This window comes from Symphalangus syndactylus, chromosome 20 (genome assembly GCF_028878055.3).
Source record: "Symphalangus syndactylus isolate Jambi chromosome 20, NHGRI_mSymSyn1-v2.1_pri, whole genome shotgun sequence".
Lineage (NCBI taxonomy): Eukaryota > Metazoa > Chordata > Mammalia > Primates > Hylobatidae > Symphalangus > Symphalangus syndactylus.
In genome coordinates this window covers 37,330,029-37,467,055 of record NC_072442.2, presented here as the reverse complement: position 1 = coordinate 37,467,055, position 137,027 = coordinate 37,330,029, and the positions used below count along the sequence as shown (strand labels likewise).

General features: G+C 51.0%; 9 protein-coding genes and 2 long non-coding RNA genes across 13 annotated transcripts; 2 read left to right on the top strand and 9 right to left on the bottom strand.

Annotated features, from left to right (window-relative positions):
- Positions 1–27,643: 27,643 nt before the first annotated feature.
- Positions 27,644–30,138, bottom strand: HOXB1 (homeobox B1). The gene is made up of 2 exons (XM_055257563.2): positions 29,446–30,138; positions 27,644–28,993 (listed from the first exon to the last, which is right to left on the bottom strand). The coding sequence occupies exons 1-2, from the start codon at positions 30,029–30,031 to the stop codon at positions 28,665–28,667; spliced, it is 915 nt and encodes a 304-aa protein (XP_055113538.2). The 5' UTR covers positions 30,032–30,138; the 3' UTR covers positions 27,644–28,664.
- Positions 30,139–41,745: 11,607 nt separating this feature from the next.
- HOXB2 (homeobox B2) lies at positions 41,746–44,005 on the bottom strand. The gene is made up of 2 exons (XM_055258469.2): positions 43,615–44,005; positions 41,746–42,837 (listed from the first exon to the last, which is right to left on the bottom strand). Exons 1-2 carry the CDS (start codon positions 44,003–44,005, stop codon positions 42,158–42,160), a joined length of 1,071 nt encoding a protein of 356 aa, XP_055114444.1. The 3' UTR covers positions 41,746–42,157.
- Positions 42,598–50,354, top strand: LOC129470575 (uncharacterized). Its single transcript, XR_008653252.2, has 7 exons — positions 42,598–42,727; positions 43,240–43,317; positions 43,580–45,041; positions 45,759–45,850; positions 47,480–47,551; positions 49,001–49,055; positions 49,447–50,354. It is a non-coding gene; the product is annotated as an uncharacterized lncRNA (long non-coding RNA).
- On the bottom strand, positions 47,969–77,696 carry HOXB3 (homeobox B3). 2 transcript variants are annotated; one of them, XM_063628797.1, is made up of 5 exons: positions 77,572–77,696; positions 73,553–73,730; positions 54,628–54,715; positions 51,133–51,196; positions 47,969–50,288 (listed from the first exon to the last, which is right to left on the bottom strand). In XM_063628797.1, the coding sequence occupies exons 4-5, from the start codon at positions 51,182–51,184 to the stop codon at positions 49,441–49,443; spliced, it is 900 nt and encodes a 299-aa protein (XP_063484867.1). In that variant the 5' UTR covers positions 51,185–51,196; positions 54,628–54,715; positions 73,553–73,730; positions 77,572–77,696; the 3' UTR covers positions 47,969–49,440. The 2 variants fall into 2 exon arrangements, with proteins under 2 accessions (XP_063484867.1, XP_055114443.1); XM_055258468.2 differs by lacking the exons at positions 54,628–54,715; positions 73,553–73,730; positions 77,572–77,696 and having other exon boundaries at positions 51,133–51,659.
- Positions 75,235–78,193, bottom strand: HOXB4 (homeobox B4). The gene is made up of 2 exons (XM_055258478.2): positions 77,572–78,193; positions 75,235–76,740 (listed from the first exon to the last, which is right to left on the bottom strand). Exons 1-2 carry the CDS (start codon positions 78,026–78,028, stop codon positions 76,442–76,444), a joined length of 756 nt encoding a protein of 251 aa, XP_055114453.1. The 5' UTR covers positions 78,029–78,193; the 3' UTR covers positions 75,235–76,441.
- Positions 78,194–90,926: 12,733 nt separating this feature from the next.
- Positions 90,927–93,469, bottom strand: HOXB5 (homeobox B5). Its single transcript, XM_055258473.2, has 2 exons — positions 92,811–93,469; positions 90,927–92,134 (listed from the first exon to the last, which is right to left on the bottom strand). The coding sequence occupies exons 1-2, from the start codon at positions 93,370–93,372 to the stop codon at positions 91,887–91,889; spliced, it is 810 nt and encodes a 269-aa protein (XP_055114448.2). The 5' UTR covers positions 93,373–93,469; the 3' UTR covers positions 90,927–91,886.
- A 1,956-nt stretch (positions 93,470–95,425) lies between these two features.
- HOXB6 (homeobox B6) lies at positions 95,426–104,940 on the bottom strand. 2 transcript variants are annotated; one of them, XM_055258481.2, is made up of 4 exons: positions 104,816–104,940; positions 104,431–104,567; positions 97,381–97,873; positions 95,426–96,321 (listed from the first exon to the last, which is right to left on the bottom strand). In XM_055258481.2, the coding sequence occupies exons 3-4, from the start codon at positions 97,793–97,795 to the stop codon at positions 96,062–96,064; spliced, it is 675 nt and encodes a 224-aa protein (XP_055114456.1). In that variant the 5' UTR covers positions 97,796–97,873; positions 104,431–104,567; positions 104,816–104,940; the 3' UTR covers positions 95,426–96,061. The 2 variants fall into 2 exon arrangements, with proteins under 2 accessions (XP_055114456.1, XP_055114457.1); XM_055258482.2 differs by lacking the exon at positions 104,816–104,940 and having other exon boundaries at positions 97,381–97,905; positions 104,431–104,792.
- LOC129470576 (uncharacterized) lies at positions 98,517–102,298 on the top strand. The gene is made up of 3 exons (XR_008653253.2): positions 98,517–98,691; positions 100,396–100,495; positions 102,032–102,298. It is a non-coding gene; the product is annotated as an uncharacterized lncRNA (long non-coding RNA).
- Positions 104,941–107,172: 2,232 nt separating the features above from the next.
- On the bottom strand, positions 107,173–110,679 carry HOXB7 (homeobox B7). Its single transcript, XM_055258483.2, has 2 exons — positions 110,143–110,679; positions 107,173–108,042 (listed from the first exon to the last, which is right to left on the bottom strand). The coding sequence occupies exons 1-2, from the start codon at positions 110,540–110,542 to the stop codon at positions 107,789–107,791; spliced, it is 654 nt and encodes a 217-aa protein (XP_055114458.1). The 5' UTR covers positions 110,543–110,679; the 3' UTR covers positions 107,173–107,788.
- A 1,286-nt stretch (positions 110,680–111,965) lies between these two features.
- On the bottom strand, positions 111,966–114,890 carry HOXB8 (homeobox B8). The gene is made up of 2 exons (XM_055258480.2): positions 113,878–114,890; positions 111,966–113,099 (listed from the first exon to the last, which is right to left on the bottom strand). The coding sequence occupies exons 1-2, from the start codon at positions 114,299–114,301 to the stop codon at positions 112,792–112,794; spliced, it is 732 nt and encodes a 243-aa protein (XP_055114455.1). The 5' UTR covers positions 114,302–114,890; the 3' UTR covers positions 111,966–112,791.
- A 5,829-nt stretch (positions 114,891–120,719) lies between these two features.
- On the bottom strand, positions 120,720–125,924 carry HOXB9 (homeobox B9). Its single transcript, XM_055258479.2, has 2 exons — positions 125,319–125,924; positions 120,720–122,699 (listed from the first exon to the last, which is right to left on the bottom strand). The coding sequence occupies exons 1-2, from the start codon at positions 125,833–125,835 to the stop codon at positions 122,464–122,466; spliced, it is 753 nt and encodes a 250-aa protein (XP_055114454.1). The 5' UTR covers positions 125,836–125,924; the 3' UTR covers positions 120,720–122,463.
- Positions 125,925–137,027: the final 11,103 nt, after the last annotated feature.

Sequence of the window (137,027 nt, the reverse complement as noted above, 5' to 3'; positions counted from 1 at the left end):
GCAGCCAGCACTGGGATCTCAGCTTCTGCTCCAAGCCCATGGCTGATGCAAAGCGGAGTCTTTCCTGAAGGAGGGTGGGGAGGAGTAAGTGGCGACAGTTTATCTGAAGCTGGCGCTGGGTTCATTAAGAGACCTGGTGCAGTTTATCTGCTTCTTGTCCACGGAGTCAGCTGCTCTGAACGCTGAGTCCAGGGCCTGTCACCATCCCAGCCCTGGCGGCGTCAGGTTGGAAGGGTGTAAAACAGAGCATCCTCTCTCTCCCCCCACCTCAATCTCCCCTTGTCTCCAACTATCTGTCCTCAAGGGGTCAGATAGGAGCTGCAATTGTAGGAAAGAAGCTAGAAGCCCTCCTGTCAATGCTTTCTGCCCTGCAGACAGTGAGGTCCTCTGAACTGATTTGACTGCTCCCAGAAAGAAGCAGCCTAGAGCTCAGTAGAGGAGGTGGAGAGAAGAGACATGGACTTACCTTTACCAAAGCCGCCTTGCCTTGAATGTAGGTGACATGTATTTTAAGTGATGACATTTGTCCTTGTCTGTGTCACATTCTCACGATAGGGAATGGGATGAACTTCCGTATTCCAGAAGGGGAGGCCCAGGGATGGTAAGACTTTCTTAATATCCCACAGCAACTCAGTGAAAGCATCAAGAATACAACACACACCTCCTGAGTCCTGGACCAGTCCTTCTTGGGCCCTGAAGTGAGGTCTTCAGCCCTTCTTCACGCCATTCTCATTATCACAATCAGCTTTAAAAATGAAGATGTTCCAGACCCCTCCGCAGGATAGTCAGATGGTCAGGATGTATCACACTGCGCCATCCGTGCTCTCTTGCCTGGTTCTCCAGGATTATCAGCACAACAGGTGTGTCTGCCTGGGCTTAAAGGCCCAGCCTGTGAACAGGGGAAAGATCCATTCTCTGGCCAGGCTCAGTATTCCTTCAGTTCAGGACAGGTCAGTGACTTATCCAAACAACTTAAGACACCTATCTCAGGAGGGAGGTGGCACCTTCCTAGAGCATCAGTGCATTATTCAACTATTAGGAGTAGACTCCAAAAACTGAGAGGATCAACTTCCTACTCTATTGGAAGTGTATCACCACCATATCTACTATTGGAATTCCTTTCCAAAGGGTTATTGACTTTTCCCAGGAAGGTGGGAGACAGCAAGTGGATTTATCCAAGTAAAGGAGAAATGATTGTTTAATGGAAATCTGCCTCTTCAAAACTCCAAAAGCTGTCAGCCCCAAACCCTCAAAGCCCTTCTCCAAATTCAGCTTCTCTGAGGGTCCAGTTCACACTTACCCTTTGCTATCTGCTTGATCCATGACCCCCTAGAGTTGCTGCCTCACTCCAGGTTCAAGCACCCAGGATGCCACCAAGCAAAAGCAGGCAGAGATCTCACACTGGTCTGTAAGCCCCCACAGCCCTCTTTTACCCCAGGAGAGAAACCCAGCCACAGTGCATGCCTACATTGGAGGGTAGAGTTGTGGCTGAGGGAGAGTGAACCGTTTGGCCAGAAGGTGGCTGGGCTCAGAGCCTGCACTGGCAAAGACCTAGGAAGAGTAAGGCTGCGAAGGGGGTCGCTGTGCCACTTTTTGAGTTTCTTGGCTGGAAATGTTTGAGTTTTATTTGTCTGTTTTGTAGAAACAAGGTCTCACTATGTTGCCCAGGCTAGTCTAGAACTCCTGGGCTCAAGCAACCCTCCCACCTTGGCCTCCCAAAGTGCTGGGATTACAGGCATGAGCCACCATGCCCAGTGTGGCTGGACATGTGGAAAACATTTATTGTTGCTAACCCAACAAGGAAATTTTAGAAGAAACTGAAGAAGCCTCCCTCAGAGGGCAATGGTTCCTTGCCTCAGGTTCATAATTGCTTGCCTCTCAAAGGGTAGAAAGAGGAGGAGTGGATGTGTCAGGATCCTGGATCTCTGCAAGTAGCAGGATTTGATGTTGTGAGACTGCATGAGGAAAGGGCTAGGGACAGTTTGACACTCGGTCCACTGAGCAACTTTAAACTCAAACCAGAGTCCACAGAACTCTGTACCCTCAGACTCAGCTGCCCATGATATGTCTCTCTACTAGAGCACAGTTGTTAAGGGTTTGGGGCCCTGGAGCCAGGCTCTTCCACATTTACATTTCAGCTTGTCATCTTACAAGCTGTATACTTAATCCCGCTAAGCCTCTATTGCCTCATCTGTTAAATGGATATAATAAGAGTATTTATTTCTTGGGATTAAATGAGATCAAGTTCTTAGCACAGGGCTCGGGTGCATGGTAAGCACCCCATAAATGTTGTTATCATTAACTTTATCTTTAGAGGCTTTTAGGGAGGGGGCTTCCTCACTCTCCACTTCCAAGTGCATCCTTCTAGAATGCTATGTCTGTCCCAGTGGGCCTTTCTCTTCGTCTATCCGTCCCCCTCCATCATAAAACAAGGTTTGTCTCTGATGCCCTCTGCCCAGCAGATACCCCTTCTCTCTTACTTCTCCAAAGGCAAGAAGGACAGATGGATTATTTGACTACCTGTTTCCAAAATCTGTAAATAGAGAAAGAGCAAAACACCCCGCACACCAGATAGCTGGAAAGCAAGTCTCACTTGACCCCTTGATATAAAACTTCAGCAGCCCTCACCCCATCCAGCCCTGCTGCCCCTGGTAACTGGGATGGGGGCTCAAGAGAGGTATGTAAAGCCCGTAAGTGGCTCTCCCCGGCTCTTTAGAAAGCTGCTTATCAGGGAATGAAACACTGGCCCAAGCTTGCCATGACAGCAGGAGCTGCCTGAGAAGAGAGGCTGAGATAAATGAAGTATCCTTCATCCCCATCAGCGTGGGCCAGACAGAAACCAGGTGCGAGGCAGTGAGCCTTCATCTTCTGTAAACAATCTTCCATTGCCCACTGCAGCAGCTTGAGCCTGAGATGAGGATTAGAAGAACAGCTTCTGCAGGCCTGGGGCCTCTCAGCTGGACAGAGAGTTAAAGGGCGCACAAGATAGCTCACTGCTGGGAAGGTTGCTTGAGGAAACACAGCCATTCGTCACCAGGGGGTTTGCCTGACCTGGCAGGAGAGAATCTGATATCTAAACAGTTCCCTGCGTCCCTGAAGCGCTCTGAAAGTTCTCCAGCTAAATATTTGATACTGCATCAGATAACAGCCCAAAGCTCTTCCCACTAGTTTGAGAAGGCTGCTGCTACAGAAAGGAGAGACCTAGCCAGTGCTGGGCTTGGCTGCAATCATGCAGGACTTAAGGTGGGGGCATCCTAGCTCCTACCTCAAATTTTTGGTGTCCTTTAACCTTGGCCAAGTTAGGGCCAAGTGAGGGCAAAGAGGTTGCCCACCAAAAGTTAGTGCTCTATAAATCCATGAAGAGAAATGGAACCTAAATCCCTTTCAAAGGCAGTTCTCTTCTCCCCACCCCATTCCACCTGCCTCCCCCACTCCTTTGATAGAGGTTTCGCTTGCAGGAACTGAAAAAATTACCATGACCCCTGTGCTCAGATGGTAGATGGATGCCAGGTTCCTCAACCTGAGATTACAAAACAAAGTTAAGTGCTTGAATCCCCTCAGGGAGCTGGGGACAGACAAGCCTGGCTGAATGAAAGAGCTATTCTGTTTACAATTCCTATTTTTCCAGCAGGGGGGATGAAAATGTCTCCAATTCTGTGTTTCAAGTTTCTTGTAAGATAGGCAAATGAAAGCACATTTCAAACAGTATTGCCTCCAAGAGAAAGATGTTCCCCTCTGGTTGTAAGGAAGTGAAGCAGTGGACATAGTTAAAGATGAGACTTTGGGTTGGGCACGGTGGCTCACACCTGTAATCCCAGCACTTTGGGAGGCCGGAGGGGAGGGGGTGTGGGGTGGATAACTTGAGGTCAACAGTTCCAGACCAACCTGGCCAACATGGCAAAACCCCATCTCTTTCCCAAAATACAAAAATTATCCAGGCATGGTGACACACGCCTATAATCCCAGCTACTTGGGAGGCTGAGACATGAGAATCACGTGAACCCAGGAGGCAGCGGTTTCAGTGAGCCAAGATCACACCACTGCACTCCAGTCTGGGTGATAGAGCAAGACTCTGTCTCAAAAAAAAGGGGGCAGGGGATACTTTGGGACTGGACACACCTGAGTTCAAGTCTCAGCTCTGATATTTACTAAGGGTGTGTTCTTGGGCATGTTATGTGACCCCTCTGAGCTTCAGTTTCCTTATCTGTAGAACAAGGATACTAGTACCTAAGTCATAGGGTGGTTGTGAGGGTTAAACACTAAGACATGTAAAGAAAGCACTTTTCAGAGCACCTGATACACTAAACTCTCAGTAAATGGCCATCATTGTCAGTAATGAGATCTCAACCCTTAAAATCAAACTTGGAGACAGGATTTATGGAAGAAAGTTTCAAAGGGGCAGATTTCAGCATAGAAAACAGATTTATTCTTTTTTAAAAAAAAGTTTATTGCAGAAAAATTCAAACATATACGCAAAGAATATAATGAACTTCCATATACCCAACAACACCCAGCTTCAACAATTATCAATCAAGGCCACTTTTATATCACGCAAACTGCCCTAGATGGATCTAGTCCATTTTAATCTAGTTATTTTGGTCACAAGGGTAGGTATTTTCTTATAGGAGAGGGAATTCAGGATTTAGAGTCTGAAAATGTGTTTCACCTTTGATTAAATGTATGACCTTGGGCCGGTCACTTAATTCTTTTGATCCTCAGTAAAATGAAGATCTTTCATCTGTAAAATAAAACCGATAACACTGGCTACACATATAAAAAGTGTACAGGCAGTGAGAGGCTCAAAAAGGAAGCGCTGTGTAAACACCTGCCACTGTGTACAGCACCAGGTGTGTACTCAACAAACATTTATTGAGGTTATTGTTAAGTATTAGGTCATGCCAAAAAAAAAAAAACCCAACTCTTCAATTTTAGGTTGCACCATTGAGCTTCTCTTGTCACATTGCAAATGTGGTCACTAAGGCAACTGGGCCAGACAGAATGGATGACTCATCCTGCTCCAACCTAGTGTGCACATCCTGTTGGACCAGGAGAGTCACTTCTTATACCGCATGTCCCTTGTTCAATGTCAAGGCCTGGAAAATGTCAAATCATGTCAAAAGTCTCCAGTCCTATATTTCTGTGAAGGTTCAGAGTGAGAACTGCAGAGCCAGTGGGCAAGACCTGAAAATTATATTTTGGAAAAGCAGCTGTTGTGAACACAAGCCAAATCACCCTTTCAAAAAGAATTTGGAGATAAGTCTCAGATACAGAATTTAAAGCTGCAAGAGGAGACCATAGGGGAATGCCTGACCCAAAGATTGGTCCGAAAACTACTTTGACTACAGCCAGAGAGATGCTATTTCTTCCTTATTTTTCTTCCCTTATAGAGAAGAGAATTTTAGAATTTCATCTTTGCCCTAACCTCTGCCTCCTGGTGGCCCATGAAAACAATATTGTCCTGCTCAGCAGGGCAAAGCCTCCTATTTCCAGCTCTCCTTTACCCATCCCATAGCTCCACACTGAGGTCCCCACTGTAGACGGATTTCTCAGCCAGTGATTTTCTCACTACTGAGCCCCAGCTGTTTTGCATCCGTGGAGCACGTCAGGGCGAGAGCAGAAATGAAAAGACCAAGGCAGTGTCAGTGCACTAGGGTCCAGGTCACTGGTAATCCCAGTTTTTAATGAACATGGAGTCCAGGGACCTGAAAGGAAGGTCAGAATTCACAGAGGAGCAAGCACAATATGCGTCTGGATTATTAAATCCTCACTGTGCAGACATCACTGTTCCTCAATACCCATTCCTCTCAGGGGCTCAGTGTTGCCCTGAGCAGTCAGGGCTCCTGATCTCCTGGAAGCCTTTGACTTTATGCTGTCAGAGGAGTATGAAGGACATTTGACAACTGGGTTATGTCCTAAGAATTTGATTCCCACTCTGACTCTCCAGGTTTCTGATTTCTCCTTTTCCCCAGAAAGAATCCACAGCCAAGTTTCCAAAGTGGCTCCAGGAGAAAGATGTGGCCTGCAGAAGGGAAGTCTTGCTCAGAGGTCTATTCTGGCCTCTCCTTAATTCAGCTGTTCCCCATATTTTCATTTGGTCACGCCTTTGAATTTCAGAGGTCTTGACTTCCTGGTTCCATCACTGGAAAGAATATGTTTGCTGGTGGGAAGCAGTCTTTATTTCTTCCACTTCAGAGTTGTTTTCTTTATCGGCTTCTAGGAGAAGATACTATCCACTTCTCTCCCTCTTTTTTTTTTTTTTTTTTGAAACAGGGTCTCACTCTGTCACCCAGGCTCGAGTGCAATGGCATGATTTGGCTCATTGCAAACTCAACCTCCTGGGCTCAAGTGATCCTCCCACCTCAGCCTCTTGAGTAGCTGGGACTATAGTTGCACACCACCACATCCAGCTAATTTTTGTAATTTTTTTAGAGACGAGGTCTTGCCACATTGCCCAGGCTGGTCTCGAACTCCTGGACTCAAGCAACCCACCTGCCTCAGCCTCCCAAAAAGCTGTGACTATAGGCATGAGCCACCACGCCTGGCACTATCCACTTCTCTGCAAAAAGCTGATGCCCATTTTTGGTGGTAGTTGTGGTTAAGCCAGGCATGTAGATGTTCACATGACAAGGTATAGGGAAAACTCAAAAGGAATCCTAGAGTCACTTAGAGATCTCAGGGCATCTGGTCCAAGCTTCCACCCAAGACTCTCCTCTACTATATCACTGATGGATGGTCATACACTGATGCTTTAACAGCTCAGGTGGTAGGGACCTCATTTGGAAGCCCAGCTCAATTTTGGACCGTTTTTATTTAAGAAAACAAAACAAAACAAAAACAAACTAAACAAATTTTTTCTATTCATTTTCTAATTTCACTCAAAGAAGCAAAATGGGATGAATGGAAGCCCTCTCAAGAACCTCATGTGACATCCCCTCAAATCTATGAAAATATTTATAATGTCTGCACTGAGTCTTTTCTCCTCTAAAGTAAGCATTTCAGGTTACTTCAACAACACCTTATGCAGGGAAATAACAATTAACTGAGAGTGAAAAGACCTGGATTCAGGTTCTTTTTTTTTTTTCTGAGATGGTGTTTTGCTGTTGTTGCCCAGGCTGGAGTGCAATGGCACGATCTTGGCTCACCACAACCTCCGCCTCCCGGGTTCAAGCAGTTCTCCTGCCTCAGCCTTCCAAGTAGCTGGGATTACAGGCGTGCGCCACTACGTCCTGCTAATTTTGTATTTTTAGTAGAGACGGGGTTTCTCCATGTTGGTCAGGCTGGTCTCAAACTCCCGACCTCTGGTGATCGGCTTGCTTTGGCCTCCCAAAGTGCTGGGATTACAGGTGTAAGCCACTGCGCCCGGCCTTGGATTCAAGTTCTAATTCCATCAGTTTTCAGCTGGGTGACCTTGTCACCCAGTCTTTTAACTTCCCTGAGGCTTACTTTCTTTCTCCATAATGTGGAGACTACATGTATATAACTTACCTATGGTTGAAAGGATTAAATGAGATGATATATGCCTACATTGTTTGATTATTATAAAACATTATACATATGCTTTGTAATCACCATCATTACTCTCCTTTGTTCTGGCTGACCTCCTCTGGATCTCTCTAGTTCATAGTGTTCAGCTAAAAATAGCAGTTGTTAGTTCAATAGGCATCTATGAGCCAAACACTGTACTAGGCACTGGGGAAAACAAGGACTAACAAGATGATCTCTGTCTTCAAGGTAATCAGGGGATTATAAATGCACTGGTATAAAAGCCATGGTACAGGTGTGCATATAGAGTACTATTAGAATATGGGGGAAGGGCTCCTAACTCAGGGTGGAAGGAAGCAACACCTGGAATAGGTCTTAGAGAATGCATAGAAGTTATCTAAATCAGAGGAAGGTAAGAGGGCATTGTAGGCAGGGATGAAAACATGCAAAGCCATGAAGTTTAGTTGGGATAAAGATAAGCTATTTTGAGTTTAAAAAGTCATTGTTGGCCGGGCGCAGTGTAATGCCTATAATCCCAGCACTTTGAGAGGCCAAAGCGGGCAGATCACGAGGTCAAGAGATCAAGACCATCCTGGCCAACATGGTGAAACCCCATATCTACTAAAAATACAAAAATTAGCTGGGCATGGTGGTGGGCACCTGTAGTCCCAGCTACTCGAGAGGCTGAGGCAGGAGAATCGCTTAAACCCACGAGGCAGAGGTTGCAGTGAACTGAGATCACCCCACTGCACTCCAGCCTGACAACAGAGTGAGACTCCATCTCAAAAAAAAGTCATTGCTCCATCAAAGGACACAATCAACAGAGTAAAAAGGCAATCCGCAGAATGGAAGAAAATATTTGCAAATTACGTATCTGAAAAGGGGTTAATGTCCAGAATACATAAAGAAGTCCTACAATTCAACAACAACAAAAGCCCCAAACAATTCAATTAAAAATCAGTAAAGGACTTGAATAGACATTTCTCCAAAGAAGATATACAAATGACCAATAAGCACATGAAAATATGGTCAACATCACTAATCATTAGGGAGATCCAAATCAAAACCACAATATCACCTCACACCAATTAGGGTGGCTACCATCAAAAAAAAAAAAAAAAAAAAAAGGCCAGGCATGGTGGCTCAGGCGTGTAATCCCAGCACTTTGGGAGGCCAAGGCGGGTGGATTGCCTGAGTTCAGGAGTTCGAGACCAGCCTGGCCAACATGGTGAAACCCTATCTCTACTAAAAATACAAAAAATTGGCTGTGCGTGGTGGCAGGCGCCTGCAGTCCCAGCTACATGGGAGGCTGAGGTAGGAGAATTGCTTGAACCTGGGAGGCAGAGGTTGCAGTGAGCTGAGATTGCGCCATTGCACTCCAGCCTGAGCAACAAGAGCAAAACTCTGTATCAAAAAAAAAACAAAAACAAAAAACTACAACAACAAAAAAACAAGGTGAGGTGCTGTGGCTCATGCCTGTAATTCCAGCACTTTGGGAGGCCAAGGTGGGTAGATCACCTGAGTCAGGAGTTTGAGACCAGCCTGACCAATATGGTGAAACTCTGTCTCTACTAAAAATACAAAAATTAGCTGGGCATGGTGGCATGTGCCTGTAGTCCCAGCTACTCGGGAGGCTGAGACAGGAGAATTGCTTGAACCCGGGAAGCCGAGGTTGCAGTGAGCCGAGATCATGCCACTGCACACCAGCCTGGGCAACAAGAGTGAGACTCCATCTCAAAAAAACAATAAATAAATAATGATACTAATAATTAGTAGATGGCATAGATGTGGAGAAAGTGGAATCCTTGTGAAGTCTTAGTGAGAATGTAAGATGGTATAGCCATTATGGAAAACACTATGACAGTTCCTCAAAAAATTAAAAATAGCATTTCTATATAATCTAGAAATTCCACTTCTGTGTATATACCCAAAATAACTGAAAGCTGAGTCTCATGTTCATAGTAACAGTATTCACAATACCAAAAGATGGAAGCAATCCAAGTGTCCATCAGTGGATAAATGGAAAAACAAAATGTGGTATAGCCATACAATGGAATACTATTCAGCCTTAAAATGGAAGGAAATTCTGACACATACTACAGTATGGATGAATCTGGACATTATGCTAAGTAAAATAAGCCAGGCACAAAAGACAAAAACTGTATGATTCCACTTATATAAGGCACCTGGAATAATCAAATTCGCAGAGACAGAAAGTAGCATGGTGGTTTACAGGGACCAGGGGGACTGGTGAATGGGCAGTTGTTGTGTAATGGGTATAGAGCTCCAGTTTTTCAGGATGAGAAGAACTCTGGAGATTGATTGCACAATAATGTCAATATACTTGACACCACTGAACTGTACATTAAAAATGATTAAGATGGTAAATTTTATGTTTTGTGTATTTAATCACAATTTTAAAAAACATTCGGAGAACATTGGAGAAATTTGATATGGACTGGGTTTTATTGCTAATTTTTTAGGTATGACAATGGCACTTTGGTTATATTGAGCAATACCCTTATTCTTAGGAGATGTGTGCTGAAACTCAAGGTTGAAGTACAACTTATTTTGAAATGCTTGGATGGAAGAATGAGTGCTTGCATAATAACATAAAGCCAAACTGGCAAAATGGCAAAAATGGATTTCAGGCAGTGGATGTATAGTGTTCATTGTACTATTCTTTCAATATTGAGAAAATAAAACCAAGCCACCATTTGTGCCAAAAAAAAAAAAAAAAGAAAGAAAGACGTTTCAATATGAGTCAACTCTGGGTGTCTGCCCCCCCCCAAAAAAAAGTCAGCAAAACAAAACATGAAAGTAACCATGAGGTGTATTACTAGAAATATATTTTATTTTTTATTTAAAAAAAATTTTTTGAGACAGAGTCTCACTCTGTTGCCTCGGCTGGAGTGTAGTGGTGCAATCTTGGCTCACTGTAACCTGTGCCTCCTAGGTTCAAATGATTCTCATGCCTCAGCTTCCTGAGTAGCTGGGATTACAGGTGGGTGCCACAGCACCGAGCTAATTTTTGTATTTTTAGTAGAGATGGGGTTTCATCATGTTGGCCAGGCTGGTCTTGAACTCCTGCCCTCAAGTGATCCACCCGCCTCGGCCTCCCAAAGTGCTGGAATTACAGGCGTGAGCCACTGCGCCTGACTGCTAGAGATATAATATTTTTAGTATGAGCATGGACAAGTTACTTATCCTCTGTAAGTGTCAATTCTATTGGATGTAAATGGGAATTATAATAATACTTTGCTTCTTGGAGTTATGGCAAAAAGTAAATATGGTTAGCCTTGTCATTTAAATCTTGAAGATCTTTACTTTATCTGAAGAGAGAAAACCAAAAAAGTGAATAGATTTGCTGTATCCGTCAGCTATAATATTATACCATCTATGCGAAGTGTTGGATCTGTCTCATCTTTACCGTCGTATTCATTCATTTATCTTTTCAACAGTTCATATATACTTACAAGATACATATTTTCCTAGATACTAAGGATACAAAAATGAAATAGACGTATTAACAGGTGAAAACAGCTATGTTTTCATGTGCTACATGCCCAGTGGGCTGGGCATGTGCCCAGAGTGGGCTATGTTCCCAGCAGTGGGCTGTGCCCAGAAGTGTGCTATGTGCCCAGCAGTGGGCTGACCATGGCACAGAGAGAGCAAACAAGGAGAGAGTTTCGCACTGTCTAGTAATGGCAGGGAAGGCTTCTGCAAGAAAGTGACATTTGAACAGCATCTGGGATGATAAAAATTTTCTAGACAGAGAATGAGTAGATCATTCAGACAAATGAAAGGACTTATTGGGCTGGGAGCGGTGGCTCACGCCTGTAATCCCAGCACTTTGGGAGGCTGAGTCGGACCGATCAGGAGGTCAGGAGATCGAGACCATCCTGGCTAACACGGTGAAACCCCGTCTCTACTAAAAATACAAAAAATGAGCCAGGCGTGGTGATGGGCGCCTGTAGTCCCAGCTACTTGGGAGGCTGAGGCAGGAGAATGGCATGAACCCGGGAGGCGGAGCTTGCAGTGAGCGGAGATCGCGCCACTGCACTCCAGCCTGGGCGACAGAGTGAGACTCCGTCTCAAAAAAAAAAAAAAACTTATTAAAAACCAAGACAGAAAGAATGCCACTTTTGTTGTTGTTGTTTTGTTTTGTTTTTGTTTTGAGACAGAATCTCTCTCTGTCGCCCAGGCTAGAGTACAGTGGCGCAATCTCGGCTCACTGCAACTTCTGCCTCCCAGGTTCAAGTGATTCTTCTGCCTTAGCCTCCCAAGTAGCTGGGATTACAGGCGCATGCCACCACACCGGGCTAATTTTTGTATTTTTAGTTGAGACAGGGTTTCACCATGTTGACCAGGCTGGTCTTGAATTCCTGACCTCAGGGGATCCGCCTGCCTCAGCCTCCCAAAGATTACAGGTGTGAGCCACCATGCCTGGCCAAGAGTGCCATGTTTTAGATGGACATGGCTTAGGTAAGACTGAATCTCAAGGAAGTATGAAAAGCCAGAAACATTAGAAACATGTGTCACAGTTCTTAAAGGAGAGAGTTACTTAAGCACCAACCTTCTGTTTATCTTCTTCCCATTTTCAGAGCCTGTCTCCTAAAACCCAATATCTTTTCATTCTTAGAATTTTCTCTCCTCCCAGGTATCCTTGCATTTTAAGAAGATTTGCAGATACAACCTGGAATTGGTCTCTTCCTCATTGTAGATTTCAGATTTTTTGACCCCACATAGTACGTCCTACCTGTCCACTCTGCCCTTTAATGGGCTTATCTTGACTCTCTTGCCATGACACTCCCTGAAACCTTGTCATGTGTGGAGAGCTCTCGGTTTCCTCTGATATCGCCTCCAGCTAATTGAAATTCCATGGGCCTCCATTTCTGTAGCTACCAATCAGGGCTGATGATGGGAGAGGTGAAAGTGAAAGTGCAGGAGACTCATGAGGCTTTAACTTGGTCTTATAAAAAGAAACTGTAAATCCCACCCCACCCCCTTATACTCTCACTGTCGTTTAATGATTTTTACTGATTCTCGGCAAAAATTGATATTCCCCTTGGTCAGGGGGCTGAGTGACTATCTGCAAAGTAAGTGAAATATTGCAGATTTGGAGTCCCTTAGCTTGTGAAAATTACCAAGACCTATTATTTCAGCCTGGTTGTCTCCAGGCCGGCTCCAACATATGAAAAAAGAACTTGTAAGGTGCCTGGATCCTGCCTTCCCATAAACTATTTAATCTGTTTGACACCTCTGGCTGGTAAAAGCTCAGGTAAAGACATACTGAAGCTGGACGAGAGCTAGGATCTCTAAATATGTTGAAAATGTTATCTGTTCTTTCTCAAATATGTCTCTCCTATTCAGGTATTTGCTCTGTGATAGCCTTTTACCCTGGCAGCCACTGAGGCTCTGTGCCTTGTATTTCAAAACTGATAAGGAAAGGCAAGATCCTCCCACATTGTTCCCTCAGAGCACTTGGTGAGGATGGGCCATATGCGATGTGGACCGCGTGGCCTCACTACCAGTGGCTCACCCACCTCCCCCTTCTTGTGCATGCCTTCCTCATCTAGAGAGCAGAAGGTAATGGGAAGGAGGAAATAAATGGGCTTTCTCTGAGGGTCTCACATAGGCACTTCAGTGATCTCCTTATCTGCAGACTTGGCAGATTCTTTACAACATCTGATCAAGGAAGGGCTTTTTTGATGTTTCTGCATGTTCTCGATTTACTGCCTTGCTGCTGGGATATGACGAGATGCCCATATCAGGGGCCCCTCAGAGCTTTCCAGATGGGCTGCAAAGTCTGCATATTTTTAAATAAACAACAAGCTAGTCTCAGAATGTGGCTTCTTTGGTGTTAAAGCAACATTTGCATAAAGCAGAAGAGCAGATGCCAGACCCAAGTGATCTACTGCCCCTAATCTGGCTCTGTGTCCCTTTCCTCTCCTCTGCCTGCCTCTCCCCATCATGTTAATTCTGCTGTCAGGACCCTCTACAGGTTCCCCAGGACCTGGGCTGAGTTACAGGATGGGAAGCTGCTTGTGGCCTCCAGGTTTCTGCCTTCCATCTGCCTTGCAGCTGGCTCTGCAGTCCAATGGTGGGAGACTCACAGGTGAAAGGAGTTGGACATTTGGACTTTTGATCTGCTTATTGCCCAAAGTCTTCAAAGCTCTGACCCATATATCTACCATGGTGGGGTTTTTAACAAGGTGGGGGAGGAAGCGATGTGCAGGGAGGCTGATTCATGTGAGGGCAAGAAACTGCTGTAGTCTCTAACTCTGGGACTGAAAGCCCCCACTTCTTACTCCTCCCTGTATCATGACTCCCACTATCTGGATAGTCATAGCATTCCATGCCCATTGGAAGGATTTAGAAAGAGATGTCCTCAAAGAAAACACTTCTCAAATTCATTTTAATACCCCCTTCTCATTTTCCCAGGCTTGCTGTAGTATACAAACTGTAACCCTTCAACTGCAAGATCAGTCACATTCAAACAATATCTTTCCAAACATGGAGAAGACCGCCCCAAGCGGAAGATCCCTAAAGCAAAACTACCCATCACAGCCAAGCCATGGACCATTAGAGGTTTTCGCAAAATCTGAGTCAGTGTCTGACTTGGACTCTATTTGCAGTGATTCTCATTCTTAAAGGGTTACACAAAGAGGGGTATTCTCTTGCTGAACCTGATGATCTTGGCTATTTGGGGAGTCTGCTTGATTTTTCTTTTCCAAAAGGAAAAAGAGGAGGGAGTGACCTAAGACCCTAAATAACGCTTGATGATCTGATACCTAGGGGTAGTGTTGAGGAGTAGGGAGAAAGAGAGGCCATCATCCTAAATGTACTGCATATTCAACATATGTAAATTTATATAAATTCTTGAGGACCAGAGGCAGAAAAAGAAAATTATATGTTGCTTTTCAGATATATGATCTGGAATACATTACTTATTTCCTCCAAGCCTTGGGCTTTTCATATGTAAAGTGAGAATAATGATCATACTAACCTCCCAGAGATGTAGTGAGAAATAAGGGCTAATAGCAAAGTGCTAGATAAATGTCAATAACAATAACGACAACAAAGCTAATAACAGCTGCCACCAAGGAGGAAGGTGGGGATACAGTATCATGAAAGAAATAGATAGTCAGGCATCGTAGCTCATGTCTGTAATCCCAGTGACTCAGGAGGCTGTGGCTGGAGGATCGCTTGAGCTGAGGAGTTCCAGACCAGCCTGGGCAACTTAGTGAGGCTCTGTCTCTAAAAAAAAAAAATGAAATAAATTCGTCAAGCATGGTGACGCACACCTGTAGTCCCAGCTACTTGGGAGGCTGACTTGTGAGGACCTCTTGAGATCTCTTGAGCCCAGGAGTTTGAGGCTGCAGTGAGCTATGATGGCATCACTATACCCCAGCATGGGCAACAGAGCTAGACCCTGTTTCTAAAAAAGAAGAGAAAAGAGAGAGAGAGGAAAGAAAGAGAGGAAGAAGGAAGGAAAAAGGAAGGAAGGAAGGAAGGAAGGAAGGAAGGAAGGAAGGAAGGAAGGAAGGAAAAGGGAGGGAGGAAGGAAGGAAGGAAAAGGGAAGGAGGAAGGAAGAAAGGAAGGAAGGAAAAGGGAGGGAGGAAGGAAGAAAGGAAGGAAGGAAAAGGGAGGGAGGAAGGAAGAAAGGAAGGAAGGAAGGGAGGGAGGGAGGGAGGGAGGAAGAGAGAGAGGGAGGGAGGTAGGGAGGGAGGAATGAAGGAATTATCTGAACAGCAATGGAAAAGAGGAATGGAAATGGTTAGCTTCCCTAGCCTAGGTCATCTGCACTTCCTTCCCTTGAGATAACAGGGCCTCTCTTTCTCACCTGTCCACATTGTTTCTCTGCACTAACGCTCCTTTCCCTTCTCATAAATTACAGATTCTACCCAGCAAATGTTTGCTCCTCACAAATGGCTGCTGATGTGGCAGCTCCCTTCCTGAGCTTGGAGATTTGTATGGATTAAGGTATCAGTGACTGATGCAGCCCCAGAGGTCAAGTAGATGGACACAATTTGCAAGAGAAAGAGAATTCCTCTCATTTCTCACTCCCAGCCTGCCCCATAGTCCTTCCCTGCCCCGGCTATCTTGCTTATGTCAATAGAAACACAGTGCTAGCTCAAGGGATATAGTATTCCCACTGTATTAGAATTTATCTGATTATACAATATTTTCTATTCAGTTCTGGATACCTCATTTTATAGAATATATTAACTAAGGAAGGAAGAACAGAGTGAGGAAAGATCTGGAAATCAGGTCTCAGGAGGAACAAATGAAGAAATCGAGAATATATATTGCTCAAGAGAGGGAAAGACCTATGGGCACACATGACAGCTGTCTTCAAATATTTGGAGAGGTAGCATATGGAAAAGGATTTAAGAGTTATTGTGTTGGCTCCACAGGGCAACAAAGAAGTAGAATCAATGGGTGTAAGTGCCAAGAAGGCAAACTCCCATTCCATATAAAGGACCATTCTATCATTTACAGCAGCCTAACATTATGGGAGTCTTCCTTATAAATAGTGATCTCTGCCAGGCACAGTGGCTCACGCTTGTAATCCCCAGCACTTTGGGAGGCTGAGGAAGGCAGATCACTTGAGGTCAGGAGTTCAAGACCAGCCTGGCCAACATGATGAAACCCTGTCTCTACTAAGAAATACAAAAATTAGCCAGGCATGGTGGCGGGTGCCTGTAATCTCAGCTACTTGGGAGGCTGAGGCAGGGAGAATTGCTTGAACCCAGGAGGCGGAGGTTGCAGTGAGCTGAGATTGCACCACTGCACTCCAGCCTGAGTGACAGAGCGAGACTCTGTCTCAAAAAACAAACAAACAAACAAAAAACCAAAAACCCACCATCTCAGTCTTTTTGTTTTTTGATACAGGGTCTCACTCTGTTGCCCAGGCTGGAGTGCAGTGGCGCTATCTTGGCTCACTGCAGACTGCCTCCTGGGCTCAAATGATCTTCCACATCAGCCTCCTGAGTAGCTACAGGTGTGCACTACCACGCGTGGCTAATTTTGTTCATTTTTTTATAGAGACAGTCTCCCTATGTTGCTCAGGCTGGTCTTGAGCTCCTGGGTTCAAGGGGTCCTCCCACCTCGGCTTCCAAAAGTGTTGGGTTTACAGGTGTGAGCCACTGCAACCAGTCTCCATCTGAGTTGTAAAGTCTGCCTCAATTGAAAGGAGAGGATGAAAGAAGGATCCTCTAGGGTTCCACATGACCCAAGAGAAGAATCTGGGTTATTTCTCAGGGACTGGGCAAACATTTACACTCGTCACCAAAAGCAAAACTGAGAATTAAACTTAAAGGTTCTGGGAAGGATAAAAAGAGGGAACTGGGTATTTTCTTGTTTACTAAGGGAGGCATCTGACTTTGAGAGGAACTCAGCACCTGCCCAATGCAGAGGATACACTGAACAAGAGGTTTATGGTATCTATTAAATTAAATGGAAACCTAGGGCACTGTTTTTTTCTGGAGATTTGTGTACAAGAGGACTAGAGGAAGAAAAAGAATACAGCAAAATCTGCATTGAATTTTTTTCCAGTCTCCCATATTCCTTTGATTTTGAAAAAAATAAAGAGGTCAGATGTGGCTCATGCCTGTAATCCCAATGCTTTGGGAGGCCAAGGCGGGAGGATCACTTGAGCCCAGGAGTTCAAGACCAGCCTAAGCAACATAGTGAGAGCCCATATCCACAAAAAGTAGAAAAAAATTAGTAGGGTGTGGTGGTGCATGCCTGTAGTCCCAGCAACTTGGGAGGCTGAGGTAGGAGGATTAGCTTGAGCCCAGGAGGTCGAGGTTGAGGTTGAGGCTCAAATAGAAACTCCAGAGAGTAGAAGAGAAAGAGACTGTTTTCTCATAATTAACAATACTTGTCTCCCTCGCCAGCTTTCTCTGGCTATGCAGAAACCAGGTCTGCAAAACTGTGTACAAGGTCAGTTTGTTTTCTGACTGAGAACACAAGGACCAATGCTTGTGTTTTCATTTGTTTGTTTGTTTGTTTGTTTTTGAGATGGAGTCTTGCTCTGTTGCCCAGGCTGGGGTGCAGTGGTGTGATCTCGGCTCATGGCAACCTCCGCCTCCCAGGTTCAAGCAATTCTCCCTGCCTCAGCCTCCCAAGTAGCTGGGATTACAGGTGTGCACCACCACACCCAGCTAATTTTTGTATTTTTAGTAGAGACAGGGTTTCGCCATGTTGGCCAGGCTGGTCTCGAACTCCTGACCTCAGGTGATCCACCCACCTCGGCCTCCCAAAGTGCTGGGATTACAAGCATGAACCACTGTGCCTGGCAATGATGCTTGCTTACAAATAGGTCTGCAAATGTGTAAGGGAGGCCAGCAAGTCTGCAGCAATGTGACCAGGTGTGGATTTCAATGGGTTTTCAATGGGTTTAAAATGTTCGAACTGTAGGTGGGAACCTGCAAGCACTCAGAGTCTTTCAAAGTCATTTTTTGTAATTCTCATTTCCAACATCCAGATTACTGGATTTGAGTGTTCTGAATGGAGACCCCATGCTGGATTCAGGCCTTGCCCCATCCCAGCCCACCCATCCTCGAAGGAGACCTTCCGGCTTTGCCCAGACTCTTTCTAGTCCAGAGTCTCTCCTGCCCTACTCAAGTATGGGGATTGAAAATTGAGTTTTGGGGCTGGGCACAGTGGCTCATGCCTATAATTCCAGCACTTTGGGAAGCTGAAGCAAGTGGATCACTTGAGGCCAGGAGCTCGAGACTAGCCTGGACATCATGGTGAAATCCTGTCTCTACTAAAAAATTACAAAAATTTGCCAGGCATGATGGCTCATACCTGTGATCCCAGCTACTCAGGAGGCTGAGGCACAAGAATCACTTGAACCCAGGAGCTGGAGGTTGCGGTGAGCTGAGATGGCACCACTGCACTCCAGCCTGGGAAACAGAGCAAAACTCTGTCTCAAAAAAAAAAAAAAAGCCAGGTGCGGTGGCTCACACCTGTAATACCAGCATGTTGGAAGGCCAAGGCAGGTGGATCACAAGGCCAGGAGTTCAAGACCAGCCTGGCCAAGATGGCGAAACCCCATCTCTATTAAAAATACAAAAATTAGTTGGCCGTGGCGGCAGGTGCCTGTAATCCCAGCTACTCAGGAGGCTGAGGCAGAGAATCACTTGAACCCAGGAGGTGGAGGTTGCACTGAGCTGATATCGCACCACTGCACTCCAGCCTAGGTGACAGAGCGGGGCTCCGTCTCAAAAAAAAAAATGAGTTTTGGAAGAAGACTGAGTGTGAATAGGAGAGATAGTGGAGTAACTGGAGGTGATGGAAGAGAGGAAGTTCTGGGCCTTAGAAAAACATGAGGTAGCTCTTCCTGCCATCTATCTGTCTACTGTACTTTCAGGAAGATACACCTCAAAGGCGTCCCCCTGCACAGCTTGTTGTACATATTTTGCCTCTTCAGACTTTCTGGCTTGAAAAGCGACAGCTCCTGGCAGAAGTTTTGAGCTGGTCTGAAATGAGGAATCAGAGAACTCCGGCCAAAATTGTTAGATCCATGACCTGGACTCTTGAACCGTCATTTTCCTTCAAGTGAAGAATTCTCTCTCCTAGCTTTGTTCTCCCTAGTGGGGGTCCTAATGTAAAAATCTAACCCCAGGGTGGAACAAGCGGGCGATCTTCTTCTTTTTTTTTTTGAAATGGAGTTTTGCTCTTGTTGCCCAGGCTGGAGTACAATGGCATGATCTTGGCTCACCACAACCTCCGCCTCCCGGGTTCAAGCGATTCTCCTGCCTCAGCCTCCCGAGTAGCTGGGATTACAGGCATGCGCCACCACGTCTGGCTGATTTTATATTTTTATTAGAGGCGGGGTTTCTCCATGTTGGTCAGGCTGGTCTTGAACTCCTGACCTCAAGTGGTCCACATGCATCGGCCTCCCAAAGTGTCGGGATTACAGGCGTGAGCCACCATGCCCTGGCAGGTGACCTTCTTTTTTCTCCTTTTCCTTTTCCTTGCCAGTTTTCTCCTTCCCTCTGCCTGACTCAAGTCAGGTTCCGGGTCCTGTTTCTGTGGCATCAGGATGCATGCGTGTAGATCCATGTGTGGAAGAAAGAAGCAAGAAGATGTCATCAATTCCCAACAAGTTCCACTGATGGTAACCGACCATGCCAGACTGATCTTCCCAAGGGCTCTGTGAAGCTTCCAACAGGTGGCCATCCTTGCCCTTGAGTTCCAGTAATGTTGTCCCCTTTCTGATCCCAAAAAACCTGAACCCACAGCCCTGTGTGAATTCACCTTACTTGCCCTAGAAGGGGGAAGATAACCCAGACGTTTTTGGAAAAGATGAAACCAAACCTTGGTACAGTGGTGCAGAAGGGAATCTGACACTAGCTTCTGTGGGAAATTGGAAGATGGAAAGGAAGGTTTGAGACAGGCTCACTTCTCTTGGGTGTCCCTGCAGGAGGTCTTCTCTGTCCATTTTCTACCAATAAAAACATCCAGCTGGTCCTTCAAATCCTTTACATTTCCAAAGTTGAGCCTTTTCTTGGGTTTACCCTTGCTAAAGTAAAGGAAGCCCAAACAAAACAAAAGAACAAACAAAAACTCTGTGGGAGAACCCTTAGATCAGACTCGCCCTAAAGCTATCCAGTGAATGCTTTGTCATTTGCCTGAGATAAATACCTCTAACAGAAGGGAGGGAGAAAGAAAATGCCTCCCAAGTCCTCATCCATCTCTAACCCTGTCTGAAATACCTTCATATTAACATATTCATTATGATAGCACTATTAGACTAATCAAACATCTAAAGCTAACATCATTTCTTTATTTCTTCCCTTTTTTTGAGACAGAGTCTCACTCTGTCGCCCAGGCTGGAGTGCAATGGCGTGATCTCGGCTCACTGCAACCTCCACCTTGCTGGTTCAAACAACTCCTCTGCCTCAGCCTCTCTTGAGTAGCTGGGATTACAGGCGCATGCCACCAAGCCCGGCTAATTCTTTTTTTTTTTTTTGTATTTTTAGTAGAGACTGGGTTTTACCATGTTGGCTAGACTGGTCTCGAACTCCTGACCTCAGGCAATTTGCCCGCCTTGGCCTTCCAAAGTGCTGGGATTACAGGCATGAGCCACTGTGCCCAGCCTAACATCATTTCAGAACACCATTTTTGGGGTGTTTGTCTTCTAGGCAGAAGAATTTTGCTTCAATATTCGTTTATTTAACAGATATTTACTGAGATCTACTATGTTCCCGGTATTGTTATAGGCACTAGAAATGGAACAAGGAATAAAACAGACAAAAATCCCTGCTTAGCCGGGTGCGGTACGCACACACCTGTACAGTCCCAGCTACTCAGCAGGCTGAGGCCAGAGGGTGGTTTGAGCCCAGGAGTTCAAGTTCAGCCTGGACAACATAGCGAGACTTTGTCTCTAAGGGAAAAAAAAAAAAAAAAAGCCCTGTCTTCATGGATCTTACATTCTAGAATGTTAGGAGATAAGAGATCAGTTTTCATATGTGTTGCTGAGAACACAAGTGTCACTTATTTATTGTATTAGCTCTTTTAGTGTCTTTAGAAAGAGTTCAGACTGTTACAAATTTACCAAGTTTCTCTACCATAAACCATGGTTTATAATATTGCACTAATAACACACAGCTATGTGAAGATTTTGCAGTCCTGGATCATGTCCCCAACCTGACAGTTCCATTTTAGCCAATCTCCATGCACTCTTCCCCCAAAAGACAATCATTTGCTGAGTCTTCTCTTCTTCTAGAGGCCCAGGCTGCTGGTCCAGTAAGGGTGGAGACACCAGGGCATGACCCTACGACTGACTGGTGCCCTTCCCCCGCGCTTCTGGCCTCAGCAGTCCCCCGGACAGGCGGCTCTGTCAGGGCTGGGGAGTGGGGGGGCTGTAAGCCATTGCAGGGCTGAACTCTCCATGAACCGGGAAGGAAGGGGGTGGGGGCAAAAGAGCAGAGCCAACAGGAGGAGGCTGGGGAGGCAGGCTTCTGGACAAACCTCTCTGGCTGAGTAAATATTGAGCTGCCTCATCTCCAAGGTGGGGGTTGAAATGGAGCTGTCAGGCCAGAGTAAACTGAAGGGAGCGTCAGGCCTCTAAGGAGCAGAGGGTGCATGTTTGGTGCAGCTTCCTCCCTGCTCGGTTCCCCTCCAGGCAGAAAGGGTTGCAGGGCTCAGAATTGTCTGGACTCAGGCCAGTGATCTGGAGAGGATGAAGGAAAGGGGTGATTTTAATTAGCTCTACCTAGGCCAGTAAAATACATCCAACAGGATGCTTCTCCACCCAACCCTCCCATTCCCATCTCCCACCAAGTTTACACTGTTTCTTACCTAAGTCTTCATCTACCCTCAAAGGAAAGAATGAGTCCAGCTGCAGTGGGATAATTTAATTTATATTAAAGACTGGGAAAATAGGCCCAGAGAGGTTAAGTGACTTACCCAAGGACACAAGGAAGGGTCTTAGTAGACTAAACTTAGGTCTCCTGACTTCCTACAAAATTATTTCTTCTCTGAAGCATCTGATCCATTTCTTTTCTGATGAAGAGAATAATAGTGGATGAGGGCCAGGAGGTCAGCCTTGGCGCTGAATCCTGCAGCTACTTGAGCCTCCATGTTCTCCCAGGAATGGACATTAAGTATTTTACATCTCCAACTTTTGTCCCACCCAGGATACACTCTGATTATAGGAAGCATTTTGAGAGCCACAGAAATAGCAAAAGCTGAAGCCTCTGGAATACTCTGCTTGAGTCATGCAAGGAAGTCAGAGCCAGGACTGAGTCACAGGGGAAAAAGTCTGGTACAACTGCAGGGGGCGCCAATCTCACGGACTACAATGAGAATATCCTCCCGAGTTATGCAATGAGGCTGTCTTGTCAAGGACATCCCTCGTTATAATACTGTACTTAACTGTAAGCCTGTAAAGCCTGTATTCTGTGGACTCCTCTGAACCCTTTCATTCATAATTATTTTACTGTCTAGCAGCAAGTCCCATGCTTATGGTGCTGGCTGGGTCTGCTGGTACAGTGCAGGGGGGCCAAGGCTGGACAACATCTGCTTTCATCATGCCAAGACCAAGAATAACTCAATGTAAGAAAGTAATAGGAAAATGTCCTATGTAACTATGTAAAATAGGAAGCCTCTGCTGAACACTCACCATACACCAGGCGGTGTTCTAAGCATCTCTCATATATATCTTTTATTATTCAATATCCTTCATTGTGTATCTGAAGCAACTGAAGCACAGGGAAACTGAATAACTCACATGAGCTCATCCAGCTAATAAAAGGGGACCATTTTGAACACTAAGTTATACTCCAGAACCCTTGCTCTCCACCACTCTAAGTCAGGGAATTGAAGTTTCTGCCTTCCAGACTTCTTATCCATCTTCTACAATGGAGAAGAGAGGGAATGAGTGTGAGAGGCCAGGGTAACTTTCCTCTTCTACAGGTGGGTAGGCTGAGAACAGAGCAAAAAGGTGTCTCAGCCAAATGCACCTTCAGTGTTCTCAGCTGCTAAGAAGGTAATCCCTTCCATTTGTCTCTAGCTCCATACACCTATCAGGGATCAAATAAGCTATGAGTGTGAGAAGTGGGCATAGTCAAGAAACTCCCTGGAAGAGATTGGGGACTATAGAAGGGAAGATCACAGTCCCTTTTAATAATGATAATAATTTGTTATTGCTCACATTTGTTTATGTGGGACCATTCCAAGCATTTTACACATATTAACTCATTTAATCCCAATATCAACCCCATGAAATAGGTACTGTCATTATCCCTATTTTGTAGATAATGAAACTGGGCACAGGGAATTAGGCAACTTGCCCAAGGCCACAGGGCTAGTGAGAGGCAGGGCTTGGATTTGAACCCAGATATCCTAGACATTTCCCCCAACTCCTTGGTGCTGCTCTCTGGCTCATTTTGATCTCCCTTGTCTGTCATCTGGAGAGATTCCTCCAAGCCTCCCATCCACACTCTCTTCTAAACACCATCCCACCACCTCCTTCCCAGCAGCCCGGTGCTATCTGCACAAGGAATGCTCACAACAAAGAAACCTGCATTGGCCGGGCGGGCATGTTGGCTCACGCCTGTAATCCCAGCACTTTGGGAGGCTGAGGCGGGCACATCACCTGAGGTCAGGAGTTCGAGACCAGCCTGACCAACATGGAGAAACCCCATCTCTACTAAAAATACAAAATTAGCCGGACGGGGTGGCCCATGCCTGTAATCCCAGCTACTCCTACTTGGGAGGCTGAAGCAGGAGAATCACTTGAACCTGGGAGGCGGAGGTTGCAGTGAGCCGAGGTCACACAGCCTGGGCCATAAGAGGCAAACTCCGTCTCTTATGGCCGGAGAAAGAAAAAGAAAAAGAAAAAAAGAAACTTGCATTAACAATTAGAAGAGTTTCAGGGCTGGCCAGGCGCAGTGGCTCATGCCTATAATCCCAGCACTTTGGGAGGCTGAGGGGGGTGGATCACCTGAGGTCGGGAGTTCAAGACCAGCCTGACCAACATGGAGAAACCCCGTTTCTACTAAAAATACAAAAATTAGCCAGGCATGATGGCGCATTCCTGTAATCCCAGCTACTCAGGAAGGCTGAGGCAGGAGAATTGCTTGAACCTGGGAGGCGGAGGTTGCGGTGAGCCGAGATCGCGCCATTATACTCCATCCTGGGCAACAAGAGCGAAACTCCGTAAAAAAAAGAAGAAGAAGAGCTTCAGGGTTTTCAAAATCTTTTTCTTTCTCTCTTGTTCAGGAGATCAAAGGGCCTCACATTGGGAGAACAAACGCTGAGGGAAAAGGCAAAGGAAAGACGAAAAGTTCACACTTGGGCTGAGAAACAGATGGTGCAGAGGGTTGGGTGGAGTGAAGACTTGACTGGCCCCCTACCTGATGCCCGGGTTTGTGGGGAGTGGGGGGCTCCTCAGAAATCTTGACAAACTTTCAACCAGCCTAGAGAATTCTCCCCACTGTGAAGAATGAAGACTAGGCAGGCATGGTGGCTCATGTCTGTAATTCCAGTATTAATACTCTGGAAGGCCAAGGTGGGAAGATCCCTTAAACCCAGGAGTTCAAGAGCAGCCTGAACAACACAGTGAGACCCCATCTCTTAAATTAAATTTTTAAAAAAGACAGTCAAGCTCAAAAAACTAAAGCTTTTTATTTTCAAACTGGAGATATTTTTTGACATTTGGAAAGTGGAGGTGTGGGTGGACAGCTTTCAAATTTTGCAAAAAAAAAAAAAAAAAAAACATTACTTTCAGACCTCCTAGTAAATATAACACCCTCCTTCCCAGTGCTATGAAAAAAACAGCAATCTGAAAGGCATGAAGAAGTCTATGAGTGAAGCAATTTGGCATCTATTCTGGAAAGTTTAACAATGAACGGCTGGGCACGGAGGCTCCCAGCACTTTAGGAGGCCAAGGCGGGCAGATTGCTTGACCTCAGGAGTTCAAGACCAGCCTAGGCAACATGGCGAAACCCCATCTCTACAACAAAAAGATACAAAAATTAGCCAGGCATGGTGGCATGCGCCTGTAGTCCCAGCTACTTGGGAGGCTGAGGTGGGAGGATCACTTGAGCCCAAGAGGTCAAAGGTGCAGCAAGCTGAGATCAGGCCACTGCACTCCAGCCTAGGCAACAGAGGGAGACCCTGTCTCAAAAAAACAAAACAAAACAAAACAAAAAACAATGAAGACTATCAATTTATCTCAATGGGAGCAAAATGTTTTTGTTAGTTTACCATTCTCTCTTTTGTCCTAATGTCTCCCACGTAGGCCTGTCTAGGGACTCAGATTGGAAGTGGAATTCAAGTAGGAGAGTGCAAGTAGGAGAGAGGAAGGGGTCAGGATCTCTGCATCTAAGGAGATGGAAGGCTTACATTCACTGGATATTATTTTGAGCCTGCCCCTGTGTGAACAGAGAATTGATTTGTCCCTCACCCTTCCCTGGGGGAATCTGGTGGCTCCCTCTGCTATGACCAAAAATCAAATGGGCCAGCAGCCTTCTTCTTTCCTTCTGGCCCCTTCGTCAATCTTCCCCAAGGACCTGTCGGCCCATCTGAGGCCCTGCTCCACCATACTCATGGTTCTGCTTTGCTCTCGCCACCGCACCTTCCTCCTCCTCCCAGCTTTCTTGCCCACTTGTCCAAAGTTTGGAGGATCCACAAATACCCCAACCCAGAAGGCTCCACTGGCTCACACTGAATGTCTCCAAGCAAGGACAGTTTTGTTTCCACCGACACTCACTCTCTCCCCTCTGTCAAGGCGACCTCTTTGGGGAAGCCAAGCTTGGTGGCAATTTCAATTAAATGCAGAAAAGCAGTTAATAGAATTTTTTCTTTTTCTTTTTCTTTTCTTTCTTTTTTTTTTTTTTTTTTTTTTTTTGACAAAAGGCAAGACATCAGCCTCTGGGAAAGCTAGGCTTCCTCTTGCAACACACTTCCTCTCCAGCTGGTCTGTACAATTATTGATAACGTTGCCTCTCATATAATGGCACCAATTTCATTAGGAATCAAATGCTCAGGGTTTCTCACGTACGCTTCTTGTCCCTTTGGCTTCCTCTTTTCCCTCGAAAGACCAAGAATTAAATAGATCAGAGCGTGTGGAGAAGACACCCCGCCTTGGTCTGGCCCGCCTCCATCCTGGCCCCGGGGCATCTGGGCTCCCGGGGTAACCGGAATCAATAAACCAGGGCCCGATCCCCGAGGCCCGCGGCATCTCGACGGCTCGGCGGGGCGAGTGAGCGATCGAGGTTTGTTGCCCGCCGCGGAGCTTCCTGAGCCCCGGCCCCCCGCCTCCGCCGACCAAAGCATTGCCAGTGGGACCGGCCCGGAGACAATAGCTGCCCCCGCGGGCGCGCGGTCGGCTTGTTTGGAAAGCCCAGAGGCGCTTCGAGGTAAAAAGGTCAGCCCGGGATCCCAGGTTACCTCGGCCTCCTCCGCCTGCCGTCAGGCCCCCGACCATCCGCGGACTCCCCTCACCCCACGACGTCTTCCTCCCTCTCCCGACCTCGGGCTCCCCTCCCACGCCCAGCACACTGCCCCCCACTAGGCCCCTTGGCGGCCACCTCCTTCCTGCCGTCCAGCGCCCGGAGACCCAGGGCTTTCACCTTGAGCCCAGGCGGAAAGGCCTTGCGGAGGCTGGCTGGCTGCGGCCGGACTCAGGCAGCCACTCCTGACGTGCCCGAGGAGTGGCTGGGTAGAGGGGCGCTGGGCTGGGGTGGGAGTGGGGGTGTTAAGCTGTGTGCCAATTTGGAGTTTGTCAGCGACCCCTCTGGGGTCTAAGCCAGGCCTGGCTCTGGGCGGGGGGGAGGCAGTTGAGGGAGAAGGGAAAGGGTAGAGTTCGCGTCGCTTTCCCCCACACTTCCTCCTCTTTTTACACCCTCTTTTTGTCCTCTCCAAACAGATGTTTCTCTTCTTTCCCGTCTTCCTCTCAAGACCCTCTGGGCTGGCCCTGCGCGGGGGCTCACGCCTGTAATCCCAGCACTTTGGAAAGCGGAGGCAGGAGGATCACTTGAGCCCCGGAGTTGGAGACCATCCTGGGCGAAGTGGCAAAACCCTGTCTCTACAAAAATACAAAAATCAGCCGGGAGTGGTGGTGTGCGCCTGTGGTCCCAGCTACTCTGGAGACTGAGGTAGAGAATCGCTTGAACCTGAGAGGCAGAGGTTGCAGTGAACGGAGATTATGCCACTGTACTCCAGCCTGAGCAACAGAGCGAGACCCTGTCTCAAAACAAACAAACAAACAAACAAAAACCAAAACACAAAACCAAAAAACAAAACACAAACAAAAAAACTGCACTCCAGCCTGAGCGACAGAGCCAGACCCTGTCTCAAAAAAAAAAAAAAAAAAGAAAAAGAAAAAAGAGAAAGAAAAGAAAAGAAAAAGAAAAATCTCTGGGAATTGCATTCATTCCACAGACTTCTTCCATGCTTTTCTGGATTCTCCCAATAACCAAGGGACTGACAACTGTCAAGCTTGAATGCCTGGGACCCAATCCTGCTTAGGCCACACCCAGTAAGTCCTTCTCTTTATCCAGCTGAGATCTTAAAGCTCAGTTCATTCCAGCCCAACCAGCCAATGGCCACTCTTTCTTCACCTCTTCTCCACGGTGCATGGAGTATGAGGCCTCCTCTACCCCTCAATGGAGAAACAGAAGCAGGCAGGAAGAAGGGAAAACACAGACTTTATTGAAATGAGGTAGTTGCAGGTACAAAGAGAACCCGGGCTCACTTGGGGCTCAGGTTTCCAGAAACTTAGATGGCTCCTCCTCTTTCTCAAAGGTTCAGATAAATCCTTGCAGCTGTTGGGAGCCCTCACTGTGCCTGGCTCTCCCTGGGCTGCCCCCAGGGGTAGGGGTGGAGATAGGGAAGAAGGTCCTGGGTTTTCCAGGAGGCAATAAATAGGGGAGGAGCTATTGGGGGCGTGCCTGCACCTTCCTGGTTGTGGCTTGCTGCGGGCAGGCCTTGCACAGTGTTCCAGAAGTCTCTGGAATACCAAGTTCCAAAACACTTTGGTGACATACTGATGGGGTCGCTGGTGTGAGGAGGCAGGTCTCAGAAAACAACCTCTGGAGGCTGCATTAGTGCAATATAAATGTGCCAGGAGAGGGCTAATGGAGTTAGATGGGGGCGAGGGGCTTTTTGGTCTGTCATAAGGCAGCTGGTGCTATTGTAAGGTCTGTGGTGACTGGATTAAGCATTGATAATAATATGGCTGCACCCAAATACCTCCCACACAAGAAAATTTAAGGTTCTGTCCCAGGCCTAGAAGGGGGAGTTAGGATAAGAGTGCGTGAGGAGACTCCTCAAAGCTCGAAGGCACTGAACTGAATAAACCCAAGTTGGAAGGGAAAGGAGGATGAATCCAGGAGGATGAGGCTGGGCCCCACCCCCACCACATGTTGACACTGAGTTGATCCCCAAATCAAAGGCAGAAGCCCTTCCCTCTACATTTGACAGGTTCTGTGCCTCCCAAGCCTCTGGTCCTGTAGGGCCCCCAGCCACCCAGGTCTGAGAAAAATGTTTCCCCATCCCCCCTCCCACCCCCAGGCAGCTCTAAACTGGCATTTCAGCCCTAGAGAGGATCCCCAGGCCAGTGAAGCCCAGGCCTGGGGTTGGGGAGAGCCTGGGATAGGGCTGGACTGGGGTGCTCCAGTGCCTGGAAGCCCCATTGGTGGCTAGGTTCAGTTCAGGAGGTGACAGAGCTGGGTGAGGCTTCCGGGGAGGTGCATGTCGACTGGTCTGAGGCATCTCCAGCCGCCTCCTTGGGGCAGCCTGGTGGGGCTGGGGGGACCCGACCTCCCTCTCGCTCGCGCTTCTTCTGCTTCATTCGTCGGTTCTGGAACCAAATCTTGACCTGCGTTTCATTGAGCTCCAGGGTGGCAGCGATCTCCACCCTCCGGGCCCGGCTCAGGTACTTGTTGAAATGGAACTCCTTTTCCAGTTCCGTCAGCTGCCTTGTGGTGAAGTTGGTGCGGAGGCCACTGGGCGAGCCCAGGCCCGGCTCTGACACCTTGGCTAGGGGCGGGGCAGGGAGAAAGGCCAGGTCAATTCTCTCACCTCTTTCTCCTTCCCCTTCCCTCCTCCCGGGGCTGGCTCTGGGCCTCCATTCTCCATTCTGCTCAAGTACAGTTGTCAAAGTTCCCAGGGATCACTAGGTACCCCCATGGTGACCACCAAGTCCGGAGCAGCCTTCCCCATACTTCCATCCCCCATGCACACCAGGTCCTGGGTCTGTGCTGGGTGCACAGATCAGGAAGTGGAATGTGTATGGAAACTTACTCCTGGGGTGACCGGTTACATACTGGGTGGGGAGACCTCACCTGACCTGAGACGTAGGCTGTGCTCTTACCTGTGTCTACCAGAGCCGCTGAAAGAGAAGAACCCAGCCCAGACCCAGGACGTGTCACTGCAGGTGAAGCAGAGATGCTTTGGGCCCCAGAGATGGGGTGGCCACATCTGAGCCCTACCTGTCTTGGGTGGGTTTCTCTTAACCTTCATCCAGTCGAAGGTCCGGGCCGTGGGGGTGTTAGGTTCTGAAGGGCAGGGTGCTTCCTTGTCCTCCGAGAGGAGATCAGCATAGGCCGGTGCAAAGCTCGCAGTCTGCTCGTTCCCATAAGAGGGATGCTGCGGAGGATATGGCCCCGGACTGGCTCCACCTGCTCCGTAGCCATCGGACAAGCCCCCTAGCTGGGCCCCGTAGCTCGAGGGATGAAAATAGCCTCCGTCTCCTTCTGATTGACCCAGAGGGTAGTACTGAGAAGGCCCATAGCTGGGGCTGCAGGCGGCTGGGGCATACCCCGAGGGCGCGGAGCTGGAGAAGGGCACCCCCAGGGCCGAAGGCGGCTGCTGGGCAGGATAGCCGGAGTTCTGCTGAAACGCAGGGCTGGACAGCCCCCCACCGTAGCGGCCCTCACTTGCATAGCTGTCAATTGTCTGAGCCGAGCTTGGGGGAAAGGAGGTTGGGGGGCTGTGGGCGCTCTGGGCGCTGTAGGCGCTGGGTCCCCGGTTACAGAGTGGGTACTCTAAGAAGGAGTTCATCCTATTATAGTCCATGCGTCAAGGCCGCAGGAGGGTCGGCCCGTTTTGGGGAGACACCCTCTTGCCCTACAACCTTTCGGCAGTATGTCACAGCGCTGGGGCTCGAATCCATGGCCTGGCCCGCTCGCCTGGGCCAGCGCTTCCCTAGGAAGGAGGTAGGGAGTGGGGGTGAGGGGGCACATGTGATCTCTCCCAGGCCAATGGGCTAAGCGGGCCAGAGTTTGGCAGCCCCAGCGCCCATCCATCACCCCCCAAGCATTAGCATGACAAAGACACTTCAATCACCCGCAGCCCATCCATCTGAGAGCGACATGGAAGCGTCAAAAACATCTTTCTTCAAAGACTTTTGGAAAGAAGGGACCAGAGGGAGAGGGGGAAAAAGTTAGGAGAATATTCAAGACTTTCCTTCCCTCCCAACCCCCAAGGCCTTCAATAGGCTCCTGGGTTATTAGATTTGGACAAATTCAAGCCAGCTGCCCCTCACTCTTCCCACCCCTCAAAGAAACCTTCCCCGCAAGTCTGTGGACCTGGAGGTGGGGAATCCAGCTTCCTTACTTTGCCCAGAACTCCCAAACCATGTTCCTTTCTTCCAATTTGTCTTAGGGTGATGGGCTAGGACAGCCGGGTGAGGTATGTTATCTTGGGCCAAATGGATGACTGTGTGGTGGGGAGGTGGGGGAAGGTGGTGCAAAAACACCTAAGGGTGTGGGGCAGGATCTAGAATCTAGAGGAAGAATTCATGAAGCCAGGGGTGGGAAAATGGCATCTCAGGGAGCAAGGCAGGACTACAGAAATGTGGAGAAAAGGATGAGAAATGCCCCATCTTCCCTCTCTCTCTCTTTGCATAAATGTTCTCTCCTCATTCACACATCCATTTCTCTCCCTCAGCCTCTCTTTATATTCTCTCTGTCTCAATCCATCTCTCTGTTCGTCCATCTTTCTCCATATTTATATTCGTTCCCTACCTATCCATCAACTCATCTCTCTAGATGTATTTATCCTCTCTCTAGCCATCCATAGCTGTGGCTGGCTCACTCACTCAGACTTAAATTACTCACTGTATCTCTCTAGAGAGCCACAATGAGCACAGCCAGGTGATGTTTACAGGGGGGTGAAGAGGAGGGGAATTTTTTATTCTCTTCTTGAAGTGTTTAAAACTAGTGAAGACCTGCATTCTCCTGGTTCCCTCCTACCTGTATCTCCTTCACCACCCTCCATCTCCTTCCAAAAAAAAAAATTCCAAACCTCAAATGCATAAATTTAATACTAGTTAAATCTTAAAGATTACTCCAGATTTCAGTAATTTGTCTAGGATTGATAAAGGGAGTTTGGTCAGAGAGTGGGAGAATCAGGGTGGAGGCCCTGAGGCTCTGAATTCTAAGACTCCAAAGTGAGGAGTGGAATCTCGCCCCTTTTTGTTCTGTGTGGCTGTTGCGGAAGGACACAGGATGTGTCTTCCTTACTCTCTCAGACTCCAAACCCAGATGGGACTAGAAGAGAAGCCCTTAGGTAGAGCCCATTGATCCTTCTCCTCCTCTGGACAACTCGAGGGCAAGAGCTTGGCGCAATCCAACACCCACGCTCATTTGTAACCTGTCAGGGTGTCTGCCTGGCCGGAGGCCTGGGGCCGAAGCTAGGGCAAGTCCAGGAGGGCAAGAGTTCAGGGAGTGATCTCTGTAAACAGTGGAGCTCAGGAGAGGGAAGGGAAGCAGGTGGGACAGGTTTATGGAGGACCCTCAAAACTTCTGAGGTTTCCACACCCCAAAAAGGGCAGGGCGAATACTCCTTCCTCTGCAAGGGACCCCAAAGTTGTCCCCATCAGTCTGTGTCTTGCCCCTCCATCTTTGTCTCCCATTCCCTCTTGTTTTGCTTGGCCTTACCGTAGCCGCCTCTCCTGCTTTCTGCTCTATACCACCAGCATCACACTGCCTTTCTCTTCTCTAGTAATTGTGGGCCTAGCCCAACTCTGTTTTTTTCGGGGGGAGGATTTTGTTTTGTTTTTGCTTTTTGAGATAGGGTCTTACTCTGTCATCCAGATTGGAGTGCAGTGGCATAATCTCAGCTCACTGCAACCTCTGCCTCCCAAGTTCAAGCAATCCTCTCACCTCAGCCTCCTGAGTAGCTGGGACCACAGTCATGCACCATTGGGCCTGGCTAATTTTTTTGTATTTTTAGTAGACACAGGGTTTCACCATGTTGGCCAGGCTGGTCTCAAATCCCTGGCCTCAATGATCTGCCTGCTTCAGCCTCCCAAAGTGCTAGGATTGCAGGCCTGAGCTGCCGTGCCTGGCCATCACCCCCAACTCTGAAAGAGCTCAAAGCATTTCACAGAACCCCTGCCTCCTCTTCCTGATCATGTGTACTCTGCTTCAGATCCTGCTTCAAGCTGAGGGGGAGGGGGACCAGCTGGTAACTTCTTTAAGAGATGCAATGGGGGAGAGAGAGAATGTTCACTTGCCAAGGGAATGAGGGCAGACAAGAGAAAGGAAAATTGAGATGGGAGGAGGTGACCTGCAGAAGAATTGAAGGGAAAGAAATTATTGAGGTAAGAGCAAGCTTATTTCTTTCTATTTTACTTTTTCGGGGAGAAGATTTGCAGATGCTTCATCCTTTCATTTTAAGATGTCTTCCACAGACGCTAAGAATAACTTGTCTGGAGGAAACTAGGGCTTGTATTCTAACCCCAAATTTGAACTAGGCCTATATCTGATCTAGCAGCCCTGCTTCTGAGAGACTTGAGACTTGTTCACCTTCCACCTTTTCCTCATCCCAGGGAGAACCTTCTCACCCCATCCTTTGCCTTCATAATTAAGGGAACAATTTGAGGTCTAAAGGAAGAAGTGAATTTCAAATCAGTTTAATAAAACAGCACAAATCTGTCTGGGAATTGAGGAATGCATTCCCTTTATAACAGCTGAAGTCACCAACAATCTATTATTCATGACAGCAAGCAAAGACTGAGGCAAAAGTGCCCTAAGTTGGCTGGGTGCAGTCCCAGCACTTTGGAAGGCCAAGGCGAGAGGATCACTTGAGCCCAGGACTTCGAGACCAGCCTGGGCAAGATGGTGAGACCACATCTCTATAAAAATAAAGAAATTTAAAAATTAGCTGGGTGTGGTGGTGCCTCCCTCAAGTCCCAGCTGCTCAGAAGGGAGGATTGCTTGAACCCAGGAGTTCAAGGCTGCAATAAGCTATGACCACACCACTGCACTCTAGCCTGGGTGACAGAGGCCCTGTCTCTATTTAAAAAAAAAAAAAAAAAAGTGCCTCAAGTTACACTGTCAGTTGCAGTGATCGCCTCAGTTTTCCAAATTCACTATGCTCCGCAATTCATCCCTGAGTCATGCCACCTTCTCTCGTGTTAGCAGGGACATTAAAACTTCCCCAAATTCCTGCTGGCTCTCCCAGCCCCAGCAGAAAGGACTGGGAGAACCAAGCAACTTTGCTCCCTAAGTTCCCAATCTCCTCCTCCTCCTTAAAAGAAGCTTCGCTGACTGGAATAACCTATGGCCCACAGGATTTTTGGTGGACCAAATTAAACTCACCAGAGAGGGTCTGGGTGGACCCAACACCAAAATGAAATAAAGTTGATGTCCTAGTTTGTATGATCTGCTTGTACATAAAAGAGAGCAAGGAGAACATAGACATGTTTGGAACTGAAGTTATCTTTGACAGTTTTCACTCCTTATCACACTGAGAATGCAGACAAGGAAACCATCTAACCAGAATGGGGATATGTTAGAAGTTTAACCTCAGATTCTGGTCCTTTCTGTGGAGGAAGCTGCTTCAGCTGGGGGCTTGGCAGGAGCAATCTAAATTCTTTCATTAGACCTTAAATGTCTCTATCTGCTCTCCCCAGCCCAAATCTTGGGAGGCCAAACCCAAGATCAAAGGTTGGGGCTAGGCCAGTGAGGTGGCTCATGCCTGTAATCTCAGCACCTTGGGAGGCCAAGGCGGGCAGATCACCTGAGGTCGGGAGTTCGAGATCAGCCTGACCAACATGGTGAAACCCCATCTCTACTAAAAAATACAAAAATTAGCCGGGCGTGGTGGCAGGCACCTGTAATCCCAGCTACGCAAGAGGCTGAGGCAGGAGAATCGCTTGAACCTGGGAGGCGGAGGTTGCAGTGAGCCGAGATCGCACCATTGCACTCCAGCCTGGGCGACAGAGTGAGACTCCGTCTCAAATTTAAAAAAAAAAAAAAATTGGGGCTTAGGAAGTAAAAGAATATTCATAATTTTTTCCTTCTTTCTTTCTTTTCTTTTTTTTTTCAGGCAGGGTTTCGCTCTGTTGCCCCAGGCTAGAGTGCAATGGTGTAATCACGGCTCCCTACACCTTTGACCTCCTGGGCTCAAGCGATCCTCCCACCTCAGCCTCCTGAGTAGGTAGGACTACAAGCATGCACCACCACAAGTTTTTCACTATGAGATGAATTGTTTTTGTTGCTGTTGGAGAAAGGATGTTTCTTTTAATGGAAGCTAATTAAACTGTCATAAATCTGGTTGAGAACCTTAGACTGTATGTAGTACATATTGTAATGGGATTACTGCTAGCTGTGGGGCCAGAATAGTTGGGTTCAAGCCCTTACTTGGTCATCTTTTTTTTTTTTTTTTATACAGGGTCTCACTTTGTCACCCAGGCTGGAGTGCAGTGGCGCAATCTCGGCCCACTGTAACCTCTGCCTCCCAGGTCCAAGCAATCCTCCCACCTCAACCACCCAAGTAGCTGGGATCACAGGTGTGTGCCAACATACCCAGCTAATTTTTTGTATTTTTGGTAGAGATGGGGTTTTACCATGTGGCACAGGCTGGTCTCAAACTCCCAAGCTTGGGCAATTCACCCGCCTCAGCCTCCCAAAGTGTGGGATTACAGGCGTGAGTTACTGTGCCTGGCCTTTGCTTGGCCACTTCTTAGCATTGTGGCCCTGGACAAGTTTCTTGATTTCTATGAGTCTCAGCCTCGGAGAAAAAGAATGGGTTTAATACTACTTATCTTGCTGCCTTGTTAGTAGGATTAAAGCAAGCAAGAAAATACAAACCACAGGGAACTCTCTAAATGTATGATATTAACTTTAAATCACATTCTGAAATGGTATGAGTCAGTCTTCTGCTTTTTAATATAACTAGCATATTAAAATATGGAAATATGTAGGGTGGGTGTGGTGACTCATGCCTGTAATTCCAGCACTATGGGAGGCTGAGGCAGGCAAATCACCAGAGGTCAGGGATTCGAAACCAGCCTGGCCAACATGGTGAAACCCTGTCTCTATTAAAAATACAAAAATTAGCCGGGCGTGGTGGCTCACACCTGTGGTCTCAGTTACTCAGGAGGCTGAGGCAGGAGAATTGCTTGAACCTGGGAGGTGGAGGCTGCAGTGAGCCGAGATCATGCCATTGAACTCCAGCCTGGGTAACAGAGTGAGACTCTCTCAAAAAAAATATATATATATTTGTGTGTGTGTGTGTGTGTGTGTGATAGGAGGAGAATAGAATTTAGGATATATTTTCATGTAACATAGCAACATATATTATACAATATAATATGTACTTTATCATATGCAAATTTCATTGAGATTGAGAAGATTGGCTCTGTTTACGCAAAGGATTTTCTTCTAACCTGAAGGGTTTCTTGAAAACCAAAGCCTAATATTTTATACTTATAAAGAATCCAAACTATTAAAATTGCAACAGAAAGGTTTGTGGTTGGATATTAGAAAGAACTTCTTGATTTTCCAATTATTGGGGAAAAGTTTTCTAGGGAGGATATTGTCTCTTCTTCCTTAAGGAATTTCGCTTGGAAACTGTCCATCCTAGAGGTGCCCTGACTTCTGAATCTAGACAGATCAGCAAGATGTAAACTTCCATCTGGAGCCAATAATTGGGGGCATGATTAAATAATGATTGAGATCTTTCTAAAAGGAAAGGTTAGTGTGACATGAAGAATTAAAATAATTTTCTACTTAATCGAGTTTATCGAAATGCAATAGTTTTTTTTGGCCAAAATATCTGCTTTGGAAATCTTAGCCAAACAGTGATCAAGCTGAATTTGGGTCTGAATGACTGTACAGACTGTGATTTTTCTGCAGTTGTTGGGAGAGAGAGAAAGTTTTAAGAGGGCTCCTTTACCATTCATTCTCTCCTCTGAAGAGGAGGATCTCTTTCCGGCACTAAATATCTACCTTACCCCTGAGTGTGGACAGAGGGATGGCTGGAGGAGAGAAGAGGGGTAGGCAGAGCTGGGCTGGAGAGATCAGTGGAGGATCTGGGCTATAATCAGCCTCAGCAGGCAGAGGATAAATTGAGGCCCTACAGGCCACCTTCTGCAAAGTGAGGACTGAGAGTACATCCCAAGAAGATCTGCAGTGGGGCCAGCAAGTGCTTGTCAGAGACCTGGGTGGAAGATGGGTAGGCGAATTCAGCAGTGCTGTTTAGGGAGTCTCAGAAATTGTGCCTATGCTCTGATGCCCCAGCAACCAGATTAAACATAACTAAAGGGGACTGTTAAAGTCTAGAACATCATGTCGAAAAAGAAGTTTGGTGGCTCTTTTTATATGAAATGGCCTACATAAAAAAACAAACAGGCCGGGCGCAGTGGCTCACGCTTGTAATCCCAGCACTTTGGGAGGCCGAGGCGGGCGGATCACGAGGTCAGGAGATCGAGACCACGGTGAAACCCCATCTCTACTAAAAATACAAAAAAATTAGCCGGGCGTGGTGGCGGGCACCTGTAGTCCCAGCTACTCGGAGAGGCTGAGGCAGGAGAATGGCGTGAACCCGGGAGGCGGAGCTTGCAGTGAGCCGAGATCGCGCCACTGCACTCCAGCCTGGGTGACAGAGCGAGACTCCGTCTCAAAAAAAAAAAAAAAAAAAAAAAAACAATCAAAAAACAAAAGAAAAAGAGTAAACATAACCAAATGTTGGGGGAGGTGGCAGAGGATGACAGTCAAAGGAAAACTTGGCTAGGATACTTTTTAATACTCATATTTATTGAATACCGGGCACCTGGCAGACAACACTGCACCCGATTACCTGCTTGTTGAAAAGATTTTGCTCCCTACTCATTTAAATAAAGATAAATGCATGATTATTGGTGTAAAGACACTAATTAAAATGTATTGACCAGGCACAGTGGCTCACGCCTGTAATCCTAGCACTTTGGGAGGCTGAGGCAGGAGGATCACTTGAGCTCAGGAGTTCAAGACCAACCTGGGCAACACAGTGAGATATCGTCTCCACAGAATATTTTAAAATTAGCCATAAAAAAATAAATTAAATAAATAAAAGGCCAGGGGAGGTGGCTCACGCCTGTAATCCCAGCACTTTGGGAGGCCAAGGCGGACGGATCACTTGAGGTCAGGAGTTCGAGGTCAGGAGTTCGAGGCCAGCCTGGCCAACATGGTGAAACCCCATCTTTACTAAAAATATAAAAATTAGCCAGGTGTGGTGGCAGGTGCCTGTAGTCCCAGCTACTTGGGAGGCTGAGACAGGAGAATCGCTTGAACCCAGAAGGTGAAGGTTGAAGTGAGCCGAGATCCCGCCACTGCACTTCAGCCTGGACAACAGAGTAAGCCTCCGTCTCAAAAATAAATAAATAAATAAATAATCAGCCAGCCAGCTGCGGTAGCTCATGCCTGTAATACCAGCACTTTGGAAGGCCGAGGCAGGCAGATCACCTGAGGTCATGAGTTTGAGGCCAGCCTGGCCAACATGGCAAAACCCTGTCTCTACTAAAACTATAAAAATTAACCGCGCATGGTGGCGGGCACCTATAATCCAAGCTACTCAGGAAGCTGAAGCAGGAGAATTGCTTTAACCCAGGAGGCAGAGGTTGAAGTGAGCCGAGATCACACCATTGCACTCCAGCCTGGGCGACAAAAGCGAGACTCTGTAAAAAAAAAAAAAAAAAAAAAATTAGCCAAACTTGGTGGCTCGCAACTGTACTCCTAGTTACTCAGGTGTCTGACATGGGAAGACCACTTGAGCCCAGGAGGTTGAGGCTGCGGTGAGCTGTGACGGCACTACTCCACTCCAGCCTGGGTGACAAAGTGAGACCCTATCTCAAAAAATAAAAGAAAATTTGTTAAAATGGCCCCACCAGATTCATGTGAGGTAGGTCACTGTCAAACACCAAGAATTACTTAACAGCACCAGACATCGGCCATAATAAACAGTTAATACATTGTTTGTGAAGACTAAATAATATATACTAAAGAATATACATATATTAATGTGGAGTACATTAGAGGCATTTAATTCTTACATTTATTTCACAGATAGAGAAACTGAGGTCCAGAAAGGGGAAGAGACCTGCTCAGGCATAAGTTAACTTTTTTTTTTTAATGACTCAGGGTTATCATGATTGCAAGTCATTCGTCGGTCTAATGGTCCTTTGCTTTTCACTGTAATATTAATGAGACATGCTTCTTAAAAGAATGATTCACTAAGAGCAGGGCAGACTGACCAGCAGCTTTCCGGGCTGCACTGAAACCTTCCCACTCCAACCACAGGGAATTTATAACCACTCTGTGCTACAGACCACTCACAATTGGTCCTGACCCAAGAGGAACTCTGCCCCAATCAGGATGGAATAAGTGAGTGCAGCCACTTGGAGCTGCCCTCTAATCTGCCACCACCACCGGGGTCTGCTGCCCTATCTGCGAACCACCCCCTCTTCCCCTTACTCCTCCATGGCCAACTGGGAAAAAAGCTAAAAAGGATGACCCAAGAGATGAAAGAAGGAAAATAAGTTAATTCGGAACACAGGGATCCTGAATTGCAATCCTTTATGAATCCCAAATTGCCAGGCATTCCCTTGAATCTGAATTGGGTGGGGAAATTGAAGATGGGAGTCACTTCCTTCTGCAAATGCATTGCCTCTTTGTTCTTCTGTGGTATCATCAGAGACGGTGAGTTTCATAAATTTGGAAAGAAGACAGCGAGCAAGGCTTGTGTGTTTCCTGTAAAAAGAGTTTCAACTCCTCTCCAATAATCAGCCAAAGGCAACACCCGGACTAAGAACTCTCACCCCTAGGATATCCAAAGTACCTGAATCTAAACAGATACATTGAGCCTTTCGTTGGCTCCCCACTACTTTGGCAGGAAGGAATCAGGACTGATGCAGGCCCAGGCAGGAACAAAGATTCCCTGCCATTTGAGCTACTGGTTTGGGTTGGGAGAATTGGAAGGCAGGTGCCAGGTAAAGTGAGTCAAAAATTCTGAAGCATGGAAGAAGGCAGAAAGCAAGGTGGCACTATGATCTAGCAGTACTTCTCAAATTTTAAGTGTATATAAATCACTTGGGGAGCTGCTAAACTGCAAATTCTGATTCAGTAGGTCTGATTTAGGGGCCTAAGGTTCTGTATTTCTAAGTAGCTCACGGGTAGTGCTGATGCTGCTGGTCCATGGAGCAGCCAGACTCCAGAGAACTGGTGCATCACAAGCCCTTGAGTGCTGCAGACCATGATGGGGGATAGGAATTCTCTCCTGCAGAGCCAACTCTGCATTTTTTTGGCATTGAGGAAGGGTGCTCTCCTTTTGACCAAAGAAACTGGAAGGTAGGCCATTAGCAAGATACTTCTGATATTCTTGATCTTTGTAACAACCTGCTATAGCTAGCTGCAAGAGCATTTTTAATTAGACCAAATTATCTAGTTTGACTGTCCATAGAAATCAAAGCCCCAGCTGAAATATCTGTTCATTTTGCTAGTGTAGAGATGGCTTGTGTGCTGTGATTTTTAAGATGTTAAACACTGCCTGTGGGCATATTTTATGGAGAAATAAACACACAGCCCAATGAGATGTATAGCGTAGTTTTAATATATTGTATATTCACTTATTTATGGGGAAAATAAACACATAAGCCAATAAGCTGTGTATTATTACTTTAATATATTGAATTTATTTCATACCTATATATTTTATGAGGGAAAATAAGATACATGATATTATTATAACACATCTAATTGTTCTATATTAATTTATTTATGAGAGAAACAGGGCAATTTAACATGATGTAAGATTATTTAATGCACTAGATGAATTCTATATTAAGACAGTTTAAGGGATTAAGTTCCAGCTAACTAAGATGTGTGTACTTCCCACACTGAGGGACCCATTTTAAAATATGCAAAGGGCCTGTCTAGTCCTCTGTGTCACAACCTATGTTGGCTCCTGGCTTATCCTGACAGTTGCTGCCTCTGGGTGCCTGGTACTCTAAATCCCGGTCCTGTTGGTCCAGGGGAATGTCTGGAGGCCCAGGAAATAAACTACTTTTTGAGAAGGGCAGCATCTGCGGGGGAGTAGCCCCATAGTGTCTGTTTCTGAGCGGGAGAAATATTAAAGAAACCTAAGGAGGATGGATGGCTTTCCGGGGCCCTTTAAACCTCCACCTTCCAAGAACAAACCAGGAGGCAGATGGGGGAGATCGATCCTTGCTTCCCGCTTACCAGGTTTACAAGGAACCACGCAGGGTGTGGTGGGGGATAGATAGGACATGGTGTCGATACGGAAAACGAAGTTGTTGGTCAAAACTGGTGGGTCTGCATTCAGAGAAAGCTCTGGCCTGGCTTCAAATCCCACAGCGAAGAATCAAAAGTCAGACTGGATGAGGCACACCCAGGCCCGCAGACCCGCCGCTCTCCTTCCCTTCCCACATCCACCTGGACTCTCCTTTCATCTCGCGTCCTCAGCGTCCGTTGGGCTCCACTTTAAAAATAAAAAAATCAAACAAACTAAAACGAAGGTGGGACTCCCCAGGCTCCCCTTCTTGCCTGGCCTCTGGAAAATCCAGCTGGGAGGACGCGGGGGCGGGGGCAGATCCCCGCTGGGCCGGCGCCTCCCTCCGCGGCTGTCATGGCGGCCACAGCTTCTTCCCTCGCACCCCGCCCGCCGCCCGGCCCCAGCGCCATTTTGAGCATCGTCTTTGCTTCCCTGTCTCCCTCCCGCTCTCCTCGCTCCTCCTTCTCTCCCCGCAGGTCCAGCGCCTCGCGACGCTGCCGGGCCACCGTGGGCTTCTCGCCCGGCTGCTTCTTGGATGGTCCCCCAAACCCCAGCAGCCCCAGAGTCCATGGTTGTCCCGGCAGCGCCACATTTCTCAGCTGGCCTCTTCTCTTGCCCACTTGGAAGCCAGTTACCATCCCTGGGTGCGGGACCCTGCTTCCCGAGAAAATCCCCTACCCTGCCTCACTCCACTCCTTGGAGAACCACCTACAGCTCCCAAAGAGGCCCGGCTCAAGCCCCAGGCCTCGCGTCTCTAGGCTTCTTGAGTTCGGAAAAAGGTCCTACACCGGCTTCGGTCATAAGAAGCAAAAGCCTAGGAAGCCCTTGGATTGTTCCCAATTCCAGGAAACTTCTGCCCCCGCCACGACCCTGAAGCCTGTCCACAGGCTTCCTCTCCTTGCACCCTCCTCTGTTCACTGCACACTCTCTCCCTCGTCCTGCCCACCTCTATTTCTAAGCAGAGGCCCCAGAACTACCCGCTCAGGACCAAAGGCCCTCTGCTGAGGGACAGGGAGGTGACCGAGCTTCCTGCAAACTCCCGACTCTTGCCGGAGCCGTGGGCGAAGCGGCCATCAATCGGGTCACCTTTGTACCACCCGGACTTCGCCGGCCCGGGAGGCTTTGCTGCCACATGGGCCGCTGAACCTAATCAACTTCGCACAGGTCCTGGAGGGGTGAGGACCGGCCTTGGGGCCGCGGGGAAAGAGTTTAGGTCCCAACATAAACACTCGTTTTCGTATTATAAAGACATTTATTTAATCTATGAAAATAACGTACAATAAATACTTTCCCCTTTTCCTATTATTAAAGAATTTTAATAAATAATCTACAGTCTAAAACATAAAAACGAGGAAAATAGGTCCCTCTAGTTATTTTTAAGAAAGTCCCCCAGAGTTTAATTATTCCTGAGATTTCACTGGAAGGAGTCTACCAAACGGAATTTTTCTGTGTGAATTTTAAAAGATGCCCGAGTGCCCAATATTTTAGAAGAAGAAGAAAGGAAGTGGATTAAACGCTAATTCAGTAATACCTGAATTTTAGCAAAACACATAAGTCTATGCGACTGGGGGTGGGAGAGGCTCGATTTTTCCAGTAGACGGCCAAGGAGCGCGGGGGTCGAAAGGACCGGGAGGAGGAAACGGGTTAGGGAAACTGCAGGTCGATGGCACAGAGCGTACTGGTGAAGAAGTCCAGCTCTTCCTCGGAAAAGGGGACCGGGCTGTCGAGAGAACCCTGTAGGCTAGGGGAGAGGCCTCCGGATAGCTGGAGACAGGAGTCGGCCGCGAAGAAGTTGAGGTCCGGAAGGAAAGGCGAATCCTGGCGCTCCGAGAAGACCTCTTCTGGCAATGGCCCGGGCTCCGGCCGGCCCGCCCCGCGCAGCGCGCAGTCGGGGCTCGGCGCGCCTGCGCTCTCAAAGTGACCGGCTAAAGGCCGGGGGTCCGCGCTTAAGGCCCCCGGCACCACCTCCGGCGGGTGAGAGCAGGCTTCCCAGGCCGCCCGCGAGGCGGAGGGGCCGCCCGGGCTGACCGCGGGCTCCTCGGCAGGGTCGCAGGTGTCCTCCGGGGCGCCCGGGCAGGCAGGCTCCCCATCCGGCGGCTCTCGGTGCTGCGTCTGCCGCTTGTGCTTCATGCGCCGGTTCTGGAACCAGACTTTGACCTGCCTTTCGGTGAGGTCCAGCAAGGCCGCGATCTCCACGCGGCGTGGCCGGCACAGGTACTTGTTAAAGTGGAATTCCTTCTCCAGTTCCAGCAGCTGCGTGTTGGTGTAAGCCGTGCGCAGCCTGCGCGCCCCGCCGCCACCAGCCTCCGGCAGTACCAGGCCATCTGCAGGGAAAACAGGCTCGGCGTCACAGCGGGCCGTGTACTCAGCCCAACTTCAGTTCGGACTACCCCATCCGCCAAAACCAATATCACCTCTCCCCTTCCTCGCCACCCCACCCCCGCCCCCACCCCCAAGCCGCTCGCTTTACTGCTTTTGGGTTTTCTTCTCTCCCTCTCTAGTCTACAGCCCCGGCCCGGGTCAGGGCAAAGCATTCAGAGCCGCCCACGGGCCACGCAGGGGGCGGAGAGCGGCTCCCTTCGGCGCCAGAACCTCAGATCCCCCCTCCCAAGCTCTCCCAGTGGACCCCTCAATTCGGAACTTCCCAACTCAACCGGAGCGAGGGTCATAAAGATTGTTCTTCACCCCTCTTCCTCCCTAGCTCTGAATTCTTCCTCTTCTCCTAGAGTTGGGGCAGAAAGGACCGAATCTTTTCCTGCTTCTAGAGTCTATCCCAGCAACAACATACTCATTTCCCTACACAGGTACGGTGAAAACCTCAATCAAATCATTTTCTTCTAGCAGAAAAAAAAGGCGTTTCCCCAACCAGTTTCCAAAATCAGCCGTAGGGAGAGAGAGAGAGAGAGAAAAAAAAAAAAAAAAAAGACGCTGTTACCGGCCAGGCCTGAACCCCAGTGGGATATTCTACTTCCCCATCCCAGGAATGCAGAGGGTAAGGAACCCCAACAGGCTCGCCACCTTTTTTTTTTTAACCTCCTTCCACTGCTTTTTCTCCCCCTCTTCTAGCTGCCCCTCACCCCACCCCCACTACGCTTACCGACCTGCAGGCGATCCGACCCCGGAGGCCGGGACGGCGGAGGCGGCCGGAGAAGGAGACGTGGCGGATTGGCTGGGTTTCTTGGCGGATTTCTTCTCTTTCATCCAAGGGAACTCGGGGGCCGGGGGGGCAGCGGGGAGCGGCGGCGGCGGTGGCGGCGGCAGAGCAGGCCCATCTTCGGCTCGCTTTTGGCTCCTGGGTCTCTGAAGGGTGGAGGCGCCGGGCTGGAGGCTGGGGAAGGTTTGCTCGAAAGGAGGAGGAGGAGGAATTAATGTCGACTCCTTGATTGATGAAGTTTGAAATGTCTCCAAGACAGCGGGGAAGGAAGTCAGACACTCGGCGAGCGATGGCTGGCTGTTTATAAACCCAATCTCCCTCTCAAATTCAAAATTCATGGCTTTCAGTGGTGGGGGAGGGGGCTGCTGGGGGGGGCGTCAGGAGGGAGGATCGGAAGGGACCCCCCCTCCTGCCCCCCCCTAGATTTATGTAATGGAGCGATTTTGGGAGGGGGAGATTTCGGTCTCTTTTTTTTTTTAATTTTGGGCCTTTATAATTGTATATTGCTGATAAATACAAGCGTATGGGGACTCTCTCTATTAAACCCAGGACTCCAGCGAAATTACAGGGAATTCGTGGTCACGGGACCGGCCTCCGCCAATCACTCGTCTGGGCCTGGTGGAAAACAGAGAGCATTATTTGGTTTAATTGATTCAAAAACACCAGAGGACCACGACCTGGACACCATGAGCCCCCATTCCTACACCATTGCCTCACACGCTCTCTCCCCAATGCCTCCATTTCTCTAGAAAAGCTAGAGGAATCTTTTCCTCATCCCCTTCGAAGGTTAGAAGGTTTCAGAAGCCTGGAAAAGAAGAGACTCTAAGGGAGAAAACTTCCTCTTTTCCAAGTATTTTAATAGAGTAAATTAAGTCTTTCTTTACGTGGCCAGCAGCATCCCCTTCCCTTCTCCCCTTCCCCAAGAAAAGATGAGTGAGGATCTCCGCGTTGGAGGAAGAGGGAGTCGAAAGAGGCTTCCACTCTTTGAAAAAGGTCAGTGTTAAGGTGCAAATAAGAAAGAGATTTACAATCATCAGCACCACCATCCCTGTTACCCTCCAAAAGCAACAGTTAAATCTTGGGAAATGGACAGGAACTCCCAGGCGGACACATAGGAGTGAGATGGAGCATGAGGGGCATTTTTGGGCCTCTGGCCTCCATCGCTGTATGGCCTGGGTTCTCTTCTCTGCCCAGTGTTTGCAGCACTGCCCCTGCCCCTTATATACCCCTGCTTTCCTCACTTTCAGGCTTCCATGCTTCTCTGTGACATCCCCCTCCCCTCCAAAAACAGGCAGAGTCTAAGATGTGCATGTACCCACTCAAGCCTCAAGCTTGTATCTGTATCCATATCCAGGGACATGAACAAGAACTGAGGTAACCATTGATTTAACTTAGAGCACTCTCGAAGTTCAGATCAGCATTATGTGTGTGCATGAGTGTGGTGGGGAGCTTTTCCCCTAGGACAAAGAGACTTTCCCTCCCATTTTTGCCATTGTGCTAGTTAAAAAAAAAAAAAAAAAAAAAAAAAAAAGAATCCCTGACGAGGAAGAATTCCCTGAAGATGGTGGGGGTGGAAATAATGACCACTGAGATGATATTCCATTTCTGGCTCCTGGGGGAAAATGTTTTTAAAATGTATTTTATTTTGAGGAGACCAAGATAGTCTGAAGTTTAGAGTGTTGTAATTTACTATAGGGAGAGGGCACAAGACTCTGAGCCCCAAGCAATTGGTGGGAAACTAGGCCTCAAAGCAGAAAATGAAAAGTCGATCTGGGGGAAGATTTTTAAATAAGTGGGTCAGAGGGATGGAGAGGAGATGAGGCGATCAATCTTAGCCCCCTGACAGCTCCCTCCGATTGCATCAAAGAATTTGGCTCTTTGGGAAAGCAGAGGGAACAGCCAAAATTTCACATCCCTTAAAAAGGCCTGGGGGTGGGGGTGGGGGTGCAAAAGAGAAAGGTGATTCTGGGAGAGCTGGGAAACAGATGGGAAATGGGGACAGAGGGAAAGCGCTAAGTTGGGTGGAAAGTTTGCCCGGAGAACTCCCATGGCTCTGGCCTCCCCTCCCCCTCCTCTCTCTCTGCTGCCCAGCCAGGAGGAGAAGGCTGGTTAGCAGAGAAATGGCAACTGAGCCCGGAGCTGGAACTAGAAACTCTGTCAATGTAACATCTGCGTGGGTGGTGGTGAGTACTTAAAAAGGACAGAGAAGTCTGAGTAGAAGCATGAGGGTGGGGGAGAGGAGGATGGAGAAAGGGGAGTTGGAGGTGGGGGCTGCAGGGACCGAGGAGGCATGCTCTAGAGGGCTCAGAACAGAGAGAGCTGCTCTGACCTGGGCAAAGTGGCCAGCGACAGTAGTGTGCAACTCGGCTCCAAAGAAAACAATTTTTGCCATTTAGAGGTGTGGATGGGGGTGGGCATAGAAGAATCCAAATAGTAGCTGTCTGGAAGTCATGCAGGGAGGCCTGAGAGTGGGTTCTCCCTCTGTCCACCCCCTTGAACATCTCTGAAAGTTTAGCAACAGCTTCTCCAGCTGGCTGAAGGATCCAGAGCTTATCTCAGGCGACTTGGGCAGACTGTCCCTGCAGGAAATACAGCTCTCTCTAACCCTCACTGACAGATTTTATGGCCAGATTAGCAAACAGCGGAAAACTTGGGTGTTAAAAGGGGCCAAGAGAACCCTCCTTTTCAGAGACATCCCTCCCCCGCCCCCCTGTCCTGCTGTGAATTTAACAACACGGATATTTTATCCACGTCTTTGGCTGCTTTAGCTGAGTGCCTGGAATCTTCCAAAGAGAAGGATAGGGAACACCAAGCCAAGTTGGTTCTTATTTTTCTTGTTTGCAATTCCAGCTCCTAGCCAAAGCTCTGTTTTTCAAACTTAAGCTAAATTCTCTTTCTTGGCCTCTTTCCTGCTAGATAAATAACAACCCAACCCACCCCCAGAGCCAAACATGGTGCTTCATCTAGTTATATCATTCAGAAAATGTTATTCAGGGAAGAAGAGAGAAAGAGAAAGAAAGAAAAACCCTTGAGCGTTATTTGATCCCAATCAAACTTTGCACGCTCTTATGCCTTTAAATTATAGCCTGACCCAATGCTAAATTGCTTGCTGCTTGGATGAATCCAGTTAAAATCCTACTTGGTGGTGGGGAAGGGGGAGGGTGTAGGATTCAGGTTGCTTTTTTATTGTTATTTATTGTTGCATAAAGACTATAATTACTAACCTTGGACTGCCAGGATGCAACATAAAAATGAAAATCAGCCCTCTCTTTAAGGCAGGGCCTGGGACGATTCTCACTCCCCCACCATCACTACCACCAAATATATGCTCCTAATTAAGCAATGCGGGCACATCGCTTACAATTAGAATTATGCAGCTCTTCAGCAAGCAGCCATCGCTTCTCTTTCAACGAATTAGCTCCATATTTCAGCCGCCCTGTCTTCTCGCTCTTATCGGCTCCAGCGACTCGGCGGTGACATTTCATCTTTGACAGACCCTCTCTATTCTCACTCCAATGTGATAAAACTTTTATGGAACCACGACTAAGAAATGAAGTTTTCCCAAGGATGGTGGAAACAGAGCCGCACATTAGCCTGGGGACCGTTTTATTTACGCTTGGATCCAACAGCTTCTCTCACCTTCCTCTCCCCTTTCTCTGGCAGGGGAAATCGAACATGCTTCTCCTCCCTCCGCCTCGAGTTTTATTTAGTGATTTAATTTTACTTAGTTTTAAAGTTTGACGTGAGAAGTCTAGGCCTCAGTTGTTTTTTTTTTTTTTTAGATTAATCATTTTTCTTTGTTTTCATTTTAGACCCAATGGTGGTTGGGCTTCAGGTCACGTGACAACTTCTTTGTAGCTCCGGAAGAGGACTGCGAAGTTTAGGTTTCGTAGAAACCGTAATCGGCCAGATTTTCTTGTTGGTAGTGGGAAGGGGTGGGGGGGGCGGTGTGCATGGAGGTTGTGGCCAAAGGAGCTAACAGACGAAAGGTCAATGAATGAAAAACCTAGAGGCATAGAGGCCAAACAGAAAAACCTACAGAGAGCATCCAAGAGTCCCCCCTTACCTCCTAACTTGTTACTTAAACCACAGCTGAAGAAGCTGGCAAAATGTTACAGGTTCTTATGAGTGAGAAATGGTATTTAAACTTAAGACTTATCAAGGGGGAGACAGGAACCTGGGCAGTGGACAAAAAGGCCAGGGAAGGGTCTTCAATGTCCTTGTCCTTCTTCCCTTGGGGGAAATTTGGCAGTCAGCAGCCTTGCTCTGCTATCTAAATTGAACCACCAGGACAAGATAAAATTGATAACAGAAAGTTTATTCAACAATTGTTTGACAGACAACCCTTTTAGGTAAGGAAAAAAGTAACTACTGGAAACAAAGAAAGTTCTAAGAGGGAATTAACTCTAGTTCTACAAATTCAGGACTATACAGTGACGATTAGGAGCTGAGTTCATGCCTTTTAGAACTAATTACAATTGTTCATAAGTACGAGTTTAACATAAATCTACAGCTCTTTTCTAGAGTACAATAGTAACTAAAATAGCTGGTTTTACATGACAGGAAACACAATGTCCTTTATAACAAGTAAATACTAAAAAAGTACAATTTTTTCCTTTTTTTCCCTCATATAAATACATAGTGTAAGGGGATAAATAATACAAAAAAGAAAATATTTTAACAGGCTATAACCAATAAATATATATGAAAATGTTCACTAGAACACACGCTTTTTTGAGCAATGCTGGACTTCTGCAGGCCCAGACATCTCTCACAGTTGTTTTTACATCCATTAAAATGTAAACTCTAAGTGCAACAAAAGTGTCCTGTCAGGAGGCTGAGCAAGGCACACAGGCCCTGCCCAGCCCCTGCCTGGGACAGACAGTTTGTTCAAATATACCCTGTTTTCACTTTAAGTCAAGAGAGCAACAGAAGAAAAGAAAAGTATAGAACCTCGTGCCACCAACTGCTTTCTGTGGAGAGAGGGGGATGGAGCTGGAGCTGAGATGGAGGCAGCAGAATGGGCAAACCTTCAGTCCTAACAACCTGCCTGCCCTAGCCTCCACACTTTTCCTTAAAAAAAAAAAAAAAAATATAGGCAGCTCTTTCAGGATCTCTCACCATCCCTGAGCCCTCTAAAAACTGTAATTGATGGGGGTGGGATGTCTAGATATGAATGTTCTAGAGCAGAAAAACCAGGGTCTAGAAGTGGAGGGGGTAGGTACCTCTATAAACCTCAAATAAATGGGAACAAATTTGAGGTTTTGGGAAAGTTGGAAGGGAACGTGTTTTGTGCCCTTTGGGTTTGAAATGTGTTTTCTCATTTTTTAAAGGATAATTGAGGAAAAAAAATCAAGATTTTGGGGGAATTACCTACAAAGATGTAAGGTAAGTCCGTTGGTTGATGATGGCCTAGCCATCTTGTCTGGTTTTTCAAATGTGCTTTTCTGCCTCGTCCTATCTCATCTTCCTCTACCCCACTCCCGGGCGTGGAATTCCAACTTGGTAGTGCTGGAGCCCTGGGGTTGATGGGGTCATCTCCAATATGATGTGGATTCCTTTTCGATGGGTTGGCAGGCAGATGGAACAAGGGGTGGAGGACTTAAAAGCAACCTCTCAGGCCAGGGGGAGGGGAAGAAGCTCCAGGCCGTTTCTGACCAGGAAGCCTGGCTACCACCTTCATGGGCCCTCTTTCAGACCTCCAGGCTGCCCCCCAGAGCTCCACAGTCTCTCTCTTTCTCCCCATCCCCTAATCCTCGTTCGCCCTTTCCCATCACAGGTGTGTTAATTTGGGCGCTTCTTGGATTCTACCCTGAGGAGGAGGCGCGTGGTGAGAGGAGAGGTCTGTGTAGGTGGGGTGGGGGTCGCAGGGTCCGTGGTGCTGGCTGGGCGCCATAGGGGGCGCCCCGTTGTAGTCCAGGTTCCCGGAAGGGTGATGAGAAAGGTGGTTGAGGCCATAGAGGGAGGGGCCGGCAGGGGGCGGCAGCGGATCCGCGTAGCCGCCCCCGCCCACGTACGGCGGACTGCCCTGCATGGTGGGCGTCCCGTAGGCGCCCCCGTTGGCTTGGAGGACGTGCGGCTCATACTCGGGCGCCGGGGTCGGAGGGTACTTCTGCGGGGCGCCGCAGCCTTTGAGAGGTGGCTGGTAGTTGGAGGGCAGCGCGTAGGCATTCTGGTGGGCTTTACCGAAGGCGGGTGGGGACGGGCTCTCGTAGCTGGGGGTCATGGAGTGTAAGGCGTTCATGAAGCCGGCCGTGGACTGCATGGGCTGCGGGGGGCTGCCGGCTGGAGATGGGCCCCCCGAGGACGAGGCCAATCCCTTGGCCTTCTGGTCTTTCTTGTACTTCATGCGCCTGTTCTGGAACCAGATCTTGATCTGCCGCTCGCTGAGGTTCAGCAGGTTGGCCATCTCCACACGGCGAGGCCGGCACAGGTAGCGGTTAAAATGGAACTCCTTCTCCAGCTCCACCAGCTGCGCGCTGGTGTACGCCGTCCGCGCCCGCTTGGACGCCGCCGACCCCGGGGGGCTCTTGTCCCCTCCCCCGCCGCCGCCGCCGCCACCGCCCCCGCTGCCACCGCTGCCTCCGCCGCCGCCACCGCCGCCGCCACCACAGCCCTCTGCTGGATCCGAGAGGGAGGGGTGGGAAGGGGAGAAAATGAAATAAAAGATAATTACTGAACACGCCGAAATTGAATGCATCGTTTCTTAATAAATCCAGGCCTGGACTCGGAGCCCCCGCCGCCCTCCCCTTCGCGTCCCCGCCTCCTCCTCACTCCCCCACCCCACCGCCCGTCGCATTAGCGGACACTCTATAATAGTGGCATTTATTAAGAGACCTGTTCTCCTTTCGCTGCCCCAGCTTATGAAAATTTGATCATGTCACGCAGACAGAGCCGCATGGCCATTTATTTAGGGCTGGATTTTCGCGTGCGTGCTTTCTCCCCCTTATCCTCAATTCCAGGTCAGGAAAGACATTTCCCCTCCCTGACTACCCCGTCCTGAGGACAGGATGGGAGTCTGAGGAGAATCCTTGGGGTAATCTGTACACTCGTGGGCAGGAAGTGTGGCACGAAGAGGCTGCCGTGCCTGGAGGCCGGGACCCCGGGCCGTCCAAGCGATTGTGATTAATACCCACAGTAATCATACTTAATAATAATCAATCCTTGACGATTCTGCATCCTCCCGGCAGCGCCTTGTCTTGGCTCTGTGGCCTTGGGAAGAGCTTTAAGGCCACGCACCGGGCCTTCTGGAGCTTTCAGAAGCTCCAGTGGAGGGCGGCTAGAGGCAGGAGGGTTTTGGCGGGGTCAGGGGTCATTAGGGGTGGGGGTATCAAAAATGTACCCGCCGGCCACCTAATATTGTTCCCAGGCAGCCTCGTGGGCGCCTAGGGGCTGGGTGCTAGAATAACAGTGACATTCCTGGCTCCGACAAAAGCTGAGGACAAGGAAGGCAGAGAACTGGTACCTGTGCCGGGGGAGCTGTTTTTCAGCTTGGATGTTTGCCTCGACTCTTTCATCCAGGGGAATATCTGTTTGGTGAGGGTGGAGTTGGTGCCGGGACCGCACTTTGGGGGACCACTTTTGCTGGGCCCGCCCCCATTACTGCTGTTGCTAGTGGCACTGGTAGGTGCGGCGCTGGGCGGGGGTGAGCCGGGCGGGGCGGGCAGGGGCTCGGGGGCCAGACCCGGCCTCATGCAGCTGCCGTTGAGCTCCTTGCTCTTGGCATGTGGGGCAGCGTTGCCCAGGGACTGCAGCGAGCACGCTGAGCGCTGGTAGTCGCCCTCCAGGTGCGTGGCGGCCTGAAATTGGGGTTGGAGGGGGCCATCGAAGCCGAAGCCATTGCTGCCAGGGTACGAGGAATAGCCTCCGAAGAGAGCAGCCGCAGTGTTGTCGTAGTAGGTGGCTTTCTGCATCGCTGGGTGAGGCCTGGGCAGTGGGTGGCAACTTGGAAAGGCCTGATACCCTCAGGACCGGACATTGGCAACCCTGGGGGTCACGTGACACGCCGGACACCCCCCCCCACACCTCCCCTTTCTGCCCCCCTCCTCCGGGGTCTGTTCCAAGCGGCTGACCTGCGAGGCGAGAGAAGAGACACAAGGGGGAGAAGAGGACTGGGGCTCGAATCCATCTTAGGAACTGAAAAGGGAACTGACATCAATAGGATTTTTTCTTCTCCCCTCCCCAACGTCTCCAAAGCAGATGCTGAGAAAAAAAGCCCACCAGTTTTCATTTCCATAAATAAATAAATAAATAAATAAAGACTATATGCCTTTCAAGACTGCCTAGATGTAGAATCTATGGTAAAGGCCATTGCTTCTCTCCTGCCTGTACACTAGCTCCTGACCTCCCCTAGTCCCTCTCTCCCTATCTCTCCTCCCCAACTCTGGGATAGGATGGCTCAAGGGAGGGGACACTAGGAGACTCCAAAATAAATGCATCATCCACACCCTCCTCTGAGCCCAGAGGCTTCTATGCTTCCAGCCTTTGCCTCCTTCCAAGTCGGTTTAGGTCTCTTGCCCAAGCAAAGTCTAGCCTGAAGGAAAACCAAAGGATCTCCTAAAAGGACAGACAGGAGAAGCAAGTTCAGCAGAGAAGCTTCTCTTGTGAGGTGTCCTCTCCACTTCCCACCACTCTCCCACCAGGAAGACAACAACAGCCTGACCTAGAAACTTCCTGATGATTTTTAACCTCGAGAGCCAGCTGAACCGAGACTCATCTGTCCACGGCCCTGCTGCAGGTACCACCACCTCCGGCCCCTGTCTTTGCTCAGCCAAACCTGGGATCGGGCAGCCAGTGGCCCTGTGGGGCCCCCAGATGGAGCAGGATTGTTTCAATTTCCTGGCCACGCCAGTTGGTGCTGTGACCATTTGGCCCAGGTCTCTCCCTGGACCTCTTTTTTTTTTTTTTTTTTTTTTCCATGAGACTTAATTTTTCCCACCCTTTCCTTCACCGTCTGTTTTCTTTGATTTCCCCCAAAGAAAATACGAAACAAGAAGTTACAACTGCTAGACTTTTCTACTGAGACGGGGAAAGTGCTTTCCAAAAGAGAAAATTATTCCCGAGGAAAAAAAATTAACAAAGCAATTTTAACAATATTATTCTCTGGGTTAGAAACAGAGGTATTCCTGTTGACTGAGGTTCCCTGAGGCAAAAAAAAAAACAAAACACTATTTTAATACAGCCTTTTAAAAGTGTGCCAGAAAAATAAAGATTCAAACTAACATAGGATTTTGTGTATTTGTTCTGAAACTTCTGACTGCATTTTTTTCCCTCTGTCTCTCCCAACTCTTCACCACCACTTTTCATAAAACCTCCATACTGCCATGTGTGTTTGGAAAACTTTAATCTCATTCAGCCTAGCTGGTCAACTCCAAAGAAAACTAAACATAGGAAAATAAAATAAAAGGAGTGCAGGTGAAGAAAGTCCCTCCCTCACATAAATCCCCTTTTTCATGACACAGATTTATACTCAAAAGGGAATCAGTGTAACCCGGAGTTCCGATTGGTTTCTGGAAATACACATGGGTCTGCAAAGCAGCAGGTCCTTCCAGGGAGAACCAGAGTTCAATTGACCAGGCTGACCCAATCCCTTTATTATTATTACCATTAGCCTCTGCTGATTTAACCAAAATTAGCTTCCGAGCAGCCCTGGCTGAAAGGGGAATTAATTAACAGGCATTAGTTGTGGTTGTTATTAATAGATAGAGAATGAAATAAAAACGTTGGAGGGGGTTGGCTGGCTAGGCCCTGGCTTTATTTAGTCTAAATGATTGTTACAGCAATAATGATGATGATGATGATAGTAATAATAATAAAACAATAATTTAACTAGACGCCTGGGGCCGAAATTCCTGCCGCTCCCCTTGCAATAAACCCCAAACCATCGCGGGACGGAGGCCAGGCGAGTGTGGAAAGCGAAGGAGCCAGAGACGCGATAGGAAAGAATGGAGACTCCGCCGGTGGTGCAGACAGGGCTGGGAAGGTTTGTGCACCCGGGTAGTCCCTGGCTGCTGCTGCCAGGCTGCCTCGGCCGGTCGCTGCTGCCGCGGCGACTGGCGACGAGCTACCAGCCACCTACGATGGCCCGAGGAGGCGAAGAAGAGCAAGCAATCAGGACACCAAAACGGTTATCGGAGGCAGGTCCCCAGCATACCAGTCGGCCGAGGGCCGAGCCCCGTGGGCGGCAGCAAGTTTGGGAGCTGGAGGTAACCGAATTAAAAGGCGCCTTAGAAACTCCGCTTCGGGACTTTGCTCAGCAGGGCTCCGGGTTGGAGGGCGCCAAGGCCTGGCGGACGGGACAGTGGGAAGAGGGAAAGGTGCTAAGGGGACCGGAGATCGGGGATCCAGAACAAGAGGGGGTGGGGAACAGCTCTACCAAGCCAAACAGATCTATTTCCCTTGCCTCCATGTTGGAAAAATTCAGGTTCCATATGGCTCCTCGGGAGGGAGGGAGGGAGACAGTGGCTGCTGGCTCCCCCCCAGGGTCTCGCTGGAGAAGGGAGATGAGCCCCCCGCAAGAATCCCACCTTGCCAAGCACACCCCAGGGAGAGCCAGGAGAGTAACAATAGCTGGGGAAGCCCCGAGAGAGGGGATAGGCCATCTTCCAGAACTTAAAAAAATTAATGGGAGGAAGAAAAATAACAAGAAAGAAGAGAGAGAAAGGTTGAGACTTTCTTAGCAGCCGGGGAGAAAATTCAGCCCTGGATCTGGCTGCTGAAAGAAAAGAGAGGAGAAAAGAGGACAGAAGCAGGAAGAGAGAGGGGAGAGAGGGAGAGAGAGGGAGAGAGAGAGGGAGAGAGAGGGAGGGAGGGAGGGAGGGAGAGAGAGAGTCGCTGCGTGGAAGGAAGCTTAAAGCTTGTGAACTCTTCTTGAACCGAGATTGGAGTCATATGGGCCATAAATCATTGAGACATACTCTCCGCCATTCACAAACTGATAGCCTATTTCAGTCCAGCTTACCTTAGCCACCGACGAGGGGAGAACAGGCAGACATAATATATATTCACATCGAGCCCCAGCGCGAGCGGCAGGCGAGAAATCTCCCCTCCTTGAAGGCAAAGGAAAAAAAGACCACTGTTTAAAGCTGCGTCGCCTCCCGCCCCCCCCGCCCCGCAAAGCCACCCCGGCTGGGGAGCCCGAGGGGCAGACCGGCCAGAGGAGCCGCCCGGCGTCCGCTTCAATTCACTCGGCTTAGGAGCAGGGGTGCGCAGGAGGGAGGGGGTGGGGGAGCGGGAAAAAAAATAGAAGACCGAAAGGTGCCGGGCAGCTCAGCTCCCCAGAATCCAGCTCCGGGCTCCAGCAGGGCTAAGCCGCCACAGTGTGGTTGCCCTATAAGACTGGTACGCCCTACTCTCCGTAACAATGGCCTCTGCTTTTGCACAGGGAAAAAAAACCACACAGACACACACACACACTCACTCACTCACACACAAGCTCACACACCCCCCCACCTCTCCCCCTTTAGCAAGCTTAGATGCCTGATAAGGAGGGAAGGTGATGGTGGTGATGGGGAAGGGGGGATATTTTAAAATACCCCCCTCCCCAAAAAAGAGTGAGAAGGAAAGAAGGGAGGGTTTGTTTTTTTTGTTGTTGTTCTTTTTTTAGAGAACAGGTAAAAATTTAAATCTAGATTGGAGGGACAGGGAAGAAGAGGCGAGCAAAGGCAAGGAAGGGCGGTGAAGTTCACAGCTCCCCCCATACCCCACTAGTGAACCATTATGCTAATTTGAGAAGTAGCATTTGGAGGCTGAGTCAAAGGCAGGCCTGGCCCGGGGGTGAGGGTGCCGGGTGCCCGTCTGCACTCATTCGCAATTGGAACACCAGGACTTTTTTAGAAAGTAGTTCTGGGTCTCCAACCCTCACACTTCTGAGTCTCCAGCCCCGGCTTCTACCCTCCACTACACCCTCTCTATTCCTCCCAAATCTCCCCCCAGTCTCTAGGCCCAGTCTCTAACCAAGGGAGAGAAGAGAAAAAGACCAGACCTTTAAAAAAAAAAAAAAACCACCCCTCCCCCTTTTTCTTTTTGAGAACAGACAACAAGCGGTGAGTGATGATTTTAAAAACCCAGAACATCTTGCAGGGGGAGGAGAGTTGAGAAAAGGGTGACAAAAGGAGGACTCTGTGTTTTAGCTTGAGCTCCAGACTGGCTGGCAGTAGACAGGCTGAAAGAACTTCACGGATAAGTTTCTGTTATGATTCTCACCTCTGAATAGGCAGAAGGGGCTAAGAGGTGATAAGGACATTTGTACTTCTAAGAAGAGAAGAACTAGCAGGGTGGCTTAATTTTAAATGCACTGGCAGAAGAGATGGAAGATGGTTATTATTATTATTCAGAACAACGCTGTTTGTTTCTCTCTGCCCTGCAAGATTTATGACTCTTGGCACAAGTGAGGAAGGCCACAAAAGCTAAAGTTTTCTTAGGGTGTGTTTGAGCACGGCAGGAAAAGGCAAGGAGGAGGCCTGTAGGAGGAAGACAGGAGCCAAAAATGTAGGTGTCTGCAGATTTGGGAAAGGGGGTGGGGAATAGTCATTCTGGGAGAAAGGAAAAGACAAAAAGAGCACCAGGACATTTCCCAAAGCAGGAGTGTTTGCAACTCTGCCTAACTGCTGACTCGGAGCTAGGGGATGAAATAGAAAGCTGACTCTTTTCTCTAAAGGCAGCTTGGAAAACTGGTCCTCTTAACTTAGTATAAGGCACTACCCTGTGATTTCCTGGTTAGAATATGTGGCTTTTGCCTTCTCCCATCTGGATGCACCAGGAGAGGGAACAGGACTGGGGACAACGAAGGTGAGAGTTGATTTCCAGCTATTGTGTTCCCTCCAGCATAGGCTGGAGGTGTCTGGCAAAGCTTCCCACATTCCCTCTCTCTCCCCACTCACAGGCTCTACTTTGGGATGAGATAGGGAGTGGTCCCTGGTCTCCAACCCCTACTTTTTCCAGGCAAGGCTAAGTCAGGCCAGGTGATTTGGAGCAGCCGGTTTCCAGGGGCCCTGATAAACTGGGGGTACCTATGGCCTTCCTGCCCTCCAGCAACAGGAGCCACTTGCAGAGCCTCAGAATGTAATGTCCTGAGGACCCCACCTCCTACCTAGAAAGTTGACCTCTGGGGGGAAGCACGGGTTGGGGACGTGGGGATGGAGGGTGGGAGCTATTTTTCTGTGTTTATTAGTAGCTATTATTCTGTGTTTATTAGTATTTTTCTGTGTTTGTTAGTAGTATCAAGAAAATAAAACATCCAAGTCAGACCTAGACTTGGGGCTCAAGCCAGCCTGGAACCCCAAAGAGACCTGTTAGGGGTGCCTGAGTATGTGGCTGCAAAAAGTCTATCCTGAGATCTCTACACTCTGGTTAGAGACCTACAGGGTCAGACCCCATGTAACTTTGAGCCTGGTGGATCGGGAACTCAGGCCAGGGAGGCTTCCAGACCCTTAAAGAAACCAGTACCTTTGGTTTTTTTTTTTTTTTTTTTTTTCTATCACTCCCCAAAATAAAAAAAAAAAAAAGCCAAGAATGTACCTCAAAACCTCTGCTGTCCTAGCTGTTACTATCATTGGGTTAGAGAAGGTCATTGTAAAACTGAGAGGAGAACCTGATCGCTTTTAGGACTGCGCAGCTTTGCCTCTAGGAATAACACGAGAGTCCAGAAGGCACCCAGGCAGCCTCGGGCCGGCTGCAGGAGAAGCGGGCCTAGAGCTGAGCTGGGGGTGGAGGAGTGTTCCAGAGACAACGGCAGACCCCTCCCTTCCCCAAGCCTCCTCAATTCTTTGTGGTCCCTCGGGCTACAGAAGGCAGTGGGGCATAGTGGGGTGGGAGTGAAAAAGAGGACCGAGAAGCAAGAAAACGAACCTGGAGAAAATCTCAGAGGACATACACCCCCAAATGCGGTAGGAGATGGAATGGGGGCTTCTTAATTCTGGAGTACAGAGCCCATTTGGAATACTTGGGAGGCAATTAGATCCCAGTTTAGTTTCTGTCTTGCCTTTTTTCTTCCATTCTCAGAGGTCTCTGGCCAGCAGGCGGGCTGCACTCTGATTAGGGCTGGGAGGCTGGAGGACAGAGGGTGGAACAGGCACCCCTAAGGGCCCCTGTTTGGACTGAAGTGTTGCTGCTAGCCAGGGGCTTTTCAAACTTCAGGGGATAAAGGCTGGTAGTGAGGAGTTTGGGCAGGGAACTTGGGGTGGGGGACGCCAGAGCAGTCTGAGGGAAGACTTTGGGATCTGGGAAAAGAGAAGCAGGAGAAGGGCTTATCATCCCTGAGAGTGAAGCCATGATTTCGGAGCAGACTGGAGATACAGAAGAGGGAACAATTTCTTCTTGGATTTGGGAGGGAAACCTGGGAAACTTTGTGTGTGTGCCTATGTGTGTGGGGTGTGTGTGTGTGTGAGAGAGAGAGAGAGAGAGAGAGAGAGAGAAAGGAGGAGAAAGAGAAATTGAAAAAGAGGAAAACTAAGTAAGAGACAGAGACACTAGCATAAATTAATGAAGTAAAAAAATAATAAGGGTAAAGATTAGAGAAAATGCCCTTCTTCACAGACATCCTTTCCTCTTCCATTCCGTTTCTTCGGAGCCAGAGCACTCGCTCTGGCACTTCTCTTCCCCACCCCACTGGGTACCCAGTATCAGGCGACGGGAGCACTTTAAACCCTCTGGAGCAATCAAGGGCTACCCGCCCTTATAGACCTCAGTGGAATCATGCCTGTTTCTCTCCTCCCCCAAAATGCATCAAGTAGCAAACAAAAATTCTCTCAATAAGGGCATACTGGTTGGCTCTTTTAAAACCAATTTCTGATCTCAGACTTGGGGCAGTCAAGGATCCTGCCCCCGGCTCAATCAGCACAAAATTTGCCTGGCCCAAAGGCTAGCTGGGGAGCTAGGACCTGGAAACCTGGGGCGAGGTGTTTGGCGATATGTTTCTTCCTGGCCCTGTCTGGGTTCCCGGTCCCACACTGTTTTCCAGCTTCACTGCCCAGCTTTGTAGCCCTAGCAGAGTGGTGTAAAGTTCACACACTCACCCAAATCTCCATTTTCCCTTAAGTATTAATAAAGATTTCAAAGCTGGGAGTTGTAAAGTGGGAATTGCTAATGAAGAAGGCTCTTGGCATTTGGATCCCCATCTCCAGCTCTCCAATAAGCCAGAGCAGGAGGGAACAAAGGGGCACCCGGAAGGGCGAAGAGGAGACCTGCATAGACACTGCTCAGCAATAGCGAGGATCAAAAGAAGAAAAAGGTCGCTGCAGTGGAAGAAGAAAAATCCAAGCTGTACTTTTTCCCCACCCCACGCGTAGGGGCACTGCCCTCTCCCCAGCTGAGCCCGTGAAGGGGTGGCAAGACAAAAAGGGCAGCCACAGGGTCTGCGAAATCCACTCAATGACCACGGAGGCCGCCTGAACATGCTAATGAAGGGATGGCGGTGCTGCCAGCGAGCTGGAGTTGGGAGCCTCAGGCAGGTGGGCTCCTTGGTGGTGATAGATCCCAATCTGAATCAGGGCTCCCACCTCATCTAGAAGCTCAGCCTTAGCCTGGCAAACTCCACCCCCAGCAAGTGTTGAGACAAAGGTGGGCAGAGCAGAGAAGGCAGAGGAAGGGAGGCTGCAAATCCTGGGCAGTTTGGGGGCTGCAGGGGATGCTGAGAAAGGGAGGGAGAAGCAGGAAAAGAGGAACAGGCCCAGTCCCTGATGTTGAGTGGGCCTCTCCTGACAGACTGGATGTTCCTCTCCCAGTGACCTCTGTTTAGCAGACAAAAACTCAGTGGATTAATGACCAATCAGCGAAAGGCCTTCCGAATTGCCTCCAAATATAAAACTCCGAAGTCAGAATGGGACAGGGCCAGAGTCTGGGCCTGCCAGCCCTTTTGTTTTTTTTCCCTCTCAAATTAGTGTTTGGGGCTAGGCTTTAGGAAGTGCATTATCTGCCCAGTGTCTAAGATTTCCAGAGCGCCAAAGATGACGTTGTTTCCCATCTCTTCCCATCTTCTTCTTCCCTCCTTCCCCAGAATTCATATTCCAAACCACACTTCCCAAGGCAGCCTGGAAACCTCCCCTCCCCTGCTAGCGTCTTCACATCTCTGATCCTGCAAGAAATTTCCTTGCTCACAACCATGCAATTGAGAAGCCACCACTCCTTTGGAACTGGGGGAGGAGCTGGAAAATAAAAGGAAGTATAGAGTGGGGGTCTTCCACCCTGCAGGCCTTCTGTCCTGGCTACCGTAGAGGAGACCTGGTAGAGTGCTGTGGCACCCTGTGTGTGCCTCCTCCCAAGAAGGGAGGGCTCAAAGGCCCAGGGTTGGGGTGAGGCTGAGAAGGGGGGCACCTGCTGTCACAGAATCTAAACTCTGAAACCACTGTTCAGTCCCTGGGCTGGGGTAGGGGGCACCTTAAAAACCACACTCTGTTGGGAGGCCAAGGCAGGTGGATCACCTGAGGTTGGGAGTTCGAGACCAGCCTGACCAACATGGAGAAACCCTGTCTCTACTAAAAATACAAAATTAGCCAGGTGTGGTGGCACATGCCTGTAATCCCAGCTACTCGGGAGGCTGAGGCAGGAGAATCGCTGGAACCCGGGAGGTGGAGGTTGCGGTGAGTGGAGATCGCACCGTTGCACTCCAGCCTGGGCAACAAGAGCGAAACTCCATCTCAAAACACACACACAAGCCGGGCACGGTGGCTCAAGCCTGTAATCCTAGCACTTTGGGAGGCCGAGGCGGGTGGATCACGAGGTCAGGAGATCGAGACCATCCTGGCTAACACGGTGAAACCTCGTCTCTACTAAATATACAAAAAAATTAGCCAGGCGTTGTGGCGGGCGCCTGTAGTCCCAGATACTTGGCAGGCTGAGGCAGGAGAATAGCGTGAAACCAGGGGGCGGAGCTTGCAGTGAGCGGAGATCCCGCCATTGCACTCCAGCCTGGGGGACAGAGCGAGACTCCGTCTCAAAAAAACAAAAAACAGGCCGGGCGTGGTGGCTCACGCTTGTAATCCCAGCACTTTGGGGGGCCGAGGTGGGTGGATCACGAGGTCAGGAGATCGAGACCATGGTGAAACCCTGTCTCTACTAAAAATACAAAAAATTAGCCGGGCGTGGTGGCGGGCGCCTGTAGTCCCAGCTACTTGGAGAGGCTGAGGCAGGAGAATGGCGTGAACCCGGGAGGCAGAGCTTGCAGTGAGCCGAGATTGCGCCACTGCACTCCAGCCTGGGTGACAGAGCAAGACTCCGTCTCAAGAAAAAAAAAAAAAAAAAAAAAAAAAAAACCCACACAAACACACACACACACACACACACACACTCTGAACAACAACAGCCTTAGCCCAGTGCCTGGCAGGGAAAGGGTCTTGCTCAGTAAGGCCCAGACATTCTTTCCTTAGCCCTTCTCCAAATGCCAATCTCAACCCAACCCAGCTAGCTGGCCCCTCTCCACTGCCTTCTAGTTCCACTGCTCTCCTCAGGGCTACTCCTCAGCTGAGAATAAGGGCACCTTCAGAAGGAGGAATAGTCCAGATTCCAGTGGATTTCCTAGAGCCGGACTGAGTAAACATCCACTGCTCTGGGTGTATGTAAACTCTGAATATTGCAAATAAACATGCAGTAACTTCTATACCCAGATGCCCACAGAGCTCCAGTACACACAAGGGAGTGCCTCCCGTGCACTGTCCTGCTGAGGGTGGGTACACACAGAGGTGCCCAATTTCAGAACAGGGGAGAAATCAGGAAGTGTCCAGTCCAACTCTTGCCATTGTTACAGATCAGGAAACTGAGGCCCAGAGCAAGGAAGTGATTTATCTAGAGCCATACTTGGGATAGGCTTGGGAGTTGGAGGGCTTGAATTTCAGATGTTCCAGCTTGGCTGTGTGACATGAGGCAGGGCACTCCTTGGGCCTCAGTGTCCCCTTCTGTAAAGCCCAGGCATGTGTATGGAGGGAAGGGGTTTAGCTAAATGATCTCTAAGGTCTCTTTTTGGACTGAATGTTAGTGATTCTCCATGTGCTGATTTAAAGTGAGTGACAATAAGAAGTAATAAACTGAGTTCAGACAATAACGGGCACCATCGTGACCAGATTCAGAGTATTTCCTCTTGGGGTTTAAATGCTTACCACCACTGAGCACCAACCCAGTGCCTGGCCCTCCCTTGCCCCATAGAGGCTCATGCACTGGGTTTTACTGCTCTTCTGTGTGTAGGGTGGGTTGTTTTCTACCCTCATTACCAAACCAAAAGTGCTATTTTTAGACAATGCAACTTGAGCAGTAAATAATTAATTTGTCTAATTAAAGGAGGAAGGTTTCAACCTGGCAATTTTTAACCAGGCATCAATGCACCCATTGTACCAGCCGAGCCTTCTCACCCGACCCCCTCCCTGCCCATACACCTACCAGCCTCCCCAGTTGCCTCCCCCTCAGTTGGAGACCAGTATTCTCCCAGATGGCCAGCAGGGTCCACAGGGCTGGACTGTGTCCCTCACGACAAAGTTCCACGCTCTGCTGTGCTTCCCCATAGAAATAGGTCTGCCGGCAGCTGCACCTCAAAGCTTGCTTTCCCTACCCCCAAAGCTGTGCTGGGCTCCAGGTCTCTGCTCTCTGCTCTTGGGAAACGTGTAATCTACCTCCCCAGCTCAAGATGCCCCAACAATGCAGCGAGTTTGCATTTCAAGAAACTCCCATTAATATCAATTTACTTCACTGAAACCTCGGGTTCTTCATCAAGTTGATGATTTATGATAAAATCAATTAAATTACGGCCACTTAGGGCCCAGCAGCTTCCTCTCAGATTTCATTGGTGCGGGGCCCAAGTGTCTGGTGGAAAAATGCAAGTTTAGCTGGAGGCGAGGAAAGATAATTCTGCGGCTGAGAAAATTTAATGCAAAACAATTTCCAGGCAAAGCTGGGCGTCTGGACAGAAATGCAAGAGCTACTAGTTGGCCTGCGGAAATTACTATCTGGGGGTCAAAATGTTTTTCCCCCCACCCCCATCCTCCTGCATGGCTCCCTTACTCTGTTTGTCTTTGTATTCACTTGCTCCCCACTCCCAGAGATTTTGGGGGAATTTGAGCAGTAATGGTGGGACACGAGGCTGCCAAGGTCCAGCCTCAAACCACGGATCTCCCCGATCTTCCCTACCACACCAAGCCTTTTCTCCTTTTGGCCTCCCCTCCTCAACCAGCCATACTCACTAATTCCTTGGCTTCCCACCGCAAAGTTAAAAATTCAAAGTGAAGATGAAGCTGAGTGGGCAGAAGACACAGGAGGCACACAGGGAAAGGGCAGAGGGGCAGGGGCCAGGAGGCCAGGCCAAGTGGGCTCTGCTGCATGTGGCTGCGGGAAGAAAAAAGCAGGAAAGAGCACTACTTCGTGGACAGGACAAGGGGCAGTGTGTCTAGAGCTACCCCATCCCAGAGTTCCAGAACCAGAGAACATGGGGTCTCTCTCCTGGCTCCCAATCTCCCAGCTCACAAAGTGATTCTGCAAACCCATCCGCAAAGCCCCACCTGGAGTACATACAGCTCCCAATGTGCAGATGCACTCACACAACACACAAACATACCTACATATGTGCCTGCTTACACGCTCCCTTTGCATACACCCACTACACTGTGTGCCTGCAAAGGGACTGTTCCCACTATCCTCCCTCATCTGGGAAAATAAATCCCAGTGCGTCAGGCTGGCATCGCTTCCCACTCCAAGGAGAGGGGCTTCTCTGGCCTCTGCTCTGTTTGGTTTTTGGTTTCCAGAGCAGGCAGGAGTAAACACAGCTTCTCTGAAGCCATAAATCACCCCCTTTCCTACCTTCTGGGCTTAACACGCAGCCTCAGTGCAATCCCTTGTAGTTTTGGCTTCAAATAACCCGCTAGGTGCTAAAGGGTTGGGCAATGGTGGCAGCTGGGTTGTGGAAGCTGACCCAGCGGTCGCCCCCCAACCCCACTGCCGCTAGCAGATGCTCCTTACATTTCCCTCAGTACCCACAGCCCCCAACTGCCCTGGAAAACCCTCCTGTGCCTCAACACCCTTTCTGAGCGGGAGAGCTCTCCCATCCCCTAACACGATCATGTCCACACGCCCACCCAAACAGCTCCACATTCCTCCACACTCGTCCTCCACCCCCAGGTCCCTCTACTCCCTTGAAGCCCCCACCCTGCCTCTCAAAGTTGCTCTCATCTTCGTCTTCAATTCGGATCCCGGCCTGTCCCAGGACAGAGGCCTGGGGGCGGGGGTCTCAACCACCCACGTCTGCACCCTGGCCAGGCCCCGAGCGCCCCGGCTCCGCACCCCACACTTACCTGTGCGGTCTTCCGCTAGGGCACGGGCAACGGCGGGCGGCCGGGCGCTGTGTGCGCGCGGGGGCCGACTGCCAGGCCCCGGACCCTCGGCCCGGGCTGGGGCTCCGCCGCCGCAGCCAGCCGCATCCTAGTCGCTCAACCCCCAGCAACCCCCGAGCGTCCCGCCGAGCTGGGGGAGAGGCCCGGATGCGCTCGCCCCCACCCCGCCCCCGCCCCCGCCCCCGGCTTTGTTCGGCCTCCAGGGCCACAGGAGCGCGCGGATCTGGCACTCCGGGAGCGGCAGACGCCCGTTTCCTGAGAAGCTCCCACTCAGTCCGGGCCGCGCGGGGCTGCGGGAACCCAAGGCTCGTCTGGCACCGAGCTGGACTCGGGCTTTGAGAGCTGGCCAAGTTGCCAGGCGAGAGGAGCGGCAACTGACAGGGGCACGGCGAGGCGCAGGGAGCGCCGGGGGCGCCATGGCGGAAGGCGGGCACACCGGCGGCTCTTCAATGTCACCAGCGAAATGGGTTCCATATGTCCGACCCGGTAGAGAAGGGAGGGGAAGGGAGAGAGTTCTGGGCAGGACAGGAGTGGGGACAGGGAGGGGGGGCAATGGAGGGAACAGAGCAATGGGAGGAGGCAATGGGAAGGATCAGAGGGGCGAGAAAGATTTGCATCTCCCCTTTTCCCTCGAGTTTTCTAAAGCTGCTTAGGCTGGTAGGAACTTTCTTTCTCTTTTTCCTTTTCTTGTTCTTTCCTGTAAGATGGGGGAGGAAGGAGATTAGTAGGGGAAGCATCCGCTTGTTAAGGCTGGGAGTTTGAGGGAGATGTGGAATGGAGGTGAAAGTTCTTAGGCGGCTGGAAGATCAACAACTTCACCAGGTCCCTAGAGAAAAAAGAGACCAAACCCACAAGAGGGAAGAAAAGCCAAGAAAGGATTCCAGGGTCCAGGTGTGAAAGACTGGTCCCAACTCCGCCCACCCCCATGATGAAATTCTGTTTGGGGAGGTCCCAATGATTAAGTTACTGATGCTGGTGATTATGGTGGAGGCTGAAGTGTCCTGGACATCTTGGCCATTCCCTGGCACTTCAGCTCCTGCCACAGCAGCCTCACACCTGATTTAGCACCCCCAAGGGCCTACTCTAGAGGCAGTTGTTTCTGAGATGGCCTGGGCTTTGGGCAGCTTCCTGTAAAGAAGGCTGCTAGGGAGCAGGGAGCCTGGAGGGGCTTCCCTCTGTGCCTGCTCCCCAAGGGGTTTGGGCTCTTTTTCTGTGTTGGGTCTCTCTGTCTTTTCTAACCATCTCTGTTGTCTCGGTTCCTTTCTCACAGCCCCTTTGTCTTTTTCAAATTCTGCCTCTCTCAGTGTCTTCAGTGAGTTTGAATTGAGCCTTGCAAAGGATTTAGGAGTGTCTCCAGAAATCATTTCTGGGCTCACCCATTAGGCTGAGTCTCTTCTTCCCTTTCCTCTGTGGGAGAACCCACACTCTGTCCAGAGAAATTCTCTTCTAGAGAGAAGGGGACAAAGGGGGTAGTTTCCTTCCCACTCCCCTTCTTCTCACTTAACTCTGTGTGTGTGTCCCCTTGTGAGTTGTGGGGCTCCTTCCTCCAGGACAGCCTCCCTTCCCCTCTGACTGGCCTTTGTTTCCACTCTCCCTGTCATCACCTCCTTGGGCTCAGCCTTGACTTTCCACCCCAGAAAGGGATCCTGCTGCTTGTTCTCTCTCTAGGTCCCTCTCTTCCTCCTCTCACTCTTCATCTTTCTATCCAATTCCTCTGGTCACTAAAGCGTTAGCAGCCAGACTCCTTAAAGGCACAGAGATAAACAATGCAATTATATAGAGAGGATACCAGCAGAGTGTTAGGGGAGAAGACAGAGTCAGCAGATTTCCTAGAGCTCTGTCTACCAGATGCATTCTATCCCAACCCCTGAACAACACAAAAGCAAATCAGTGGGGTGGAGGGTGCAGGACTGGTAAGAGACAGGATGCTTCGTAGCTAAATGAAGCAAATGTATATATAAACAACAAAGTCCTTTCAAACTTGCTGATTTGGGGTAGGCCTAGATGCCTGAATGGAAGGCATTAGGCATCACATCGGGGATTTACCAGATAATGGTGGCAAGGGATGGTCCCCTTGCTTTGTCTCCTGGGGAAGAGTCTGTGCGTGTTGGGGAAAGGGAAGGGGAGGGGGTATCGGTGTCACCTCCGCTCCTCTGGGCCAGAGGAGACAAAGACCTGAAGAGGGCTGAAAGAATAAAGAGGAAAAGCTGGTGGAGTGGGGGTGGGGGTGGTTGGTCAGACTTCCACGTCACAGGCAAAGGTAGCAGCAGGAGGGGAGATGGAAAAGGGTTGGGGAGGAGAAGTTGCAAACGCACGGGGAAGGGGGCCTGTGGGACTGGCTCTCCAGGCTAGCTATGGGCTGGCCCAAAGAGCAGATCCTTTTTTTCCCCATCTTTCAAAGCATGCTGAATTCAGAAGCTAATACAAATGATTCTACCCTCTTCCTTCTCTTTCATGTCCCTCCTTCTTCCCATGGAAGAAGTGATCCTTCCTTACTCTCTCAAAAACTGCAAGACTTTGCCCTAATTCTGGACCACCAGTTTGAGGGAGAACTCACCCTCTTCACAGTTATACCACCCCACACTTTCCAGATGAGGGAGAAGTAGAAATGCTTGCCTCCCACACTGAATGTGTGTGGGATTCTCCAACACTCAAGGAGTGGGTGGGGAATGAGACTGAAAGGTTTGGAGCCCCTATGCCCCAGGTCTCTTTGCTGCCTCTGCCGGCCCTTCCCACCTCCTCACAATCTCCAGTGCTGTCAAAGCTGCCCCTGAATCCAGACTTTTCCCCAGTTCCTTTTATCCAGGTCAGACAGTGCCTCTACCCATCCCAGCCTTGGGTTCTGGCCTTCTCTTTCTCCCCAAACCCTTTTCAACCGAGACTTCTGAACTGGGAGGCTTCACCCACCAAGAATCCCTTGTTAACATGGATGAGACTCAGTGTTCACTTGGAGCAGAGCGTGGGAGCGAGCTCCTGGATGCTGCAGGGACTGGGGGCTAAGCTGCCACTCCACGTAGCGGATGCCATGAATAATTAGTACCTGGGCGCGGCGTTGCTCTAACTTCCCTGCTCAAAGGTTTACACTAGCAGGCAGAGTTAAATATCACAGATAATTGTGGCTATAAAGTCAGTTGGCCTGGCTCCAGTCAGGGAATGAGCGGCCAACAGCTGGGACTGGAGCTGGCGAAGGCTCTGGCCCTCTGCACCTCATCCATCACAACTTTGGGGCACAGTGCAGAGCATTCCCCAAAGCCACCTCTGGCTTTGCTCTTGACCAGCAGCCTCTCCCCTAGTAGGAAGGAACTGTGACCTCCACATGAAACTATAGGAGAAAGTTAACGGCTCTTCCCCTCCCTCTCCAATCTGCACCCCATTTGCTCCCTTTTTGGATGGGGACTTAGTTACAAGAACACACCCGACATCCTCCAACACTCCCAACTTTCTGGGACCACCTGATTCCTAGAACATTTCTTTTCTAGAAAAACTTCGGAGAACTTGTCCCCACTTTAGCCCCAAACACAGAGTCTCTCACTGCTGAGGAAACTTTTCTTTGTTTCAGTAGGTCAAAGGAAGGCTCCTGGGGTGTGAATTCATTTCCTTGTTTTGTTAGCCAGGAGGGTGGGGAGCCAAAGATTTCAGCTTCTTTCCCTGCCCTTCACCCTCTGCTTGCCTCCATTGTCTCCCCCAATTTGGGTAACTCCTTTTCCACATTCGACCACCCCCCCAGACACATCAGTCCTATAAATTAAGCTTTAATAATGTATTGGAACCCCTCCCATCCCTTTCCAATTGCACAGAACTTTGATTTGGTCTCCACTGATCACAAAATTATTTGCCTTCAACTCCAGTAATTCCTTTCTCCACTTCCACCTCTCTTACTCTAAGGCTCCTTCTGCCTTCAGAGTTGGGTTTGTTCACCCAGGGCTGGAGTTGGCGAAGCCAAACTCCTGGAGGGGAACCGCTAAAAAATGGAGCTCTGTCTGCTGCTGCAGGAATGTTGGCTCTATGAGGCTCACAAATATAATTTTTATATTAGACCGTGGTCATTGACTGGGTTTATATGCCAATGAGGCATTTCTGGTTTACCAAATTTATACAAATCTTGCTTTAATTGATAATCACAGATGCTGTAATTTAAGACCTCCAGCTATAGAGCTTTCATATTAACTGCTGATATATTACTGTAAATCGTCTGAAATAACCAACTCCTGGGAGCAGAGCAGAGAGGGAGGAAGTGCCTCCGAGAGCGACTTTCTCCCGGCCGGCCGCAGAAACAGCCCAGCTTCCACATCATTTTCTACGAAAAATGATTTATCGAAGACATGGCCATAAACAACACAACTCGCTCACAAACACACGCAGACGCGCGCGCACACACACGCGCACACACACACACACACACAATGGCTGGCATGCCGGCTGAGAAGCTGACACCCATATTGCTATAAATCAAGAAAAGGGTTGGAGGAGAGAGGAGAGAGGGAGAGGGAGGGAGGGAGAGAGAGGGAGAGAGAGAGAGAGAGGGAGAGAGAGAGAAAAGAAGAATATTCCTAAAATCTCTATGCAATGCCTCAATGGGTATAAACACACAGAGCACCGTGTGAAGAGAAATGGCAGGAAATGAAGATGGCTATTTGTCACATTTTACGACAATAACATTAATAACAAACAATAAATTTACATGGACATATAAGACGCGGTAGGTAGTGAGAAATCCCTTCTACTTACAATACCCCAGCCCGCGGTGTGGCTCCGGCTGCGGGGCTGTTTTATTGCTGTCTCCCTTTCTTTTTCTCTCTCTCTCTCCCTCTCTCTCTCCCCCTCTCTCTTTTTTTTTCTCGGGGTACAGGCTTGTTTTTCAAAGGACAGTTGAATTGCACGTCAGAAACAGGGAGACCGAGCCTGCGATTTTCCTGACGAATACATATCTATTCTGCAACCTCGGCATTAATTATTTAATGAATCACGTGACCGGGAGGGGGAAGGGGGTCTTTCGATTTCAGGCTCAAAGGACCACTATGACCTTCCCCTTCAGGAGGAGAAATTTTCCTGCAAAATAAGTTCCCCCTCAACCCACCAATGGAACAGTAGTGAGGTCTCCGTCTGTCTCCCACACTCACATCCATACCTACTATATCTGCAGCTCCTTAACCCCCATGGACACACACTTACCCACAGCCCACCTCTCCTCTCTCCCTTCTCCTCCTGCTTCTGCTTAGTTGGTGGAGGTGCAGAAATAGTCTGCAGGGGCGTCTAGGGGGTGGGGGTGGGGTGGGCTCAGAGCCCTTCTCCAAGCCCCTGGATTTCTCAGCTTCCAGTTCTTCTCTCTGCATCCTTTAAGATTAAGATTCCCTCCCCAACTCCATTTTCTCCCCAACTCCTGGGGGTATTTGCTCGAGTGGGACCCACTCCCTCTCTTCCTAAATAATGGACAAAATTTCTGAAGGAGCCACTTTGAAAATAAACACTTCATAAGTCCATGGTATAAGTGGATAAAGAATGGGACTTCTGGCTTTATTCCCGTTTTGATCTTTTCTGGTACCTTTTGAAGGGGCAAAAAAGGGACAGGGTGAAGAGATTACTCTGGAGCTTCCCGAGTTGAGAATAACCGCAAGGGGGACTTTTTTCCTTGTTGTGTTGTTACTACTATAGGAAATCAAACGCGACTGACCATTTGAAAATAGATTCTAGAGACAAAGGCTAGGACTAAGGTTTCTACACAAAAGAATTGGACTGTCAGCCTCTCTCTACCTATGTCACACTCTGTCTCATTTCCCCCCCTTCCCAAACCCACCAGTGAAGACAGCTGGAGATTTGAACAGGAGAGGAGGGAAAAGAAAAGCTTTGAAGTCAGCCTGGCAGCCCCAGGATCCCTATTTCCCAGGTGTTAGCACCCCGAGCTTCCAATCAACAAACAATGGAGGCTGATCAATGGGAAAAAAGATGGGGGATGGCTATGCTTGTTAAAGGGTTAAATACCAGGGACTATCTATTCCCTAGGCCTAAAGAGAGAGACATACACAGACCCATTCACCTCAAATATAAACAAAATAAAACAAAAACAACCCTCCGCCCAAACTTGACCAGTTACACGCAACTAGAATCAGAGTTCTCGGCCGGGGCATGGGGTGGGGGGTGGGGATGCAAAGGGAAGCAGAAAAGACATTCCTGAAGAAGCTGCAGCCTTATCTGTCCTCAGCAGTTCTTGAGGCAGCCAGGACCACAGCCTCCGGGGCAGGCGGGGAATCCAGGAAGAATGAGCTTCAGGGTAGGGGAGCAGGGGTCTGAGGGGTCTCCCCCAGCTTGTTCGAAGGGGTCTAAACCAAAAGCAACTCAGTGGAGAGAAGATTGAGGACCCGGTTGTCTTAACAAGCCCCAAAGAAACAGCCACCCCGGTGTCGGCCTCGGAGGTTCCAGCTGCAGTGGCAGCTGCACAGCTTCTGCCCCAGCCAAGAGCACTGGAATCTGCTCTGGCCTCATGGGGTGGGGGCGCCGGCCAGGCCTGGACTCTGTAGGGGAGGTGGTCAGCTTTGATTGTCCAGATACAAAACACAGACTGGTATTGAATTCAGCCTGATCCCAATGTGGGCCCTGCTCCCAGCTCCAGCGAGGGCAACTCCCTGAAACGTTCTGGCCACAAATCCATTAAAAATGGTGCTCCAAAGAAAAGCACCCTGCTAAAGTCTAAAATGAAAATAGAGAGAGAGCAGAGAGAGGAGAGAGAAAAGCTGGATGTGGGAAGACAGCAATCTCTAAAACGGAGAAATAATTTTTAAGGACAAGAAAAAGAACAGCAAAATGACACGAAGGCACGCCGGCAGGTTCTGTTAAAATGACCATACTCTTTTCGGATCCTGGGAATGTCCACGTTCAAATAAACAAGCGCCTGATCGCGAGCCGAGCACTTTCTTGCTGCCGATAAAGCGAACGTTTACACTGTGAGAAAGGCGAGATTGATTTACGAATCTGAACGCGCCAGTTTTATGGCTGATCACAAATCCGTCAGCGCTCAACTCACGCTGGGAAACTTCCCAACTCCGTTTTCCAACCAGACTCCCTCCCCAGCCGCCGCTTCCCAGGGAGACCCACCGCCAGTGCTGGGGCCGCCTCCGAGGGCTCTGGCAGGACTGGGCAACCCCCTCTGCCCAGGACAGGCGGGTGGAAGTAGGAGGGAGAATGGGGAGGGCCGAGGGAACTGGGGAGAAAGACAGAAAGAAGTCAAAAGGTTGGGAGGACTGGAGTGGTACTAGGATTGTCTGGAGTGAAGGAAATGGGAGATCTGGCAGTTCCCCTTAGGGAACCCCAGGCTTCCCTGACTATGGTCTCTCTCCTTTTCCCTTTGGTGGGCCCTAATTCTCACATTGCAGAAAGCAGTTTGTAAAGTCCTCAGCTATTAGGTCTTTGTCACTTGAGCCTACAGAGGGCCCACAACTGGTTATCTGCCCTTACAGGTAATGAATACACATCTCCCTGAGCCCCAAATATTTTTAGTCCAGGAGCAGCCTAGCTCGCTTTGTGCTCATCCTCTTTCCTTCCTGAGGCTTCCAGCCCCACTACTTATGCCACCCAGGGACAAAGGAGAGAGTATTAACCACTCCAGTTATTTCTTGCCTGAGATAGAGTCCCCAAATTTCAAGAAACAATTTACAAAATGCAAACCAACAACCCACATATCCCAGCAAGGTTCTGTCTCTCCTAGTCTTAACTGAAGGGGAACATTGCGTCCTCCCAGTCAGCGCCTGTCTGTGTCTGTCTCTCTTTCTCTTTCTCTTTGTCTCTGTCTCTCCCTAAGAGGGTGGCTGCTGGGGTGGATTTTTAAGATACAGCAAACAGAATACAGTTTTTGGAAAGGCTCTATGTTCAGGGCTCACTGTTTGGCAAATCCTTCACCTGTTTCTTAAAAGTTTCTGGAAACTTTGGCTAACCTGGGACAGCAGACCCTGGAAAGTACTCAGAATATTCTGCACTGATCCTCCTCCCATTTCCCTTGCTCCTCTGGCAGGTGAGGCACTCCGAGGGCTTTTTTCGTTATTGAGGAGATTGAGAATTAGGGGAAAGAGGTAAAGGTAATTATAGAAATAGCTTCCTCAACAAAGGAACTTCAGAAAATGGGTTGACAGGCTGTGGATTTGGATGTCAGCCCTCAGAGAGATGACAGCCTCTGAAGCAATGTTCATGGCGGAAGCCCTTTCTCTCCTCGCAGCTCAGGAGTTTATTCCTCTGGCCCTCTGAAGCCTTGTGGATTAGGCCCCTCCAACCTCTCGTATCTTCTCCCTTTGTCTTTCATCCCTCAGTTCCCTCCAAGTGAAACAGTAAAGAGATGAACTGGACCTGGGAGTGGTGAGGGGGAGGATGGCTGGAGCCTGGACTGCTGAAGGTGCTGTGTACAGAGAGACAGATTAGCACCCTACTTTCCTCCCCCAACTGGACCCTTGGGCTAAAAATCTTTGTTTTTTCCCTCAGTGGACAGTAATAGAAAAATAATCCAAAATTTCCAAAATAGCAAAAATGGGTTTGGGGCCTAGAGGGGGGTGGAGAAGATGGGATATATGATGGGCCAAGGACCCCTCCTTGCAGAGGTGTGACTCTCCCTCCTGGGCAGGAGGCAAGAGCCAACACAATGTCCAGTCTCAGTGAGGTCAAGGGGCTTCCGAGGTCATTTTGTGGTTCTAATACTGAGCTAATCGCCTAGAAAATGTGGCCTCTCCATGAACTCTCTCTCCTGCCAGCCTCCCGCCTCCAAACCCTAAGTGAGGCCTCAGGGAAAAAGGGCCAACACATTCAGGTCGGCTGCAGAGCCCACTGACTCCCTCAGCCTAAGAAACAGGGCTGCAGAGGAGAGAACAGAGACCTCAAATTAGGAGAGCAAAGGGAAACCAAACCAAACCAACATTGCTCCTCCAGGAAGAAGGCTGGGGGGACAGAGCAGAAGAGAAACATTTCTGCATCAGTGCACCTTGTCTGTGAACTGAGCAGTTTCCTGCTCCAGAGAGTAGCACATATTTGTCTAGAATCCCAAGCTAGACACAAGAAGAAAAAAAAGAACATATCCACTTATACCCGCTCCAAAGCTGGAACATTCCATCCAAGCACTGGATTTGATTTTTCCAAGAGGCAGCAGTGACAACATCTCACCGGTAAACAGGCATAGGAGACACCAGTCCCCAGTGTAGACAAGCAGAGTCACAGGAACACACCGACCACATGTGGACCTCACTAGACACACCCATGCACACATGCTGGGGCTCGCTGTGCCTGCCTGCATTTTCCAAAACCAGAAAAGCGCTTCTGAACTGCCTCACAAAACAACCTTCTTCTCTGGGGTTTTTCATGGGCCCTGACACCTCAGTCCCAACCAGTTCAAACACTCTCCAGGTGTCGAGGCCCCTCTTTCTCTCCCTGTGACCCAGGCATCAGTCATCATAAAAGGGAGCAAACCTGCCGAAGCATCCACCATAAAAACCCAGCCAAGAGAGTTAAAAAAGAAAAAGGAGGAGGCGAGAGAGTGTTTCTTCTTTCACTTGTGAAAAGAGCTCATAAAACGATCAAAACACGCCAGCCCGGCCCGGGCTTTGTTACCTTTGCGCCTCTCGCCTCCTCTCGCCCGAACTCCGCGGATCCCATTCATGACGAAGGGCTTCTTCCAAACTGAGAGAAAAAAGTTTTCAACTTTATGGTTCCAAATTTTTTCCCCCTTGCAGATCCGGGAGAGACGGCTAACACTTTTTTCCCCCAACAGCCGGTCTGAGGAGATTTGCTGTTGAATAATAACAAAGGAGAGAGGATACGTATTTAAAGAAAAGAAGTGATTAATGGTTTTCTGTATAATTCTCACATTTTTCTTAGCTCTTGTCTACACAGAATGGCTGTGAACTTTAAGCTCCATAGAAATCTTTTTTTTTTTTTTAATTCTATTCATACCTTCCAAAGAGCAGCTTTGATTTGGTTCTTTAGAGACATTCCTTAGGGGGGCATATGCTTTTTAAGAACTATTTTCCCCCTCAACTCGGGGCTGTGGCATCCCCTTGCAGCTAAAACACCACACCGCGATCTGACCGAAATAAAACTCGCCCCGCTCATCCTCCAGGTCCACGACGATTTTTTTACGAGTCTCCCAGCAGCATTTAAACAGACAGTTCAGCAGCCCTTTCGCGGCTGGGGACACTGGCCTGTCGGTTCCCCCTGCCCTACCTAGCCTCCAACTACCGGAGCTGCAAGCTGGAGGAATGCAAAATAAATAACAATAAAACGCGCGGGTGGGATTGGTTCTTTTTATTTTCTGAAAGGAGATGGGACTGAAAAAACGACTTTTAATTGCATTTGCTCTCCCGAGCCCAGAGCCCCGAGCTTTTTGGAGATGGGGTGGCTGCACCCTGGAGGACCAATAGACCAGAGACCCTGAGGCTGGAGCCCCCAGACCTTAGAACTTCTAAGCAGTGCTGCACAAGAGCAATCCCAGCCTGACAGGGCTTCTGAGGGTCACCTGCACCCCTTTCCCCTACCCCCACTCCATTCTAGGGGTGACTGGGACCTCAGAGACAGAAAGCTATTTGGTCCCCAGTCATACTTTCGATACTTTCTATGAGAAAGAAAATGAAAATTAATACTGGAGCAAGGCTTCACAAAAGAGGCCATTTGTCTTCTTGATTATCTATTTGCTTGTCAGAGTTTGAGCTATGGCACTGGCTAGCTCCTTTGTAATATAAAAATACTCTGAAAACCTGCAAACACCCAGAAACATCTGTGCAAAAAATTAGACTCATTAAAGCCTTAAACACCTCAGAGAAAAGCGATACCTTCTTATGCTGCGAGGAAAGAGGCCAGCCTCATGGAATCCTCTTTCGGAACTTTAATAACCAAAGAGCCGTCTGTCTAGAAGGAGACAGCTTAACCGCATTTTATTTGCTTATGACAAATAAATCACGATATGAAAGGCTTTGCCATACTTAAGCCTCTTGTGTCCTACAATGAAACATTTTCCCCCATTAGGGACTGGAATCAGCCCTCCCAGTCCTTTCAATCCATTTTTGGACTGAAGGGAAAATATTAAAAGCCCCAAAACAAAACACACCCACCCTAAAATGAAAACAAACCAGCCACCACAATTTGGAGTCCTCTGAGATAAAAATTCCCATCAGACTCTTTGAAAAAAAATATTCAACCACACACAATGTGAGGCTGAACCCAGTAGGGTGCTTAAAATATACACTGGGTGGCATTTGTCCATATCTTTACGCCAACGTTTCAACAAAAACACGCTGTGCTAGTCACAAGAAACCAAACATTTATTTCTATTGTCACTCTGTACAGCACACAGATATTCACACATACGAAGGGTTCTAGACTCAAGCAGCCCCAGAGGTAGGAAGGGGCCTGGTTTTGGAATGTCAGAAAGAGAAAAGGAGAGAGGACGCACATGACACACAAAAAATAGTAATAATAATATTATCAATAATAATAATAAACGATGCAACATGATAAACTACAGGAGAGGGCTCTGCAACCTCCTCCTCCCAGACTGGGAGGGGCACATTTTATTTCCTAGTTTCACATTCATTTTCAATCTAGGAGAGAGGCCTCTGCTGTACAACTCTGGACTGGCAGAGTAGTGCCCAGCTCCCAGAACTCAACTGGCCCCTCACCCTGCCAGTCATGGCTTGGCTTGGCCTTCCAGAGGAAGGCCCTCCCGGGTCTCTGAGTCTCTCTTTTTCCTCGGACTCAATTTGCCTGCTCACTCCTGAGTTGTCAAGGCCATCCCCTTCCCTACTTGCTCCCCTCCTCTGTTGCCCACTCCCCAACCCCACGGTAGAAGTGGGTGAGCAGTCATTCTGGCCCTCCGTGAACGGGCACAGAGGATGAGGGAGAGTGTGTGTGTGTTTGTTACCGTGGCCAAAACACTGCACTATCTGGCAGTCAGAGGGTGCTTTCGCTGGGTATCGGGAGTGGGGGACAAAGAAAGGAAATCCAGGCTGTCTTCCAGCAGTGGCAGCAGCAGAGGCGGAGGCGGCCGAGCCGGGCCTCATTTGTTAGCGGGTGTCGAGGTAATGGTCGCCACCGAGGCCCGTCCTTTCCTCGGCAGAGTAAACAAGACAGATGGGCCTGGGCCTGGCGTGATTAAAGATGAAACGTGGATCCATCTTCGCCAAAGCTGAAAACGAGGAGCTGCGGCCTTCTCCTTTTTCTCTTTCTTTTTCTTTCTTCCTTCTTCTTTTTCTTTTTTTTAAGGAATAAAGCAAGAGATTTGAATCTTGCTTCTGGGGGGGCCTCCCCGTGGCCCTCTATTGTCATTTCTATAAATAAAGCTTCCCCTCCCCTTCTTCTGCGTTTATTCGTATATAAAGTGTGGGGGAGGGCAGATAGATTTTTCCGGGGCCCAGGCCCCAGGGCACCCTCCTGTCCCCCCACCCCATCCCCTGCACTCACTGCCCACCCCCACCCCGAGGTTCGTAGCTCCCGCGTGCGGGGGCACTAGAGCGCGGGGTGGCCTCCATTGGGCCGGCCAGGGGGCCCTCCGGCTGAGCCTGCCGCGCCACCCGAGCGGATCTTGGTGTTGGGCAACTTGTGGTCTTTTTTCCACTTCATACGCCGGTTCTGGAACCAGATCTTGATCTGGCGCTCGGAGAGGCAGAGCGCGTGGGCGATCTCCACCCTCCGGCGCCGTGTCAGGTAGCGGTTGTAGTGAAATTCCTTCTCCAGCTCCAAGACCTGCTGGCGAGTGTAGGCGGTCCGAGAGCGCTTGGGCTCCCCGCCGGCGTAATTGGGGTTTACTGGACACACACGGAGAGAGGGAGAAAGAGAAAGTTTTATTGCCCCCGAAAGGGAGAGCCCTTTCTTCCAGGGAACAGTGTTTCCCTCCCTCCCTCTCCCGCCACCTCTTCTTCCTTCTGAGGGAGAGGGGGGAAAACGAAAAGGGAAGAATTCAAGACCCAAGAATGAGAAAGAGACCTCCAAGTTTTGGAGGGTCGTGCTGTGTCCTTGTTGTTTGGGTGTCTGGTGGGGGCGTGTGAGGACTCCCCCAAGGTTTTAATTGCTCCTCTCTCCTCCTCAAATTGGGGCCCCCAGAATGGGAGAATGAGGGGATGGAAGAGGGAGGGGAGGTTTCCCTAAACCTTTCCTCTGTTTAGTTCTCATCCTTGCTGCTCAGATTCCAAGCAGTGCCTGCCCCTACTGAAAACTTTTGCCCACTTCTCCAGCCAAGGAGTCAGACTGGAAGAAAGGAAAAAATAAATACTGGGAGTTGACTCAACTCTCTGCTTAAATACGGATTACCTCCTCCTCCTTCTCCTCCTCCACCTCCTACACCCCTCCCCAACTTCCAACTTCACTGAGACTATCTCCCTGGCGAAAAAGTTGCTGGTGAGAATGGTGAAGAGGATGGGGAACCTACTTCAAAGGCGCAGAGCCCACCAGGCCATAAAAATTTATGGGGGATGTAATTATGTGGCTCTGAAAACAGGCGACCGTAAATCTCCGGCAATGGCGAGTTTATAGCGGGGACAATTGGCTTCCCCAGCTCACCCCCCCCAACCCATGCCTCCGAAGTCCCTTTGGTGTAAAGCTCCAGGGGTGGGAGGGGGAAGGGGTGCCCACGCACTCACCCGTGCTCACGTGAACTTTGCGCATCCAGGGGTAGACGACGGGCTCTTTGCACGCGGAGTGGGACGGGCTGGGGTGCAGGGGGTTCTGGGCGCAAGGAGGCTGAGGGGAGCTGCTGCTGACCGCCTCACAGCGCTGGCCGGGCTCCGGGAGGAGGGCCCCGGCAGGTGGCGGCGCAGGAGCCCGAGGGGACAGCCCGGGCGGTGGCGGGGGCGGCGGGGGCGGTGGCGGAGGCGGCGGGGGCCCAGGGTCCCTGCAGGCCGCGTAGCGCTGCACGGTGCACGCCGCGCGCCGCCCGAAGCCCGCCTCCGGCTGGAAGCTGCTCTCTCGCCTCTGGCCGCCGGCGTAGTACCCAGGCGAGTGGTCGCTGGGTAGGTAATCGCTCTGTGAATATTCCTCGCATGGAGGGAACTTGGGGTCGACATAGTTTGAGTTGATCAAAAAAGAACTCATAGCCATTAATTTCTGGGAATTGTCCACAAAATATACTAAAATTTATTCCGACCCCTGACTCGTTTTCCTGTTTCCGAAAGCCCTCCTACTTACTGTCAAGTGAACAAAGTTAGGCGCCCACGTGATCCTCGGAGCCAATGGCCGCCCTGCCTGCGATTCCCGGATAAGGAAATCTGCTCACCCGGACCCCACTCCAGCCAAAGAGGTTTATTTCCCCTTCTTCTCTTCCCCCTCCCCACCCACCCACCCAACACCAGGATTTACATAGGACTCCTGCGGGGCGACCCCCTCCTTGCCTCGCTCTCTCCGAGCGAGAGAGAGAGCGCGGGCAGGTTGCGACTGGAGGGCCTGTTGGGGCGCTAGGCAGAGCGCAAACCCTAGATCCCTTAAGAAGTTGGGGGTCCCGGTGTAGCCCTCCTGTTCTGCCTCACCTCTGCCCAGCATTCTGTACCTTCCATAGGCCCCAGTCTTCTCCCCTCGGCGGGAGGGAGGCCTAGCACCCTGCGTCTGTATGGGGAGTTAGGTTACTGCCGGGCTGGGGGCTCCGTCTGGAAAGGGGAACCCATACGGGGGCCAGAGCACAGAGCTTGGGGCTTTTCTCTGCAGCCGGATGGGGAGGGGTAGGGGTGAGAGAGGAGGCGTCCAGAGCTAGAGGGCGGGTGTGCAGAGGGACTTGTCAGAGATGAATGGAACCGCGAGCGGATCGATAGGAAATTCATGCACTAATTCGGGGAGACTTCGCCTTCCAAATCGCATTTAGCTGCGCGGTTAGCTAGACTGAGTCCATCAGTCCGTCTGTCCCCCTTCTCCTATCCACTCCTCCCTTTAATCCACACGGCCCAAGCCCGGAGAAACGACTTGGTTTCCCACACTATAGATAGAGCTCTGGGGTAAAAAACCTGCAACTTTTGAGAGCAAAATTGATTAGCAATTTGCTAATTCCATAACCACCCGAGCAATACTAACCATGGGTCCGAGACGTTCTAATTGTCGCTAATGCCGCCGCCTCCGCGGCGAATAGAAATCTCACATCCCTGTGATACTGGGGATACAGCCATAGAGGTGACCCCCACACACAATAACACCCCTTGGTAATCGAGTATTTCCAGGTCATCTTGTTCTGAACTGAAACGGAAAGGCGGCCTCAGCATCCGTTTGTTAAATTTCCTTTGCCTTCTTAGCGCACTGAAGACAAGTCATTTTTTTCGCAATTTCCAATAAAGCCTCCCTGAGCCCAGAATAGAAAATGGGTGCGTTTGAAGATAAATTTAAAACTTCAACAACAATAACATTAACCTCTTAAAAAGAGGTGAAAAGGGACCAAGGCTCCCAGGGGCAGGCGTGGGGAGAGTTCAGGTAGATGATTTCTCCGTCTCTAACCAGCTGAAGGAGGAAAAGAAAGAGGAATAAAGAGGAAGGAGTCTTCGTGTGGCCAGTCACCAGATTGTCCTCATTCAGAAAAATAATACATATATATATATATTTTTCTTCTGGAAAAATACGAGCGGAGTGTTTATGTCAACTACATATTCCCCTAGATACGAATTTGTGACCACAAAATTCCTTACACAAATTCGGATCTACAGGGTATATACAGAAGACAGACAGATCTTCTTGGCCCAGAAATTTTCCAGTTCTCCTACTTTCCGCGCCTTCTTCGTTTGGGGTGTGGTTTGAGTGCTTTGGTTTTAGTTCATTTTGTTCTAGTTTTGAGCTCTGGGAACAGAAAAAGGCACTGCGAGTCGGTTCTTGGGATTACAAGGTTTTCAACTCTCCTCTTCTATTAGAATTTCAAGTAGCCAGTTCGCAAAGGGACGGGAACCTTGCCGCCGCCGCCGCCGCGCAACTCTCGGTGGCGCATGAATTATGAGATGTAAACATTAGCTAAGCACAAAAGGAGGAAGGGTCATTCTGAGGCTGCCGCGAAGTCAGATTCAGGCCTTTCTGGGTGCCTTCGAGCCCCTCCCCTCCCCCCAGGACATTTTTTTTTTTTTTTAGAAAAAACAAAACCCCAATCGGCTCCTCCGTGCCCCTCCAAGCCTTTAGTTTGTGATCAAACGAATATCTAGATATTTTCCAAAGCGCCTCTCAGCGAAGGGAGGAGGAAGAGGCGGCTGGGTGTGAAGGAGGTGTAATAAAAGTCCTTTTGGAAAAATTCAGTGGTAAAAAGAGAGAGAAACAGCTGTAAAGAAAAATGCTGGGAGACCAAGCAGATGGGGCCCCGGATATTTAATGACGGGCAATTCCGTTTACAACCTGAGAAAAGATCAAAGGCGTTTCATTTCCGAATGAAGGGCAATGAGGAATCATAAAAGATGCAGCCAGATGATATAGGGCCCCTCCCAGCCTCTCACACATCCTGGGAGCCAGGAGAGGGGGTCAATCCTGGGGAGGTGTGGGGAGGAACCCCATTTCCCCACCTTCCTAGCCCCAGGCGGGTCCTTTCCTTCTAAACACATACGAACTCGCCTAGCCACCTGCTTGGATTGCTGGTGGTAGGGCCAAAATGGGCATCTGGGATTTCCAAACCAACTTTCTGAGGCTCCCAGAAGCCGTGAATTTACTAAGCTGAGAGTCTGGGTATTGGGCTGGAGGGAACTGAGACTGTGAAAGCTGTGACACAGTAAGGGAAAATGTGCATAGAAAAAGCCTCCACCCCACCCAGACTCCCTACTCAACTCCCTAGGTCTGAGAAATACTTGCATCTGTAGTGAGGAAGTCAAAATAATATCAATTTCATTAACAAATACAGGAACAACACGAAAACAACCCTCTAAATGCAACACTCCAGAGATCTCTGCCTATGCCCAGTCCTGGGACCTTGCAGGCGGGTAGGAGGAGAGCTCCCACCTGCCCACAATAAGGTCCAGAGACCCTTTGATTTTCTTTTAATCTTAAATCTAGGAATTGCCAATGTTGGCCTCTGGGCCTGATTTCTAACATCAACATTCTCCCAGACAGGCTGAACTCACACATATTTGGGAGAAAAAAGCAAACTATCACACTATGGTTGTCTTTGCCAAGAGAGGGTCCAATAGGTAATCTCAGACCCCCATCTGGGCACTCAGGGAGACTAGAGTCTGGCCCAGAGCCCACAGACAAAATGCGCTGCTAGGATCCCCACCAGCTCCCTAGCGTCAACCAGGGACCTTTCCAAATCTTGTCAGAGGCCACTTAGGGTCTCCAGGACCCACTCCAACCGTCCAGGCCCCTCCCCCACCCCATACCTCCTATCCTTCTCAACTCGCCAGCTCTCGGAAACCCGTCCAACCCGTCGGCATTTCGGAAGTTTGGGAGGGCCGCTGGGCCGGCGGCCGGGCCTCTCTGCTGCTCTACACTTCACAAGGGATGCGGCCCAGGTGCCCCAGCACCCCAGGAGAGAGGAACAGAGGGCAGAGCCACAGCGGGTTTGGGTATCCTTAATCCTGGCGCCCAAGAGCAGAGATTTTTCTCCTCTGCGCCCTGGAAGCCGCCACCTGCCAATCCCACCAAGGCGCCGCACCCCCTCACCCCTCCAGCCGCCCGAGATGGAGAACAGGGTTTATGGGCGACTCCCAGGACGGGTTTCACCGGAGCGGGAGGCTGCCTCTCCCCTTCACCGCCCAGAAGGATACGAACAGCAACACGCATAATAATAAAATAAGGGCAGGGGCTGCGCGCGGTAGGAGCCACCTCCCCTGCGCTCCCGGGTCTTTCCGCGGCTTCCCGGCCGCCTTCTCCTGGCAGCCACAGGTTGCTTGCCTGACTTCGCGCCGCCCAGCCACCCTCCGCCTTCCGGGCGTGCCCAGCCCGCGAGGAATCATCACCTTTTGTTGGCGGGGAGAAGGGACTCAGCGAGGGAGTGAAACCGAAGGCTCGAGCAGAGGCGAGTCCCCAGCCGGCCTGCGCACCGGCGGCGGCGGCGCGGAGGAGAGAAAGGCCCAGAGGGGGCGCGGGCGAGGGTACTCACCGGGAGGCTCCCCAGCCCCGCCGGCCGCCGAGCCGCCTGCGGACGCGCTGGGCAACAGCTGAGCTCGCTCCTGTCCACTATTGTGTGTCCGGAAAACCGGACCGCTGCGGCGGGCAGAGCCACGGGCTTCCTCAGAAGTCGGAACATGACTTTTTTTTTTTTGGTGTGTTTTTGTTTTGGAAGCGCAAGTTTTCGTATTAATCTCATACTTTGGCAGTCTTTGTTAAACAGCTAGGCGCGTCACGAGGCTCTCAAACATTTTAATAATTTTTAGACGCCGTGACCTGCAGTTCACCCCTCTCCCGGCCTCCCCCACGAGCAGGCAGTTACTATAATACGCTCGCGCAGTTCGCTGGGTCATATTGAATTTTGCGTAGGTCATTACTTGGGAAAAAAATGACAGAGCAGAAATTTGATTCAGTTCATCCTCTCCAGCTCGACTTTTCGCCAGAGCCTTCTCTTCTCTTCACCCAACCCCCACCCCAAAAATGTCCCATTTGGATAGGAGTCAGTCGGCCACTCCCCTGTTTTGATTTTCCATCATTCCCATATTTTGTCAGCTCTGGTTGCAGAGAGAGTGTGGGGTTTCATGTGGGATCCTTTTGAGGCCGGAGAATGAGGCTGGCACGGGGAAAACTGAAAGCGTGGCTTTGGGCACCTGGTCCCCAGAAAGCAGGCCTGAGCAAGAGGCCCCTTCCCTGAACCTTACCCCTAAATGCCTGTATGGCCAGGGCCCGGCTCCCCACCCCATTGCACACTCCATCTGCTTTATTTGCTCCCCCAAGTGTCAGAGACACCCTCATTTCTACAAAAGCTTTGGAAGCTCCAGGGCCTAGAAATGACCACTCCACCTCTTGGGTCCAAGATTTTGGTGCACACAACCCAGCAGGTTTGGGGAAGATAGAACCCTGAGAGAGGTGCTGGGCTGGGCTGGTCAAAGCCGGGGGCATAACTTTCAGAGCTTTAACTGTCCTTTAAATACAAAACAATAGCTTCCCCCTCCCCCCCAAAGAATCGTTCTCATCAATACAGTAACACTTTTGCCTACCCCCATCACCCACATAACGAGGTTCAGGAGCAGATCAAGAAGTCATTGAAAATAGTGAGATTTTCTTGGGTTTGTCTCTCCAGGATTAGAATCTGGTGGATTGCCTACAACACACTTCTCCCTTTCTCCAGCTTCCTAGGGACTTGCAGAGGTGGGTCAGGTGACTCCCCTTCCTCCCAATTCAAGTCTACAGACTGAGACAGGGCTCCAGCCTAGTTGGTAGGGTGGTATCCTCCTAGTACGGAGAGGTCAAGAAAGAACTCCCCAAGGCACCCAGCTTGGTCCAGAATGGCAGAGGCCACTTCTTCCCCAACCTGGTCCCTCTAGCCCAGGACCTTGGGCTGCTCCAGTCTATACCTAAATTTGCTAACGTTCTGTCCTAGAACAGAAGGAGATGGATTCTTCAGTTCAGGCTTTCACATCTGTCTCTTCAGGACTCCAGGAATTCCTTCCTGGCCTGACACTGCAGAGAAACTCGCCTAAGGACTAAGCAGAAATAGGGACCTGCACCCAATTGGTTTAGTCAAAACCCTGGGTGAAATCTATTTGAAATTTGATATTAAACCTTTGTCTCTTCTGGCCATGTTTCAAAAGGCATCTTTACAGAAACTCTCAGGTTATCCACATCCTGGAAGGAAAAACGCCCACAGTGTACCTCCTATAGTAAATGCTTGGAGGAGAATATAACGACATCTCATAATACAGCAGTCATTTAAAGACCCAAAATAGGCATATGCTCCAGTGTTATAATTACTGCATCTCTCTAGGCATTTACTTATGAGCTAAGCTTAATGTAAGGATTCAAAGTTCATTTCAGGTCGCCTGTTTCAACTCCCGTAAAAAAGATCTCCGTGAGGCCATTTGGTATTTTTCCTTTGCATTTCTCCTCCCTCATCCAAATAGGAAGAGAAGGAGTCAAGATGAACACACAAATGGAGGCTTGGGAGAGAGCAAGAGAATTAACAAGCTAATCTTTCAATAGGCAAGTTCTTAAACTGGAGCAATTTGGAGAGAGAAATGAGAGTTTGGAAAGGCTCCAGTGTTGGCCCATGCTCATGGACCCCACCTTCCTGACAGCCTGGGGGTTAAGGGTTCTTGAAAACAGGCCTGCCTCTCCCAGGGGTGGAGGATTGAAAGAGCCAGTAGTTTGACTCCTTTAGGGCAAGCAGGGTGAGTTGATGTTGGTGAAAATCAAACCTTCACATTAGAAGTATTCTTTGGCCCTGCCAGAAGTCCTACAAAGACGTGGGGGTAACTTAATTGAATTTCTAAAATGTGTGTGGCTAGGAATGTTTTAATTAAATTTAATATGGTGACTCAAAGATTATCTTTGGAAGAGAAAACTGCTCAGAGGGTTCACCACACCCTAAGGGCTGTCTTTTCTACAACTCGCCACCACCACCAATCTCGAGGTTTTGGAGAAGGGATTTTTTCTTCCTCAGTTTCCCTTCCCCAGATACCTGCCTCTTCGCTGCCCGTTTCTGCTCCCCTACTTCTGCAACCCACAAGTCTTCCTTACCTCCAGCATCCCTGGCTCCTTCGTCCGTCTTCACACACAAACAGCCCCCTCCCCCACCGCCCCACCCCTCCCCCGCTGCTAGTCGCCTCCGCCGCGCCCACTCACGCATGGTGTAAACTTTTGACCCTCCAACTTTGCGACCCCTCCGGCAATAACACTGGCCTCACCACCCAGGGTCTCATTCTGCTACGCCGGCCACAGAAACCCCAGGGCAAAACGCTTTCTTTACCCCTCCCCCCTTCGCCAATGTCCCCACTCCCCCAGGCCCTTAGACCTGGGCAAGAGGAGTCTTTTGACTATTAAATAACTCCTCGGAAAAAGACGCGGAACCCACTTCCCTCATTTTCAACGGTCTCTTCTATTGGGATGCCTGGAAGGGCTTTTGACCACCCACCCTTCATTTTTGACCCCCGAGTGGGGCCGAGGTTGCTGGACGAGGAGACTTATAGCGAGAAGTAGAATGGGCTGACCTGGAGAAGGGCATTTCTGGGGTGAAGGGTGGAGAGAGCTTGAAGCAGGAGCTCCTCGGGAGCAGAGGGGGCCACTATGTTCACAGGGCTAGAGGGAGAGTTCAGTGTCCCAACGATGCGGGGGGGCCCGGGGCCACCTTGCGCGGCCGTTCGCTGGCGCCTCGGAGGCCCCATCCTGGCTGTGAACTTGGTCTAAGGCGGACTCTACTGGCAGCTCTGGGATGTTACAGCCTCTGCTTCTAGTCCAGAGCAGCGGCAGTGCGGACAACCCGCCCGCTTTCGGTTTCCCTTCCGCCCAAATATCGCCTCCCAGACCCCCACCTCTCACTGGGAAGGATTTCCTTTCTCCTTCCTTGGGATCCCTTGGGATTCAGAAAACAGAAAAGAAAACGAATTAGAGAGATGCATGCCCCTAAGGACAAGCCTGCAGAAGCCCTGAAACAGGGTATCCTCTGTCATGCCTCCAAATCCCTCAAGAGGCGACGCCCCACACAGGCTGGCACTTTCCCTCCACTTTGCCCCTAGGTGTCTTCCCATGCTGACTCCCCACCTTTCCAACTGGCCTGGGTCATCTTTTGGTAAGGCAAAATGGTCTGGGGCCTGCGAGGTACCTTTCCTCCCTAGATGCATTCAGCCCTACGCCACAAGGCTCCAAGGTCAGGGATCCAGGGATCGCTGCGACCAAAACCAGTCGCTGTGCTCCGAAGCCGCAAGGCTCAGCCCGGATCCACTCCGGGAGAGGCAGTCCAGAGGGCGGCCTCGCAGCCTGGGAACCGTTTCCGGGGAGGAGAAGCTACAGGATACTGCAGAGAGTGCATTTTTCTCTCCAAGAGGAACTTTAGGGGGAGAAGAGACAAGGGAGGAGACGCCTAAATCACTGAGAAAAGGAAAAAGAGAGGGAAGAGAAACGTTAAAACTTGGGGACAAGGTGCTTTTTGGGCTCCGACAGGTTCCCGAATTGCTCCAAGTCCCATACTCTCCAGGCTCCCAAATTTCCCCTCTTCCTCTTGGAGACTGCAATCAGTAAATTCGCCAAAAGAAAGAACGAAAGATCCGCCTAAACCTTCCGGCGTGCCCCCACCCCTGGTCTACAGCGGCGGAGGTGGCTGCGGCGGTGTGGCCGGCGGCGCGTAATGTATGCTGCAGCGGCTCGGAGCCCCACGTAGGCCGGCGCTGCTGCCCCCGTCTGCTGACCTCTGCATGATCCCGGACTCTATGAATTATTGATGAGATATGAGCGTTGATTTCCCCTTTCAGGATGCAAACTCCATTATATTGTTAAAATGGCGATTTAATCGTTGAGAATAGCTTTGGTGTGGGTTTTTTCCCCCAACTCATTTGCGCCTCCTTCCTTTTCATTTAACTCTCTTAATTAAATCCTTTAACAGATTTTAATCACTTTTTGGAGGGAGGGATAGGAGAAAGGAGAAGGCCATAAGACCATCACTACCAACAACAATGCGACGCTAAAGCAAAATAAAACAAACCAAATTCGAAAACCGTCATAAGCCTCTACTTTTGAGAAGTTGAAAGGAAAGTGAGGGGGGGGGAGGTTAACCCCTCTAGAAAGGATGCTCGCTAACCTCTGCTGGAGACAGAGCATTAGAGGGCTGGGGAAACCCACCAGAGACAAGGAAGAGTGGGATGGGGCCTGCAGGAACGACCTGAGGGTTATTTAATCCCCCCCCCAACCATCACCACCATGAGACTTATGTGTGGACTTGACTGTAGAGACTAAGTCATTCTTGCCCTTGCTGAGAACTCCAGGGGCTTCAAGCCTGGGGAGGGCCACAGGATTCATGTGCAGAGGGCCCTCCAATCTCAACCTCAGAGTCCCTTAGGGAGAAATATCCATTCTGCTTAAGGGGCCCCCATTTTTCCCTTCCCCTCCCCGAACAGCTCGGTTTCCAGGCGGTGTAAATTAATATGGATGTGTAACAGCGCTGTAGCAATCGATAAATCTCACTGTGGGCAGATCTCAGCCTCAAAATCTGATTACTCTGAAAAACTCCAAAAGTGGGGAAGGATACCAGTATTCCCTCCCTTAAAAGAGGGGAGCTCATTCTTGCTAGCCCTGTCTTCCAAGATTGACCAGGTTGGTCCCCGAAGCTGAGAAGTCCACGCTAGGGAGACTAGTCCTGGGAAGAGACTGAGTTTGGGGGGTTGTGCTGAGCTTCTGTCTTCTCCATTGCTCAGAATCCTTGGCCTGCAAATCCCAGGGATAAAGGAACCAGGCAAGGAAAGGAGCTTCCTCTTAGATCTTCCCATTCTGCTCACCAGCCCTAGAGAATAACTTCTCACAGCCAGGGAAGGGTTAAGTGTCCCTGCCACAGTTATGGAGAGGAAGCCGATGAAATATGGGCACTTGGAACTCCAGGCCCGGCTGGCTTTCCTGTTTACACTTCTTTATACTTCCTCCCACCCATTGGCCTCAGAGAAACAAAACAAAACAAATAACCAAATAAAACAAAACAAAAAAAATCAAAATTGAATTGTCCCCCGAGTGGTGGCCAGGCTGGCCTCAGAGGGAAAAGAGAAACTGCAGCCTTAATCTCCAGCTGTCACCTCCTGGGGCCTGCCCCAGGTTGAAGATTTGGCCAGAGGGTACCGGCTTGGCTTGTAGCTCAAGAGGTTGAAGCCTGGACTGGCAGAGAGAGAAAGCAGGTGGGAGAGGAGAGAGAGCAAAGCCCTGGAGAGAGTAGAGCAGCTCTGTTAGAGGGAGATAGCCTGGGGAGGGCAGGAGGAGAGGACAGAGGTCTGGGGCAGAGGAGAGAGTTCTTGGCACCAGCAATCCCTTCACACCTCTCATTGCCTCCCCCAACTTGTCCTGACTGGGGTTCAGACAGGACTGGGGACCAGCTCAGGGAGCCTGAAGTGGAGAAAAGGAAAGCCCAGCCTAGGGCGTCTTCTCCAGGACCTGCTTAGAGCTGGAGGAGACCCTTCAAGAGTTTGGCCACTGAGGTGGAAGTGGGCACCCCAAGTTGCTCTTTGCCATCCTGGAAAATCCGACCAGATATGCCTAGTAGATGTTAGAGCCTACAGAACTGACATGAGAGGGGGTAAAGAAACAATTTTTCAGGAGCAGGCCTTGCTATCTGGGGTTCTAGCTTCCAGGAGGGCTTTCAGAAAGGCAAGTATATTAGAGTGAGGCCAGGGGCACAATAGGAATGGGGTTCCCTTGGAGACCCAGGTCAGACTGTCCCTTGCAGAGCTCTTTGTCTGCATGTCTGTCAACTCCGTTGCCTTGTAGAGTGGAAGACTGTGGAAGCTGTGCCTCCAGCACTTCTTTATATTTTCAATGGTGCTGGGGATCCTTTGGGAGATGACCTGTGTCTCCTTTCTAAGGGATACAAATGCCCTCATCATTCTTAGGATGATGTGTCTTCAAACCAGGGTGACTCTGCTCTTAAAGCCTGTTAAGGATCTCCTGTTAGTCAGGCTTGGGCAATGGATAGAGAGCTCAGGGAATAGAAAGTGGCTTCAGGAGAAAGGATGGGGGAGAACTCCAGTGTCCCTTAATGAGAAAAAGGGAGTCTTATGACCCCATCCTTGTCCCAAAGATCAGAAGCCCCTTGAGGTGCCACTTGTCCAATCCCAGAAACTACCTATGGCAGTTGGTGAGCTGAATCAAGGGAAGGCAGGCTGGTGAAAATAGGAGTGACAGGGTAGTTAGCCCCATGGGTGTTAAATTGGGGGGTGGTCAATTTGGTGGGGAAGAAGCCTCTGACTTTTAGAAGGGTGATTTTCCCTAGAAAATAACAGAAACCCTGGGGATCAAATCCTGAAGTCTGTCTGGTTTATGGTGTCACAAAACAAAGGGGCCTTTGAGGGTGTGCCCAGAAAAGAAGAGGGAAAAAGAGAGGAAAACAGAGCACCTTTCCTATTTTCTCTTCCAGCTCCTGAATCTATTTCCTCCCGACAGTTGAGGGATTTGTATTCTTGAGCTGATTTTATTTGTGGAGGGCTTGCCAGAGTTCTACTTAAACACCTAACACCTCTAGGCAAGAGAAGAAGCTCTTCCCTTCCCCCATTCCTGGTTCAGGAATTAGGTTTTGAATTGGGGGGATTGCCCTCTCTGTCTGCTCCCTAGTCTGACTTCAGGATCCTACTTCAAGCCAAGGAGAAAGATTAGCTTGAGACCAACAGGCTGAAGGTGGAGGCAAAAGCAGAGCTGTGCTCCCCATCCCAGAGAAGCCTGATGAAGCCAAAGATAACCAAAGAGACCCCTTTTTATGGGCTTCAAAGATCGGAAAGCCAGAGATCACCCCAGGGCAAGGCAGCCCACAGCAGCCGCCTACCGGGTGCTTTTTCTCAGCTCAGATGTATCCAGATAAAAATGCCCAGCGGTGCACCCCCACACACCTCTGACAAATGAATGTCATAAAGTTTCTTTCTAGAGGGTGGGGGGATAGTTGTCTGAAGATATCCAGCAGTGAAGTGGCCCCCAACAATGGCCCCTTCTTTCAGCAATACACACCCCTCCTTCCTGGTCCCTAAATTTCCACTGGCACTGAGGGAGCATGGATCCCCCACACAAACCCTTTAACCCACAAAGTCAGACACTCCTGCTGGTAAAAATCAGGCACCCCCGACCAACCGATGAGGCCTTATGAAACTGAGAGCACTCATTTCAGCCACCCAGTCCCTTAGAACTGGGTGCATAAAACAGGCTAAATTTCCCCTACATCACCCCACAGCCCCAGGTGGAAACAAGTTTTCTTTCCCTAGTCCCAAGCCCCAGAATTGCAAGGGGTAAAAGCAAAAGCTGAAAGCGACTTACTGCGGGAATGCTGGCCTGGGCTGCCGCTGCCTTCTGGGCTGGTCCGGCTGCTCCAGGCTGGGAGAGTGCTCACCTACCTCTGCCCCCTTCCCCACCACAGCGAGCAGTTAAAGTGTCACTTAACATTCTGGAGAATGTGAAATATACTGCGCGGTGTCAACTCCCCAAAACCATAAAACTAACTTTATGGACCTCACGTGACTTTCTCGAGCCAGTGAGGGGTATCTGTCTGACTTCTCGGCGATTTTTACGATCTAACTTCGAGATAAAACCCCTATCCATTTGACATCTAAATGTCATAGCGACTTTTGGGATAGTTTGCTATCGACAAAGGGGGACAAAGTCAAGGGGTGAAGGGAAAGGAGGGCCAAGTAGAGCCTCCACGACCCTCGGCTGCCTCCTCACCAGCTCCCCCTCCCCCCAAGTCCAGTAAGAAGTTGGGCCAAGCTGGAAGGGATTGACCGGGTAAGTGTCCAGACTTGACTCTTGTGCTCAGGGTGGAAGCTGACTTGGATGGAGGTGGACTGGGCCCTAGCCCTGGGCCAGGCTGAAAGGGAACCAGGGGTCTTTCTGAAAGGACCCTAACTCCTAATCAAGAGGGAAGATCAGTTGGGCCCTTGGAGAGGAGCCCTTGATAAGGGTAGGGAAGGCTGAGGGTGAGAGAAATCCTTTGAAATCCAGCTGATTTTCTTTTTTTTTTTTTTTTTTTTTTTTTGCTTTAGTTGGTGGCAGAGCTGAATTGGGACTTGCAGTAGGAGACAGGAGGCTAGGCAGGCCTCTACCACTCCCAAAAGGCCAGGAGCCTCCTGCTGAGGACTTAGGCCCAAATTACTTTCCCAGAAGAGTTTTCCAGAGGCTTCCTTGGCCAGCTAGTGGAAGACCACGATGAAGTCTAGCTCAGCCTTTCCTCTGCCCCAGCCCCACATGGGGTTTCTGGGCCTTGGAGTCCCCCAGGCATGAAGGTCTGTTCCCTGGCCCAAGCACTGTTGACCAAGCCAGGGACTTACATGACTGAGAAGAGCTGTTGGGGAGCAGCCTACTTTTTCTTCCCTGCACCCCAGATCTATTGAGAATGGTGCAGGGTGTGCCTACGATGGGAGAAGCAGACCCCTCGGAGAAAAGACAAGTGGAAGGGCAATGGAGTGGGGGAAACATTTATTTGACTTCCAGGAAAGCTACAAACAGATACCAAAAGCCAATCACTGAGACAGGTCCCGCAAAGACAGATTTCACACGTAGCACAGCATCCACTCGCTCACTACAAATGGTCTTGGAAGCAAAATGGGTAAGGGAGAGAAGGGTCTGAACCAGACTATCCCCATATTTACAAGCTTTGGGCCCTCTAGCCAGACCCATGGATTCACAGAGAAATACACAAGACATTTTGCACTGAGGATCATTTTTGTTTCCATATACTCCCAGACCAGGCCTTGTGGGGCCTACCCAGGCAGCAGGAACTTAAATCTCACTATCTTCTTTCTCTCTTCTCAATATCATCCCGTTGGTCCTCCCTAGCCCCTTCCCACCCTAGGACCAAGCCCCTAGGAGACTGGGGGCCTAGGGAGTGAGGAGGGAGGAGGAGGAGAATGAAAAGAGACTCCATCTCCGAGGCCAGCTCAGCTTGGCCCCACTGCGGCACTACTCCACCTCAACTGCTGCCCCTTACAGAAGTTTCCAGCTGAAACTCAAAATACAGCGATCATCTTTTTATAAATAAGTTAGAACACAGATGGGGAGGGGAGAGTTCACATTAAACATGCCAATTTCTTTCTTTTTTTTTTCCTGGGGGAAGGACTGCAACCACAGACACAAACATTCAGAAACACCGGCGGATTTAGGACAAGCAGAAGGGAGTTGGGAGTATGGAAGGAAAATAATAATAATTATTATTATTAACAATAATAACAAGATAACCAGTCCAGGAGAGAGGGAGCCACAGGAAGACCTAAGACCAAACGAAATATCGTAACACAAGGCCGGGGCGAGGCAGGCTTGTGGGAACCGGTCCCCAGCGGGCGGCGGCAGAGCGGGGAGGATTGGAGGGGCCAGGGCTGGGGGTGGCACGGGCTCTTGGGCCGCTGGGCTCCTCTTGGCGGGCTCAGGGCTGGAAGGCGCTGCCGGCTGTAGCCAGGCTCATACTTTTCAGTTTGTTGTCCTTCTTCCACTTCATGCGCCGGTTCTGGAACCAGATCTTGATCTGGCGCTCGGACAGGCAGAGTGCGTGGGCTATCTCGATGCGTCGTCGCCGGGTCAGGTAGCGGTTGAAGTGAAACTCCTTTTCCAGCTCCAGGGTCTGGTAGCGGGTATACGCGGTCCGGGCCCTTTTCCCGTCCGGCCCGGTCATATCTGGAGCAGGTAGAGAAAAGCCGCAAGGCAACGTTATTCCGGTTAAGGGAGGGGGCACTGGGTGGGAGGGGGCACTGGGTGGGAGGGGGCGGGGGAGCAGGACCCAGGCGTCCCGGCACCCAGCTCACCACAGCTGCAATCCTCTCTACTCCAGATGCCCACATTCAGGCTCGATTTCTGCACCCCTTTCTACTGCATCCCCCACTTCTGCTGGCAGCCAGTGCGCCGGGCTTTGTCTCTTGCTCGCTCCTAGTGCCTCACCCTTGGCTGGGCTCAGGCGGCCGCTCGCCCCGGGAGGGAGGAGAGCGGTTGCACTTTTGCCCCGGAAAGCTCCTTTTACTGTTCACCACTTCTTTGCTAGCGACAGTCTCAAAATTTCAGGGGTAAGCAGGACCCTTCCCCACATTATTGAACCCCATCCTTTATCCTAAAGCTGGTTCAGCTGCGGTAATAAAAACCTAAGCCGAAGCTGGAAAACATTATTAAAAATACCCCCCTCTAACAGAGAGACCCTTTTTGGCTCTGTCTACGAAGCTATGAGGCCCCTCTTAGAGACTTTCCCCCTTAGAAAAATGAATCTATATTTAGGGTAAAGCCAAGCTCTCCTTGTTCCCCCATCCCACCCCAAAACGCAGAGCAGGAAAGCTGAGAAGACAAAAAAGAGAGAGAGAATTACCATGGCTGATGTGAAGCTTCCTCATCCAGGGGAATATCTGCGGAGTCTGCCCCTCGGGCGCGGCTGTGGAGGTGGCCATGGGCTCTGGCTGCGCCCGAGCTAGGCTAGGGCTGCTTAGCTGGTTCGCCGCTTCCTCAGGCTCCGAGGACGCGCTGGCCTCGTCTATTTCGGTGAAATTGGCGCTGGAGCTGGCTGAGGTCGCCTGGTCGGAAGGGGACGAAGCAGAGGGCTTGGCGCCGTGGCTGTCGCCGTTGGTGCAGGGCAGGGACTCGGGCGAGGACAGGGAGCAGCTCGAAACCGCTTGCCTGAAGCGGGGCTCCTGGGCGGGCGCGGGGAAGGCGCGCGAGCTCTCGCCCACCGCCCCAAAGTGGCTGGAGGAGGCCGAGGAGCGGTTGACGCTGAGGTCCATCCCATTGTAATTGTAGCCGTAAGAGCCGGTGTGCATGGCAGCGGGATCCCTGTAAGAGCCGCTCAGAGAGCTGCCACTGCCATAATTTAGCAACTGATAGTCCGGGCCATTTGGATAACGCCCCGAGAAGGAGTTTACAAAGTACGAGCTCATTTGGGTGATTTTGGAGGGCTTGATTTGTGGATCGTGGTCGTTATAACCCTGTGCTTCACGATTTATGATGTATTAATGAATTATAGCGATGCACTGTACTTCGTTTTGCTATGTATGCGGCCAAATACGGGGGGGGTTGGAAGGGGGGTGGGGGGGCGTTAGGGAATCACGTGCTTTTGTTGACCAGTCGTAAATTCTCGCTGATGACCTCAAGAGGTAATTCATGCTCTATGGTTACAAATAATGACGATCCGAGAATCGTTAGGGCCGATTCAATGCGAGCCTCCGAGAGAGGGGGAAAAAAGGAGAAGGGGGAGAAACAGGGAGAAGGTTGGCTTTGGCCTCTGAGCAGAGCGCGCCACCTCCCGGCGATCGACGGGAGCGCGGGAGGGAGACCGCCATGGCGGCGGCGGCTGCCTCCCTGCTGGCTCCCTGCAGTCGCCGGGAGAGAAAGAAACCCGGCCAAGGCTCAGCCACAGGGTTGAGCCTTTTAGAGCAGGGGTTGGGCTTTTTACCCACTTTCTTGTGGGTGGGGTTAGCCTCTCTATTTGGTTCCTTCTCTCTACATCATCACTGTCGTTATTATTTTAACTTTGAATGAGAAGATCAAAGATTGAGTTGCTTTTCCCTTTCTCAGGCTTTGCAAGTCTCCGAATTGGAGGCGGAAATGGGGGAAGGGTTGGAAGTTGTGTGTGAAAAACAATTATTGCAACGGGTTTTCCCCAGGAGCTTAGCCTGGCCTGCATCCTGGTGGAACTGCTGTTACAGGTCCACAGCGCCCAGGCCGAGCCTGCAGGGCTGGGCGGGAGGCTTGAAAAAGAAGGCGGAGAAGTGTTCACTTCTCCTGGGCCACTTGGAAGTTCGAAATCCCCTTCCTGACCTCCTTGGTGGTCCTTAGCCCAGGCGTGGGGAGTGACAGAGCAGCACAGGGAACCCAGAAGCCGAGCACAGCTGGGGCTAAGCGGCCTAGTTGCCGAAAAGACTACAGCGGCCACCGCGTCTGCTGCTTGGGTTTGAGTAGTAACATGTGTCTGAGAGTTCGTAAAGCGGAATCCCTTCCCCTCCTCCTCGGCTATTGCATTCGGAGGCCCCACTACAGGCCCCTCACTTGCAGCTGGGCAGTTTGAGAATTTGCCTGGTGGCAGCCGCCTTCCCGGAAAAGGGGTTCCAAGGACCCGCATGCGTTGCTGAGCACGCTGAGCGGCCAGAGACCGCCGCAGCTGGTCTCCTATTAGGAGGGGACTATTTTCTTTAAAAATAAGAAAGGAAGCGAGAGGGCGGAGGAATAAAGGAAGTGTCTGCAGCTTACCCTCTGGGTGCCGGTGCAAGCAGAGAGAGAATGAGCCATTCTGGTTTGAGAGGATGACACTAAATGCCCCATCACCTGGCCTCCTGCCCTGGGGTCTCCAAGGAGCAAGGGAAAGTTGTGCCCTTCGGCCTGTGCCTGGCTGGTGGCTTTACATTCCCCTACTTGAGGCTGATCTCCTACTTGAGGCTGATCTCCTACTTGAGGTGGGAAGGGGCACCTGGAGCCTTCAGCTACAGGGTGAGAGATACCCAGTGGCCCCATTTTTTAGTCTCCAGAGCCACAGGCCAGAAACGGAGGGCCAAGGCTGGCGAAAAAACCTGGCCATGTGGACGGGCCAAAGGCCAGGGGTCTCTGCGAAGGTGAGGACAGAAAAGCGCTGCAGAGGCCCCCAGACTCGATGGCTCCGTCTCCGCAGGAGAGCTTTAGGGACCTCAATTGCTCCCTTAGTGCTGTGGACACACGAGGAAAGGCTAGAGAATGAGAGGGAAACAGCCCCTCTCCATCCCCCAAGTCTGCACGGGGAGAGGCGGCTGTGAGCCTCAGCACCAGGGAAACGCAGCGCTGGGGCCTGGGCAGGACTGATCGCTCCAGCGTTTATCCCAGCTGTAACTTCCCAGTCGAACAGGGCTCGCTTCGGCGGGCCAGGGCTCTCGCCTTTGCTGAATTCTGGCTCAGGAAAGTGGAGAGGCTGGGGGTTGAGGGGAGAGGAAAAAATGGCAGGGGAGGATTGGAGGTGACCGAGCTTCGAGTTTTCACATCTTTATTATTGTTATTATTATTATTATCATCATCATCATCGAAGTATTTCACGTCCAGAGCTAAGACAAGACTACAAACACAACACATAGAAAATTAATAAAATAGAACTTTGTTTTCTTCTGAGGCTCCTCTTCTTACTTCTAGGTAGTATGTGCTCCTTCCAGTGGCTTTGGGGAGGGGGTGGGAGAGACGACAGGTCTGGGATCAGGGAGTCTTCAAGGCCCCCGCTGAGGGGACAGCGAATCTACCATTGAACCGTGCACGGGGGACATGGACGAAATGAGACGCGACAGGGATAAGAGCATTTTGCTCTGCTTCCAGGAAACATCAAGTGAGTCCGATCCTCAGTTCTCACCAGGAAGCCTGATCAGGCTGAGGCGAGTTCCTCGGGAAGGAAGGGCGCGCGGGGTGCTGGGTGGGCTCGAGTAGTGAGGCCTCAGAGCACCCGCCAGGAGCTGTGCGGGCGGGGGGGGTCCAGGAGAGCGCTGGGCCCTGCCTGTCTGCGCTGGAGAGCAGGTCTCCTGGCTCCTCCACCCGAGAGCCTTCCTTCCCGGGTCTCTCTGACGCCCTCGGCTCCCCACAGACCTCTCCCCTCGCGTCCTCCCTCCCTTTCCAGCACCTTCACTCGGCCGGTTTTTCTTCCTCCTCCCCCGCACTGAGCTGAGACGCGCTGAGCAGTTTGCTCTCCTTTTTCCACTTCATGCGTCGGTTCTGGAACCATATCTTGATCTGCCGTTCCGTCAGGCACAGGGCGTGCGCGATCTCGATGCGCCGCCGCCGCGTCAGGTAGCGATTGTAGTGAAACTCCTTCTCCAGCTCCAGCGTCTGGTAACGCGTGTATGTCTGGCGGCCTCGCCGGCCGCTGGGCCCGAAGGAGGAACCTGTTACGCAGAGTGGAGATGCTGAGGCCTGTGGTCACCGGGCCCAGGGCCCCCTCCCCTAGTCGACCCTCGAACACAGACTCCAGCCGGTACCGGGATACCCTCTATTCTGCCGGTTCCCTTCCCCCGTCTCGCACTCCTCCAGCGCCCCCTCCAGATTCCCTCCTGGTCTCCTAGGCCTGTGCCGTCTGTCTAGACTCTAGATGGGGGAGGGGAGGAGCAGTTTGAACTCCCACCTGAGCCTGGGGGGAGGGGCTGGTCAGGTGTGTCTCTTCTTAGTTGCATCTTGTCTTTCCCTCCCTTTCCATCCATCTTGCTCCCCGCCACATCCCGCCAGCCCAATGATAAATCCAGGCCCTTAATCCGTAATGACGTAGATCGATCCATAGTCCACATTAACGGCTCCTCACTTTCGAGTCCGGCTAATGGACATCAGTTGGGACTTAAGGCCAACAAATAATCCAACCTGAGACCCCGCGCCTGTTTCTCCCTCTCTCGCTCCGCCTGCTCCCTCTCTCTTCCTTCCCCTTATTCCTCCTCCCTCCTCTGACTACCACCCCTTTTCTGGTTCCTCATCTAGCCCCAGCCCCCCACCCTCAGGGAAACACAGTCCCAGACAGACTCAACTCTTCCTCTTCAGCGTCACCACCTACCCCCTTGCATGACGCACTCCGTTTTTAATGGAGCCGTCTTTGGTTGGGGAACCCTACCAGGGCTGGGAGAGGGGGGCTGGGGGCGCAAAGTAAAGCCAAGCCAGTGACTGCGGGCCCCTGCTCCCTTCCCTGTCCTGGAACCCCGGCTCTGGCCAGGCGCCCCAGGAGAGCACACTTGCTCCCCATGGCTCCCAGTGCGGCTGGGACTTTGCAAACTTTGTAACTCCTGCCTAATAGGGGACACAGCGAGAGACCCCGAGCAGGCGCCCAATCTTCTTCTATCTCCTAACTGAGATGCCCACCCAGCATGCTGTGGGAGATTGGGGCAGGGGGCGCTCACTAGTTCTGTCTCCCGGGGTGGGGACCCAGGGGAGCCGGGGCGATGGAGACGGGAAGTCTCACTCACTGTTGCACGAATTCATCCGCTGCATCCACGGGTAGACCGGAGTGGAGCACTTCTGCTCTTCTGTCTCGCCGAACACGCTCTTGTCCTGTGCGCAGTCCGACTTCCGCGGCTCAGGGTGGAACGGCGGCTGCTCGTCGGCGCCGGAGAGTGCGCAGGCCGACTCCTTCTCGCGGTAGAAGGCGGGCGCCGGCCCATAGTCGCAGGGCGCCGCTCGGCCGTAGCCACCGCCCGCCGGCGGGTAATAGGAGGAAGTGGCAAAGCCCTTCTCCTGGCCCGGCCCTGGCCCGTAGGGCCCGGGGTAATGTCTCAGCGGGTCCGCATAGCCCGACGAATAGAGCGGTAGCTGGCCCAGGAAGGACTCCTGCCCGCTGGCCAGAGTGACGGGGAAGGTGGAGTTCACGAAATAGGAACTCATTGGGAGGGGAGGCGCGCGCGGCCGCTGCTGCTCCGCCGGGTTTATGATTTGTTGTGTTTTATAGTCCGAGCGCCGCGCCTATTAGTAGTATATCCGAGATTGGGTTTTAGCTGAGGGGGGATGGCGAGGTGCCAGTGAGGCCAGAAGGAAATACAACCATCTGATCCAACACTGACCAATGGCAGAGGCAGGAATTGTCAAATAGCACCCAGGAGGAGCGCAGCCCGCACGAGGGACCCGCGCACAAACCTATCAACCTTTTTTTTCCCTCCTTCTCCTTCGCCTTTCTCTCTCTCCCCAACAACACAACGCGTCCTGTTCCACCTACGTAGGATCTGTGAAACAGGCTCTGTGCCTTTGAGGGAGGAGGGAACGTTTAGATTGAGACCACCCCACTCCCGGGATTAAATAAATATATCTCTCCCCCACCCCACGCAGGATTGGAAAAAGTTAATTGTGTTTTCAGAAAAGTTAACCCCTACGTTGCTTGGGCCCCTTCTCTCCAGGGAGGGGTGGGTAAATGTCTCCGAATCTCCTTGAGAGAGAACTAAAGAAGAAGATTTGTTTCTAGGGTTTTGTGTCGGTAGAAGGTGAGAAGAGTTCTCCGCTAAGATAAGAAAAGAAGAAACACCCTCCTCCCCAGGTTTTGAACATCGTTTTTCCTGTTTATCAGATCTGCTTTCTCTCCTCCAAGCCTCGGGTTATTGTTCCTGCTTCTCCACAACCCTTCTGGTCTGAGGGGGCAGGCCAGATCCCACTGCCTAGAAGACCCAGAAGAGGAGGAGCTGGCAGGAGGGAGTGAGCCCAAGCTTCCCCTTCTGACTCTGTGGCTAGACTAGGAGCTTCTTGGAAGGCGGCGACGAGGGCGGCTGCCCAAAACTTTCTGCCTGGTTCTAGTATGCAGCTGCTCACTCTTGGCAGGGGAAGGGGCACTGGGGAAAGGGACTAGCCCTCTCCTCACTTGGTGATATGGAGTGAAGGAGTGAGGGGTATCCCTCAGCCTAGGTGGCTTTATTTGTCTGATCCCTATCCTGCCTGCAACCCTCACTCCAGTACCCTCTGCAATCCCAAAAGACTTAAGAATAGCCTGGGCTATAGGATTTTCAGGAATCAGGGATGTCCCAGTAAATCTGGGCACAAGGAAGAAATCATTCTTCTTCCAGTTGTGGGCTTCAAACCCTCCTGATAGTTGAGGCAGTCAGAGACCACTGGGAAGAAAGGCACTCTCACTCCTCTTCCAAGTCTCTGTAGGAGCTACCAGTTCTTTTTAAAATTAATTCTTTACCGGCCGGGCATGGTGGCTCAAGCCTGTAATCTCAGCACTTTGGGAGGTCGAGGCAGGCGAATCACGAGGTCAGGAGTTCAAGACCAGCCTGGCCAATATGGTGAAACCCCGTCTCTACTGAAAATACAAAAAATTAGCTGGGCATAGTGGCAGGTGCCTGTATTCCCAGCTACTCGGGAGGCTGAGGCAGGAGAATCGCTTGAACCCAGGAGGCAGAGGTTGCAGTGAGCCGAGATTGAGCCACTGCATTCCAGCCCAGGTGACAGAGTGAGACTCCGTCTCAAAAAAAAAAAAAAATTAATTCTTTACCAAGACTTGGTTTTTGCTTTAGTTTGATAGGGAGAGAAGGGCATTTGCGTTCTCTTGGGGACTCTGCAGGCAGCTTCCAGCCATCAGCCAGCATCCCCTCTCCCTTCAGTCTGTGTCTTAGCATTGCTACAATTCCCTCCCACACCCCATGTTTGTATCATCAGCTTTACTGCCTTATAAATTTGGGTGTGTCAGAGAATGTATGTCTCTGGCTCTTTCATCCAAGGAAAATGAGCATTGAGCCCAGGCTGGGAGACAGGGCCACAGTGCATTTCCAACATTCTAATATACATACACAGGCCAAGTAGTGAAGGGTGACAACCTTCACACCTGGGGACAAGAAGGGGCCAAGGCATGGAACAAAGTCAAATGTCAGGCCAGGCTGACCCTCCTCTGCCTTGTCCTTCCTTTGGGCTCCTTTTTCTGGCCAAGTTCTGCCCACTGAAGATGGTACAAGACACTAAGGAAGATGGCAGAGGACTGAGCTCGGATCACCAAGGGTGGGAACTTATTTGGTTGCAACGTGGTCTCCAAGGCTCTCTGAACTCAGGGCAACTTCTAGGCTGTACCTTAATGGCAAAATAGCCATCCCTAGATGGCCTCCAATTACTTCCTAACCTGACTCTATGGGAGTGTTTGATGAGCATTTAAGAAAACAAATTTAAGCCCCCTGATAATGAAGAAGGATAAATATTCTAAATCTAGGTATGGTTGGGCTTGCTTCTAGAGAGGACTAGGGGCCATTTGAACAGGGGGAGAAAAGTGGGAGAGAGTACTTGCATGCACCTCCCTGCCTACTGCTGAGGCTGAGCCCTGGGCCTCAGCCTCCCCTGCCTCATCCCTGCCCACAATGTCTCCATCCTAGCACTAAATAGTGTGGTTTTCTCGGTGAAGTCTGAACTAAATAAGATCTGGTGAGGAAGGGAGCATTTCCCTGTGTCAGAAGCAGGAAAATAATTGCCTTATCTTTAGAGTCACAGCCCCCAAATTAACCTCACCTCTGCAGGTTGCTTGTCTGGAGATGGAGCCACTACAGGCAGGGCCTGGGCGCCTGGAGTCGAGCATGAAAGGAAATAGCGCCTCATCGCTCTTATCTAAGCCCAGAGGTATTTATGAGCGTTTATTCGTCTGATCCGTTTGTTTGGGAAAAAGAGCAGGCGGGCAGGGCGGGCCAGAGACCGACTCCTTTCTGGAGCCAGATCCCTATGAATCTGTCTGTGGTTCGGTCCACCGCCCTCTGTCTGTCTCCTTGGGGGAATATGTAAATACACAGCGGGCTCAGCCATCCTCCAGTCTGGGGTGTCTCTCCCTGCCTCGACGAGGAAGTGTGTGTTCAGAGAGATGAATAGAAGTGTGTACCAATTCTTGAGTACATAACAGAGGGATTGTACAGATACCCCACAGGCAGGATTTATAATTGTAATTTTCTATGCTCTGAGTCTGCAGTCCTGTGGGCAAGCTAACACATTCCAGCTCCCAGGAAAATGTTTCCTAAGTTGTGCTCAGTTCAGGAGTAAAATTCTTGATAGGTAACCTCAGGAGGGATATTTGTGCATGCGCGCGCACGTGTGTGTGTGTGTGTGTGTGTGTGTGTGTGGTGTGTGTGGGGGGGTGCTGAGACATTGTCCAGGCTTCCAATTTCCTCTAAGCTATAAAGCCCTCTTCCTCAGCTCTTTGAGGTGATGAGCGCCTTCCCCCACCACCCCCAACTTTGGCTGGGGTGGGGTGGGATGAAAATATTTCAACTCAATTTTCATCCTGGACTCTGTTTCTCTGGGTTTGGGGAACATAAATAAATGTTCCCAGGGGTACAGAGTGATCACTCCCATAGGTTGAAGGAGGCTGTTTAGATGAGACACTTTGCCCTAAAGTCGGCCCCTCCAAATCAAAGTAGAAAGACTTCATTTTCATTATGCAAATGAGCGGCATCCTCTTTGATCTTTAGGAGAGTGAGCAGTAGTGCTGAACCCACACTCCCGGTTTCCTACCCGCAAGCCCAGGGGAAAACCTAACGGCCCTAAAATGTTTCAATACCATGTACCAGCTTGACTTCTCTACTTGTCCTTTGGATTGCCCAAAAGCAAAATCCCGGAGGGGCCAAGGACCTTCTAGGGCTGGCTCTTTCAGGGCTTCCTATAGAGCAGCTCCCTGAGTGGGGCCTTATAGCCACCAGAAATTCACCTCGCTGCAGAAAAGCTGTAAAGAGCTGCTCCAGAGGTGCTGAAAGCGGGTGGGAGCTGCAGCCACAGTGTTTGTCCCCAGCACCACCAGGCCCCTTTAACCTCGTCAGCTTCTTTAGCCCTGGGCCAGACTCTGGTAACACTTTGGCTTGCCTGGCACCGCAGGCAACTTCCTGGAACCCCACCCCCACCCAGGAACGGGGATCACAGCACCTTTAAAGGAACTGCCAGAGCTTCGTCCTACAGCTTGAAAGCCCAAGCTAATCAGTAACCCGTGAGACGGGGGCCAATATTCAAACGCTGCAGCAGAGGCGCATAGCCTAGCCCTGGCCACCCCCTCTTGGGAAGGCGGTCGAGTTAAGCCGGTGTGAAGGGTCCAACAGGAACGGAAATTACGACGGTGTGGTTCCTTAAGGATTTAACCCCAGTCCCACTACCAAATTTTTCCCAAATCATATTTAGGTCGACTTCGCTTGAAAAAATCGAGAATGGGGGAGGGCATCGGCACTCACTTGCAGACATCAACAGTTTCCAGAAAACTCGGTTTAATTCCTTCACCACGGACCCACCAACCAAGGAGCTGGCAAGACCCACCAGCCAACCAGGAGAACACAGACCCGGTTTGTCTTTTGACAACCGAGTGGAACTGCCGGGGCCGGCGCCTGCCCTGCGGGTCCCCTCCCTTGGCTGAGAAGAAAACCAAATAAACCTTGAACAGCCTTGGCTTCGGATGTCTCAAGCGGCCTCATCCTCTCCCGCGCCTTGGTGGGGTGGAGGTGGGGGTGGGGATGGCGGTGGGGGTGTCGGCTCTGATCCCTCCACCCTTTGATTCAGGGCCCCTGCCCGCTGGAAGCAGAATTAGACCTTTTAAAATATTCCCTAGAGGAAGCCGCTTCCCCTGCCAGCCGCCAGGTTTGGCGCTAGGATGGGCGGGGAAGGGGGAGTGGGAAATTGGGGATGATGGGTGGAGGAGAGACTTCTGTTCTCTAACTCACACCGGGGAACCAAGATCTAGCTGAGAGCGTCGGTGTGGGCCCGAAATCCCCCGAATCCCGTGGACCCTGCGAGACCGGGGCTCCAGGCGTCGGGCACCGCTGGACAGTGTCGCGGGGCTTGCAGTGCCGAAGCCGCGTGTCTCCGAACGGACGGTAGATGGCAGCAGACCGCATAATTTGGGTCACAGCGAACTGTCTAAGGGAGGATTTATAACCCTCCAAGACTACAGGAGAAAAAGATCTTTAGTATGGGTGGGTTTGGGAAATTTTTCCCTTGAGAATAGGCCCCGAGTGCCGTGGGTGCTGGCGGAGAACTCTAGCTACGAAGCCCAGCGGTCCCTGCGGGAGCCCAGCCCGGGCCTGAACCCAGGGTGTCTACCTGGGGCGGCAGAGCCGCCTATTCCGCGCCACAAGTGGCAGCGTCGTCCGTCTCCTAGCTTAGGACTGAGATAATAAATATATTCCCACTTCCAAAACGCCCCAGACCCTGTAACTCCGGGGCAACCAGAGGCCCGAGGCTGAACGTCCTGCATCTGGTCTTAAGAAAGAGAAAAGCAGTCACATGTTCGTGCAAACCAGACTAAAAATCACAGTCTCTCCTGCCCTCCACAGCCAACATCACTTATCTCTTGGCTGGAAGCTTCCCCAGAAGCTCCCTTACCCCATTTTTAAGTCCTTGCCTGGAGGCTGGCACCTACTTCCACCCCACGAGCTACTTTAGGAATCTCTGTCACCTGCCCAATGTTCTCCGCTCTCCCCACCCCCTAGAAGGCTTGACTGAGGGATAAAATTGGACACCCGAGGGACGGGACTGTCTGAGCTCAGTGCCAGTTAGCTTTTCAGTTTAGACGCCGCTAGGTCCCATAATTGGATTTTCTTTTTATTTTCTTCTTTCATGTCTTTCTCTTTTATTTTTATTTACAAGCCTAAAACAAAAATGCACTTAACAGCTTCTTCACAATCACCATGTCTGGAAAGTTTGAAATGTTATCATATCAGACACACACGGCAATTTTTTCCTCCACCGAAATCCACACATCCCATACCAATACAACGCAAGTAATAGAATGAATATCGCGCAGAAACCAACAGCTGTAACCTACCGCATTAAAACCACAAAACTGTCTCCCTGCAGAGCGAGGCTCCCTCCTGCGGGAGTGGCGAGATACTTGGGCATTCTCGGGCAGGCTTCCTGGTGGGGGGGGGGTCTCCCTCGTTTTTGGTGTCTCCACCCACAGCCCTTTAATTTCGAAAATGTCTCCGAAGGTAGATAGTAAGCATTTCTCTGTAAATTGTCTTTTCTGTGTTTCTCTAGCCGTTTCCTCTCCCTCGCCGGCCTCGGCGGAGATTCCAGGCCCCATAGAGACCAGGACGTCCCTTAGCGCCACCGCCCCATATGCCAGTGCTGCCGGGAACCCAGCGATATCCGCAACAGGCAAGAGTACTGCGCGGGGGCAATAGCCAGAGGCCGAGACAAGGGAGGGATGGCAGGAGGGGGAGGGGCAAGCCCGCGGAGGCCAGAACCACTGGCTTCCTTGGGTGCCACTGAAGCCCAGATACCCCCCTTCCTCTCTTTCGCAGCCCCCTTGCTTGAGTCTCTCCTCCAAGCTTAAAAAGGCGACTTAGAGCTGGTCTCCTGGCCCTCTTTTTATTCCTCTTCCCGCTTTCCCTGCCTTGGCTCCCCCTCCAGGAAGCAGCCACCCATCTCTCCACCACCGAATTTCCTGGGAAGCTTCTCCCTGCAGCGCCCAGAGGTGGGGTTCAGCACCGTCTTGGAGCGCGGGAGGAGGGAGAAAAACCCAAGCCCCACCCTCCCTACAAAAGCGATGCAAAAGAACAAGAAGAAAATTGTAGAATCTCCCTTACCTTTGCAGACCTTGGGATTTTTTTCCCCCTCCGGATTTAAAGGAATGGGTAGGGAGGAAGGAAGGAATATTCAGTTTCTTCTTCAGCTTCCAGATAATATTGTCCCAACGTGAGAGCCGTTGCTTCCCCTTCTCTGACTTGGGAGAGAGGGTGTTTCATTTTTCTGACATTTGCATAGAAAATGGAGTAAGTTCTGGCCTTGAAAAATAGTATCGGGCTGCAGTCCTGGGCAGATTGTCCATTTACCCTCCATGGTGACTAAAATCCCAGATCAGTGAGCAAATTAACTTAGGAATCAAAATTATTTTTGGTTCTCTCTTTGTGTAATTCCCACCCCTCCTTCTCTCCCTCTCCCTCTCGCGCTCTCTCTCTCTTTTCTCCTCACCCCCCTCTCTCGTCCTCTCTGTCTTTTGCTCTATCGAGCTGATACTGAAGTACAAAAATATCAAGAGGCTGGAGCCCTGAAGGACGACAGTGCTCCGACCTAGGTGTGGTGTCCAAAAGAATGCTGCATTATAACCACCAGGGAAATGATAAAAAGTTCATGTTCACGATCGCCCGGCCACATGACCGGCGCCGGCCAATCGCTGAATTCAACCACTCATAAACTTCTATCACAAAGTTGTAAATTTTCATAAAACAACAAGGAATTTATTGCATTTCTTCATGGCTGCTCCACTAGCAACCCTTTTCTCAGTCGCCATCTTCTTTTCTTCTCCTTCTCTCTTTTTGGGGAAACCCCAATCTGAGAAGGGGTGAGATTTGGGGGGCAGGGAATCAGAGTGGAGAAGCCATAACGGTACAGCTGGGAAGAGGGTTCTTTCCCGAACCTCCATATTTTCCACAGGAGCTCTGCTCCCTCTTCTACTAAAAGTCTACCCCAAATCCTCTGCATAGGGACTGTTCTGAGACAATTTTGGGGTGAGGCAGGAGCAGGAAACGGTGTCTAGAGTTGCCACCTGCATAAGGGCAAAATGAAAGCTTCAGTGTCCCCTCTCCCCCTCTGAACTGGCCCCCCCATTCCTAGCCCTGTAGACAGCAGGACCCCCACCTGTGAGGCTTGCAGCATTGCAGGCGTGGGGGCGTTAGATCCCCTACGGCTTAGTTTTTGCCCCAGGAGGAAAAGTGGCCTGGATGGGGGCCAAGGCAGATAGTCTGACAACCAGATTCTCGCCTCCGCAACCCAGAAACTGGGGGAGGGTAAAGCCGGATCCTGGCTTCTCCCGCCCAAATGTAGGCAAGTCCAGGTTCCCTATGACAGCTCCATGCGCTCTCCAGGGCGTTACGTGGTCATTAATGGGGGAAACTGCAGGTTTAGAAGCATTTTACATACAAATTCAAATTCAACAGATTATCCTAAAACCAACCCTCTTCCCTCTTTCTGTCCAAAGTCTGTTTAAATTTAAACAATCCAGAGTTTATAATCGAATAAATGCTAAAAATCAATTCAGCGGGTCTAGCTGCATAGACACCATCCTCCACGTTTTGGTCCTGCAATCAGCGGGTGTTTGGAAGCAAAAAATAAAATAAAAATTCAGCTCGGGTTTCTCAAGTCCCCTGAAATAACCCCGTATTTCAAGCTGACCTACCAATGCCCAAATTCTGGAAACGAAATAACCTCCCCCCACATTTTTCCCCCTCTCTCTGTGTGCAGCGGAGAAGGTTCCAGGCTGCCGGCGGCGGCGCGGAGAGCGGGAAGGGAGGCGCGGAGGAAGCCCCGGGCGTGGCGCGGTCAGGTTCCCAGAGCGGCGGGGATGCGGCCACACCGGCCTGGTAAACTCGCACCGCTTAGGATCTTGCTTCCGGACTCATTCCCTTCCCCACCGCCCATTTTTAAGTTTTATTTGGGTCGTCTGTGTCAATTTAGAACGAGATAAATTAAGACAAAGGAAAGTAAAATCGAAATAAAATAAAGGAATAGCTCTTGCCGAAAATGTTTGCCGTGCGAGCAGGAAGCCGTGAGCGCCCTAGCTGGAGGCTGCTCTGCGCCGACTGAGAGGCCTCTACTCCCGGGCCTGGCCTCTACCCAACGCCACCCAAGAAGCCAGAGTGAATTTGGGTGTTCATTTTCCCTTTCCTTCCGCTCTTCCTTCATGTAGGGCCTATTAGCTTGGATTTCAGCTCCGTCTTTGTGCCTGGGCTGCAGCCCGATCCAGATCCCGCAGCTTGGTTTCCAGGCCTGATTGAGGAAGCGGGTTTGTGAAACTGTGAGGTTTTTGTTTTGTTGTTTTGTGAGCTTGTGTGACTAAGCATGTGGGCTCCTGAATGCGTTTACTTGGGGGCAAATGTGAATCTGTGTTTATAAGCCAATGTGTGAATGTACGTTGGTATCAATGTGTCTGTGAGTGTGAATGTGTGTTTACTTGTGAGCGTGTGTGAACATGAATGCATATGTTCTGGGCGTGAAGCTGGTATTATGTGAATGCCTGTACGTTTGTCAATATATGAGTGTCTATTTGTGACTGACAGTGTGTATATGTTTGATGTCAGCCTGTAAACACATGTGACTATGCATCATGTATGTCAATGGGTGTAAAAGGGTGTAAAGGGAATGCATGAGTGCAATATCGGGGTTCACTAGTTGGCAGCCCCCCAGAGCAGGAGGCACCAAGAAAAAGAACAAACTCAGCACAGAAATGAACCTGCATCAGAAGTCAGAGCCAAGGTGCTCTGGCATGCCCACTCATCTCTAACTCTGAACCCCTTCCCAGCTTTAGGAAGACACAGAAAATAGGGCATCTGTTTATTTTGAATTGCGTTTTATTTTTCCATCCTTTAGATACACATAGAATGTAAAAGGGAGCATGGGGCCAGGGGACGGGAAGCAAGGAGCAGCAGCCAGGAGCTTGGGGAACACGCGAGTGGTAGGTTTTGGGGCTCCCTAAGGCCCCTTGGTGCTGCTACCGGGAAGGTGGAGGCTCAGGAGGGCAGGCAACCACAGGGTTAGTCCAGACCCACAGACCACAAAGACAGCATTAAAGAGGGCTTACAAAACAGCAAGATTTTACAAAGACCTTACAATAGCAACACAGAAAAGGGGAGGTAAATTCCAGAAAGCTACAGAACAGGTAGATAATGTCCTTCTCATATTGTACAAAAAAACCAAACCTGACAGACTTCACTATAGGTAGTATTTTTTCAGTGTTGAAAAACCAGAATTTCTCCTTTCTCCCTCCTTAAAAAATATTTTTAAACTCCTTTCATTTAAATACGGTTTTTTCTTTGTTTTTGTTTTGTTTTGTTTTGTTTTTTGTTTTTTACTTCCCTATTCGATTTGAGTTTCCTGATTCAGTTCCCAGAGCTGGGCTTCTCTTCCTCTCCCTTTCTCATGTCTCTTCCTCTGCCCTTTCTCCATCCCTCACTCTTCCTCTTCCTCCTCTGCTTCAACCCTGTCCTGGCCGGTGGTCCCCGGGCCCGCGGTCTTGTTCTCCTTTTTCCACTTCATGCGCCGGTTCTGAAACCAAATCTTGATCTGTCTTTCCGTGAGGCAGAGCGCGTGCGCGATCTCGATGCGCCGCCGCCGCGTCAGGTAGCGATTGTAGTGAAATTCTTTCTCCAGCTCCAGGGTCTGGTAGCGGGTGTAGGTCTGGCGGCCTCGTTTGCGGTCGGTTCCTGCGCCCAGTATTTAGAGGAAAATCAGTGAGTAAAGAAAACGCCAAGAGAGTGCCCACCTCCCTCTTAGACCCTGTATGTGATTTGAAGTCGATGGGCAATGGGCGAAGAAGCCCATTTTCCCACTAAACCAAATTCTGGCTTTCCATACCCCAGCCCTTACTCCAGCTGCAAATTCCCCTAATCGCTGAATTTTCTACAGGCTTCTCAAGGCAAACATTCCCATTTTCCATCCAAGAAGTCTTTTTCAACCTGGAGCTTCTGAACCCCTGAAAGTAACCTGCTGGATCTTAAAGGCTCTGCACCTAAGGGGTGCAAGTGGGATGAGGGGAGGTTAATCCTCCTTTCACTCTCTGGGATCAAGGACCCTAAGCCCCCTCTTTCGAATGCTGATCTGGTGGTCTTTCCAGTAGAGATCAACAGAAACCATGCAAGTGACCCTGGAGTGGGGTTCCAGGCCTAGCTTGAGAACGTTTCCCAAGAAGAAAAGGAGACAAAGGAGCCTCCAAGGCCCAGTTCCCCCAACTCATCCCCAACATGTTGTGGAATGAGAAGGTAAGAATTTGCAGATTTCCTTGGAGCAAAGAGTTGGTCTGACAGCAGTGACCTCTGATGATTCTTTTCCAGTGAGTGGCTAAGCTTCAGCCAGGGCCAGGCTGTCCTGCTTGCCTAGACAGCCCAGCCCTCTAAAGCAATCTTTGGGCCTCCAGGAAGGCACAGGGGAAGAGGAGAGACAGCAGCCTGGGATAGGATGGAACATGGAGTATCTGGGTGGTGGGGACTGAAGGGTAGAGGGGAACTTCTGCGTTAGGCCCAGAACCTGAGGAGACTTGAAAGAGGTGCTGATGTCAGCCCTCCCGGGAAGGAAACAGGGGAGGAGGGGCTAGGGGCCCTGGTTTCAAGTCAGATAAAAGCCAAGCTGAAATGCTGATGAGCAGAAAAAAATGGGGCTTTGATAAATCAACTGGAAAGGCAGTTAAACTATGGAGCAGGTAATGGGGTCTATAACCACCAATACTGATGGTGTGAGAGCTGGGCTCCTTCTGGCCCCTGACCATCGCTGGGTTGGGTGCCTCTGACCATGAGTCTTGGGTCTTCTGGACTTTGGGGCTAACCCCCAAGTTCGTCTGCTTTGGAACAGTGCAGAAAAGGATGTCTGGGTCAGACTCGGCAGGGACCCCATGGAACCTCAGCCTCTTGGGGTTCCTGCAGCAGCTGGCTAGATGAACTGCACTGTCTAAGTTTTGATTTGGCTCCAGAGAGTCCTAGCCCTTCCCTCAATAAGAGTCACTTATCTGGAGTGACACCTCCAAACTTGGCCAGTTCTTTAGGGGTTCCTAGGAGCCCTAGGAAGAGCACCTGAGGAAGCCAGCCGCACTCCCATGAAGCCTCTGCCCCTTTCTAGTTCTCCTGTTCCACTCCCCCACCCAAGTTCACTGGGATCCGGAGGCTTATCTCCCTTGGTCTCAGCCCCCTCCCTCCACCTGCCTCTCTAGCTCTGTGTCCCTGGCTGGGTCCTTTTCTCCTCCCGCCAGGCCTCTAGAGCCCACCTCTAATTGTCCTGATGGGAATAATGGGGGAGCCGGGTTGGATGGAAAGGAAGGGGGAGGGGAGAATTGCTCAGCGTTATGGCCCCCTCCCCCATACCTTATCCGAGCTGGGGCAGGAGGACACACCCAGGGCCGAGATCCTTAGCTGGGAAGGGGGGAGAAGGGGGGAGACCCTAATGGCTATTCTCTGCAAACACCGGCCTTCCTCCGCAAGACAAACGGCCTCGTCTCCAGCCCGTGCCGGCGCTGCTGATAAATATTTAAAGCTAAAAGGCCGAGAGGAAGGGTGTGGGCGGGCTGGGGGCTCGCAGCGCCGTGGTGTCGGCGAAGAGAGATCCGCCGGGAAGCAGAGCGAGCCTGAGAGCACCGAGCAAATATGGGGGCGGGGATGGCCTACTGGGTCGCAGCCCAGTGAGTGCAGCCTTCCAGGGCCGACCTCCGGCTGGGAGCATTCTGGACGCGGAAAGGGGCAGCCAGCCGGGAAGGGGGCGCCTTCCGGATAATGTACCCCGGCCTCTGGGGCTCGAGACAGCTCGGTGCGCAGCGTTACCTGAGCTTCGCATCCAGGGGTAGATCCGGAAGTTACTCTCGGCCGCCAAGTCCGAGTCCCTCTGCTCCTTGGCGCCCGCCGCCTTGGCGGAGTCGCCGGGACACACCCCGGAGACGTTCTGCTCAAAGGGCGCGCAGTGCATGTTGAAGGAACTCGGCTCGAGCCCGTAGCCGGCCGCGTAGACGCCGGCCGCGCTCTGGCCCGCCATGCCCCCCACGCCGGGGTACAAGCCCTGCATCGAGGCGGCGAAGGAAGCGCCCGAACCCGCTCCATAGCCCGGGCGCTGGGGGTTGGAAGCAAACGCACAAGAAGTTTGTTCGGGGAAGGCTCCGGTAGCGAAAACCGAACTTGAGGCTGGATATTTAGAAAATAAAGCATTCGCATAATACAATGAACTCATAATTTGGCCGGATGATTTGTAGGCAGGGACGTTTTAGTGTCGGTTTTACGAGATTCCTTGATATATTACAGAATTAGAGTCCAGATTTACACCAAAAAGGACCCCCTTTTTCCTCTCCGGACCACGTGACCCCGCCCACGTGACGTCCCCTCCACCAATGGCCGGGCCGCCTCCCCACGGCTCCCGGTAATGTGGAAAAAATTGTGTGGCGTTGGATTTATAAAATATGATCAATAATGAATGGGAAAGCCGAGCCCTGTGGATTGGGGCTAGGGGCTCAAGGGCCGCTGCCGACTCCCGCGGGCTGGAGGCAGCTTGCAGGCGAGATTTGGGGAGGAAGAGATTGAGTGGAAGGGAAAATAAATAACCTCGGGGCGATCTGTGTCACCCCCCACCCATCCTCTTCAGCCCGTTACCGAGCGAGAGATAAACGCAGGGACTGAATGCACGCAACTGGGTGGATGGGTGCTTGGGGCAGGTCTGTTCTTTATTAATCCGGGCCAATTCTGCACGGCAAGGCCTTTGGGGGAAGTTGGTCCGGTTCTCCCAAGACGAGGAATGAGGCGAGCCTGGCTCACGACTCTGTCTCTCTTGGTCCCCCAGATATGCGGGCGGAGATAGAGCAAGGCTTCCTAGGTGCTCCCAGGGCACAGGATCCAGCCCACGGGCCTTGGACGCTGCAGTTTCTGGTGGCAAAAAAAGAAAAAAGAAAAAAAAAAGGTTTGAAAGTAAAAGAAAGAAGGGGGTTGGGTGGGTGGGGAGAGAAAGGAAGGGTGGAGGGTGGCCCGGGCGCGCTGCTCTCCCGGTTCCCGGAGGCGGATGCCTCAGTGGAGCGTGACTACCAGAGAAGCAGAGGCAGCGAAGGAAGGAAGGCAGCAAGCCATGGCCTCAGAACAGAGCGAAGGTGGCCAAGTCCCTGAGAGGGAGAGGCAGGGAAGAGCGGTCTCCCTTCTCCTCCTGCTCCCCCAACGAGAGTCCGAGGGAAAAAAAAAAAAAAACTATGCTCAGCAGGCCTGCACTCCACCTTTATGCCTGCCCCCCACCCCCCCACCTCCCGACACACACTCTCGGGAGGACACATAGCAAAACAAAGAGGGAGGTGGCGGGGGACACAGCCACCAGCCCAGCCGCAGGTCTCCAGCGTGGCCTGGGCGCCCTGGTCTCCCTGGCCGGGCAGCCTCGGAAAGCGAGAGGAGGGGGTTTCTCTTGGCTCCCCTCCCTCGTTTTTCTCTCCTCCAATCAGGCTCAGCCGCCTCCCTCACCCCCAGCGCCCCTGGGCCGAGGGACTCGCACCACCTGCCTCCAGCCCCCTCCCCCTCCTCTCTGCGGCCTAGCCTCAGCAGGCGCAGGAGCCCGGTGACAGGCTCCCCACCGGCTCTGCAAGGCACCCGGGAGCAAATGAGGAGCGCTGGCCGGGCCAGTCTCGGGTTCTTGCTTGTAAACTTTATTGTAACTCTTCCGCCCTTTTCAGGCGCAGACAACAGAACAAAGTATAGAGGAACAACAAAATATATAATTAGCCCTCCCTCCCCCCCATAAAGCAATTCACGGATACAGGATACATTCTCTTCACAGTAAACCTAAGAACACTTGTAACAATTGCCCACAGCGCGCATGCTAACTAAAGTAACCTCTTTTGAGAAACACTTAAGACAAAATTGTCAAACCAAAGGGGGTGGGTGGAGGAGGAAAAGAGAGAAGCCAGAGAGAAAGCCAGCGAGCTGGGGGGTGCAGCGGGGAGAGAGGATTGGGAGGGGAAATGAGGACGCAGCGAGAGAGAGCGAGAGCGAGAGAGAGAGAGAGAGAAGGGAGACAGAATTACGGCGTGAATAGGCAGTTTCATGTTGTTGGGAGAACTTAGCAGAAATCGGTACCTTGGTCATTACAAAGAAGCACGTTCAAAGGAAAAAAAAGACAATTGCACAAGGAAGCTTTTTACACGGGGTGGGGAGGGGCATGGGGGGCTCAGCCGGGCCTTGGCCGCTCGCCCTCACAGGGCGAGGGAGTCTTTGCTTAAATCCTTTTCTTTCCCCCGGCCCCCAAGAGAAGGGAAGGAGATCCACGGTAGCTCACACACAGAAGCTATTACGAGATACTACCACTAGCGGGGACTGGCGCGGCGGGGGACGCTGCGGTGGGAGGCCCGGCTAGCGGGGCCAGAGCTCTCTCGGGCAGGGGCGTGCGGCGGCGGCGCGGCCGGGACCTGCGGACGTGCGGGCGGCCGCGGCCCTGGCAGTCCCAGCTAGAGCCTACTTCTTGTCGCCCTTCTGCGCGTCGCCCTCGTCCGCCGCCTCTGGGGCCCGCTCCAGCTTCTGTTTCTCCAGCTCCTCCTGCTCGCATTTGCTGCTGGGGAACTTGTCTTTGTTGTTCTCTTTTTTCCACTTCATCCTCCGGTTCTGGAACCAGATTTTGACCTGTCTCTCTGTCAGTCCCAGGGCGTGCGATACCTCGATTCGCCGCTTGCGAGTCAGATAGGGATTAAATAGGAACTCCTTCTCCAGCTCCAGGGTCTGGTAGCGGCTGTAGGTCTGTCGGCCTCGCCTGCGTCCGGCGGCTGCTGGGAATGGGGGAAAGGGCGAGACAGCGGGGAGGGGAGGGTGGGGGAGGGGGCAGAGACGGAGAAGGTTGGAAGATTCGTGAACAAGCCTAGGAGACCAGTATAATAAGGGCAGGGGACCTTCTACCCCCGTGCGGGGGCGGAGGGGGCGCAAGAAGGCCGCGGTCAGCGGAGGAGGAGGGGCGAAGGGGATCAGACACAAGTGAATCTAAGGGAGCCAGAAAGGGGAGCCCCCTCCCCTGGTAACCAGCACCAGAGTTGGGTAGGAGGTGGTTCAGATCTATTAAAAGTGCCATAAACTTTAGGAGGAAGGATGTGAAGGAGGGGGGAAAATAAGAATAAAAAAGCCGGGTGGGGACGAATGGACCCACCTTGAAAAGCCCCCAGAGCCTCTGCCCCAGAAGAAAAGTTTCTTCAGGGTAATTAAACTATAAAGCAATTGAGAAGTGCAAAAGTTGAGCGCCCCCACTCCCACCACCCTCTCTTCACTACCCCCCATAAAACAGTAAAAGCGGAAAAAAAAGGAGGGGAAGAAGAAGAAAAGTAAGGCAGGGTGAGGGGTTTATAGATTCAGGAAATGTTTCTAAGCGACCCCCTTCAAGGGAAAGAAAAAAGAAAGAAAGATAAAGAAAGAAATGGAAAAAGCGGCAGCGATTGGAACGGAGCCGGCAAGTCTTCCAGAAGCTGGAGGAAATGCGTCCCGGCCTGCCGGGCCCCCTGCCCAGCCTTGGGCCCTCCCGGCCCCCTCCTGCCCCTGCCGGCCCCGAGGCGAGCTCACCTTGCGGGCGCATCCAGGGGAAGAGCTGTGTGGGCGACGGGCTCTGCTCGGAGCCCTCGGCCTCCTCGCCCAGGCCGCTGGCGGCGGCAAGCTTGCAGTCTGCGTACTGCACCAGGTCTGGATCCTGCGCACCGAATAGGCTCTGGCGTTGCAGCGGGTCGTAGCCGTAGAAATTGCCGGGGTCCCCGTGGCACGCCACGGCGCACGGGTTCTGCTGGTAGGGAGCCGTGGACAGCGACGACGGCCCGTGGTAGAACTCCTGGATTTGCGACGGGTGCTGGAAGCTGCCGCCGCTGCTGGGACCGTACACCACGGTGGGTCGGCCGCCCAGGTCCTGGGCGAAACCGCAGTCATAATAATTGGGGCGCAGGGACTCCCCGGTTTTGTATTTGGAGAACAGTGAGTTGACGAAATAAGAGCTCATTTTATTGAATTTTGAGGCGGCGGCGGCGGCGGAGGCTGTAGTTGGGGGCTGTTGGGGAGGGGGTGGGGAGGGGGAAAGGGAGGGAGAGAGAGAAAAAAACGCGGATTCGCCGGCTCCTAGTCACCCTCGCCAGGAAAGGAGAGGGAAAGAGAGGAGGGAAAAAAAAGAAAAGAAAGAAAAGGCGAGGAAGATCTCGAAGCCGACACACTTTTTGTGATTTCCAGGAATAGAAAAGGACAGAGAAGCCTCCAAAAGTCTAAGCTTGCATGGCAGCCGCGGCTCGCTCGCCCTCCCCCCACCCCCCACCCCCCAAACAAAAATATACCGCCACTTAAAGAGGTCCTCGCTTTACATTTCGAAGAAGGGATGCCAGTTCATAAACAGTTTTCGGTGATTTACTTCCCTGCAAATGAGTTGTTTCATATTTTGCACTGTCTTTTCATGATCATTTGCATCCATTAGAGACCCCGCATCCTATTGGCTTCTTCGTACTCCTCCCGGACAGAACGCAGAGCGAGGGTGAGAGCGAGAGAGAGCGAGCGAGAGAGAGAGCTAGAGCGAGAGAGCGCCAGGGAGTGAGGAGAGAGCGGAAAAAAAAAGGAGGGGAAAAAAAAACACCCAGGGAGAGAGAGGGGGAGGGGGTGAGAGAGAATGAATACGGATTAAATCTGTTTAACTACCTACATTAATGAGATATCTCTCGCCTCACAACAAATCAAATACCTTCGCAGACCACCCCCAAAGACTGATGTGGGGGAGTCACGGAAAAAAACACGCACACACACATACACAACGCGCCAGGCGTAGGCGCGCTGTTAATTTCGCGATTTTAACGAGGCAATTGGAGTCTTTCTAAATGTCAGGGTCGCTTCGGAAAAATGTAAAAGAACACGGTTTAATTGCGCCGAGTTTTAAAAGATCCTATAAATGTAATTGGTATTTTAATACAAGTTATCAAATCATACAGCTTCCTCTCCTAAACATATTTTCAAACAAACGAGGTAGTCATATTTAAAGCTTTAATGATCAATTTCCTTATTATTGATAAGGGTTTAACTATCGTATGGAGGGAATTGGCTGGGTAACCGGCCCCCCAAAAAACGGCTGTAAACTCTTTAACAAACTATAAAACGCAATAAAGCCGGAGTCTGTTGTTGTTTATGCCGCAGCGCATAAAAGCTGTTAGCATTTTACGAGTTCTTTCCTCTACAGCTATAAAACTGCAGCTTCGATCGCCCCCGCCGCCTGACTGCAGCACGGTGGGGGTGACGAAACCGAAATGAGAATGATTATGGGGATTTTTTTCGGCACAAACGGTGACTTGTCTGAGATTTTTACCTCCTTCCGTCCTGGCAAGCACCTGCCCCACCCCTTCTCTGGAGCCCCCAAAAGGTCCCTTCTCTGCCCTGCCCTCTCTGTCCTGCCCTGGCCAGTCACAAAACTTCCTCTCATTAAACAAATAAGCAAAAATTTTCTGCGAAACAGGGATCTGGGAGATCTTGAGGAGGGAACGGGAGGGAAGAAGAAACTTTCTGGTTAATGAGCAGTGGTTGAAGCACAGAGCAAAGTTCGAGCTCCCACTGCTGATTCTGCAGGTTTGTGCAATCTCTGCTTGCTGAAAATGGGGTCTCCTGAAGGCCCTTCAGCCCATCAGCACTTTTGAGGGCAGACTGTGTGAGGGGAGAGGGCCTGATGCCATCAGAGGGATGAAGCCCCAATGGGCTACCCCACACTTGCACCCAGGCCTCGGGACCCAGTAGCCAAGCCCAATTACTAATAGCTCCCAACCTTCCCAGGCCGACTCCCACACCTTTTGCAGTGCCTAAGGGTGAGAGGGCACCACTGTGCCCATCAACGCATCAAAAGGAAAGAAGGTTGGGTATCAGGCCCTGGCACTTGGCCTTGGTGTCCGCTGTCCTACGTTCTCAGCCGCCCTAGGCAGTGCCTGCAGAGTATGTGTTTGGGGGCCATCTATTAGTCCTCAGTGTCCCCAAGACCTTTTGAGCCACTGTCACCACCCAAACTGACTTGGGTGTGGGATTCAGATAGAGCAAGGTTGCTGATTCTCCGATTTTCTCTCCTTTCCCCTTGGGGAGCCTCTAGTTAAACCTGGCTCTCCGTGCAGACCTGGGGACCAGAGGCCTGAACACGGAAAGCTGGAACAAGCTGACTGGGTGCCACACTCTGTGGCCACTGCGTTCCCTGCCTACCCGGCCTCACGATGGTGGTGGCCAGGCTTTAGAAGGCCCCAGTCTGAGGGTCAGAACCAATGGCCTCCTGTAGCAGTAGATTGGCAAGGGAGAGGAATGAGAGAAAGAAAGAAAATTTTGAGCAACAAAAGTGGAGGCTTTACAAATATATTCAATCCATTGTTTATTCAGGAAACAGTGGTTTGTTTTTTTGACGGGCACCTTTTGGGGACCCCATACACCCCAACATTTGTAAAAATGAAACTACCACTTTTCGAAAGGGAACCTTACCAGTGAGGTCATTTAGTTCTTAAAAAGTGAACCCAGAGAATGAAAGAGGGGCTAGAAGGGGGAGAGAGATAAAGGAAAAGAGGAGTGGAGAGAACCAGGGCTTTGAATTTTCAGCGCGTGGCTGAGGGGACCGTGAGGCAACGGAGGGCCGAGTTAAGTTGTTGCCGAAGCAAACATTTTTATCAAGTGCAGAGGATTTTATGGTCATTATTTGAAAACTCACCGGCGAGGTACAAATTCAATGGCTTGTTCTAAATCATCTCTACACCATGCCAGAAATTCCTGATGGAAGGAAAATATTTCTATTATAGAAAAAAAAAAAGAAAGAGCGAGGAGACAATTTATAAACACCCAGCGGAGCGCAGATTTATTAGAGAAACTCAAGTTGAGGAGAAACTCCGCTTACCTCCTTGCACTAAGTCTTGGTTGGGGAGAGGAGAGGCTGCAGCTGGGGTGGTTTTGAGGGGGTGGGAGTATCTATTGCTGGCGCAGGTTTGTCGGATGGAAGGCAGGGATCCGGCGGGGCCGGGAGGACACAGATTTGGAATGCAAGGGGCTATGGACAAGCAGGGTGCGGGTCTCAGAACGAAAGTGCCCAGAGTCCAGACCTCCAGCTGCTCAATGAGGAAAGGACCGGCGCCCCCCAGGTTTGCCTGCGGCCAGGGCCAAGGCATTCAGAAGCCGCAGCTCTCACCTGGAAGCCGAGGAACCCAGGGAGAACCGAGCTCCTGCGTCCGGACGCTGCGCCCGCCTTCGCGCCCATGGGAAAACGCGCATTCTTTGGAGGCGCGCAAAGCATCCAGAGGCGACATCCGAGCCTTCCCGCACCCCGCTGCCCTGGGGAGCCTCTGCTCCGTGCCTAGGTCGCCCTGCGCGAGCCCAGCCCAGCCCTGGACTCATACAATGGCACCAGAGCCTGTGCTCGTTGCCCCTTGCGAAGCCGCCCTGCCGGCTTTGGGCATCTCCGAATCCCCACAAAAGCTATGGCTCCATTCCCCCCCACACACAAATTGGGGGATCTCGGGCTGGCTTACGCGATTTTCTCTCCAGCCGGTGGGCAGCTTCCTCTCCATCCTACCTTCTTTTGCCGGCTAGCCCCTCTCAACTGACCTGCTGACCCGCTGACCCGCATCCAAGACATTCTTTTCGCCTCCCTTCACGGAAAATCTCTTTTTTTCGAATCAATTCTCCTTTTGGATTTGGACCCATTTTTCCTATTATTACTATTATTCCCCGTTTTCACGCATTTGTTGCCCCACGGAACACAGCAACTGGGTGAGAAGCATTGAGCCCTCCTCGTGGGGAAAATTCAGAAAATTGACCATTTGAGGAGATGGGGGAACACTACTATAACTGAAATCTATTAAATTGGGGTAAGGCCATAACGAGCCCTATTTTTTTTATTAGGTGCAAATTATTCACGACTTTTGGTAGCACTCAGTTCCTGGATTCAGGGCCGACCAAGGCGCGGTGCCGGGCGCAGGGATCCGCAGCCACCGCTCCAGAGAGTTTCACATGGAGCAAGGGTGCCATCTAGCGGCTTCTCTGCGAAAAGGCGCCGCAGCCACTGGCTCCACCAGTTTTCTGGGAGAGCAGCCGCAGAGGGGGCCAGCAGGAGAAACTTTCATAACTAGCAGTAAAAGGGGAGGGATAGGGAGCGGGCATCGGAATCAGGAAACGGCTCATGAAATTGTGTAGATAAGCTAAAAAACAGAAAAAAACCACAACTGAGGGGAGAGAAAAAAAAGAAGCCCTAAGCTTTTTTTCTTTCTACGTACACCTCCCACCTCTGCCCCTAATTTCTAGCGGAGACCGCAAAGCAGTGCGCCCTTTATAGCCTGTAAAAAGGGGGACCGAGCACTTTTCAAACTCCCCACGACTGTTTCAAATTCTGAGGAGAAACAATTGGGCTTTTTGTCGCGGTGAGAGGAGGCCTGAGAGGATAGGATGAGACTGTAAAAGAATCAAGAGGCTGCCCGCGCCCAGACGTCTGGCCCCGCCGGACCTGCGTGTGTGTGTGTGTGTGTGTGTGTGTGTGTGTGTGTGTGTGTGTGTGTGTGTGCGCGCGCAGGAGGCTCCTCGTTTCCGAAGCCTGATTCTGGAGGGGGTGTGAAGAACAAAGACAAGAGCCCCAGTTGCAATCTCTGAAGCATTTGCGACAACAAAGTGTTCTTCCCCGGCTTCTCTCTTCTCCCTCTCTGCCCCCTGCCACCCCCCGCCCCGGAAGCCCGGAGCCTCGTGTTCTGGGCGGGTGAGGGTGAAGGCTGCGGGAGCGGGGCCCACCCATTCCCCCGCCAGGCCGGGAGCCCCGGCGCAGCTGCGGCTCTCTCAACTCCGGAGAGTTTCCCCTCGCTGTTTGCTTTGCTGCTGTTTAGTATCTTAACCTTCAGAAATTTATACGCTATAAACTTTTATAGCGGTCATATTCTTTTATTGCTGCGCACACGGCATTGAATTCCTCTCCCGGCTTCTCTCTGCCTCGCACTCTGGCGGTGTCCGTTTCTGAATCTCTCTTTTATGACAACTGATTTCCCCATCTCCGGCTTCCGAGCCTCCTCATCTTCGCCTTTGTTTGTCTTTAAAGAAGCAGCCCTGGGCTGGGACCCAGACGCTGCCGGCAGAGGCCCCTCCAAGCGCCCTCGCCCCCACCGCGCAGCACTCCCCTCTGTTCCAGCCTCGCTGAGCTTTTGCTTTAGGCAGAAACCGACCTTCTGTCTTTGCTGTCAGCACCGGCTGGGCCTGGGTAGCCCAAGATGGGGCAGGAGCCTGGTCTACACCAGCTGTAAAGCCAGATTCATTTTGTATCCCTAATGAAACCCTCCTTGGAGGGTGCCTGTCCCGGCCTGCCTGACGCGGAGCTCCGCTTTCTCCTGCCTCCCGCCGTCTCTTGGATCAGTTCGTCCTTTCGTTGGAGGAGGGTAGGCCTGGCCTTTTCACTTGCAGGTTCCCTTCACTCGGGCCATGCTTCGTTCCCAACTCTACCCCAACCCGCAGGGTCTCCGCGGGCCGCAGTGTTGTCGGCTTGGATTGGGGAGAGGCTCCTGCGGTAGGCCGGCTCCGGAGCGCCGGCCCGCCGAAGTGGAGTCCCAAGGCCTGAATGAGAAGCGCAGGCTGCCGAGAACTGCGGTCTTCATAAGAGACTCTGCCGAAATCCCTCAGTCTGAGAGGGAGAAAAAGTGCCTCTTGAAACTGAGTTTAATTCTGGGGTCCTTTTGGGAGGTGAATTTTTCTACCGAGACATTTCTGCTTCACACTCAATGACCTCTCCACCTTTTGCAGAGGTGCTTACCCAGGGCTCAGCCCCTACCAACCCAGCCCACCTCAGACCAAGGCTGCTACCCTGTGGCTCAAACTAGAGCCTCCAACCCCAGCTGGGGGCCGAGAACCCTAAGGGGTTGGCTCCCTTTGAATGGAAGGAAGGAGATTCCAGCCCTCTGGAGGCCTCTGTCTAGACCTAGGCACCCTGCCGCAGAGAAGAACAGAGGGAAATTACTGTGTTCCTCCCTTGCATCATATTTTAAAGTGGCCAAACTAAGGTGACATTCTCAGTGGCTGAGGGAGGAGAGCTACCCTCAGGAGGTGCAGGAAGACCAACCTTCCCTCCTATTCTCAAGTCAATGAGGAGGTCTCAGGACCTCACTGCTCCCCAGACCCTGTCCCCTCTCCAAATAACCCACATTTCCTTCCCTCCCTGCTCGTTTTCCAGTTCTGTTGGAAGGCTCTTGATCAGTTTAACCAGTAGTCTTGGGACCTGGGGTCTGGGACTGGCTCTCAGCTCCACTTCTAGGGAGCTCTGCAGGGGACCTTGCCGTGAAGGGTGTAAGGAGAAACCTCCTGGACTCAGCAATCTTTTTTTTTCCAAGCCTTTCTCCGGACAACTGGGATCTCTACCTATGGTCAGGCCCAGAGAGCCAACACAGAATAAGACACAGGAGAGATTTATTTTCTAGAGTGATATATATTTTTGTTCTTTTTCTTTTTTTCTTCCAAAACAAACAATTAGAGCTCTAGGCCCCTCTCCCTCCCCACTCCCACCCAGAACCCTCCCATATAATCGACAACTGAAGACAGGCGAGACAATCACCCCCAAAGAAATCACGAAACACAATCACAATTTCACGACAGCCACCGACAAAGCAAAAAACTTCTACTTGAATGTCCCCTTGCAGGATCAGGAGAAGCAGGAGCAAGAGTCTACGAATTGAAGGGACTGAGAAGTAGGGGAGCAGGGGGAGGAGCGGAAGCAGAGAGTAAGCTTCCATCTGATGCTTAGGTGCGATTTTGCCTCTTTCCTTTGCACGCGGGACTGTTCCCCAGAAGCGCGAGCACGCACCAGCCGCGCAGATCTGCATCCAGGCCCATGAAGCAGGAGGCAAAGCCCGGCCCTGGGGCCGGTCTCCTTTGGCGCTGGGGCTAGAGCCGCCTGGCCCGGGGCTCCTCTGCGTGGGTCGAGAAGCCGAAGGGATTCGTAGGAACGCGCAGAGTTTTGCGCACTGGGGCCATTGCTCCTCCCTGTCCCAGACCACTTGTCCCGGAAGGGAGCTTGGGAATCGATTCACAATAAATTCTCATTCGGACTCTCCTGGCCTGGCTTTCCTGTCTACAGTGGGGTTGACCTAGCGGGGAATGGAGAGTGGAGGGGTTTTTCTACAAGGGGCGGCTTGACTCGCGGGTGCAAGGTGGATACGACCGAAGAGAGTTGATTTCAGAGCTAGGGAGGATGCGGAAGAATGCGGGGCCGGTCGAGAGCAAGAGAAGCTACAGTCTGTCAAGTGGTGCACAGATGAACAGGAGGACAACATTGTCAAGGCTTTACGACCCACAGTTTGACCTTCTTTTGTTGGAAGGAGAGGGAAACATCATGCGGAATTAAACATTTCCTGCAACAAAATGTGTATGTTGGTGGGAGGTGGGGAGTAGCTCCACCTAAGATACCTTCATAAAACCACGTGCTGCCTTTTCTTGTACTTTCTAGCCCACCGGCTTGGGGACTAGGTTTGCTCCATCTTCCCCATGGCCTTTGGCCTGAGAATAGTTGGCAACTCCATGGGGATGGTATGGCAATGCTGCAGCCTTTGGGCTGCAACACCTCACTCAGGAGTCTGCCTCTAGACATCTCCCTGGTGGGTATTTGCATCAGGGGGAGAACCCGGGCTTGCCTGATGGTCTGAGGGCTGTTTTGCCAAATTTGGTGTGCGATGGTCTGCAACTGGAGTGTCACTTCACTTGACTGAATGGTGGTTGTGAGCTCACCCCATTATTACTGTGTGTGGATGTCTGCTGAGCTGTGTGGAGTTGGAGTGTCCCTGGGTGACTTTTGGGTGGGTGTAGAGAAGAAACAGCAAGCTGGAAGTGAGGGGCTAGGACTTCCCAGAAAAATTACAGGGCATACTAGCAGCTTGACTGGGGTCTCTCTTTCCTTGTGGCCCATCACATTCTTAGGAACCAACTACTTCTATCTTCTAAATCAACAAAACTTTCTCCTGACACCTAGAGAGAAGAGAGAGACAGGTAAGGGCAAAGGAAAGGAGGGAGGCTCTAGGTGCAGATAAAGGACTTGGAAGAGAGACTCCCTTCCCCATTCACTTTAATATATCCCAGACAGCGCTGGCTTTGCAGTCGTCACATAAATAAGAGTGAGATGGGGAAGAGCTGGGGAGGACTGGGGGTAATCTTTAATCTTTACTCTTTGCCCTGCTCCTTATTCATTTTCTTCATTTTCATCCGCCGGTTCTGAAACCAGATTTTGACTTGTCTCTCACTCAGATTGAGGAGTCTGGCCACTTCGTGCCTACGGTCCCTGGTGAGGTACATATTGAACAGAAACTCCTTCTCTAGCTCCAGCGTCTGGTATTTGGTGTAGGGACAGCGCTTTTTCCGGGAAGAGCGAGCGTGCAGCCAGTTGGCGGAGGGGTTGGCTGAAAGAGAAGCAGCGATAGAATCAAAGAAAGGAAGGGGGTGAAGGGCCCCAGATCAAGAGGGCACACCCTTGGTCTCCACTCCCCATCTTGCATTGGAGAAGAGGCCACCTGGGCCTTCAAGCTCCCAGGAAGGGTGTCACAGATGGGCCAGCCATTGCTATAGACACCTCCAGGTGAGACGCTGTGTGGAAAGGATGGGGGCAAATGTGGGCCCAGGCTTCTTCAGCACTTCCAAAGCTCTGCCTACATCAAGTTCCCTCTCTATTTTTCTCTACTTGGGTCCAAACTGCTTAGGACTCAGGTCAGAGTTCAGCGTGGTTGAAGTCCCACAAGCAGCACCCCCAGGCTGGCTAGGGGTGGGTGGCTGACCTGAAGGGTCCTGGCTCTAGGAAGTGAGAGGGGGAGTTGGGTGGGGAAGTGAGATGTCTGTTCAGTCACCGCATTTGGGGTGTCACTTCACCCCAAGAGACCTCTCAGCCCTTCAGCCCAGTCCCAGTACCCCCTGCCTTGATCACAAACAAGCTTCTGTCTCCTGACCACATGGCAGAAGGCATGTGTGTCTGCGTAGAAATCTCCCCTTCTGCCACCACCACACACCACAAATATGGGTCTGCACTTAGAGCCACAAACAGCCAGCACACTCCAATTCACACGCAATGCAATTGCAACCATTTATCAACTCTAGCTTATGGACAGGGGAGCGCTGGGGGCTCACAGATAACTTATGGTTGCAATAGTCTCTCTCCTTTTCAGCTCCTGCTCAGCTCAGTTTGGTTAACACAAGTGCAGAGAAATTAGGGAGTAAAATTGCTCCAGTCCCAAGGTGGGGAGCCAGGGGTGATGTGGAGGTAAAACGAAGCCCTTCACAGCACACCTAGCCTTAACCGATCCTATGTGGGGGCTGGAGGGGAGAAGAAGGTAACTGAGTGGAAGAGAGGAAACAAAAATATATACAGGCTTCTCTTCTCCTTACCTTCTCTCCCCCTACTCCGGAACTCAAAAAAGTTGCCAAATAAAGCTAAGCCAATTAAAAATAACAGCCACCAGCTACTAGCTTCCTTCTCCCCAAGTGAAAAACACTGAATTTTTTTATATAAAAAATTTGGTTCATCCTACACTAAGTACCGCGTCTTACCAATTTGCAGCGCTATTTCCTTAATGTGATTGCCTGGGATGGGACCCGCAGCCTCATTAAATATGAAAGAGGGAAAAAACTGTTAATAATTGATCCTAGCCAAATGGCTGCCTTGCAATAATGGGCTTTTCAGGCAGAGTTTGGGGGTTTAGGGTGGGGGGTCTGTTTGGGAGCGTGCGGGGAGGGTTGGGGAAGAATGTGTTCCCTAAATGCCAGCTCTTAGGATTCCACCTGGCAGGTTGGAGGTGACAGGACCCTGCAGGGAATGGGGCAGCTCTTTACTCTCCAGCAGGCAAGGATGCTCTAAAGGGCCCTGGGGCCACTCCGTCAATGGGAAATCTAGCAGGGCAAGGAGAGACTTAAAAATCCCTACTTCCCAAAAAGAGTAAGAAACGAGGACCTGATACACCAGCCTGCGAGTCATTGTTTGCGGCTGAGTTCCCTCACCGATGAGCACTTCTCAACCTTAAAAATAAATAATAGGAGAACCCTCTCTTCTCATGTAGTAGCACCTCCTGGAAATCAGCCAGACTTGGCGTTCTGGCCAGGGTGCTTTTGAGGAGTGGGAGGTGATGGGAAACTACCCACAAAGGGTAAAGTTCTCCGCCTCTCTGCAACCCTCTCTTCCCCCCACCCCTGTTCTCCCCGAGGTCCCTTCGAGATGCCCCGATATTCGGAAGCGATTCCCCGACTCCCCAAGAGGCGGACAGCCCGGGCGGGGGCTAGGGAGCCCCGCAGAGAGCAGCGGGGTACCGCAGAAAAGGAAGCGGCAGCCCCTGCGAGGACGCCGAGGAGGAGAGGGGCCACCGGAGGGAAGGCTCCCGGGGAGGGGCCGGCGCATCCGGGGAGGGGGCTCAGTCATCGCGTCCTGGGCTTCCCCCGCCCCTCCCGTCGCTGGTTGCGGACTCTGCGCGGCTAAAGCGCGAGATCTGCTAGGAACAATCCTCCGCCGAGCTGTTGCATTGCAAATAAAATCCTAATGAGCTCCCTCCCCCTTCCTCTTGGCCGGCTTTTACGGTCTGTGCGTGGCGCGGGTAGCTCTGCTAGCCGCACGGTCCCGGGCAGCCCAGTGCGCTGCGGCCCTTGCCCTCGCCGGCTCTCGGCCTCGCTGGCCGCTGGCCCCGGACCCCGCCAGCTCCTCTCCCGGCCGTCTCCGGTCTCTGGCCGGGCTTTCAGCTGGGGCCTCCGGGAGAGAGGGGAAAAGAGGGCCGAGAGAGCTGCAAGTCGATCCCCGAGCCCCTGTTCCCCGCAGGACTTGGAGAAGTGGGGGCAGCGCTCCTCCGGCGGCCTCAGTCTCCCCTCCTAGAGCACACAGCTTTCCCCTTCCCTCCGTCTTTCCTTCCTCTCCCCTCCTCCTCCCGGCCCGCTCTCCGGCCATCGCCGCAGTTTCCCTTCACATTGTCCGCAGTTTATTGCCTTTCCCCTCCCCGCCCCACCTCCTGGCCTTCGGCCTGGGTATTTCCTCACTTTTTATAACTTACTTTGATCCGGCCTCTCTTTGTCCTCGCTTCCTTCGCAAATTTTATTGTCCCCGTAGCCGGGTCTTTGATTAGACAGCACGGCCTCCCTGCCCGCCGAAGTTTCCAAACTGTACTCGGGCGTGCCCTGTTTGAGCAGCTCCCCAGGCGCGCCCAGCAGCGGCTCCGCCTTCACCGCCGCCTGGCCCTGCCCCGGGGCCGCTTCGCCGCGCGGCGCCGGCTCCAGCCAGGTGCGGAGGTACCTGCTCTCGGCCGGCGGGACGCCCTGGGGCTGGATGTAAGGGTGGTAGACGGACGGCAGGCTCCCGGACGCGTGCGGGCTCAGCGGCGCCCAGGAGGCGCCGAACACCGGCGCTTTGGGCTGGAAGCTGCACGAGGGGAACTCCAGGTGCTCCGCGTGGCCCGGCTGCCGCGGGCTCGCGTACTGGCCAGAAGGAAACTTGGCTGGAGGCGCGTCCTCACTCTCGTGACTTATGATCGAGTCGACATAATAGCTGCTAAGCGTCCCAGAAATGGACATTCTCAGACATTATCCGGGCGCTCGCAGGGGGAAGGGAAGCGCTCGCTCGGCGGCGCCCAAGCAGGGAGAGGTGGCACCCGGACCGGTGTGAGGGCTTTCGGACGCGACCCCCCCAGCCCCCCACCCTCCCACCCCCACCCCCTGCTCAACTTCTCAGCCAACAAAGTACAGTGGAGCAGCCCGGCTCAGCTCTCCTTGCAAAATGATTGGTCAAAGTTTTTCCGACTGCCTGATAAAGCGTCAGCTCCGACATAAATCAATCGGGCGAGGGGGCTGCGCTCTCGCTGTCATCCGTCCGCACCGCATTCCATATCGAGGATGGATTGTTTTATGCTGATGCAATGTGCTATCACGTCAGGGCTCCGGCGGCCACGTAACCTCAGCCCCAGCTACCGGCCGCCCTGTCCCCCCCTCCCGCTGCAGGAAGGGGGGCAGTTCTCGACATGGGGCGGCGGGGGTGGAGGAGAGGCGGAGGGAAGCGGCGGGCTGCCTCGGGAGGGACGCAGGCTGTGGAGCCCTCCCCCCAGGCGGGTCGGGGAGGGAGGGAGAGCAAGGGCGGAGGGAGGGAGAGAGCCCCAGCCCGGGGAGCAGCCGGAGAGGCTCGAGAGGATACTGGAAGAGGAGGTGGTCCTGTCCCCCCCCACATACACCTCCACCTCCACCCCGCAGGCCCTCATTTCCTCTTCTCTGTCCCCTTGACAGAAGATGTTTATGAAACAACAACAGCAGCAGCAATCCACAGGAGATGAAGTAAAAAGATGAGGGGAAAAGTTGGGGATTTTAGGACGTTGTCCGCTTTGGAGTGGGCTCTCCTTGCACTCTTTGTAGAGATTTACATGACTGCGAGCTTCCCTGGACCCCTCAGTAGCTGAGGGAGGAGGAGAGAGGTGAATAAAATGGCTTAGTGTCCAAGAATCCACTATCTGTCCTGAAATTAGAAACTACTTGAGGTTAAAGGGATCCATCAGGCCCCGGAAACGTGAGCCTAGGAAAGTTTAATACAAGGAACCAGAGCGCCTTTACATTTATTGGGCCTTTCTCTGACTTTGGCTAGAAGGATGGATTTAAGATGGTGGTGGTGAGGTGGGGTGGTGGGGGAAGCCATTTCTCCTTTTCTCCACTGATTAACCACCCAGGCCCCTAAATTTGCCCTGATGAGGGAGCTGAATAGGAGAAAGGGTTAAGGCCACTTCCCTGAGGTGTCACCAGAGCAGAGGCCTGGGAAAGGATCCCCAGTCAGCAAGGGAAGGGGTCCCAAGTTATCTCCCCTTCCATCCAAAGAGGAAGGAGTCTGGGCTTAGTTTTCAGCCCTCCTGTACTGCTCCTGTCACCCGGGACTCCTGCTCTGGAGACTTCCAAACACCAATATAGAGGCCAGTGTGGACAGAGAGCCCATGGTCAGTCTCTTCCCCTCACTGCCTTACCCCCTGCAGACCCCCTCATTGGAGCTTCCAAATAGCCCTTTTTATATATATATCTACTCTGTGGCCCTGCGCAGGGACTCCCCCGGGGCCCACCCACTGGCTTCCTCGCTCCTCTACCAGCCCCTGCTCCTCAGCTTCTGCTCCAGTTGCAGTTGCTTCTCCTGGCACTTGGGGAGGTGTGACCCCCGGACAGACCCAGTTCTCCTCGGGTTAGGCTCAGGGGTAGACTGGGGTGGATTTCTCGGCAACTCTTTGACTCTGAGTCCTAATAAGGCAGGATGCCCTCAGCCCAGTCCTTTTAGCAAAAGCGGGGCCACTCTGACTTGAGGCCGTATCTTTTTGGCCACCTACCCCTCTGCCTTGTAGAAGGCTGCGGATCACCTCCCACACAGGCACACACTCCAACCGCTTTTCTTTCCAAATGAAGCCATCTCGTGTCATTACACGTGAAATACGAGGGTGAAGCGCCATATTTCTTCACATTATGGCGATTTCAAAATGATTTTTTAAAGATCAATGCCGGGGCCCAGCCGGCCCCCTCCTTTCCCACCCCTGCTGTCCGAGGGTGACAGCCCGGCAGATCTGTAACCAAACAGCGTGAAGATCTGCCTTTTCCATAAGACCCAAGTGGGGAAACAAAAATCCGATGCAAATTCTTCCAAGCAGCGGTTGGACGCTTGGGAAAGTCGAGGGAGCTCCCCGGACTCACCAGCGAAAAAGCTGGGCACTGAGCGAATGAATCACAGTTAAGGCAAAGCACCTGTTCTCAATTTGCCAGCCCTATGAAGTCTGCTGTTGGCTTTACCTGTCATAAATACACTCTTCAGGAAAAAAGATTCCCTCCCCCGCCATAAATAATGGTGTTATGAAGCATGGCGGGCTGAGTATATGATTTCTGTAGTATATAAATTAGGGCCTAAAAGGACATGTGTACTATGGACTGGGGTTTTTTTATTTATTGAAAAGTCACAGAGCTGGGCTGTCCTTAAGACCCAAGCAAAGCAGGCACTGGGCTCTGACTGCCGTCTTCCTGGTTCCCCTTCCCTCCCCTGCCCTGACTTTGCAGCTGCCTCTCTGCAACAAGAGAGGAGTCAAGAGGGCTACTCAGTTTAGGGAAGAAGTTAGAGGAAGAAGAACATTTGGGCTGATGGCTTGTGCTCTACAAGGGTGAGTTCTCCCGACAGACAAGATTTGGGTTTGTGGGTTGCTGTCTGCCTGAGGAGTTGCCCTTTATTCCCTGTTGGCTCCTGCGTGCTGGGTGAGAAGCCGACTCAGGCCTCTTTTCTGAGATCGGAACTTAGCCTTTGCTCATGAAGAAGCTGGAGAGTGGAGACAATTTTAAAATGACAGGTTTTGGAGGTCTTGGTCTTCTCAGGGAGCAATGACTCCGGAGGAAAGAGAATGAACTGGCCCCTAAGCCCTGTAGTCTGCACCCCAGCTCTTTGCTCTCCAGGTAAATGCACCAAGCAAGGAGTCCCACCCCAGCCAAGCTTTCTGGAAAGCATTGCTTCCCCAAACTGGAGTTCAACTCCAACTCTGGCAAATGATTAAAGGGTCAGCTGAGAGCGTGTGGACTCCCTCCCACCAAAAAAGCCTTGTTTTCTCCCCAGACAATGGTAGCCACCATGAAGGAGGATAGCAAACAGGATTGTGGCCCCTGGAGCCCAGCTTCCAAAGACACTTAGTAGAGGGGTTGCTTCAGTGGGGGTCACTTTATCCTAAGAGAGCGAAACTGCTCCATACCCCACCCCCAATCCTAAACAGAAAGAAGGAAAACCCTGCCTTCTCTTGCAGCCTTTTGCCATTCCCTGCACTGCAGCCTCGCCTGAACACAGCTCGGGCCAGTAGCTGGTAGCTTGGAGAAGGGCAAGCAGGGAAAAAAGCGGCAGCTCCTGGCCACACTGGGGCCCAGAGCAGCCAACAGCGAGGCCGAGGTTTGAAGAGCAGAGGCCGACCAGCCGGTGAGTGCCTATGCTGTGGGGGTGACTTTTGAAAGGGTCCTTGTCAGTAAGAAGAGAGAGAAAATCTAGAGTAAGGGAAGGAAATGGGAGAAGAAAGAAAAACAATAAGTGAGAATGGGGAAAAATAGTTTGTTTTTAATTAATAAGCTTAGCTGAAATTTACACGTGTTTTATGTAAATAGATGTGTGTGTCCTATATGTATATTTCAAATCAATATTTCTGTATGGGGAACCCAGTGCGCAAATGCACTGTGCTCTATACTGTATATAGAATATGTAATAAATAAATCTGCCCAACTATGAAACTTGCTGTGCTTCGGCGTTCGTGTATGCAGGATCTAATCATGCATATGTGGATGTCTGCATAACCTCTGTGAGTGATGGAGGATTCTGCTCGTGTAAGAAGATCAGTTACCCAAAAGGTTGTGTGTACATTTTTATAACCATCACACGCCTATGGAAAAGGCAAAAGCTTGGGTATTTGTGTACTTGAATAATGGCTATAAAATATTAGCTAATTCAGATGTCTCACTTGAAAATCTGTCCCTTGACTTGGTATTCAAGCAAAATATACAGCGTATCCTCAAACAAATGCATATGACTTAACACTAGGTTGATTCTACGACAACTTCTTTCCAAAATGCTTCTCTGGAAGGTAAAATAAATGCTTCAAATTGGCCCAGAAGAGGTTACAAAATTTTGTGACTACTTTGTTGGACCATAAAATCCTTTACTGTGTTTCTTACCCAAGACCGCAGGGACGGCGTGCATTGTGTGATGCTTATTTCATGATAGCGATGAGCGCGGGGGTGGAGGCACAGTTACTTATAAGCACATGTGTCTCATAGAATTATGAAGCAGAGGTGGACAGAGATGAGCCGAGTGTGAAAGTGACTGTGGAGGTCAAGCAAAAGCACTGCTGTGTACAACAAAATTAGAAAAGTCCCCAAATCTATGTCCCCAAGCACCAGAGGTATTTCTTCAGACTCAAGATCACAGTCCAGACCCTCTGGGAAAGAGTGAGGCATGAGGACACTTGCCCCAGTGGGAAAGGACACAAGATCCCAAAATCCTTACCCTTTATGCAAAACGGCCTCCAAAACAGGTATCGCATCGAATCTGCATACTCGGGTTCAAACCTGGGTGCTTCCATACACCCCAAGTGGGGATCTTAATTGTGAAGTAACGAAATCTTCTGCCAAACCTCCCTCCTAGGATGTCAGAGGTGAAAGGAAGGACTGAGAGGTCAGTGGCCCAAGCCGACCTCAGGAATCTTCTTACCAACTCTCAGCCATCAAGGATATCCAAGGCGATGGGGGTGGCTGACTCCTTGGGAGGGGGCATCCAGGAGGCCAAACGGGGTGGGCAGCAGGCAGGCGGAAAGGAGGCGAGCAGGTAGAAGGTTATTACGAAATTGCTTCCATAAAACCTGTGGCTGTTGTAAACCTCTGCTTTCCAAAGACTTTATTTCCTCCTTTCTCTCTAACATTCCCTTTTTTTCTTTTTACAGCACTTTTCCTGGGAGGGGGTGGCCAAGGGACGCCAGGGATGGAAGACAGTCAGGCTCTGAGTGACTGGGTAGGTTTGTGAGAGGCCCAGGGAGAAATGAGATAAGGCCCCAGGGACACACCAGGCCATCTCCACCCAGACCAGAGGATGAGAAACTGCCAAGGGACAGAGTTGTTGGCCTTTGCTTATCAGGACAGTGGGTTGAAGGCTGCATTTCCCCTAGGCTAGGGGTGGGTCTCCCTAATGCCCCTCTGCTCTAGCAGAAGCCCCTTGTTCAGAGACCCCCTGGCCCTCCAAGTCAGCCTGGCGCCAAAGCCCCATCCGGTCGGGCCTCTTTCCCGGGCCCCTTTGCACATTTCCTCTGCCTCAAGCAGGCGGGGGAAGGTTTGGGAACAAAAGTTAGCTTATGCTTTGGAAAGTCCCCCTTCTTCCACCAGCACTTCTAGTTATTCCTTTCCTGGGCACAGGGCCAGCAGCCTTAAGAGGACTGAGGTCAGAGAGGGTATCAGAGTCTCGCCCTGCCCAACCCCTGATTCCATCCCTGTCACTGCATCAGTAGGGGTTGAATTGTCCAACAACCTGGGCTCCCCACTAGCTTGCAAGTCAGGCCCCTCTCCAAGGAGGTAGCACTCAGGACCTATGGGTACCCCCAGCCCAGCCCAAGGCCAGTGGGAAGCCTTTGGCCACTGGGGTGGGTAGGGAGGAAAAAGTCAACTGAGGGATTAGGAAAGGAAGGACATTTCTGACCTATTTCTGTAGGTCCGGTCCCATAGGGGGCCTTCAACAGGACCCTGAGGGCTTTAGGCTGAGATTGCAAGAGCTCTCAGTGTTTCCCTTTCAGAATGAGACCTACTGAGCCCTCTTCAAGGACCTGAAGGTTCCTGCTGAGGTGGAGCACCAGCCCCCAAAGAGTTACAAAAACCTCAAGAACTACCTGCATTTCTTTTGAAATCAAATATTTGTGACGTTGGGGAGAATTTCTCTGGAAAGTTCTGGATGTAGGTGAGAGCTCAGAGACCCTAAGGCTGGAAGCTTGGAGTTCTGACTGCCATCTTTGGGTTGGGCTGAACAGCCCAACAGGGCCAGGGAGGTGCTTCGGGAGAGCTGACTGCTCCTCATCCCCCTTTGCCTCCTAACGCACACACAAAAAACATTCAGAAGTGGGAAGACACTTCCCAGATCTCTTCTCTGGGGGAACAACCTTGTTGCTCCTGGATGAAGGACCTCAAACCTCTTCCTCATTTTGCAAGGTCGATCTTCCAGTCCTGATTCTGCTCCCCTCCCCCAACTCCTCCAGCTAAGCGAGGAGCAGTAACTGCCGTGAATCGGGTGGTTTAATGTTGTTGTGTTCAGAAACCCAGGCCCAACAACATGAAACTACCTAATTCACTCAGCAGTTCCAGTTCAAGCTCTAGGTCAAGGGCTCACTGGGGGCAAACCCTGTGGCCATTTTTTGTGGGCCAAAAAGCGGCTTAACTTCATTTTCCTCTACCTCTTCCCCAACAGAAGAACCTAGTTGCTACTAAACAACACATCGGAAGAACTGAACCCAGGACTCTAGGCAAAACCACTTTGGATCCGGTCCTGACAGCTCAGATTCCAGAGACATCTGCTCCCTTCCAGGAGCCCTGGCCAGAGAAGAAGACCCTAGACACAGGCACAAGCCTGGGCAGGGCCTCTTTGATATACCTGCTCAGTCTCTGCCTCTCAGCCCAGCTGGAGGTCTCCACAGATAAAAAGAATTCTCAACTTCAAACAGATACGAATGTGCATCTACACTCAGCACTCTGCTAGCCCCTGTATTCCAGGTCACCCAGCCTCCCAGTGTAGCTCTGAGAGGCCAGATCTTCAAGTCCTACACATCCCCCAGCTTTGAGACTGGGGCGCAGACAGGAGAGTGGGGCAAAAGAGTGCTGAGAAAGAAAGTGACAGAGAGAAAGGTGGAAAAGCAGAGTGTCAGAAAGTATCGGGAATTCTAGGGAACAAACAGAGGAAGAATGGGATTTGGAGGGGAAAGCCGGTTGATCTGAACAGTTGCTGTGAAGGCACCCTGCCCAAAATGTCCCAGGGCCCTGGCTCTGCAGAGGCCTAGCTGCCCCAGGTAAGACAATTCATTCCGAATCTTCGCAGAATAAGGACTAAGAGGCTAAGGACTGAGATTGGGACGCAGAGAACAAATTTGCTTCCTCCTTCCTGACCTTCGGTGTGGGTGCTTGGCCCCCTAATGTGCCCGCCCCTCATCTCTGCCTCTCCAGACACCCGCCTGCTCACAGGTGCTCCCGCTCACACCCGCACCCATCCCAGAACCGCGGCTGTGCAGGCCGAGGGCGGCGGCGGACTTACCTGGGTGGTGGCGGTGCCGGCAGTGCGCGGCCGTCGGAAGGTGCGGAGCCAGCGGCGGCGGCCCAGTCCAGGCTCCCTCCCGCCCTCGCCCAGAAGCTAGGGTCCGAGTGGCCACGTGTCCGGCAGGGAAGTCCGAGGTAGCGAGGGAGTCCGCCTGGCCGCCCGCTCCCCCTCCCGGGTATAAATCTTGGGGACCGGAAATACAATAAAACTTCACCGTGTTGATGAACTTCAAACGGTTTACATCCCCTCCTGTCCTGAAAAGAAAGACGTTGGGGGCGGATTAAAAGGAAGGGGAAACAAATTTACGAGCGGCAGAAGCACCCGCCTCGGCCCCTTTCTTTGCCCGCACACTTTGTCCGCGTGGAGAGAAGCAGCCCCGGTCCCTGGGCCTTGGCCTCCGCGGAACCGGCCGCCAGGCGCGCTCTTCTCTCTGAAGAGTCGGCGCTGACCTAGCCCGCGCCCGGCAGAGACTGGAAGCCGCCGCCTACACGGAAAATCCACAGAGCCCCGCGCAGACCCTACGATCGGCTCGGCCGATCGTAGGGTCTTGGGATGAGGCTTGGGATGAGGCTCCCTGCTCCTCGCCAGAGCAGAGCTGGGCTCCCTGGCGCTTCCTTGCGAAAGCCCAGGCTCTCCCAACCACGCCCGGTGGCCTCCATTTTTTGCATCTTTCCGCTGAAAGCGGGTTTTTTCTTTTTTCTTTTCTTTTCTTTTCTTTTCTTTTCTTTTCTTTTCTTTTCTTTTTTTTTTTTTTTTAGACAGAGTCCCGCTGCCCGCTGTCACCCAGGCTGGAGTGCAGTGGCGCGATCTCGGCTCACTGCAACCTCCGCCTCCCGGTTCAAGCGATTCTCCTGCCTCAGCCTCCCAAGTAGCTGGAACTACAGGCACCAGCCACCACGCCCGGCTAATTTTTGTATTTTTAGTAGAGACGGGGTTTCACAATGTTGGCCAGGCTGATCTCGAACTCCTGACCTTGTGATCCACCCTCCTCGGCCTTCCAAAGTGCTGGGATTACAGGCGTAAGCCACCGTGCCCGACCCAAGGGTTTTTTGTTTTTGTTTTTTGTTTAACTTTACTTTTCTCTTTCCTTTTCCGTTTCTAGCGGCCAGACCTTTGCCCAGCCCTGCCCGTTTATTGCCAGGTACTTGCTGGAAGGGGACAGAAGATAAGATTCGGGGTGACTCCCAAGGCCTGAAGGGGGCTGAGTGGGCCGGGGGCTCCCAGAGGATAAACCCTAGGGGCCGGTCGGTCTTCCTCGGAGTGGAAGTGAGAGCCACGCGGCGTGGCGGAGCTCCACCATCGTCTCCTCATTTCTTTAAAGCCTCAAAATCAAACAAAACCATTATTACCCAGGCCTCAAGTTTCCATAGTTTTTGTCTGCTCTGGACAGTTTACTTTTTTCAAAACTTCGTGGAATCCAAATTCTCTACTAGGCCTCCGAACAAAAACGAAGGAAAATCCCTTTTCATCTTGGGCTTCAGAGAACTGGGAGCGAAGTGATTGACTTCCTGCTCCTTTTGTCTGCTCCGGGGGCCAGGTTAGGTGCCCTTCTGGATGGGAGAGCAAAAGGTCCTCCATCCTGCCTCACAGTTATTCATCCCCCAAACACTACCGAGTTCAGTTTTGAGACACAATGGATGGCTAGGATTAGCTCAGGCTCAGGCAGAGTGTTCAGGTACAGGAGTGAGGTCCAGCTGCAGTCCCAGGAGGGGGTTTAGTGCACTGAAGGCACCCACCTTCCCATAGATACACACATAGATAACCCCACTCCCCAACCCCAAGAAAAGGCACCAAAGTGCTGCTGGATATTTAAAAAATATGATAAAAAATAAACGGTCAGGGAAAATACTAGGCAGTACAGGTTTTGAATTTTCTGAAGGGTTAACTCTGCTGCAGGCAGTCCCACTCTGCCCCAGCTCTCCAGAGGTGAGTGGTGGTTTGGGGGCAGTGCCCTCTGGCCCCTTCCTAGCACCAAAAGGGAGGAAGTGGGGAGCTCTTTAACAGCTGGAGGGCGGGAAGTATCTTATTTCTGGCCAACATTCATATCCAGGATTTGCATGGGGAGTCCCCTCCAGCCTCCCTCATTTGCTCTTTATCATGTTATATTTTTATTCAAAATACTCAGATGGCAGCTACTGGCTGTCACCCCTTCTATCAGGATTTCCCTCTGGGAGGAAGGCAGGACTGAGGGGCCAGCAATTTCCAGACCATTCAAGAGTGTTATTACCCATCCCCTACCGGGTACCTGGTGGGGGCCAGTCGGTGTGCTGGCTCCCAACCTATTGCTAGCCTGGGTCTCTGTGGCTCCCTGGCTGAGGAAAGGAGATGGAAACCTTTTATAGTCTTAGACTCTTTGGAAAAACTGAAGAGGCCATAGCCTTAGGATGATGCACCTGCACACCCATATGTTTTGCATACATTTCCAGGGGCTTTGTGGCTTCCCCCTACCCTCATCCCAAGAACCCAGGCCATGGATTCCAGTTAAAAAAATAAAATTATCTGTATGGTGCCAAAGGACACCCCAAAGCCATTCCCATAGATATCAGTTGTGTCTTTCCCAGGGCTCCCCAAAGGAGAAGTCTACTTTCAGAGGCTCATCACAGACACCCATGGCCGGGGTGCTGGTGCCACTCATACACTAACTAGCTGAGATGATGGTCACTCTGTGAGTAAAGGCCAGTTAGGCAACATTTCTTTTCACCCCCAAACGTTTTCCAAACACTTTTCCAAAAGCATGTTGATCTCCAAATTATTCAGAAAATTGATGGCCATGCTGGAGGGTTTAGAGGTAACTTCTCCCGACTCCCTTTCTTCCTTGAAGATAAAGCAGAGTTCTAGCGTAACTGGAGGAGGGCTGGACAATTTGGTTGGTGAGTGGAGGCAGTGTAGACACAGAGGCAGAACATAAGATCCTTAAAGAAACAAAAATTGAGACCCTTTTCCATTTTGTGAGAGTCACAAGAATAAATATTTCTGGGACTTCCTGGCCCGTCTCCCTTCACAGGATTCATTACGAGAGGGGAGGGAGGAGACAGTCTCGGAGAAGTCAGAGGTGCCAGAAGCCAAGTTCCTAGACCCCAGCTGGATTTTTTTTTTTTTTTTTTTCCAATTTCTGGCGGCGGGCGGCTGGGGAAGCCGCTCTGTGGTCTCCTGGCGGGTGAGGCCGAGACAGAGACCAACCTCTAGGCGGCGCCCTGGCGTTGAGTCCGCGCTGAACAAGATTCTCGCGCAGCTCTGCGTCCGGCGCCGGGTGAAGGGGCCGGTTCCTGCAGGCGCTCGGGGCTCGGCCTGGAGCTGGCCGCCGGCACGTCGCCTTTGGCGCCCTCTGCCAACCAAGAGAAACACGGTTAAATGAGTGCACTGGGACAGAAATCCACAGCTAATCAAGGCCCCATCCGCTCCCACCCCCGGCCCTTGCCTCCTAACTCCATCTCCGACGCTAGGGAGCCTTCCACAGCCCGAATCTCCTTTGATCTCCCCAGCAGCCGGCTAGAGGGCAGCGCCAGCATCTTTAACCCCCTCCCCCAGCTTGCAAAAGAAGACACCGAGGTCCGAAGGAATTAAGTTATCAGCCCAAGATCAGAGCAGCTATTAAAAGCGGTGAAGCAGGGCTGGAGGAGGAGCCCTCTATTCCAAGTGGAATGTTCTTTACCCCAAATTACCACGACCATTCACCCCCTCAAAACGTGTCTTTCTTATAAGCAAAATTCATCTCCAGAAAGGCAGCTTTTTGGTGTTTTCTACGTTGGAAGTTTGGCGTTTCTTGGGTTTCAAATTTGAGGAGGCCCATAAGAAAACTAGGGGAGGATATAGGGACAGCTGGGCCAGGATTCAGAGCCAGGACAAAGCCAGCCCCCTCTCTTCCAAGAAATTCCAACTCCTTACTTATGACCTCCCTAGCTGCATGACCCTGGCCAAGGGCCTTAGGCCCCCAGGTGCCCAGACCTACTGG

Excerpts from the sequence above, each read along its gene's own strand:
- HOXB6 (XM_055258481.2), bottom strand. The coding sequence starts at position 97,795 with ATGAGTTCCTATTTCGTGAACTCCACCTTCCCCGTCACTCTGGCCAGC. Across the intron at positions 96,322-97,380 it reads GCGGATGAATTCGTGCAACA|GTTCCTCCTTCGGGCCCAGC; the intron begins GTGAGTGAGACT and ends TCTGCGTAACAG.
- HOXB5 (XM_055258473.2), bottom strand. The coding sequence starts at position 93,372 with ATGAGCTCGTACTTTGTAAACTCCTTCTCGGGGCGTTATCCAAATGGC. Across the intron at positions 92,135-92,810 it reads GAAGCTTCACATCAGCCATG|ATATGACCGGGCCGGACGGG; the intron begins GTAATTCTCTCT and ends TACCTGCTCCAG.
- HOXB2 (XM_055258469.2), bottom strand. The coding sequence starts at position 44,005 with ATGAATTTTGAATTTGAGAGGGAGATTGGGTTTATAAACAGCCAGCCA. Across the intron at positions 42,838-43,614 it reads CGGGGTCGGATCGCCTGCAG|ATGGCCTGGTACTGCCGGAG; the intron begins GTCGGTAAGCGT and ends TTTTCCCTGCAG.
- HOXB8 (XM_055258480.2), bottom strand. The coding sequence starts at position 114,301 with ATGAGCTCTTATTTCGTCAACTCACTGTTCTCCAAATACAAAACCGGG. Across the intron at positions 113,100-113,877 it reads CCCCTGGATGCGCCCGCAAG|CAGCCGCCGGACGCAGGCGA; the intron begins GTGAGCTCGCCT and ends CCCCATTCCCAG.
- HOXB1 (XM_055257563.2), bottom strand. The coding sequence starts at position 30,031 with ATGGACTATAATAGGATGAACTCCTTCTTAGAGTACCCACTCTGTAAC. Across the intron at positions 28,994-29,445 it reads GAGAAACCCACCCAAGACAG|CCAAGGTGTCAGAGCCGGGC; the intron begins GTAGGGCTCAGA and ends CCCCGCCCCTAG.
- HOXB4 (XM_055258478.2), bottom strand. The coding sequence starts at position 78,028 with ATGGCTATGAGTTCTTTTTTGATCAACTCAAACTATGTCGACCCCAAG. Across the intron at positions 76,741-77,571 it reads CAAAGTTCACGTGAGCACGG|TAAACCCCAATTACGCCGGC; the intron begins GTGAGTGCGTGG and ends GTGTGTGTCCAG.
- HOXB3 (XM_055258468.2), bottom strand. The coding sequence starts at position 51,580 with ATGCAGAAAGCCACCTACTACGACAACACTGCGGCTGCTCTCTTCGGA. Across the intron at positions 50,289-51,132 it reads AAACAGCTCCCCCGGCACAG|CAGAGGGCTGTGGTGGCGGC; the intron begins GTACCAGTTCTC and ends TCTCGGATCCAG.
- HOXB7 (XM_055258483.2), bottom strand. The coding sequence starts at position 110,542 with ATGAGTTCATTGTATTATGCGAATGCTTTATTTTCTAAATATCCAGCC. Across the intron at positions 108,043-110,142 it reads CCCCTGGATGCGAAGCTCAG|GAACCGACCGCAAACGAGGC; the intron begins GTAACGCTGCGC and ends TACTGGGCGCAG.
- HOXB9 (XM_055258479.2), bottom strand. The coding sequence starts at position 125,835 with ATGTCCATTTCTGGGACGCTTAGCAGCTATTATGTCGACTCGATCATA. Across the intron at positions 122,700-125,318 it reads CAAAGAGAGGCCGGATCAAA|CCAACCCCTCCGCCAACTGG; the intron begins GTAAGTTATAAA and ends CTTCTCTTTCAG.